Below are 144179 nucleotides of genomic sequence, written 5' to 3' on the forward strand. Positions count from 1 at the left end.
ACATGCATATGGCAAATGGGCCTTTAACCATTTAACATCTGGTGTGCTCTGGTTAGGGTCCCCACAACACTGCTTTAATTATTGTAGCCTTATAATGCATTTTAACATCTGGTAAGTGATTGTCTTTCATTACTCTTCTTTTTCAAAGTTTTCCAAACTCTACTTGTTTATTTTCTACATTAATTTTAGAACTGTTTTGCCTTGATTGGAAAATCCTGTTGGTTAATACAGTATTGTATATTTAAAAGTTGCTAAGAGCAGACCTTAAATGTTCTCACTGAAAAAAAAAAAAAGAAGATGATGATTCTGTATGTATTAATTAATCTTATTGTTGTAATCATTTTACAATATATATGTATATTAAACCATCATGTTGTATACCTTGAACTTACACAGTGGTATATATAAATTATATCTCAACACAACTGGAAAAATCATGTTTGTCTTTTTATTGGGATAATATTTATTTATATATAGGTATTCTCTGCTTGCTGAAAGTTCGGTTACACCATTTCACTCTTACAAAAGACCTACATTAGTACTTGTTTCTACTAACAAAAAAAAACAAAAAGATTCTTAAAAAAGGGGACATCTATAATCCTCTCAACAATCCTATTAATAAAAGCCTATGTGGTTGTCACGCCCTCATGCTGTGACTCCTTCACGCTGCAACAAACAATCACCAGGAGGCTGCATGAGCAGTGGGCGTGCTCGGGTAGGTGGGGGCTTGACGCTGCATGTGCAGCATGGAGGCGGGGCCCGAGGCTCCGCTCGGCAAGGCCTGGGAGTCTTGCAGCTCCACATGGCCAGGCCAGGGGTCCCACGGCTCTGTGTGGTGCGGAGGCAGGACCCCCGGCTCCGGCCTACCTCTTTGGGACAATCCATCGAGGAGCCCTGGATAGGTGGTAGGGTCTACCTCTTTGGGGCGATTGATTGCGGGGCTCCGCACTGTGAGAGGGCACAGGCCAGGCTGGGGGACGCCCCCCTCCCGAGTGCACAAATTTTGTGCACCGGGCCTCTAGTAAAGATTATAAACGATTCAGCTTCCTTTGAGACAAGATAAAGATATTCATTATCACCACAATTGTTGTTTTGTGTTGTTCTCAAAATACTAGCTAAAATGATTCAATGAGAAAAATAAAAATTAGAAAATAGCAAGTAAAATTACCCCTGTCATAGAACACATAATTGTAAACCAAGAAAATCATGACAATTAAAATTTAAAGGTACTACAAATGATATAATAATTCAATTAGGTGGTTGTGTTTGAAATTAAAACAGAAATTAATAGCTTTCTAGAAATGAATGACAATATAGAAGACCTAATAATAGAAAATGCTCCATTTATAAAATAAAAGAAAGATAATTTTGGAGAATAAACTTAGCAAGAAACACATATGGGTAAAATAAATGTAAAAATACAACCAAAAAACATAAAAGACTTGAACAGGTACATCAGCATGCCATTATCTCTTTTTTTATGGTTTTTTTATATATATTTTATTGATTTATTACAGTGAGGAAGAGAGAGGGATAAAGAGTTAGAAACATCGATGAGAGAGAAACATCGACCAGCTGCCTCTTGCACGCCCCCCACTAGGTATGTGCCCGAAACCAAGGTACATGCCCTTGACCGGAATCGAACCTGGGACCTTTCAGTCCGCAGGCCGACGCTCTATCCACTGAGCCAAACCGGTTTTGGCTCAGCATGCCATTATCTTGTAGGGAAGTTTTCAAACCATTAAAGTATATTTTTTTCCTAAGTTAATACAGGTTTCCCCTACTATCAGAAAGTAGAATGTTCCTATGAAACTTTTTAGAACCAATATGGTGTAAACCAAAGACATTAGTCTGGTAAGGGTTTTTTTCATAAAATTGAAAATCCTCTTTGAATTTATTTTGTTTGTTTTTGTTTTGTTAGTTTTTTATTAATCCTCACTTGAGGATATTTTTCCATTGATTTTCAAATTTTTTTTATTGATTTCAGAGAGGAAGGAAGAGGGAGAGATAGAAACATCAATGATGAGAATCATTGATTGGCTGCCTCCTGCATGACCCCTACTGGGGATCAAGCCCACAACCTGGGCATGTGCCCTGACCGGGAATCAAACCATGACCTCCTGGTTCATAGGTTGACACTCAACCAGTGAGCCATGCCCACCTGGCTTTCCATTGATATTTAGAGTGGAAGGGAGGGAGAGAAATAAAAAAACATACATCGACTGGTTGGCTCCCCAACGCCCCTGGCTGGGATGGGGACTTAGCCTACAACTGAGGTACATGCCCTTGACCAGAATCAAACCAGGGACCCTTTAGTCCATGGACCACCACTCTTACTACTGAGCCAAACCAACTAGGGCAGCAGTTCCATTTTTTATTTTTTGAGGAAACTCCATACTGTTTTCCAAAGTGGCTGTACCAGTCTGAATTCCCATCAGCAGTGCACTAGGGTTTCTTTTTCTTCACATCCTCACCAGCACTTGTTTGTTCATTTGTTGATGATAGCCATTCTGACAGGTGTGAGGGGATACCTCCTTGTCGTTTTAATTTGCATCTTTCTGATGATTAGTTGAGTTAGAACTCTTGATTTTAAGGAATAGACACCAACTACAGAATGCTTAAGTAAAATGAGGAGAATTTAGTATATATAGACAAGATGTCTCATAAAATTCAAGGGCAACAGAAATCATGGGAATGCTCTCCATCTTTCTGTGCCTTCTGTTCCTTTTTATCTGTCTGATTCATTCTTTCTTCTTAGTCAGCTTTCTCTGCTGACTCAGTCACATTGGAGGAATAATATGGTTCACCCACAGTTATTAAGTTACATGTTAACATCCAACCACAAAGTCATATTTTCCTTCAGTCCAAAGAGAAAGTATTCTGACAGTTTTATTCTGGTTCATCTAACTGTGATGATGATAACAAGGTCACATTACAAATATGGCTTGGGGGGGGGGCAGGAATGGGGAATAAGTACTTAATGATACAATTTTAAGCTGTGCATTTACTCTGAAAGGCAAATCTATCACAGTGCACAAAAACACACATCTATATATATAAAAAGCCAGTGACTGTAACGCCAGAATGACAGGATTGACCGGAATGACCAGTCGCTATGATGCCCACTGTAGCTAGCGAACCAGCCTGATCAGGGGGTGCGGCCGCCAGCCAACCTCTCTCGGCCCCTACCCTTGGCCAACCGGCCCCTGATCGGACTCTCCCACCCCAAACAAGGGAGGGGCCGGCGGGCCAAACGTGCCCCCCCCCACCCTTCCCTCCGGCCAGCCCAGTCCCCGATCGGCCCGCCCCACCATGATAGGCCCGCAGCCCCTCACCCCAGCCAGCCCCGCCCCTGATCGCACCCTCCACCTCAATAGGGGGCAGGGCCAGCCAGCCAACCTCCCACAGCCCCTCCCCCCGACTGGACCCACACTCTATGGGCCCCCACCACCCTGATCGGCCCACAGCCCCTCTCCCCGGCCGGCCCTGCCCCTGATCTCCCCCCCACCCCAATAGGGGGTGGGGCTGGCCAGCCAACCTCCTGCAGCCCTTCCCCCAGCTTGGCCCCACCCCACATCGGTTCCCCCACTCCGATCAGGGGCCGGGCTGGCCGGCCAACCACCCATGGCCCCTCCCCCAGGTTGCTGGCCCCCAATCAGCACCCCTCACCCCATCCAGGGGCAGGGCTGGCTGGCCCACCACCCACAGGCCCTCCCCATGGCCAGCCCTGCCCCAATCGGCCCCCCAACCCCAATCAAGGGTGGGGCCCACCATCCAATCACCCATGGTTCCTCCCCCCAGCAGGCTGGCCCTGATCTGCCTGATCTGGGCAGGCTGGCCAGCCAACCTCCCGCCATCTCCTCCTCCCAAGCCCCGATCTGCCCCAATTGGGGCCGGGCCAGCCAGACCCCACCCGTGCACAAATTCATGCACTTGGCCTCTAGTGTATAAATAAACATACATTTCAGGAGGCTACAAAGCACTTGGTTGCGATTTCTTAAAGCATATGAGCTTCTTTAACATCCTCTGCCTTGGGTTGGTTGGTTTCTCTGGAAGCAGAGCCTGGGAGGGATTGAGATGCATGTCAATTACTGAGGGAGTGTTCTTCAAGAAAAACTGTAAGGGAGAGAGTTCACGAGCATTGAGAAGAAGAGAATGCTGAGGAAGGATACAGCCTCAGGGAAAGTCCAGCTGTGGCCTGATCTAGAGATCTTTTGTAGAGTTTACACCCCTTAGGATGAGAAGGTGGGCCTCTTGTAGCCTCTTCATAGTCAGTTATTGAGGGAGTGCCTAGCTTTCCTGGCAAGGTAGCTCCCATCAACTGCGGGCAATTCTTTGGAGAACTATGAGCCTTTAGCAGTCAACAGTCATAGCACCTGGAGAGTGTGGAGGGTGGTCAAGACAGCTAAACAACATCAACTACCATCCCATATTAATATACTTTCTATTAAAATGTTGACAGCATAATAAGATTACATTATGTTGTAATACTTGAAAAATATGAGGCAAAAAGAGTTAACTTTGCAATGAAATTCTTTGCCTTTATGTTTTCCATTTTCTTAGATTTCTTAAAGTTAGAACTCAAGTTGGGAATCAAAACAGAATCAATCAACAGGTTAACATTTACTGAGCACCTGTCATATGAGTCACATTGGGCTAAGTGCCATTAAGAATGAAAACTAATGCAAGATGAGGATTCTGTCCTAGATCAGGAGGAATTTCAGGAAGAAGACAATATTTATATATGTATAAGAAAAAATGATCAGACATAATCACATTAAACCAGATGTATCATACTGGGGATTTCAGAGGTGAGTCTTAAAATTAAGTTCTAAGTAAAATGTTTACTCTATGAATTTGAGTATTGGTGCTGAATATGTTTGCTCATTTATTGAGTTGGGTTTGAAATATTTTCCACCAACAAGTTTCTGGAAGTTGAAAAAGATAATGGAAAATTGTTCTAAATAACATAAAGGCGGGGGCTAAAAGAAATACCAACTATATTGCGCTGCTGTTGGGCGGAGATGGAAAGGGAAAGCCACAGAGTCATCTGCCTACACATTCATCTCCCTGGTGCTAGTGGGTATTGTTCTATCCCCGTGGCAGAATTAGAAATACTGCTGGGGAACAAGTATACAAAGTTGTTATGGAAACCAGAATGCTTCAGCTGAGAGTTATTTACGGAGAACTTTAAGGATTATTACAGTCAATAAAAGCAACGCTGCTTTGCTTTACTCTGTGCCAGTGCATCCAAATTAAATACCTGTTTTGAAGGGACTTTCAATAAGCTGTCAGTGGATGGTGGTCACATTACAAAAGAGTGATTTATATTTGGCGTTTTATATTACATGCTTGACTGTTGTTCACATTTGCCTAAACTATTGTCAAGTTTGCTAGTTTCCACCATATAGGAACAAGGTGGCTATTGACTGCTGCCATCGGCTGAGAAACGTTTCCCCAAACATAGCTGCTGTGTTGCCAATACTGTGATACTGTGGGACTTGTCTCTTCACATTCTCTCAGCTCATCTTTGAGTCTAAACTGCAATAGTAGCCTCTGCCCACCATTTTTGTCCTTAATTGAAAATTGGATTTTTTTCAGCTATTCAACAGGATATTTTTTTAAGTTGTGGGGTTTGTTTTATGTGTGTGTGTTCTGTTTTTGAGGAAATGAGGATTTTCATAGCCTTTGAGGAATCTTTTGAACCATTTGAAGTTTCAGCAGATGAAACTGTGGAAGCTGTCAAGCAGATGATAAAGGTATGTATGTACTTTGTAACTGAGCCACTAAGATGTATATTAATTTTAACTATGCAGTGAAGTTTAAACTGCACACAGGGCAGAGATTTTGCTACTGAATACATTTGCAGCAAACAGGGAACTAAAACTATTTCAAAATATCTTTGTTTGCTTACACAATCTATACTAATAAAAGGATAATATGCTATTTAGACCGGATAGACTGGACATCTTCTGGACGTCCTCCTGGACATCCTTCTGGACAATGACACAGTGGTGGGGGCTGAGGCAGAGGCGGTTAGGGGTGATCAGGCTGGCAGAGGAGAGCAGTTACGGGAGATCAGGCCGGCAGGCAGAGTGTTAGGGGCAATCAGGCAGGTGACATCCTGCAGTAGGACATCCCCTGAGGGGTCCTGAATTGGAGAGGGTGCAGGCCTAGCTGTGGGACCCCCCCATGCACGAATTTCGTGCACCGGGCCTCTAGTCTATAATAATAAAAGGGTAAAATCCTAATAGTCTTCTAGATATCATTCTGACATCCTTCCTGATGAAGCCGGGGCGGGAGGAAAGCCAGCCAGGGTCCTGGGTCCTGGGTGCCTGCTGGCGGCAGGAGGAGGGAAGCCCGGGTCCCGGGTGCTAGAGGGAAGCTGGTGCTGGCAGCTGGAGGAAGGAAGGCATCTTAAAATAGGAAATAATTTGGGTGCAATATTTTCTTGTAAACTTCTTATATTCGCTCAAAAATGGGAAATTAAGATAAATATTTAAGTCTTGACCATTCAATGGCATTTAACTTGGAAATGATCATTTCCATTTGCTAAGGAGCATATAGAGAATCAAGTTATTTAGTGGATTACTATGATCACTGCAAGCTAGATCTTCTAACACAGAAGCTCTTAACCTTTATGGGTTGTAGATCCCTTTGGCATCTGGCAAGCCTCTGGACTCCTCAGAATACCTTTAAATGCATTAAAAAATTAAAATACGTACAAAGGAAAAGTAACCATTATATTGAAATACAACTTGCAAACATTAAAAAACAAATTTGTGACATAGTGACATGTGGACTTCATTATAAACACATTAACAAGTTCTAGCAGTATATCTAATAACTATTGTAATTTCAAAGTAGTGATCAGCATATTTTGAGATATCTACAGCAACTGTAAGGTGATATGAAAATATCAGTGATTCCTATTGGTAACAGTCACATAGTATGTGTCCTACATGCATAACTTTTTAAAAATCTCAATTTCATTTAGAATTAATAAAAATAAATTATAGTTTTTCCCATATAAATTGTATCCATAAACTTTGGGGAGGTCTATAGACTCCAAGTTAAGAACCCCTGTCTAATACTTCTTTCCTCTGTACTAAACACTTTTATAATGCTCAGTGGCAAATGTAAACAAAGAGAAATTACATTGTTGGTCCAGTAATGTAAAGGTGTACTGCTTTCATAATATGCGATTGGGAGGGGCGGGGCGTGTGCAGGACAAAGGGAAGTGAGGCTGGAGCTGCAGGCTCTTTTTCTGCCCGCAGTGTCTCAGATTCATTCTTAAGGAACTGAGAACTTAATCTTCCAAAATGTCAAAAAGACCATCTTATGCCCCACCTCTCACCCCAATTCATGCAACACAAATGCCTAGCACATCAGGGTTTGTGGGATACAATCCATACAGTCATCTCGCCTACAACTACATACTGGGCGGGAACCCAGGCGCCAACAGCTGGGTCACGAGAGAATCAACTATTGCAGCATCCAGCAAATAACTGGAATTGACCAGAAATGCTTTCAGAGTTAGGTCCTTGTGAATCACCAGCACAGCCATTAAATTTTTTTTTTAACCTGGCTTTTCGACTATTTTAAACATTTGCTGTACCATCTCACACTGAAAAAAAATATATATATACATGTAAAATTAGTGAGATCTGGATATGTATATAGAATAAAAATCTTATTCTTTTTGGTGTTTGGTGGAGATAAAACCTTGGGCACTTAATGCTTGTACAATGTGTAGACAAACCTAGAATTTCTAATGGTTAAAATACCCTAGTCGAGATGAAGCATTATCTTTCATTTAAGATAATTGTCATTAGGCTCAAGAACCCAAGTTTCTTAGTAAAAGCTGGGCTTACAGACCTGGATTTTGTTGACTGGCCTACCAGTTTGAATTGCTACACATAATTATTTGTCTTCTGGATTTAATAGTTGACCTTCTAACTGAGATTCATTTGTTTTCAGTTAAAAAGAGAAAAAGACTTTTGTGTCACATCAAAGAATTGCAGAATAAATGTTGGGTGAAATTAATTTCAAGTACCAGACTAGATATCTACAGCTAAAAGTGTGCTTATAATTCTTAGGATAAGGGATATGATTTCTATAACTGAAGATGTTTCATTTAACTGATCAACCTAAGGAAAAATAAATGTAAAAGTAAAATAAATGATAAACCTAAGATAATAAAAATTGGGTGATATACTTTTTTATTTTAGAACCATATTAAACTCCATTCAAGGAAGTTTAGGTACCAAAGAAACAAATAACTGTAAGAATGATTTACCAAAAATAAATAAATAAAATTAATCCAAAAGCCAAATACCTGCATACGTTGGAATATGATATTGGTGATAATTTATACAATCCAGAATAGCTGTAAACTTCTCAATACCTGTATTTTGTTTGCTGTATTCAGAAATAATTCAATTATTGTGACTTCAAAAAGCTCTCTCACTCTGTTGTCAAGCTAGAGCAGAAGGCTTATAAATACCAAACTATCTTGCTTAGCTTGTTAGGTTTTGTCCATCTAAAATTTTCATTTTTTCTGCATAATTTGTACTTCTTAAGCATATCAAGTTTTATGTACCAGGCACATTTCATGGTACCTGAAAGGAATTCTGACAAAGTGTGTGTAGTGTATGCATTTCACAATTTTTATGTGCATTGATACATGTTTTTTCCTGGACTATATGTGTTGTTTCATGAGTCTAATGGGTGGCAAAGTTATCAAATGGCAAAGAACATTTTAATTTAAACAAAGAACAGAATAAATTTTGGACCATTCATGTTAATGCAGAAAATTACTCATCAGCAATACACTAGAATTATTATATTTTAATTGCTCTATACAGGATAGCTCTTTATTATCTATGTTAATGGAATAGAAATGGTGGTAACTGTAATATTAGAAGCATTTGTATTTCGGTTTGTGTAAGCATTTTTTTCTTAACTTGGATGTACCTGTGAGAATTCTCTGTTAATAAAGTAAGATCATTTAATGGAGAAAAAAATGCTATTGATTTTTAAGGATTATTTCTACATTCCTCTCTCTGAAGATGAACAAGGCAGACAGTATCTGGAGCTGATGTATGCTGGAGCAGCCCTGGAGAACAGCTGGAGTCTTGCTGATGTTGGAATATCTTTTTTTTCAACTCTCAAATGCTTTGTTAAGGTTTGATGATCAAAATAACATTTGTCCAAGATGTCTATTTCATTTTGAATAACATTGTGGATAATTCAATGAAAGAAATTTCACAGCTTAGGAAGAGGTTTTCTTTCCTTGCCCTCTTCCTTTTTCAATTTATGCTGTAAGGCGCGATAGGGTATGGAGACCACAGAGCTCTTCTTGTTCACTCCTTCTCTCCCATCCCTCCCTCTCTAACTTGTTGCCTGCCCCAAACAGTCACCACAGAGCAACCTACAAACCAATATTGAAACAAGGCCAAAGGGAGGATCTGAAATATTGATGCAGGTCGAGCACTTCCATGGGTCCACAACGGATTAGGGGCACTGTGGTGAGGAAAGGGAAGCACTTCTTAGCAACAACAAGCATGAAGGGGCAGGTTCCATAATCAAATCCAGCAGAGCAGCCATTCATGAATTAGGTACATATGCAATGCAGATAGCGTTTTCCATTTATAGCGCCCTTAATCTGTGGTGCTTAATTTGGGGTCCCTGGATGGGCTTTAAGAACTTGACAAAACCCTAAAATTGCAATATATGCAAAATTAATTTACTTGGATATTTTTGGGGTGAAGGACTTTTTTTAAAATATTTTTTTTATTGATTTTTAACAGAGAGGAAGGGAGAGGATAGAGAGTTAGAAACATCGATGAGAGAGAAACATCGATCAGCTGCCTCCTGCACACCCCCCACTGGGGTTGTGCCCGCAACCAAGGTACATGCCCTTGACCGGAATCGAACCTGGGACCCCCCAGTCCGCAGGCCAACATTCTATCCACTGAGCCAAACCAGTTAGGGCAGGTGAAGGACTTTTAACTTTTGGCAATTTATTAAAGAAACAGGTGGCCTACAAAGTTTACTTTATTTTATTTTTAATACTAGAGGCCCGGTGCACGAAATTCGTGCACGGAGGGGGGTTGTCCCTCAGCCCAGCCTGTACGCTCTCCAATCTGGGACCCCTTGAGGGATGTCTGACTGCCCGTTTAGGCCCGATCCCAGACAACCCTCTCACAATCCAGGACTGCTAGCTCCCAACTGCTTGCCTGCCTGCCTTTCTGATTGCCCCTAACTGCTTCTGCCTGCCAGCCTGATCACCCCCTAACCACTCTGCTGCCAGCCTGTTTGCCCCCAACTTCCCTCCTCTGCCAGCCTGGTCACCCCTAACTGCCCTCTCCTGCAGGGTTGATCACCTCCAACTGCCCTCCCTTGCAGGCCTGGTCCTTCTCAACTGCCCTCCTTTGCAGGCCGGGTGCCTCCCAACTGCCCTCTCCTGCTGGCCATCTTGTGGTGGCCATCTTGTGTCCACATGGGGGCAGGATCTTTGACCACATGGGGGCAGCTATAACGTGTGTTGCAGTGATGATCAATCTGTATAGTACTCTTTTATTAGATAGGCTAGAGGCCTGGTACAGGGGTGGGGGCCAGCTGGTTTGCCCTGAAGGGTGTCCCTGATCAGGGTGGGGTTCCCTTGGGGCGTGGGGCGGTCTGAGCGAGGGGCCTGTGGTGGTTTGCAGATGGGCCACGCCCCCTGGCAATGCAAGCGGAGGCCCTGGTATCTGGAATTTATTTTCCTTCTACAATTGAAATTTTGTAGCCTGGAGCAGAGCCAAGCCTGGGGCTCCCTCTGAGGCCGGCAGCCATTTGTGTTGGGGTTATAATTGAAACTTTGTTGCCTTAAGCGGGTGGGCCTGGCCAGGGTGTGCGGAAAGCTTTGCTTCCCCTGTTGCCGGCGGCAACCCTGGCCTGCTCTCTCAAGCTCCATTCTGCCGCCATTTGTTTGAATTTGTTTACCTTCTATAATTGAAACTTTGTAGCTTGAGTGGAGGCTTAGGCCTGCAACAGCTGGCAGAAAGCTTGGCTTCCTCTGTTACCTAGGAAACCTTGCTCTCTGTGGATGTAGCCATCTTGGTTTGGGTTAATTTGCATACTCGCTCTGATTGGATGGTGGGCGTGGCTTGTGGGTGTGTCAGAGGTATGGTCAATTTGTATATTTGTCTATTATTAGATAGGATATTTTTATTGATTCCAGAGAAGAAGGAAGAGGGAGAGATAGAAATGATGAGAGAGAATCATTGATTGGCTGCCTCCTGCATGCCCCCTACTGGGGACTGAGCAAGGAACTGGGCAAGTGCTGAACGGGAATAGAACCATGATCTCCTGGTTCATAGGTTGATGCTCAACCACTGAGCCACACCGGCTGGGCCCTACAGAGTTTAAGAGTTATTCTCTAGGGCAGAAGTATTATTCAGTACCAGCTATTTCCCCCTATTAAAACATGAGCCTCAGGGAACCTAGTAAAATGCATATTCTCTGCTACATGAGACATTAATTTTCTCACATTTAGCATTAAAAAAATTTCATGGTAAACAAAGCTAACTCTTGTTTTTTATTTAAATTCTTCATTGTTTAAAATATTATATAAGTCTCCTTTCCCCTCATTGACCTCTCTCCAGCTGCTCCCACCCCCCAGCACATGCCCTCACCCCCCAACTGTCTGTGTCCATTGGTCCACCATTACTTCTTTTTTTTTCTTTTCTTTATTGATTACCTATGTGTCCTTATCTCCCTACTGCCCCCTACCTGAACCCCGCTCATGCCCTCACCCCACTAGTGTCTGTGTCCATTGGTTATGCTTATATGTATGCACACAAGTCCTTTGATTGATCTCTCCCCTTTTCCCCCCACCCTACCCAGCCTTCCCTCTGAGGGTTGACGGTCTGATCAATAAAGCTAACTCTTTGTTTTAACATTTTTACTGATTGACTAAGTGGGAAGACTATATAAAAGGAATATTCTAAAATATTATTATTAAGTAACTAGTGGCCCCGTGCATGAAATTCATGCATTGGGGGTGTGTCCCTCAGCCCGGCCTGCACCCTCTCCAATCTGGGACCCCTCGGGGGATGTCCGACTGCTGGTTTAGTCCCGATACCATCAATCGTACTTATCTTTTCAAAAAACCAACTCTTGGTTGCATTGATTTTTTAGTCTATATGTCATTTATTTCTGCTGTGATCTTTATTATTTCCTTCTCCTTACTCTGGGCATTTCTTGTTGTTCTCTTTCTAATTCTTTCAGTGGTAGGGTTAAATAGTTTATTATTAATTTTTTGTTTGTTACAAACAAACATATGACTCCTTTACAAATGACTCCTTTTTCCCCGATTGACACCACCCCAACCACTCCCATCCCCCAGGACAAGCCACCACCACCGCAGGGTCTGTGTCCATTGGTTATACTAATATGCATGAATACAAGTCCTTTGGTTGATCTCTAACACCCCTTCCTCCCCTGCCTTGTCTCTGAGGTTGGATGGTCTGTTCAATGTTACCTTGTCTCCGTCCTATTTTTGTTCATCACTTTATGTTGTTCATTATATCCCACATATGAGTGAGAACATGTGATATTTATATTTCTCTGACTGGCTTATTTTTCTAGGCATAATGCTCTCCAGTTCCATCCATGCTGTTGCAAATGGCAAAAGTTTCTTCATTTTTATAGGAGCATAGTATTCCATTGTGTAGATGTACCACAGTTTTCTAATCCACTAATCCGCTGATGGGCAGTTAGGCTGTTTCCAAATCATAGCTATTGTAAATAGTGCTGCTATGAACATTGGGGTGCATATATCCTTTCTGATTGGTGTTTCTGGTTTATTGGGATATAGTCCTAGAAGTGGGATTATTAGGTCAAATTAGAGCTCCATTTTTAACTTTTTGAGGAAACTCCATACTGTCTTCTAGAGTGGCTGCATCAGTCTGAATTCCAACCAGCAGTGCACGAGGGTTCCTTTTTATCTGAATCCTCTCAAGCACTTGCAGTTTGTTGATTTGTTGATGATAGCCATTCTGACAGGTATAAGATGATACCTCGTTGTTTTGATTTGCATCTCTCAGATGATTAGTGACTTTGAGCATGTTTTCATAAGTCTCTTGTCCTTCTGTATGTCCTCTTTTGAAAAGTGTTGATTTAGGTCCTTTGCCCATTTTTTGATTGGGTTGTTTATCTTTCTTTTGTTAAGTTGTATGAGTTCCCTATAAATGTTGGAGATTAAACCCTTAACTGAGATAGCATTGGCAAATATGTTCTCCCATGCAGTGGGCTTTCTTGTTCTTTTGTTGATGGTTTTTTGTGTTTTTTTTTTTTGCTCTGCAAAAGCTTTTTATTTTGATGTAGGCCCATTTGTTTATTTTCTCCTTAGTTTCCATTGCCCTAGGAGCTGTATCGGGGAAGAAATTGCTTCCGCATATGTCTGAGATTTCTCTGCCTGTGGATTCCTCTAGTATTTTTATGGTTTCCCCTCTTATGTTTAAGTCCTGTATCCATTTTGAGTTTATTTTTGTGTATGGTGTAAGTTGGTGGTCTAGTTTCATTTTTTTTGCATGTATCTGTCCAACTTTCCCAACACCATTTATTGAAGAGACTGTCTTGACTCCATTGTATGTTCATGTCTCCTTTGTCAAATATTAATTGAGCATAGTGGTTTGGGTCGATATCTGGATTCTCTATTCTATCCCATTGATCTATATGTATGTTCTTGTGCCAGTACCAGGCTGTTTTGAGGACAGTGGCCTTGTAATACAGCTTGAAATATGGTATTGAGATCCCTCCTACTTTGTTCTTCTTTCTCAGGATTGCTGTGGCTATTCGGGGTCTTTTTTATTCCAGATGAATTTTTGTAGAGTTCTTTCTAGGTCTGTGAAATATGCCATTGGTATTTTAATGGTGAGTGCATTGAATCTATATATTGCTTTGGGTAGTATGGACATTTTAATTAGTATGTTCTTCCATCAGTTTACGTCTTCCTCTATCTCTTTTTTCAATGTCGTGTAGTTTTCTGCGTATAGGTCTTTGACCTCCTTAGTTAAGTTTATTCCTAGGTATCTTAATTTTTTTGGTGCGATGGTAAATGGGATTGCCTTTTTAGTCTCTCTGTAAGTTCACTATTGGTGAATAGAAATGCCATAGATTTCTTGGTGTTAATTTTGTATCCTGCTACATTGCCAAATTCATTTATTAAGTCTATTAGTTTTTTGATGGAATCTTTCGGGGTTTTTATGTACAATATTATGTCATCTGCAAATAAGGACAGTTTTACTTCTTCTTTTCCAATTTGGATGCCTTTTATTTCTTCTTCTTGTCTAATTGCAATGGCTAACATTCCATTACTATGTCAAACAGGAGTGGTGAGAGTGGGCATCCCTGTCTTCTTCCTGTTCTTAGGGGAAATGGTTTTAGTTTTTGTCCATTGAGTATGATGTTAACTGTGGGTTTATCATATATAGCTTTTATTATGTTGAGGTATGAGCCTTCTATTCCCACCTTGTTGAGGGTTTTTATCAAGAAAGGGTGTTGGATTTTGTCAAATGCTTTTTCTGTATCAATTAATATGACTATGTGATTTTTATCTCTTAACTTGTTTATGTGATGTATCACGTTTATGATTTGCGGATATTGTACCATCCTTGCATTCCTGGGATAAATCCTACTTGGTCATGGTATATGATCTTTCTGATGTACTGCTGGCTCTGATTTGCTAGAATTTTGTTGAGGATTTGGCATCTCTGTTCATGAGGGATATTGGCCTGTAATTCTCTTTCATTGTATTGTCTTTATCTGGTTTTGATGTTAAGGTGATGCTGGCTTCATAGAAGGAGCTTGGAAGTGTTCCTTCCTCTTGAATTTTTTGGAATAGTCTGAGGAGGATAGGATTTAGTTATTCCTTGAATGTTTGGTAAAATTCTCCTGTGAAGCCATCTGGCCCCGGGCTTTTTTTTGCCGGAAGCTTTTTGGTGACTGCTTTAATTTCTTCCATAGTTACTGGCCTATTGAGCTGTTTAGATTCATCCTGATTGAGTTTTGGAAGGTTGTATTTTTCTAGGAATATGTCCATTTCCTCCAGATTGTCCAGTTTGTTGGAATAGATGTTGGTAGTATTTTTTTAACAATCCTTTGTATTTCGGCGGGGTCTGTTGTTATTTCTCCTCTTTCATTTCTGATTTTGTTTATTTGGGTCCTCTCTCTTTGCTTCTTGATGAGCCTCGCTAGAGGTTCATCAATCTTGTTTATCCTTTCAAAGAAACAGCTCTTGGTTTTGTTAATCTTTTGTATTGTTTCTTTGGTCTCTATGTCGTTTATCTCCGCTCTGATCTTTATTATTTCTTTCCTTCTGCTTACATTGGGCTTTTCTTGTTTCTCTTTTTCTAACTCTTTGAGTTGTAGGGTTAGGTAATTTATTACTATTGTTTCTTGTTTTTTGCAGTAGGCTTGTAGAGCTATGAACTTCCCTCTCAGGACTGCTTTCAATGTGTCCCATAGATTTTGGATTGTTGTGTTTTCATTGTCATTTGTTGCCATGATGTTTTTTATTTCTTCCTTGATCTCTCTGGTAACCCAGTCATTGTTTAATAGCATACTGTTTAGTCTCCATTTGTTTGACTTTTTTGTATTGTTTTTATTGTAGTTGATTTTCAGTTTTATGCCACTGTGGTCTGAGAAGATGCTTGATATGATTTCTATCTTCTTGAATTTGTAGAGACTATGCCTGTGACCCAATATATGGTCTATCTTTGAAAATGACCCATGTGCACTTGAGAAGAATGTATATTCTGTGGCTTTGGGGTGAAATGTTCTAAAGATGTCAATTAATTCCATCTGGTCTAGTGAGTCATTTAGGATTGATGTTTCTTTGCTGACTTTTTGTTTAGAGGATTTGTCCAATGGTGATAGTGGGGTATTAAAGTCTCCTACTATGGTTGTATTGCTGTCAATCTCTCCCTTGATATCCTCCAGGAGTTTTTTTATGTATTTGGGTGCTCCTGTATTGGGTGTGTATATGTTTACCAGAGTTATTTCTTCTTGTTGGATTGCTCCCTTTGGTATTATTAAGTGGCCTTCCTTATCTCTTTTTATGTCCTTCACTTTGAGATCTAATTTGTCAGATATAAGTATTGCTACCTAAGCTTTTTTTTTTTTTTCATTTCCATTCTCCTAGAAGACCTTATTCCATCCCTTCACCCTCAGTCTGTGTGTGTCTTTTTTTCTGAGGTGGGTTTCTTGTAGGCAGCAGATATATGGGTCTTGTTTTCTTATCCAATCCTTTTTCCCTATGTCTTTTGATTTGGACATCTAATCCATTTACATTTAAAGTTATTATTGATAGGTACTTATTTGTTGCCATTTTTATTCTTTACCCCTGTGTTCCTTCTTCGCTTATTTCTTTTTTTTTTTACAGCAGACCCTTTAGCAATTCTTGCATTGCTGGTTTAGTGGTAATAAATTCCCTTAGTCCTTTTTTGTCTGTGAAGGTCCTGATTTCACCTTCAACTTTGATTGATAGCCTTGGTGGGTACAGTATTCTTGGATTCAGACCCTTCCTTTGCATGACTTTGAATACTTCATTCCATTCCCTTCTGGCCTGATGAGTTTCTGTTGAGAAATCAGTTGCTAGTCTGATGGGGGTTTCTTGGTATGTAACTTTATGTCTCTCTCTGGCCGCTTTTAAGATTCTTTTTTTTTTAAATTTCTTTATTGATTAAGGTGTCACATATTTGTCCTCATCCCCCCATTCCCATCCCACACCCCTCCCCACAGATGCCCCAACCCCCTGTTGAACTTAACCATTGGTTAGGCTCATATGCATGCACACAAGTCCTTTGGTTGATCTCTCCCCCCTCCCCCCACCCTCCCCTATCCTCCCTCTGAGGCCCGATAGTCCGATCGATGCCTCCTTGTTTCTGGTTCTGTTCTTGTTCATCAGTCTATGTTGTTCATCATTTCCCCTAGATGAGCGAGATCATGTGTCACTAGAGATATACTTATATGAACTGAATGTGAGATGAGCAATAATAGTTATGCTGACAGGCAAATGAATCAGTTCTTTTGAGACCCAATATCAATGTCCACCAGTTCCTTATGTGTACATGTCGGCATTGACCCCTCTGCTCTGGATGGTGGACAAATGGTGGTAATGCAGGTTCAATTCCCTCTGGTTGGGTCTCGGCTGGACCCAGGGGCACGGCTTCATCCGGACCCAGGGACACGTGGCCTCACCCGGACCCAGGGGGTGCGTGGCCTCACCTGGACCCAGGTGCGTGCGGCTTCCCCCGGACCCGGGACCCAGCGTCACCCAGATCCAGGGGCACATGGCCTCACCTGAACCCGGGATCCAGCTTCACCCGGACCCAGGGGCGCATGGCCTCACCCGGACCCAGGGGCGTGTGGCCTCACCCGGATCCAGGGGCACATGGCCTCACCCAGACCTGGGATCTAGCTTCCCCCGGACCCAGGGGCGCATAGCCTCACCCAGACCTAGGTGTGTGTGGCCTCACCCGGATCCAGGACCCAGCCTCACCCGGATCCAGGGGTATATGGCCTCACCCGGACCCGGGATCCAGCTTTACCCGGACCCAGCGGCGCGTGGCCTTAACCAAACCCGGGGGCGCGTGGCCTCACCCAGGCCCGGGACCCAGCCTCACCCGGATCCAGGGGCGCACGGCCTCACCCGGACCCGGGATCTAGCTTCCCCCGGACCCAGGGGCGCGTGGCCTCACCCGGACCCAGGGGTGCGTGGCCTCTCCCAGACCCAGGGTCGCGTGGCCTCACCCGGGTCCAGGGGCCCACGGCCTCACCCGGACCCGGGATCCAGCCTCACCCGGACCCAGGGGCACACGGTCTCGCCCAGACCCAGGATTCAGCTTCCCCCGGACCCAGGGGGCGTGGCCTCACCCGGACCGAGGGGCGCGTGGCCTCTCCCAGACCCAGGTCGCGTGGCCTCACCCGGATCCAGGGGCACACGGCCTCACCCGGACCCGGGGTCCAGCTTCACCCGGACCCAGGGGCACGTGGCCTTACCCGGACCCAGGGGCGTGTGGCCTCACCCGGGCCCGGGACCCAGCCTCACCCGGATCCAGGGGCGCACGGCCTCACCCGGACCCGGGACCCAGCCTCACCCGGATCCAGGGGCACACGGCCTCGCCCAGACCCAGGATTCAGCTTCACCCGGAGCTTTTAAGATTCTTACTTTGGAGGACAAATATGTGATACCTTAATCAATAAAGAAATTTTAAAAAAAAGATTCTTACTTTGTCGTTGGTGTTTGCCAATTTAATTATAATGTGCCTTGGTGTCGGTCTTTTGGGGTTCATTTTACTTGGGACTCTGTGAGCTTCTTGGATTTGTGTGGGTTTTTTCTTCCCTATATCAGGGAAGTTTTCTGTTATTATTTCTTCAGACAGGTTTTCTATTTCTTGCTCAGTTTCCTCTCCTTCTGGCACCTGTATTATGCAGATGTTGTTTTGTTTCGTGTTGTCCCAAAGTTTTCTTAGGCTCTCCTCCTACTTTTTAATTTTTTTTTCTAGAAGCTGCTCTAATTGGGTATTTTTCCCCATTTTGTCTTCTAGCTCACTGATTCGGTCGTCTGCTTCTTCTAGTCTACTCTTTATGCTTTCTATTGAGTTCTTTACAGCAGTGATGTCATTTTTCATTTCTTCTTCGTTCTTCTTCATTTCCTCTTGGTTCTTACTCATATTGTCGAATTTGTCTTCCATTCTTTTCAGCCACCTTATGACCATTTCTCTGAATTCTTTCTCTGATAGGTTGCTTGCCTCTATTTCGTTTACTTCCTTTTCTGGTGATGCCTGCTTTTCTTTCATATGTGGGCTGTTTCTTTGTCTCTCCATGGTCTCTCTTCTCAGATGTCTGGTTATGTAGTTCTCTCTCTCCTGCATTGATTTAAAGGCACAAAATACAACACAAGAAGGCACAACACACAAGGCACTTAACAGAAATGTATTCATGATATTAATAACCTCCAATAAAGGTGACCACCAGAGAAAGGGAAATTAGGGCATAGGAGATAAAGAAGAAGACGAAAAAGAAAGAGAAAAAAAAGGAGTGCCAAAATGAAATTGGGAAACGGGAAAAAAAAAAGTAAGGGAGACAAGAAAGAAACTAAGAAAGAAAAGGGGAACAAATTATATGTATGGGGAGAAAACTCCAATGGAACAACCACTAATCCCAGCAAATGCCAGCAACAAGTACCTGGAGATTAATACAAACTACAACACCAACTAATATCAAGCGAGGTGAGGGAAAACAAAAGCAAAAAACAAACAAAAACAAAGCAAAGAAAAAAACAAGCAAAAAAGAATAAGCAAAACAATCTCACCAAAAAGCATAAAAATTCAATATAATCAACATTCAAGCAAACAACAATAAAATGACAGAGAGAAAAACAATTTTTTTGTATAGTTAAGACAGTGAAGAGAGAGGTGTGTATGGACTTGGAGCAGGGATTGGAAATTAGATATATAAGTAGGGTGAAATTTTAACAGGGGTAAACAGAAAGAATATTGAAAATCTAAAGCAGGAAAAGGATAAGAGAAACAGAAAGGGGAAAGATTAGGAAGAGAGTGATGGCATAAAGGTAGAATTGATATAGAGTAAAACAATGCTAAAGGAAAGATGAAAATAGAATGTAGAACACTAATCCCCAAGTAAAATAAAGAGAAAATAAAATGACACTTTTTTTAAAAAAAAAAAAGGTAAAATAGTAGTAATAATACTGATTGAAAATAAAAATGTAATAATTAAAAAGGTAAAATCAAGTGAGAAAAAAAGAAAAAAATAGTTTCTTAAGTAAAAGATGCAAAAAATGAAAAATAAATAAATAAAATAAAAAATAAATGTGCTTTAGTGAAGGTCATTCACTTCCTCTATTGTTCTGTTTGGCACGCCTGTTTCCCAGCCCAGACAGTATTGCAGTTCCCTGTGTTCCACTGCTCCTCAGTGTTGTAAGCCAGTCATGAGTTTTAAGCAGGCGGTGTCTGAATTTCTCGTATTCCTTTCTTTTTGATTACACAAGAGTCAATTTGTGATTCTGCCCCTGAGTGGCAGTGTTTCTGGATTGACTTCCGGATCTATTTGGCCTTTCTAGCCTGTGTTGTGATACTTCTTTCCCTGTGGCACGCAATACCAGTCTGTCGGAGTGGGCTGCCTCAGAGCTGGCTCTCTGATGGTCACTCCCTGCTCTGATCCCCAGGTTCCAGAAAAACAACTTCCCCCTGCAGTCTCCCAGGGTTTCCCCAACTGGGTGATCCTATGTATTGGGCTTAGTAATCAGAAGCAAGGATTTGAAGAGGAAAAAGCCCAAGTGTGCGAACAATGGGTCTGCACACAAGTCTAAGCAGCCTGCACACCTTTGAAATTCTTAGGCTGTCCCTCTGCGTCAGATCAAAATGGGTTGCTTTTTAGAGATCCCTTCTGTCAGCAGCTCTGAGGTCCCCCTTTCAAATTCATGGAACACACCAGCCCCAACAGCCATGAATTTTTCTAGGCAAAGACTTCCCCAGTCCTCCAGCTCCCGCGAAGCTCATGTTTCTCTCTCACGCCGGGACTGGAGACCTCACCTTATCCCAGGCAAAATCTGACCTTTCCATGGTGGAGTGAAGAGCTCCTTTGAATCCGCGTGTTTGCGCCAATTGGGGACCAGTGTTGTGGGGCTCCCAGCTGTTCAGTGATTGCCGCAGTTGTGGATTTTCAGGCTTCCAATAAGATCCAGTTTCCCTTTCAAGATGGCGCGGTCTCCGCATCCGAGCCTGTAGCTCCGGGAGGGGAACCAGCAGCAGTGGGGGCTGCCCGGTCAGGAGAACCCCATCCAGCAGTCCCCGACCTTCTCCTGGAGTATAGCTGTCCCTCAACTCACCAACAAACACTCCCCATGCAACCCTCTGCTGTTCTTTCTTTCTGCTCCGGGACAAGGCTCAGAACACATCTGTCTATTCCGCCACCATTTTTTCTCTCTTTTCTACCCTATGTCTTTTGATTGGAGCATTTAATCCATTTACATTTAATGTTATTATTGATAAGTACTTGTTTGTCATCATTTTTATTCTTAATGTTTATGTTTCTTCTTTCCTTTCTGTTTCTTCTTTTTACAGCAGACCCTTTAGCATTTCTTGCATTGCTGGCTTGGTGGTAATAAACTCTCTTAGCCTTATTTTTTTTTTGTCTGTGAAGCTCCTGATTCCACCTTCAATTTTGAATGATAGCCCTGCTGGGTATAGTATTCTTAGATTCAGTGCCTTGCTTTGCATCATTTTGTATATTTCATTCCATTCCCTTCTGGCCTGGTGTGTTCCTGTTGAGAAATCAGTTGATATTCTAATAGGAGATCCCTTGTAGGTAACTTTCTGTCTCTCTCCAACAGCCTTTAAAATTCTTACTTTGTTGTTGGTGTTTGCCAATTTAATTATGATGTGTCCTGGTGTCGGACTTTTGGGGTTCATTTAGTTTGGGACTCTATGTGCTTCTTGGACTTGTGTAGTTTTTTTCTTGCCAATATCAGGGAAGTTTTCTGTCATTATTTCTTCAAATAGGCTTTCTATTCCTTGCTTCTCTTCCTCTCCTCTGGTACCCCTATTATGCGAATGTTGTTTTGTTTTTTGTTGATCCAAAGCTCTCTTAGGCTCTTGTCTTACTTTTTAAATTTTCTTTCCAGTTGCTGCTGAGTTTGTGTGTTTTTTCCTACCTTGTCTTCTAATTTGCTGATGCAGTCCTCAGCATCTTTTAGTTTACCATTAATGCTTTCTATTGTGTTGTTTATTAGAGCTATGCCATTCTTCATTTCTTCTTGGTTATTCTTCATTTCCTTTTGTTTCTTACACATATTGTTGAATTTGGCTTCTATCCTTTTCAGCATAGTTATGACCATTGCTCTGAATTCTTTTCTGACAAATTGCTTGCCTCCATTTCATTTACTTCCTTTTCTGGTGATTCCTCCTTTTCTGGTGATTCCTCCTTTTCTGGTGTTTCTTTGTCTCCCCATTTTTGCTCCTCTCAGTATGTCTGGTTATGTGGCTCACTCTCTAAATAACCAAAAGGCATAAAATACAACTTAACAAGAATGGCACAGAGGGAAAAAACACAAATGTATTCATGACACCGATAACCCCAAATAAAGGTGACCACCAGAGAAAATAGAATTAGGGAAGATAAAAGAGCACAAAAATGATATTGAGAAAAGGAAAGATATTGAGAAAAGGAAATATATTAAGAGAGAAAAGTAAAAGAAGAAAAAAAGGGGAAAAATATCCATATATGAGGAGAAAATTCCAGAAAACCAACAAATAAACCAAAAATGCAAACAATAAACACCCAGAAAAAAAGAAGGGAACTGAATTTGAAGGGACAGAGCTTATTTCCAGACAGATAAAGGAATTGGATGAATGGAGGAATGGCCACAATTCAGTATAGAGGAGGTAGAAAGAGAATGAGTGTAAAAGAAGAAGAGTAAAAAACAAAATACTAAATTAAAAATATAATTTAAAAAATATATATTAATATATATATATATATATATTTCCCCTTTCTTTTTTTATAATAAATCTTTATTGTTCAGATTATTATAGGTGTTCCTCTTCCCCCCCCCCCCATAGCTCCTCTCCTCCTGATTCTCCACCCCACCACATGCCCTTACCCCCGCCACTGTCTTCATCCATAGGTGTAAGATTTTTGTCCAATCTCTTCCTGCACCCCTCAGACCCCCTTCTCCCTGAAAATTGTCAGTCCACTCCCTTTCTATGTCCCTGGTTCTATTATATTCACCAGTCCATTCTGTTCTTCAGAATTTTTATTCACTTGATTTTTAGATTCACTTGTTGGTATGTATGTATTTGATGTCTTTTTGTTGTTCATAATTTTTACCTTTACTTTTTTTTTCTTCTTCCTCTTCTCAAAGAATACCCTTCAGCATTTCATGTAATCCTGGTTTGGTGGTGATGAACTCCTTTAGCTTTTTCTTGTCTGTGAAGCTCTTCGTCTGACCTTCAATTCTGAATGATAGCTTTGCTGGGTAGAGTAATCTTGGTTGTAGGTTCTTGCTATTCATCACTTTGAATATTTCTTGCCACTCCCATCTGGCCTGCATAGTTTCTATTGAGAAATCAGCTGACAGGTGTATGGGTACTCCCTTGAGATAACTAACTGTTTTTCTCTTGCTGCTTTCAAGATTCTCTCTTTGTCTTTTGCCCTTGGCATTTTAATTATGATGTGTCTTGGTGTGGTCCTCTTTGGATTCCTCTTGTTTGGGGTTCTGTGCGCTTCCTGAACTTGTAAGTCTATTTCTTTCACCAACCAGGGAAAGTTTTCTGACATTATTTCTTCCAATAGGCCTTCAATATTCTGCTGTCTCTCTTCTTCTGACACCCCCAAAATTTGAATGTTGGTATGCTTTAAAGCCGTCCCAGAGGCTCCTTACACTATCCTCACACTTTTGGATTCTTCTTTCTTTCCACCTCTCTGGTTGGGTGTTTTTTGCTTCTTCATATTCCAGATCTTTAGTTTGACTCTTGGGGTACGTTGACCTACAGTTGAGTTTCTATATATTCTTTATTTCAGACAGTGTATGCTTAATTTCTGACTGTTCCTTTTCCATTTTTTTTGGAATTCTCATTAAGGTCCTTGAAGGTCTCACTAAGTTCCTCAGAGGTCTCTTCAAGTTTCTCAACAGTTTTTAGAAGATTTTTGAGTAACCTTATAAATGTGGTTCTGAACACTGTGTCGTCCAGTAGTTTACTTTCCTCTATGTCTCCCGTTCGTGACATGCTTCTGTGTCTCCACATTTTGGCTGCCTCCCTGTGTTGATGGAGTGGTTTAGTGTGGTAGGTGACCTATAGGGGCCAGTAGCTCAGCTTCCCCAATCACCCAAGGTGGTCGCTCTTAGTACACCTCTTTGTGGGCTGAGTGCAAAGTCTTGGTGTAGTTAAGTCTTGATTGCTGTTGGTACACTGGGAGGAATTGACCTCCAGGCCATTTGGCTGTGAGGACCCGCTGTGTCTATAATGGGAGAACTGCTGTGCTGGAGACACGCTTATGGTTCAGGACTTGTTTCAGTGGGGCTTTGGTGCTCACTGAGTCCACCTCCCGAATGTGTCAGTTATTGATGTGCGGAGTTGAAATCTGGTGTCTCACCCTGACCACTAGGTGCGTTGGCTTCTGTATCTCCAATGAGGTGCAGGTCAGCTACTGTCTGAGGCTGCCCTGCAGGTGCTACAGTGAGAACCACAGTCCTCTCCTCCCTGCTTGGAGCTTGGAGGCTTTGGCGCTGTCTGTTCCGGGTTGCAAGTTTGCTAGGGTTAAACTGCAACAGAGAAATCCATTCATATGCAAAAGCCACTGCTTGGAGCTTGGGTGTGTTTGTAGATTGTGCGGGGCAGAGTCTCAGGGCGTCACTAGGCTAGGGCATGGCAAACAGCGATGGCTGGCAGTGAGCTGTCTCGACCGCGTCCCCGCGTCTCACGGCCCGGCACAGCAAACGGTTATTCTTGTGCGCAGCTCTGCAAGCAAGCCACCCTCACTTTCCAATCCGATGGCAGACAGCCCAGTTTCTCCCCAGAAACTGGATTTCAGAGAGATCTGGAGCTTGTCTCTCTTTGGGCCGAAGAAAGCAACGCCCGCTGCAAACCAGGCTCTGCCGCCAGCTCACCAACCAGGCTCCGCCACCAGCTTGTATCCTGCGCGCACCCCCATACCTCAATTTTTCAGTATTTGTGCCCTGAATGCTCTTTTCTCTTTCTGTCTAGTTGTAGAGCCTCCAATCATCCAGCTTTTCCAGTGGTTCTGGGTGATAAACATTTTGTCTCTTAGTTGTAGTTATGAAATTGTTGTGGAGGGCAGCAGTTAAAATGTTTACCTATGCCGCCATCTTTGTTCTTTTCCTCCCCTTTCTTTTATCTATATATTCATCTATTTTTGGAAAAAGACAATAGAGTAGAGAGCAAGTAGGCTTGAGTTTGGTGAGTGAAACTAATTAAGCTATTACTAGAAGAGAACAAGTGAGGAAAGGAAAAATAAAATAACAACATAAACAAACAAACAATCAATCAAACAAACAACAACAACCAAAAAAATTGGCTAGAGAAGAAAGAGAAAAGAGATGGGTGCCTGGACTTGCAGCAGGGGAGAAGAAATTAGATATATGAGTAAGTCAACAGAGACTACTATAATAGTAATGTGTCAAGAAAGCAGATAAAGAAAATCAATTTTTAACAAGGAGTAAAAAGAAAGGAGAGATTAAAACTAAAGCATGAATAGGAGAAGAGAAACAGGATGAAAAAGGGAGAAGTAAGGAAGAAAATGTTGGCAAAAAGAAAAAATGAGATAAAGTAAAATAACAATAAAAAATTAAAATAGGCCCTAGCTGGTTTGGCTCAGTGGATAGAGTGTCAGCCTGTGGACTGAAGGGTCCCAGGTTTGATTCCGGCCAAGGGCACATGCCCGGGGTTGCCAGCTCGATCCCCAGTAGGGCATGCAGAAGGCAGTCAATCAATGATTCTCTCTCATCATTGATGTTTCTATCTCTCTCTCCCTTCCTCTCTGAAATAAAAAAAATATATATTAAAAAAATAGAATGTAGAACACTAACCCCCCAAAATAAAAGGTTAAAATAATCCTATCTAATAAAGAGGGAATATGCTAATTGACCATCATGCCGTCACAAAGATGGCGGCATCCACAGCCAATAAGGAGGGAATATGCTAATTGACTGCCCCGCCCTCAAAGATGGCAGCGCCAACAGCCACAAGATGGCAGCATTCAGTCCCCTCAACCCCACCGCCTTCCTTCGGAGTCCCCCAGTCCCCTTAGCCCCCCTGCCACCCAGAGTCAGCTCGAGGTGCAGGCAAGCCTTGGATGGCGGCTGCCCAGCCAAAACCCGAGGCAAAGGCAAGCCTCAGATGTCAGCTGCCCAGCAGCCCAGTGCCGGCTCGAGGTGCAGGCAAGCCTTGGATGGCGGCTGCCCAGATGCCCAGGGCTGCCCGAGGCTCAGGTAACCAGGGCCAGCCGAGACTTGTGCTGCTGGCAGTGAGAGCAGCAGAGGTGTGATGGGGCATTACCTTCCCCAGCTGTCAGGCTCTAATTGTCCAATGGCAAATGGGGAACTGGGGTGGGTGGTGGCGGGGGGCAGGTCCAGCGACCAGGCAGAATGGCCAACCCCTTGGTCTCTCCTCACAGATGTCAGCCCGATTGCCTGATGGCGAACAGGGAACTGGGGGTGAGTGGCAGTGGGGGGCGGGGCCGGCTGTGGGCAGCCAGGGGAGATGGCCCTGATTACAGGCCAGGCCTAGGGACCATACCCACCCACAAATTTTATGCGCCGGGTCTCTAGTTATTTAATAACATACTACTTGGCTTCCATGTGCTTGAATGTTTTGGGGTGTTTTTACTGTAGTTGATTTCTAATTTTATTCCACTGTGATTTTAGAAGATGCTTGATATGATTTCAATGTTCTTGAACTTGTAGAGACTTGTCTTGTGTCCTAACACGTGGTCCATGTTTGAGAATGACCCATGTGCACTTGAGAAGAATGTATATTCTGCGGCTTTGGGGTGAAATGTTCTATAAAGTCAATTAAATCTATCTGATTCAGTGTGTCCTTTAGAGTCACTGTTTCCTTGATAACTTTTTGTCTGCAGGATCTCTCCAGTGAAGTCAGCAGGATGTTAAAGTCCCCTACTATGACTGTATTGTTGTCGATCTCTCCCATAAAGTTCTCTAGAAGTTTTTTTTAAAAATATATATTTAGGTGCTCCTATATGGGATGCATATATGTTTACTAGGATTATATACTTTTGTTGTATAGATCCCTTTAGTATTATGAAGTGGCCTTCCTTATCTCTTATTATGGCCTTCATTTTGAGGTCTATTTTGTCAGATATGAGTATTGCTACCCCAGGTGTGAGTCTCTTGTTCTAATGTGGATCTCTTGTAGACAGCATATAATTGGGTCATGTTTTTGTATCCATTCAGCTATCCTATAACTTTTGATTAGAGAATTTAATCCATTTACATTTAAGGTTATTATTGACTAGAGGCCCAGTGCATGATTGAATCATGCACGTGTAGGGTCCCCTACATGCTTTCGCTTTCAATCACGGGGGAGCTGGGTGCCTGTCCGCTGGTGCACCAGGCCTTTCAGAAGCCTCCGGCGCGGTGAAGGCTTCTGAAAGGCCTGGTGCCTGAGTGGACAGGCACCCAGCTCCCCCGCTTTTGATGGTCCGCGGTGGGACGTGAGCTCGCTGCCCCAGAGGCCCCTTCTGTGCCACAGCACAGCCATGGCACAGACGCTGAGCTCGCGCCGCCGCTGGCTACGTGAGCTCAGCATCCCGCCGGCCCAATCGGCCACCCCGGCCACCCCGAGTCCTGCCCCCCCGCGCCTCCTGGCCAATCGTGGGCATAGCGAAGGTACGGTCAGTTTGCATATTTGTCTATTATTAGGTAGGATAGGTACTTATTTATTGCCATTTTATTTCTGTATGCCTAGTTTTCTCTCTCTATTTCTTTTCATTACAGCAGTCCTTTCAGCATTTCTTATAATGCTGGCTTGCTGGTGATGTACTCTTTTAGCCCTCCTTCCCCCCCCCCTTTTTTTTTTTGGTCTGGGAAGCTCTTTATTTCACCATATATTTTGAATGATAGCCTTGCTGGATATAGTAATCTTCGTTTCAGACCCTGGCATTCCTCTACCTTCAATACATCATGCCATTCCCTCCTGTCCTGTAGAGTTTCTGGTGAGAAAATAGCTGACAGCCTTATGAGAGCTCTTTGTAGGTAATAGTTTGCTTTTCTCTTTCTGCCCTTAAGATTCTCTCTTTGTCTTTAATTTTTGGCATTTTAATTATGATTTTTCTTGGCATGGGTCTCATTGGGTTCTTCTTGCTTGAGACTGTGCCTCCTGAACTTGTGCGACTTTTTCCTTCACCAGGTTAGGGAAGTTTTCTGCCATTATTTCTTCAAACACATTCTCTATACCTTTCTCCTTTTCTTCCTCTTCTGGCACAGCCATTATGCAAATATTATTACATTTCAGGTTTTCCCACAGCTCCCTTAAGCTGTCCCCCTTTTTTTCAATTGTTTTATTCTTTTTGGTTCTCTGATTGAGTGATTTTTTTCCTACCCTGTCTTCTAATTCACTGGTCCAATATCAGCTTACCCTAATCTGCTGTATATTCCTTCCAAGGTGCTCTTTATTAGTGCTATGTCATTCTTTACTTCTGACTTTTTTTTTTCATAGTTACTATATCTTTTCTCATGCTGTTGAGCTACTTTACCATCATTATTCTGAAATCTATATCAGATAAATTTCTTTTTCATTTTTATATTGTTTAAAGTATTATAAATAGTAGTACATATGTCTCCTTTCCCCCCCATTGATGTCCCCCTGGCCTCCCAGCATATGCCCTCTCCTCCCTCCCCCGTGTCTGTATCCATTGCTTATGCTTATATACCAGGTGTATCAGTTAATAATGTGGATTTTTTTCAATAGATGGAGTCACACATATGTTGACATATATGTGATTTGATATGTATGCTATTTTGTTGTATTGACAACAAGCTTCAAAACTTCATATGTCAATTTTTCTGAAAGTGTTAACATCATAGATATTTTAAAAAATATTTCTGGCAAAATAGATATTTTAAAAAATATTTCGTGGCAAAAAAAGAACATTTGTGGGGAGTTTTAATTCATTACTTTATTTTGAAGAAAAGTGCTGCTGAATAAGTTTATGGTAAACATGCTCCATCTCAAGATACTTATGAACGCTGGTTTAAATGCTTTAAAAATGATGATTTCGATGTGAAAAACAGAACGTCCAAGTCAACCAAAAAAGTTTAAAGGCCAACAATTAAAAGCATTATTGGATGAAGATGCATGTCAAACTCAAAAACAACTTGCAGAAAGATTAAACGTTGCTCAGCAAACCATTTCCGATCTTTTACAAGCAATGGGAAAGATTGTAAAGGAAGGAAAATGGGTGCCACATCAACTGAACAAAAGACAAATGGAAAACCGAAAAGTCATCAGTAAAATGTGTTTCAATGGCACGAAAGTCTTTTTTTGCATTGAATTGTGACTGGCAATGAAAAGTGGATTTATTCTGAGAATCCCAAACACAACAAAACCATGGGTTGACCCAGGTCAATCATGAACATCGATGGCAAGGCCAAATCGCTTTGGAAAGAAGACAATGCTGTGTGTTTGGTGGGATTAGGAAGGTGTTGTGTATTATGAGCTTCTAAAACCAGTTGAAACCATTAATACTAATGGCTACTGACAACAAAATAATCAATTTGAACCACGCTTTGATTGTGAAATGACCAGAATGTGCCAGAAGACACAGCAAAGTAATTTTGCTTCATGATAACCCACTAGCACACACTTCAAAACCAGTTAAAGACACATTAAAAGATGTTGCCTGGGAAGTATTAACCCACCCACTGTATTCACCAGACCTTGCTTCTTAGATTACCACTTGTTCCAATCGATGGCACACGCACTTTCTGAGCAGCACTTCAAAATGTACGAAAAAGTGGAAAATTGGGTCTCTGAATGGTTTGCCTCAAAACAAGAAAAGTTCTATTGGGACGGTATCCATAAATTACCCAAAAGATGGGGTAAATGTGTAGCTAGCAATGGACATTACTTTGAATAAAGCACTTTTGATGTTTGTGTTGAAATTATTGTGTTTTCTTGGATCACAAAATCCTCATTATTAACTGGTACACCTGGTACATGCATACTAGTCCTTCGGTTGATCTCTTACCACTCCCTCAACACTCCCCTGCCTTCCCATTGTAGTTTGACAGTATGTTCTATGCTTCTTTGTTACTATTTGATGATCAATTTTTGTTCATCAGTTTATGATGTTCTTTTATTCCACAAATGAGTGAGATCATGTGATATTTATCTTTCTATGACTGGCTTATTTCACTTAGCATAATGCTCTCCAGTTCCATCCATGCTGTTGCAAATGGTAAGAATTTCTTCTTTTTTACAGAAGCATAGTATTCCATTGCGTAGATGTACCACAGTTTTCTAATCCACTCATCAGCTTATGGGCACTTAAGCGGTTTCCAAATCTTAGCTATTGTGAATTGTGCTGCTATGAACATAGGGGTGCATATATCCTTTCTGATTGGTGTGTCTGGTTTCTTGGGATATAGTCCTAGAAGTGGGATTACTGGGTCAAATGGGAGCTCCATTTTTAACTTTTTGAGGAAACTCCATACTGTCTTCTACAGTGGCTGCACCAGTCTGCATTCCCACCAGCAGTGCACGAGGGTTCCTTTTTATCCGCATCCTCTCAAGCACTTGCTATTTGTTGATTTGTTGATGATAGCCATTCTGACAGGTATAAGATGGTACCTCATTGTTGTTTTGATTTGCATCTCTCAGATGATTAGTGACTTTGAGATGTTTTCATATGTCTCTTGTCCTTCTGTATGTCCTCTTGTGAAAAGTGTTGATTTAGGTCCTTTGCCGATTTTTTGATTGGATTGTTTATCTTTTTTTTAAAGTAGTATCTGTTACCTGTAAATGTTGGAGATTAAATCCTTACCAGTGATAACATTGGCAAATATGTTTTCCCATGCAGTGGGCTTTCTTGTTGTTTTGTTAATAGTTTCTTTTGCTGTGCAGTAGCTTTTATTTTGATTTAATCCCATTTATTTTCTCCTTAGTTTCCATTGCCCTAGGAGCTGTATCGGTAAAGATATTCCTATAACATATGCCTGCTATTTTGCTACCTATGGTTTCTTCTAAGATTTTTATGGTTTCCAATCTTACGTTTAAGTTCTTTATCCATTTTGAGTTTATTTTTTGTGTATGGTGTAAGTTGGTGATCTAGTTTCATTTTTTTGCATGTATCTGACCAATGTTTCCCACTGCATTTATTGAAGAGACTGTCTTGACGTCACTGTATGCTTTTGCCTCCTTTGTCAAATATTAATTGCTCATAATGGCTTCTGTCAATTTCTGGGTTCTCTGTTGTATTCCATTGGTCTATATGTCTGTTCTTGTGCCAATACCAGGAAGTTTTGAGAACAGAGGTTTTGTATTATAGCTTGATATCTGGTATTGTGATTCCTCCAACTTTGTTTTTTTTTTCTCTCAAAATTGATGCAGCTATTGGGGTCTTTTTTTTTTTTTTAAATCCAGATAAATCTTTGGAGAGTTTGTTCTAGGTGTGTGAAATATGCCATTGGTATCTTAATGGGGATTACATTGAATTTACAGATTTCTGTGGGTAGTATGGGCATTTTAATGATATTGATTCTACCAATACATGAACACAGTATATACTTCCATTTGTTTATGTCTTCCTCTATGAATTTTTTTCAGGGACCTGTAATTTTCTGAGTACAGGTCCTTTACCTCCTTGGTTATATTTATTCCTAGGTATCTTAATTTTTTTATTTTTTTGCAATGGTAAATGGGATTATTTTTTTAGGGTCTCTTTCTGTGAGTTCATTATTGGTGTATAAAAAAGCCATAGATTTCTGGGTGTTAATTTTGTATCCTGTTACATTGCTGAATTCATTTATTAAGTCTAGTAGTTTTTTTATGGAGTCTTCAAGGTTTTCTATGTACAATATCATGTCATCTGCGAATAATGACAGCTTTACTTCTTTTCCAATTTGTATGCTTTGTATTTATTTTTCTTGTCTGATCACCATGGCTAGTACTTCCAGTACTATATTGAACAGGAGTGGTGAAAGTGGGCATCCTGTCTTATTCCTCTTTTTAGGGGAAATGGTTTTAGCTTTTGTCTATTGAGTATGATGTTGGCTGTAGGTTTGTCATATAAGTCTTTTATTATGTTGAGGTATGATCCCTCTATTCCCTCCTTGCTGAGAGTTTTTATCAAGAACATGTGTTGGATTTTGTGAAATGCTTTTTATGCATCAATGGATATGATTATATCATTTTTATCTCTCAGTTTGTTTATGTGGTGTATCACGTTTATTGATCTGCGGATATTGTACCATCCTTGCATTCCTAGAATAAATCCCACCTGGTCATGGTGTCTGATCTTTCTAAAGTAATTCTGGATTTGATTTGCTAGAATTTTGTTGAGAATTTTGTCATCTATCTTCATGAGGGATATTGGCCTGTAATTTTCTTTCTTTGTATTGTCTTTATGTGGTTTTGGGAGTAGGGTAATTTCTTTGGAGATAACAAAGAGCTTGGAAGTGTTCCCTCCTCTTGAATTTTTTTGGAATAGTCTGAGGAATATAGGTTTTACTTCTTCTTTGAATGCTTGATAAAACTCCCCTTTGTAGCCATCTGGTGGAGGACTTTTGTTTGTTGGAAGTTTGTTGATTACTGCTTCAGTTTCCTCCATAGTTATCAGCCTATTCAGATTTTTTTATTCTTCCTGATTGAGTTTTGGAAGGTTGTATTTTCCTAGGAACATTTCTTCTAGGTTGACCAGTTTGTTGGAATAGTTGCTCATAGTATTTTTTTTAATGATTCTTCATATTTCTGTGGGGTCTGTTGTTATTTCACCTCTTTCATTTCTGATTTTGTTTATATGGGTCCTCTCTCTTTGCTTCTTGGTGAGCCTGCCTAGAGGTTCATTAATCTTGTTTATCCTTTCAAAGAACCAGCTTTTGGTTTCATTGTTCTTTTGTATTGTATTTTTGGTCTCTATGTCATTTATTTCCATTCTGATATATATTATCTCCTTCCTTCTGCTCACTCTGGGCTTTTCTTGTTGCTGTCTTTCTAATTCTTCACGTTGCATTGTTAGATGATTTATTACCAATTTTTCTAGTTTTTTGAGGTAGGCCTGTAATGCTATGAACTTCCCTCTCAGGACTGCTTTTACTGTGTCCCATAGATTTTGGATTGTTGTGTTTTCATTGTAATTTGTTTTCAGTATGCTTTTTATTTCTTCTTTGATCTCTTTGGTAACCCACTCATTGTTTAATAGTATGCTATTCATCCTCCAAGTGTTTGAATTTTTGTGATTGTTTTTATTTTAGTTTATTTCCAATATTTTGCCATGGTGATCTGAGAAGATGCTTGATATGAATTCAATCTTCTTGAATTTGGATAGACTTTGCCTATGTCCCAATATGTGGTCTATCTTTGAAAATGTCCCATGTGCACTTGAGAAGAATGTATATTCTGTAGCTTTGGGGTGGAATGTTCTGAAGATGTCGATTAAGTACATCTGGTCTATTGAATCATTTAGGATTGCTGTTTCTTTGCTTATTTATTTATTTATTTATTTGTCTAGAGGGTTTATCCAGGGATGTTAATTGGGTATTAAAGTTTCCTACTATGATTGTATTGCTGTCAATCTCAACCTTGATATCTTCCAGATTTTTTTTTATGTCTTTTGGTGCTCCTGCATTGCGTGCATATATGTTTACCAGAGTTATATCCTCTTGTTGTATCGATTCCTTTAGAATTATGAAGTGGCCTTCCTTGTCTCTTGTTATGGCCCTCATTTTGAGGTAAAAATTTTCAGATATAAGTATTTCTACCTTAGCCTTTTTTTTCATGTCCATTTGCCTGAAAGATATTTTTCCATCCCTTTACAATCAGTCTGTGTGAGTCCCTTGTTGTGAGGTGGGTCTCCTGTAGACAGCATATATATGGGTCATGTTTTCTTATCCAATCAGTCACTCTATGTCTTTTGATTGGAGCATTTAATCCATTCACGTTTAATGTTATTATTGATAGGTACTTGTTTGTATCGATTTCAATTCTTTATGTCTGTGCTCCTTCCTCCCTTCCTATTTCTTCTTTTTACTGCATTCCCTTTAGTATTTCTTGTGTTGCTGGCTTGGTAGTAATAAACTCCTTTAGCCTTTTTTTGTCTGTGAAGCTTATTATTTCCCCTTCCATTTTGATTGATAGCCTTGCTGGATAGAGTATTCTTGGATTCAGACCTTTGCTTTGCATCACTTTGTATACTTCATTCAATTCCCTTCTGGCCTCATGTGTTTCTGTTGAGAAATCATTTGATAATCTGATGAGGGATCCTTTGTAGGTAACTCTCTGTCTCTCTCTTGCAGCCTTTAAGATTCTCTCTTTTTCATTAATGTTTGCCATTATAATTATGATGTATCTTGGTGTGGGTCTTTTGGGGTTCATGTTGTTTGGGGACCTCTTTACTTGTGTGACTTTTTTCTTCCCCATATCAGGGAAGTTTTCTGTCATTATTTCTTCAAATAGATTCTCTAATCCTTGCTTGCTTTTCTTGTCCTTCTGGCACCCCTATTATATGTATGTTACATCATTTTGTGATGTCCCAGAGCTCCCTTAGGCTCTCCTCCTGCTTTTTAATTATTTTTCTCCAGTTGCTGTTCAGATTGGGTTTGTTTCTGTACCTTATCTTCTAACTCTAATTCAGTCCTCCACTTCTCCTAGTCTACTGTTGAAACCTTCCATCTTATTTTTTTATTTCTTCCTGATTTTTGCATAGGCTGTTGATTTTCTTGTCCATCCAGTTTATGAACTGTATGACCATTATGCTGAATTCTTTTTCTGACATGTTGCATGCCTCCATTTCATTTAGTTCCTTTCTTGGCGATTCCTCTTTTTATTTCCCTTGTGGATTGTTTCATTGTCTCCCTATTCTAGCTATCATCAGAAGGTCCAAGTCCTGAGTTACGGGGGCCTGTTCCACCTGAGGTGGGAGTGTTGCACCACCTGAGCATCACTGAAGAACTCAGACACTGAGACGTGTGGCTGCCATGGGTCAGCAGGAGCCACGTGTCCCAAGACTCAGAGTCACCAACACTCAGTGCAGCCTTGTGTGCATGCTGAGAATCATGGTCCCCACGTGTGCGCTGAGAAACAGTCCCTGCAAGCATGCACCTAAAATCAGATTCCCCAAGCATGCACCAGGAATCAGAGTCCCTGTGTGCACGCACTGAGAATCAAGAGTCTGAGTCTCTGGTGCTCCATGTGGCCTTGTGCTCTTGACAAGGATCAGTGTCCCTGTGCATGTGTGTGCTGAGAATCGGAGTCACTGGCCCTCGGTGTGTGCACGCCGAGAATCAGGGTTCCCGTGCGCATGTTTAATGAGAAATAGAGTCCCTGAGGGTGTGTGCCAAGAATCAAAGTCACTGATGCTTAGTGCTGAGAATCAGTCTGTGCACGTGCACCAATAATCAGAGTTCCCAGCCTGCTAGGGGGGCCAGGTTGCACAGCCACCCTGTGTTGGCGGGAGGCCCGCTTGTGCACCATGGATCAGGCAGGCCCTATGCCACTGCAGTAGGCCAGCAGGGAGAGGCATGCATTCTGTGACTCACAGAAATCTGCGGCCGAGATGTCTGGAGTCTCAGTGTCCATGGGTCTGCAGCTGTGGTAGCAGGTCTTTGTCCAGAGTGGCTTTAGCGTTCCAGTTTGCATTTGAGGCCAGTCTGGGTGGTGATGAGGCTAGGATCCTAGTCACAGCAGTTCTGCCCTTCAATATGGCGTGGTTTCTGTGCCAGCTCCAGCTGGCTAGCAGTGTTTGCAGGGGCAGCATGGTCTCACAGTCTAAGATTGTCTGGTCCACCAGCCCCCGAATGTCCTTCAGGATCTAACTGTCCCTAGCTCACACACACACACACACACACCACACTTCCACACACTCCTCTTTTGCTCCCTCACTCTCTCACACACTCTCTCTCCCTGCCGTCTTTCCGGTCACCATCTTTCTAGTCTCAGATAAATTTCTTATCTCCATTTCATTTATCTTTTCTTCGGGAGAATTCTCTTGTTCTTTCATTTGGGGGTTATTTTTTTGTCTCCACATCTTGACTGCCAGTTTGGGTTTGTGATTATGTATTAGGTAGATCTGTTACACCTCTCAATCTCTAGTTATGGACAGTGTCAAATGCTGTTTCTGACTAATTACATCAGGCAAAGACTCAAAGTCTCCAGAGACCCACCTCTGCCTGCAGAGTGATTGGATTCAGTCTTTTTTTTTTTAAAAAAAATATATATTTTATTGATTTTTCACAGAGAGAAAGGTAGAGGGATAGAGAGCTAGAAACATCGATGAGAGAGACACATCGACCAGCTGCCTCCTGCACACCCCCCACCGGGGATGTGCCCACAACCAATGTACATACCCTTGACCGGAATCGAACCTGGGACCTTTCAGTCCGCAGACCAACGCTCTATCCACTGAGCCAAACTGGTTTCGGCTGGATTCAGTCTTGAATAGCCCTGAGGCAATCATCCACACATGTGGTGAGAGTTTTTCCAACATGGTGGGGCAATTGCTTATTTCTGGAGGCTAATTGTTATTCTTTGTCTCTTAATGGACCTCAGAAACTCTACACCATGGGGCAATGTGTTTTCCAATAGGATGTGTCAACTGTTTTCCCCCAAAGTAAATCTGCCTGAATAGTAAAGTTCTGCTGAACAAAGTGTCTTCTACAATGTGAAGGAATGACTCAGCACAGGAGACTGGGGTGTCTGCCTTCTGAACTCTAACCCCAGAGCACCCAACCCTGGCTTCTGCTCACAGTGTCCCAGTCCACTCTGCCCTACCTCTGCCAGACCACAAAATGAGTGGCTGAACATGAAATTTTTGTCCTTGAAGAGGGTGCCTGCATTTCCAGCCATCTCTCCCTGGCAGACAGCAACCCTGCTGCTTTTCACAGCCAGATGTTATGAGGGCACCTTTCTCAGTTCTGCTGCTGTGGACTTTGGGACTCAGCTTGGGGACTAGACTCCAGAGTTCTCAGTTTCAACTCCCAACCCCCCCACAGCTGAGATATCTCTCCAGAACTTCAGCTGCTGTCTGTGGGAGTCCAGCAAGCCCTCTGAGCCTCCACCCTTCTTACCAGTCTCTATGTGGTCTCCACTTTCCATCCTTGGTTATAAGGGTTTTCTCTAGCTAGTCTTCAGTTGAATTATTCATAAATTTATTTATTTTTTTGTATTTTAGTTGTAGTTCCAGTTTTGTTCTGGGAGTGGTCTGTGTGGCATCCACTTACTCTGCCATCATTTTAAATCCTGTTCCAAGCACTTTAAACTCAGGGAGAAGCTCAGCTTGCTGAATGACTAAGCCTCAGTGATTTGAGCTATGAAAATGGACCCTAGATTAAAACATTGCAGCCTAAACTTCCATCAATATTACTCCTCAAAGCCTCTTTCAAAGAGATTTTCATATTGATTATGTTATGGCAATGTGTTATCTGGGAGGTGGGGAATACATTTAATGCATTATAAGCCTGAAGCAAGGAGAGCTCGTGGAGAAACTAGAGATGAATTTTGATGGGAGAAAGGGGGAGGGAAACAGGAAGGGGTCCAGGAGGGCAGTGACTGGCTGGAGCCGCCTTGAGGAAACTGGAGGCTATTTTCAGCTTCTAGGTTTTGCTCAAGGCCCTGCTTGGAGTGGAGGTGGGTTACCAGGGCACACTACATGTCAACTCTGTGCACTCCCATCTGCCAAGCCAGCAACTGGGCACTGAAGAAAACCTGTGATTGGCCTAAATCCTCTAAAGAGGAAGTAAAGCCAGTTTCATTTTTTTTTTGTTTTGTTATAAAAGTGGAAATGTTAATAAATTTTCCCTCCCTACCATTTTTCCATTTTTCTCATTTCCTGTGGTTTTAGTTTTGGTTCTGCTTGACTTAACTGTTGCTAACAGAAGGATTAATACTTTCCCCCAATTTTCATTCCTAACTCTATTTCCGATATTTCCATTCCACTTGCTTTCCTATTAAGATTACAAAGTAAAAGGGACAAAGAAAACTTTTTTCATTCATATTTATTATTTCCTTTTTAAAGTAACAAACATAAATGCACATGGTTATTTTTTTAAGGTCAAGTGATACAGACAATGAAGAGCATAAAGTGATACGCAAAACTCCCATTCCAACCTGAACTCAATTCCACTTCCCAGAGATAACCTCACAGAAAGCACTTTTTTTTTTTAAGTGAAGGTATAGAATCCATAGTATTTCCAAATTAAAGTGCAGCACGATGGAGGAGTTGTTTTGAAACTAACCTCCTTAAGTTCAGTGTGGATATAAATGATCAACACTGCAGCTGGGCCTGTAGACTAAGAAGTAAGAAGGATCGTAAAGCCCTGCCTAGTCTCCTTTACTTTACTCAAAGCAGGAGCAAAGAGCAAGATTCAGAACAGATGTCAGGGGATGTAACTGACCTTTGCTTTCATCCTTAGCTAGAGGTACTTAGAGCCAACCTTCAAAATATTTGTCTGTCCCAACCTCCAGATGGTGCTTATTCCTGAGTTCTCTCCTTTTCTCTCCCCATAGGAAGAAGATAAGCCCACTCTCTATGTGTTCAATGCTGTTACCCAAGAGAAAATGTTGATAATGGAGAGCATTTCCCTTCTTGGTAAAAAAGTGTCTGAGCTGAGAACGCTGTTATCTTTGAGATGTGGCTTCCCTGTGAGTGTCTTCTGCCTTCGGACCCCAAGGGGACTGGAGATGTTCGACTGCAACACCCTCAGGGACTATCAGACTGACATCGGTACTGCCCTCTACACTTGATACCAGCTACTACTCAGCACTAGGGTTCTTTGATACCAGATTCTTAACAAATGGAGAAGTTGTTTCTAAACTAAAACTTCTGTAAGCACTGTGTGGTTATAATTTATCAAAACTCCTCTCTGGTATCTGGTTCTGTAGACTAAGACATAAGAAAGGTCTCAGAATCTTATCTAGTTCTCTTTCAAATATGTTTGCAGCATATATAAAAGCAAGTTCAAGTACATATTCTTTTTCCTCTTTTTAACAGAGTGGTAGCATAGGATACACACTGTTCTGAGCCTTGCTTTATGCAATCTCATTTTAAAATGTTGGTTAAATTAAACTTTTAAACAGGGTGAAGCCACTACTATGCAGGCTGAACTGCCTTGGTGAGCTGGCATTCATTCTTCACAGCAGATACAACCTCCCTTTTAATCCTGTACTGCTAGCCATACACCAGTAAAACTTCCAGGTTTGTTTTAACTACATTGGAAATGTTTCAAACCTTATAAAGATTCTTGCTTGAAGCAAATGGATCTTTGCTGACAATTAGCACATTTTTAAGTGGCGCCATGCTGTAACATTTGTTGCAATGGAATTTGAGTTCTTCCAACTTATAATAGCTCTTTGTAGACATTCTTGAGTTAAGCAGTTTTGCTCTTTATAAATTTGCCTTCATTGTTACTTCTCCTATCATATTTACTTATTCTTTTATGTTATTTTTAATTGAGGCTCTCAAAAGTTTGACATCAATAATCATTCCTGTTTTTTTTCTTATTTATTATTGCTTTAATTTAGTATAGTGTTTATTTGACTTTTTCAAAATTTACAATTCAATATACTCTGAATATCAGTAAATAAAATTTGCTTGCTGAAGTCCATTATTATCCAAAATGGAAACCTGTTTTTCCCAAATTAACTCTTCACATTTCTAACCAAATTCACTCTTGGGTCAGAGCATGCTTTTTCATATCAACAATTTATTTCTTTTAAAAAAAAATTTTTTTTTTTAATTTTTCAATTGCAGTTGACATACAATATTATATTAGTTTCAGGTGTACACTCCAGTGATTAGACATTATATAACTTAGTAAGGGATCATCACAATAAATCTAGTATCCATCTGACACCTTACATAGTTACTACAATATTATTGACTATATTCCCCATGCTATAATTTGTATCCTCATGACTATTCTGTTACTACCAATTTGTCCTTCCTAATACTTTCACCTTTTTCACCTATCTCCTCAAATCCCCCTCCCAAATGGAAATACCAAAATCTTCTCTGTATCTATGAATCTGTTTCTGTTCTGCTTGTTTGTTTGTTTTTTAGATTCAATGGTTTATAGATATGCATTTATTAATATTTTATTATTCATATTTTTACTCCTTTTTCCTTCTTCTTCAAAAACATTTTATGTAGTACTGGTTTGGTGGTGATGAAACCTAGTTTTTTCTTGTCTGGGATGCTCTTTATAGGTTCTTTGATTCTAACGAATAGCTTTGCTGGGTAGACTAACCTTGGTTATAGGTCCTTGCTTTTCATCACTTTGAATATTTCTTTCTTTTTAAATGCTTTTATTGATTTCAGAAAGAGTGGAAGGAAGAGGGAAATAGAGATAAAAATATCAACGAGATAAACATCAATCACTTCTTCCTGCACACCCCCTACTGGGGATTGAGCCCATAACCTGGGTATGTGCCCTGACTGGGAATTGAACTAGCAACCTCTTGGTGCATGGGGTGACGCTCAATCCACTGAGCCACACCAGCCAGGCCATTAAATATTTCTTGCCAATACTTTCTGGCCTGCAAAATTTCTGTTGAGAAATAAGCTAACAGTCTTATGGGAGCTCCCTTGTCATCACTAACTGCTTTTCTCTTTCTGCTTTTAAGATTCTCTCTCTTTAATCTTTGTCATTTTCATTATGATGTGTCTTGGTGTGGACCTCTTTGTGTTCATCTTGTTTGGGACTCTCTGTGCTTCCTGGACTTGTATGTTTAGATCCTTCACCAGGTGAGGGAAGTTTTCCACCATCATTTTTTCACATAGGTTTTAAATTCCTTGTTTTCTATCTTCTTCTGACACCCTCATGATGCAAATATTGGTATGCTTGAAGCTGTCTCAGAGGCTCCTTTTACTATCCTCAGTGGTTTTTTAAATTCTTTTTTCTTTTTGTTATTCTGATTGGGTTTTTTATTTCTTATCTTCCAAATCTCTGACTTGATCCTCTGCTTCATCTACTCCATTGTTGATTCCCTGTAATGTATTCTTCATTTCAGTTAGTGTATTCTTAATTTCTGACTGGTTCTTTTTCATGTTTTCTATTTCCATTTTTATATTTCTGATCTCTTTGTTGAATTCTCACGAAGTTCATTGAGCATCCTTATAACCAGTGGGGTTTTTAAAAAATATGCTTTAATTGATTTCATAGAGGAAGGGAGAAGGAGAGAGAGATAGGAACATCAATGATGAGAGAGAATCATTGATTGGCTGCCTTCTGCATGCCCACACTGGGGATTGAGCCTTCAACCTGAGGATGTGCCCTGACCTGTATTAAAAATGTGACCTCCTGGTTCATAGGTCAACGCTCAAACACTGAGCCATGCTGACTGGGCTAAACCAGTATTTTGAAATCTGTGTCTAGGAGATTGCTTGTCTCCATTTTGTTTAGTTCTTTTCTGGAGTGTTGTTCTGTTCTTTCATTTGGGCCATGTTTCTTTATCTCCTCATTTTGGCAGCCTCCCATTGTTTGTTTCTAATGTATTAGGTAGAGCTGCTACATCTCCTGGGCTTGGTAGAGTGGCCTAATGTAATAGGTGTCCTGTAGGTCTCAATGGCACAGCCTCCCTGATCACCCAAGCTGGGCACTCCAGGTGTGCCCTCATGTGTCTGTGGGTTGTATACACCCTCCTGTTGTAGTTGAACCTTGATTGCTGTTGGCACAGAAATGGAAGGAATTTGCCCCCTGGCTGATCAGCTACAAGGACTGGCTGCAACCACTTGGAGGATCAGGTCTGCCAAGGCCAACTCCATGGAGAAAGACTTACTTCAGCGGGGCTCTGATGCCCAATGAGTCTTCCCTTGAGTGTGTCACTTGTGGAGGTGGTTGAGTGGTGCTTTGATGTGGTCTGAAGCTGTCTACTAGGTGCACTGGCTCTGGGGCCTTCTGGGAGATGCAGGCCATGGTTAGCCACCTCCTGTGTCCTGCCTAGGGCTACCCGGCATGAGCTACAAAGTGATCAGAAGGCAGACAAGGCTCTCTCGGACAGGGAGAGACTACCACTGTGGACACTTCCCAGACTGCGGGACTCGGGCACAGAGCCCACGCCATTTTGAAGGGGAGAGTGGCTTCTTCTAGGAACTCATCAACACCACCACTCAGACAGGCCTTGGACACTGCCCGTGACCCAGCAGCCAATTCAGCCAAAATCCTGCTGCCCTACCCACAGACCCGTGGACCCTGGGACCTCCACCTCAAAAGGTGCACTGCTCCTGCAGCGGCAAGTGCAACTTTCTCCCTCCCCAGGAGCAGACCTCAGGACACCACAGTCATGTGTTTCCAGCGCGCAGGCCTCCAGGGCACACCACTCCACAGGCTGCTCTTGGGAGACACTGTGAGCCCCCACTAGGTGTGATTTTGTACAGATGAGGGTGTGCTGCCCTGCAGTAGAAATTCTGAATTCCCTCTTCCTGAATAACTCCCCACAGACACTCCAGCTGTGCAACTTCAGCGCCAGGACACTTCAGAGTGCTTCAGAGCTCCGTGCCGGCAAATGCACAACCACAATTGCATGATTCCAGTGTGCAGGCCTCCTGGGAACACCACTCCACAGGCAGCTCTTGGATGCTGCTGTGAGCCCCCATTGGGTGTGATTTTGCACAGACAAGGGTGCACTGCCCCGTAGTAGAAATTCTGAATTCTCTATTCCTGAATAACTGCCCATGGCCACCCCAGCTGTGTAATTTCAGTGCCAGGGCCCCTCAGAGTGCGTCAGAGCTCTGCACTGGCAAACACACTGCCACAGTTGCACAATTCCAGCATGCAGGCCCCCTGAGCCCATCGATGCACAGGCTGCTTTTGGGAGCTGCTGTGAGGCCCCACTGGTTGCAATATTGTACAAACAGGAACACACTCCCCCAGCAGTAGAAATTCTGAATTCCCTCATCCTGGATATCTGCCCACAGACACCTTGATCACGCAGTTTCAGTGCCAGGGCTCTTCAGTATGTCAGTGCACCACACTGGCAAACGGACCACGGGTGCCCTTATGAACTGCCACTAGGAGTGGGTATCCAAACACAGGTGCAGCAGCAAAAACTGAGTCTTTCCTCCCCACAGCTGCAGAACTCTGGACACGACAGTAACGCTTTTCCAGTGTGCAGGCCTCCCAAGCCCACTGCTGCATAGGCAGCTCTTGGGTGCTTCTATGAGCCCCTGCTGGGCACGCACTTATACAAACAGGGGTGCACTGCTGGGCAGTAGAAATTCTGAATTTCCTCTACCTGAATACCTGCCCACAGACACCTCAACCATGTGGCTTCAGCGCCAGGTACCTTCAGAGTGTGTCAGTACACTGTGCTGGCAAATGCACCAGAGGTGCCCCTGTGAACTGCCACTGGGGGCACGTGTATCCAATCATGAAGGCAGCAGCAAAAGCTGAGTCTGCCCACCCCACAGCTACAGAACTCTGGACACCACAGTCGTGCCTTTCCAGAGTGCAGGACTCCTGAGACCAACCAACACAACAGATAGCTCCTGGGTGCCACTGTGAGTCCCCACTGGGCATGTGAAATTTTAAACAAGGGCGCAAGGCAGGAAAAATTGGGACACCACCCTCCACGGCTGCTGACTTCTAGACAATGCAGTTGCTCCTTTCCAGCTCACAGGCCTACATCTAGAGAACTCAGATAGCTCAAGTAGGCAGCTACACTAGATTACTAAGCCCAGGAGATCTGAGAGATCACACCAGTAGCACCATTCCCAAAAGAACCTGGGTAGCAAAGCAATCGGCTCTAGGACACAGAAAAAATGAAAACGTTACAGAAAAACATGGGAAGACAAAAGAGCAATCCACAAAGAAAAGAAAAAGAGGAATCACCAGAAAGGGAGTTAAATGAAATGGAGGCAAGTAGCATGTCAGAGAAAGAATTCAGAGTAATGGTTATAAGGATGCTCAAACAAATGGATGATTAATACACACAACTCAATGACAAATACACACAATTCAACAAGAATTATAAGGAGCTGAATGAGAATGTCACCAACATGAAAAGGGACCAAGAGGAAATGAAGAAGGACATAGCTGCAATAAAGAACACAATAGAAAGCATCAACAGTAAACTAGAAGAGGCTGAGGACAGCATGAGCAAATTAGAAAACAAGGTAGGAAAAAACACACAAACTCAGCAGCAACTGTAAAGAAAATTTAAAAAGCAAGACAAGAGCCTAGAGAGCTTTGGATCAACACAAAACAAAACAACATCCGCATAATAGGGGTACCAGAGGAGAGGAAGAGAAGCAAGGAATAGAAAGCCTGTTTGAAGAAATAATGACAGAAAACTTCCCTGATATTGGCAAGAAAAAAACTACACAAGTCCAAGAAGCACATAGAGTCCCAAACAAAATGAACCCCAAAAGCCCGACACCAGGACACATCATAATTAAATTGGCAAACACCAACAACAAAGTAAGAATTTTAAAGGCTATTGGAGAGAGACAGAAAGTTATCTACAGGGGATCTCCTATTACAATATCAACTGATTTCTCAACAGAAACACACCAGGCCAGAAGGGAATGGAATGAAATATACAAAATGATGCAAAGCAAGGCACTGAATCCAAGAATAGTATACCCAGCAAGACTATCATTCAAAATTGAAGGTGGAACCAGGAGCTTCACACACACACACTCACACACACACACACACACACACACACACAAAGGGCTAAGAGAGTTTATTACCACCAAGCCAGCAATGCAAGAAATGCTAAATGGTCTGCTGTAAAAAAAAAAGAAACAGAAAGGCAAGAAGAAACACAAACACTAAGAATAAAAATGATGACAAACAAGTACTTATCAATAATAACATTAAATGTAAATGGATTAAATGCTCCAATCAAAAGACATAGGATAGCTGAATGGATAAGAAAACATGACCCATATATTTGCTGTCTGCAAGAGACCCACCTCAGAACAAAGGATTCACACAGACTGATCGTGAAAGGATGGAAAAAAATGTTCAGGCAAATAGAAATGAGAAAAAAGCTGGGATTGCAATACTTATATCTGACAAAATAGACCTCAAAGTGAAGGCCATAACAAGAGATAAGGAAGGCTACTACATAATACTAAAGGGAGCAATTCAACAAGAAGATATAACTCTGGTAAACATATATGCACCCAATACAGGAGCGCCCAAATACATAAAATAACTTCTGGAAGATATCAAGGGAGAGATCAACAGCAATACAGTCATAGTAAGGGACTTTAATACCCCACTGACACCACTGGATAAATTCTTTAAACAAGAAATCAGCAAAGAAACATCAATCCTATATGACTCACTAGATCAGATGGATTTAATTGACATCTTCAGAATATTTCACCCCAAAGCTATAGAATATACATTCTTCTCCAGTGCACATGGGAAATTTTCAAAGATAGACCACATATTAGGACACAGGCAAAGTCTCTTCAAATTCAAGAGGATAGAAATCATAACAAGCATCTTCTCGGATCACAATGGCATAAAACTAGAAATCAAATAAAATGAAAAAAATCAAACATTTGCACGCTAAATAGCATGCTATTAAATAAAGGCTAAATAGCATGCTATTAAATAATAAAGAGATCAAAGAAGAAATAAAAAGCATACTGGAAACAAATGACAATGAAAACACAACAATCCAAAATCTATGGGACACAATGAAAGCAATCTTAAGAGGGAAGTTCATAGCTCTACAGGCCTACCTCAAAAAACAAGAAAAACTGGTAATAAATTATCTAACCTTGCAACTTAAAGAATTAGAAAGAGAGCAACAAGAAAAGCCCACAGTATCCAGAAGGAAGAAGATAATAAAGATCAGAGCAGAAATAAACAACATAGAGGAAAAAAAACAAACAAAAAAATCCCAAACACAATACAAAAGATTAATGAAACCAAGAGCTGGTTCTTTGAAAAAATAAACAAGATTGATGAACCTCTAGCCAGGCTCACCAAGAAGCAAAGAGAGAGGACCCAAATAAACAAAATCAGAAATGAAAGAGGCGAAGTAACAACTGACCCCACTGATATACAAAGGATTGTAAAAAAAAATACTATGAATAACTCTACTACAACAAACTGGACAACCTCAACGAAATGGACACATTCCTAGAAAAATACAAGCTTCCAAAACTCAATCAGGAAGAATCAAAAAACCTGAATAGGCTGATAACTACTGATTAAATTGAAACAGTAATCAAAAAGCTTCCAGCAAACAAAAGCCATGGGCCAGATAGCTTCACAGGGGAGTTTTACCAAACATTCAAAGAAGAACTAAAACCAATCCTTCTCAGACTATTCCAAAAAATTCAAGAGGAAGGCTCACTTCCAAGCTCCTTTTATGAAGCCAGAATTACCTTAATGCGAAACCAGATAAAGACACCACAAAGAAAGAGAATTACAGGCCAATATCCCTGACGAACACAGATGCTAAAATTCTCAACAAAATTCTAGCAAACCAGATCCAGCAATACATTAGAAAGATCATACACTATGACCAAGTGGGATTAATTCCAGGGAATCAAGGCTGGTACAATATCCGCAAATCAATAAACGTGATACATCACATAGACAAATTGAGAGACAAAAATCACATAGTCATATCAATTGATGCAGAAAAGGCATTTGACAAAGTCCAACAACGTTTTCTGATAAAAATGCTCAGCAAGGAGGGAATAGAAGTATCATACCCCAACATAATAAAAGACTTATATGACAAACCTGCAAGTCAACATCATACTCAATGGGCAAAAACTAAAACCATTTCCCTTAAGAACAGGAACAAGACAGGGATGCCCACTTTCACCATTCTTGTTCAATATAGTACTGGAAGTGCTAGCCAAAGTGATCTGACAAGAAGAAGGAATAAAAGGCATCCAAATTGGAAAAGCAGAAGTAAAACTGTCATTATTTGCAGATGGCATGATACTGTACATAGAAAACACTAAAGTCTCCATAAAAAATTATTAGACTTAATAAATGAATTTGGCAATGTAGCAGAATACAAAATTAACACCAAGAAATCTACGGCATTTTTATACACCAATAGTGAACTTAAAGAAAGAGAGATTTAAAAAAAACAATCACATTTACCATTGCACACAAAAAATTAACATACCTAGGAATAAACTTAACTAAGGAGGTAAAAGACCTCTACTCAGAAAACTATAGGATGTTGAAAAAAGAGATAGAGGATGACATAAACAGATGGAAGAACATACCGTGTTCATGGATTGGTAGTATCAACATCATTAAAATGCCCATACCACCCAAAGCAATTTATAGATCCAATGCACTCCGCATTAAAACACCAACAGCATATTTCACAGATCTAGAAAGAACTCTCCAAAAGTTCATCTGGAATAAAAAAAGACTTCGAATAGCTGCAGCAATCCTGAGAAAGAAGAACAAAGTAGGTGGGATCTCAATACCAGATATCGAGATGTATTACAAAGCCACTGTTCTCAAAACAGCCTGGTACTGGCACAAGAACAGACATATAGACCAATGGAATAGAATAGAGAACCCAGAAATCAACCCAAACCACTATACTCAATTAATATTTTACAAAGGAGGCAAGAACATACAATGGAGTCAAGACAGTCTCTTCAATAAAGGGTGCTGGGAAATTTTGTCAGACACATGCAAAAAAATTAAACTAGACCACCAACTTACACCATACACAAAAATAAACTCAAAATGGATACAGGACTTAAACGTAAGATGGGAAACCATAAAAATACTAGAGGAATCCACAGGCAACAAAATCTCAGATATATGCCGAAACAGTATCTTCACCGATACAGCTCCTAGGGCAATGAAAACTAAAGTGAAAATAAACAAATGGGACTACATCAAAATAAAAAGCTTCTGTACAGCAAAAGAAACCATCAACAAAACAACAAGAAAGCCCACTGTATGGGAGAACATATTTGCCAATGATATTTCCGATCAGGGTTTAATCTCCAACATTTACAGGGAACTCATACAACTTAGCAAAAGGAAGATAAACAACCCAATCAAAAAATGGGCAATGGACCTAAATAGATACTTTTCGAAAGAGGACATAAGGAAGGCCAAAAGACATATGAAAACATGCTCAAAGTCACTAATCACCTGAGAGATGCAAATCAAAACGATAATGAGGTACCACCTCACACCTGTCAGAATGGCGATCATCAACAAATCAACAGATAACAAGTGCTGGCGATGATATGGATAAAAAGAAACCCTCTTGCACTGCTCTGCGAATGCAGACTGGTGCAGCCACTGTGGAGAACAGTATGGAGTTTCCTCAAAAAACTAAAAATGGAGCTCCCATTTGACCCAGTGATCCCACTTCTAGGAATATATCCCAAGAAACTAGAAACACCAATCAGAAAGGATATATTCACACCAATGTTCATAATAGCACAATTTACAATAGCTAAGATTTGGAAACAGCCTAAGTGCCCATCAGCAGATGAGTGGATTAGAAAACTGTGGTACATCTACACAATGGAATACTATGCTGCTGTAAAAAGGAAGGAACTCCTACCATTTGCAACAGCATGGATGGAGCTGGAGAACATTATGCTAAGTGAAATAAGCCAGTTAGAGAAAGATAAATATCACATGATCTCACTCATTTGTGGATTATAATGAACAGCATAAACTGATGAACAAAAACAGATCCAGAGACAGAGAAGCGTCGATCAGATGCTCAAACCTCAGAGGGAAGGGTGGGGGTAAGGGGTAGAGGTCAGCCAAAGGACTTGTATGCATGCATATAATCATAACCAATGAACATAGAAATCAAGTGGGTGAGGGTATGAACGGGAGTGGGGTGGGGGGGCAATTGGGGGTTATGGACACATTTGTAATACCTTAATCAATAACGAAAAAAAAAAAAAGATCAGCAGATGGATGCTAATTATGCTGGGTTTGGATGTGCCCAGGAGAGGCGGAGCTGCAAACCGAGGCTGGCTGTTGCTAGTGCCTGGTCTGTGGCCACTTAGCAAGAGATACGGGGCACACAGAGGCCAGACACTGTTTGTCTGAAAGGTTTTAGGAAAGTTTGAAGCATATGTCAAGACAGGCTGTTTGTATGGAAAAGCTGATGGAAATAGCTTGGGTGGGTCTACAACTTGGGTGGGGTGGGGGGTCTCAGGGAATCATCAGTGTGGGGCAAACAGTGTTAACCAGGTTGATGGAGACTCAGATATGGTGTCCACCTGCTGGCTCTGTGGGGTGAGGGTGCAGAAAAGGAACAATGGTCTCTGCTAGCTCTTCTGTCTGGGAGAAAGCTGCCCCTCCAGCTCTTGTCCTGTTATCAGACACGTCAGTTCCTCCCCATGTGTCCCTGGTGCCTTTCTAACTGCTGCCCTCGTGCTGGAACTCAAAGCTTTTGAGTTCAAGAATGTCTGTGTGTGGGCCCTTTTAATGTAACTGCCTGGGACTCCAGCAGCCTCTGCCTTCCTAGGCCTCAATCCCCACTGGTTTTTATAGCCGGAAGTTATGGGCCCTTCTTTTCCTCTGAACCCTGGGCTAGGAAGCCTGGTGTGGGTCTGGGACCCTTCACTCCTCAGGAGGGACCTCTACAACCGAGATATCCCTCCCAGTTTTTATCTGCCACATTTTGATATGGGACCAGCTGGCTCAGTATCTCTGCCCCTCGTACCATTCACAATGCGGCTTCCTCTTTAATTTCCTATTTGTAGGACCTCTGTTCAGCTATATTTCAGGCAGTTCTGAATGATTGTTGTTCTGTATTCTAGTTGTAGTTTTGATGTGGTTGTGGGAGGATGCAAGTACTGCACTTACCTACACCACCATCTTGTCTGGAAGCCCCACTATAAACCTATCATCCCTGTTTTGATCAGAGGAAGCATTGTTCTAGGATTTGTCCCCAGAGTACCTCACTGTAAAGCACACATGTGCTCTATGTGTTTGCTGGGGATCAGCCCTGCCCAGACCATGGTGGGGCTATTTGAGTAAGGGCACACAAGAGTCATTTGTCCCTAAGCAACTTATGTTCTAGCTATTCCATACCAAAGGGTCAATGGAAAAAATAGGGAGACTGTTCTTCCAGCCTATGTTGCTCAGATTATGATGTGACATTTTAGATCTGGAAGAGAATTTAGAAATGGCTTGGCCCAACCCAAATTTTTAAAGATTTAAAGAAAGCAAAAAGGTTCCGAGTGGTTAAACGACTTGCTCAGGGTGTGTCAAGAACAACACATCAACATATTAAAACATCCTTGTAGAAATAAATGTTTTCAGATATAAGGTTAGAGACTCGAGTCTGACCAGGGTGGGTTACTTTGGCCACTATGAGAACACAGGGCACGGGAGGGGCGGCAAGGAAAAAAGAAACTCGCAGGGAAAGGAGGACGTCTTTGGCCTGCATGAAGCACCTTCGCCATAAGCACCCCTAGCATTCCTTAAGTACCCCACCTTTGTAAACTGACGGATAAAAGTGCCCTTGATCAGCCTCTCTTCCAGCTTCCCTCCTTTCTAGTCAGTGAGTCATTCCTGGTCCTTTCTGGAGTTGAACCTTCATTTCCTTCCAAAGACAGTGGAAAATCAGAAGGTTTTAGAGAAGCAGTCAAATTCAGAATGAAAATAAAAGATTTAAGTAGCTTAATTAGTCATTGCACAAACTAGCTCATACAGAAGTATACAAAACTGCCTCTGCATCTGGGCATTTACAGTAACTTGGTGGGAATGAGAAATGCACATATACTCAGTTATAACCCAATAAGACAGTTCAATGTATGCTCAAGGGCTCAAGGGAAGGCATTTGAAAGAATATGGGGCTTGAGCACACAAAGGGGCAGGATCATCAGCAAGGGGGATGGGAAGACATTCCAGGCTTCTGGGCCAGGAGAAAAACATGAGCCACAGGTTCATGAACATAGTTTAATCCAGGAGGAACAGCAAGCAGGAGACTGACTGGAAGAGTGGATCCTTGCTGAGACCAATGGGTCAGATTAAGGAGGGTCTTAGGGGTGAGGCAACAGAGTACAGGCTTAATGTGCTCAGCCTCTGAAATCATGTACATTCTGGAACAGGCATGTTTTATTTTTATATATATATATTTTTATATATTTTATTGAGTTTTTACAGAGAGGAAGGGAGAGAGAGAGTTAGAAACATCGATGAGAGAGAAACATCGATCAGCTGCCTCTTGCACACCCCCTACTGGGGATGTGCCCGCAACCAAGGTACATGCCCTTGACCGGAATCGAACCTGGGACCTTTCAGTCCGCAGGCTGACGCTCTATCCACTGAGCCAAACCGGTTTCGGCACAGGCATGCTTTAACAGAAGTAACATCTGATAACAAGCAGCATGAAACATAGAAAGGAATGAGGAAATACTGGAAGCTAACTAGAACTTTTTAAAACTATATCTTTATTGATTTCAGAGAGAAGGGGAGAGGGAGAGAGACAGAAGTGTCAATGATGAGAGAGAACCATCGATCTGCTGCCTCCTGCGTCCTGCCCACCCTCCGCCCCAACCTGGGACAGATCCCACAACCCAGGCATGTGACCCAACTAAAAATCGACCTGTGACTTCCTGATTCATAAGTTGATGCTCAACCACTAAGCAACACTGGCCGGGTGCTAACTGAAACTTTTTTTTTTCTATTATGTTCACCAGTTTATTCTGTTCCTCAGATTTTTAGTTCACTTGATTTTTAGAATCACTTGTTGATAGATATGTATTTGTTGTTCATAATTTTTATCTTTACTTTTTTCTTCTTCTTAAAGAATACCTTTCAGCATTTCATATAATACTGGTTTGGTGGTGATGTCCTTTAGCTTTTTCTTATCTGTGAAGCTCTTTATCTGCCCTTCAATTCTGAATGATAACTTTGCTGGGTAGAGTAGTCTTGGTTGTAGGTTCTTGCTATTCATCACTTTGAATATTTCTTGCCATTCCCGCCTGGCCTGCATAGTTTCTGTTGAGAAATCAGCTGACAGTCGTATGGGTGCTCCCTTGTAGGTAACTAACTGTTTTTCTCTTGCTGCTTGTAAGATTCTCTCTTTGTCTTTTGCCCTTGGCATTTTAATTATGATGTGTCTTGGTGTGGTCCTCTTTGGACTCCTCTTGTTTGGGGTTCTGTGCGCTTCCTGATCCTGTAAGTCTATTTCTTTCACCAGGTGGGGGAAGTTTTCTGTCATTATTTCTTCAAATAGGTTTTCAGTATCTTGCTCTCTCTCTTCTGGCACCCCAAAAATTTGGATATTGGTACGCTTAAAGCCATCCCGGAGGCTCCTTATGCTATCCTCACACTTTTGGATTCTTCTTTCTTTCCGCCTCTCTGGTTGGGTGTTTTTTTCTTCCTCATATTCCAGATCTTTGGTTTGACTCTTCGGGTGCGGTGGTCTACTCTGTATATTCTTTATTTCAGACAGTGTATGCATAATTTCTGACTGGTCCTTTTCCATTTTTTTGGTATTCTCATTTAGGTCCTTGAAGGTCTCTTCAAGTTTCTCAGCGGTTTTTAGAAGATTCTTGAGTAACCTTATAAATACGGTTCTGAACACTGTGTCGTCCATTAGTTTGCTTTCATCTATCTCTCCTACTTGTGACATACTTCGATGTCTCCACATTTTGGCTGCCTCCCTGTGTTAATGGAGTGGCTTTGTGTGGTCGGTGACCTATAGGGGCCGGTAGCTCAGCTTCCCCAATCACCCTAGGTGGTCGCTCTTGGTACTCCCCTTTGTGGGCTGAGTGGAAAGTCTTGGTGTAGTTAAAAGCCCTGATTGCTGTTGGTACACTGGGAGGAATAGACCTCCGGTCCAATTGGTTGTGAGGGCCTGCTGTGTCTATAACGGAAGAATTGTTGTGCTGGAGACACAGTAGGGCTTTGGTGCTCACTGAGTCTGCCTCTTGAATGTGTCCCTTATGAGAGTGGTTGAAATCTGGTGTCGTCCACACCGACAGAAAAGTCACTCTCACTCTCCGACCGATGGCCGAGAGTCCCGTAGGCGTCTGGGTCCCCCGCGTGTCCCCAGAAACTGGAGTTCAGAGTGGTTGGGATTGTTGGTATCACTGGCGGGAGTTGATCTCCAAGCCAGTTGGCTGTGAGGATCAGCAGTGTCTCCGCTGGGAGAGCTTCTGTGCTCAGCTTGGATGGGTCGGAGTCTCAGGGTGGTGCAGACAAGCTTTGGTTTCCTGTCTGCTCCGCCCTAAGAGGGGCGGTTTCTCCATGCCCGAATTAATGGCTGCATGCCTCTGAGAGAAGGCAGCTTTCGAGCCTCTCCCGCTGCCTAACAGACCAATTTCTCCCCAGCTGGGGCTGAATTTCAGTGCAGACCGGAGGTTTTGTTTTTCTCCCGAACGAGAAATCCAGTCACTGGGAGGGCTGTGCTCAGCTTGGATGGGGCGGAGTCTCAGAATGGCGCAGACAAACTTGGTTTCCGTCCATGCCGCCCTAAGAGGGCCGGTTTCTCTGTGCCCTAATCAATGGCTGTGCGCCTCTGAGAGAAGGCAGCTTTCGAGCCTCTCCCGCTGCCTAACAGACCAGTTTCTCCCTAGCTGGGGCTGGATTTCAGTGCAGACCAGAGGTTTTGTTTTTCTCCCAAATGAGAAATCCAGTCACTGGGAGGGCTGTGCTCAGCTTGGATGGGGTGGAGTCTCAGAATGGCGCAGACAAACTTGGTTTCCGTCCGCGCCGCCCTAAGAGGGCAGGTTTCTCCGTGCCCTAATCAATGGCTGCGCGCCTCTGAGAGAAGGCAGCTTTCGAGCCTCGTCTGCTGCCAAACAGACCAGTTTCTCCCCGACCGCAGCTGGATTTCAGTGCAGTCGGGAAGTTTTGTTTTTCTCCCAAACGAGAAAGCTAGCCACGCAGCGTCTGCTGCCCTCCCTCTCAACGCTGTGAGCAAGCCTGCCGTGTATTCAGCCGCCTGCCCTTTCCGCGCTCACGGATCTCCGCACCTCCACAGCTCCTGAGGCTCAGCGTCCCCCTCTCTTTTTTTCTCTAGTTGTAGGTTTTCCACTCTGCCAGCTTTCCGGTGGTTCTGGACGGTGTGCGCTCTGTTTTCCAGTTGTAGTTTCAAAATTGTTGTGGTAGGCAACAATTAGGTTTTTACCTTATGCCGCCATCTTGGTTTCCTATCTAACTGGAACTTTTGATAATTCCGGTATGAACTAATTTCACTAGCAATGAATGAGACAAGTTTGAGAAATTCTGGAAGAAGAGACAAAATGGCATGCTGGTTCACATGAAAGAAGAGGAGGCACCAGGGTTCTGTCACTAGGACAGCAGTGGCGAACTTGGGAAAAGGAACGTATGCTTCGGGTACTAAACTTGAGATATAAGGAAACTCAGAAATTTCATGTTGGTTTTTTCCCCCTGCAAGTTACTCAGCTAGTTAGTGGCCAACCTGAAAGCACAACTCCATGATAAACCTGGAGCTAGTGCTTGAGTGACTGTTGAGTTAGCAGATATTGCTGTCATGTCCTGCCCACGGAGCTGTGGGCTGAGCTCCAGGAGAGGTGCTGTCCTTATAGAGCAGTTACAGCAGGATGTGTCAAGGGCCAAGGGCCAGTGCTAAGGAAACTGTGAAGTCAGGGCAAGTAGACAGTCAGGAAATGAGACACAGAAAGCTGTCAGAGTCGAGAGGGGAACTGGACTTTGCATTGTTACAGATGATGAAGAAGAGCCAATTTTCAGGATGCCAGAAAAGGCCAAAAACAATGTCTAAGTAATAACTTTTGATTTGACTTAACGATCATTGGTAAGCACAGAGAGAATAGTTTCAATAAAGTGGATAGAGAGACAATAAGATTACAGCAGTTAAGAAGATAAGTAGCCCTAGCCAGTTGGCTCAGTGGTTGGAGCATTGGCCCTTGGACTGAAGGGTTGCAGGTTCAATTCCAATCTAGGACATGTACCTCGGTTGCAGGTTCAATCTCCGGCTTCAGTTGGGGCACATACAGGAGGCAACCAGTAAATGTGTCTCTCTCACATCGATGTTTCTCTCTCTGTCTCTCCCCTGCTCTTCTACTATCTCTCTAATCAATGAAAAAAAAATCCTCAGGTGAGGATTAACAAAAACAAAAAAAGAAAGAAGATAAATAATAAGGAGATTAAAGGACTTTTTGGTAGTAGAATATTTAATGATTAACTTATCAAGAATTTATCAAAGCTAAACATCCTAAAATATTTGTGACTTAAGGTTAGTGATACCTTATATAGGCACACACACACACACACACACACACACACACACACACACATTTTCTTGTATTGACCTATAAGGGATAGATGTTCATTTAAGCCCATTTCTAGCTCCTAAGATTATCCTGGCCCTAACTTTTCTCTTGCTTATCTGTGTGCTTATCTGCTTGTTTCTGTTTATATTTTATATATTCGTATAAACTGACATTAATCCTTTCTGGAATAGGTGTGCCTAAATAAATGAATAAACAAACAAATGCCTTTCCTTTACAGGGTGATGCTATTGGTACTTTTCACTGTAAGTGCCTCATGGCAGGTTTCATGGCCAGGCTGAACACAATGCATCTGAGAGACTGTTCCAGGAGCAGGCTCCTGTCAGCTCAGACCCTGAAATCTGGGCTGGCTCCAGGTTCCTCTGTCTCTCCTTGGTCCCTCTAGTAGGCTCCCTTAGGCCCCTTGGAGACCTACTGTGCCATTTTAATTTCTTTTACAGATGAGGCTCAGGGAAGTTAACTAACATGCTAAAGGACATACTGCTAATAAATGGTAATCACACACTCAAGATTGGTTTGTTTCCAACAATTTATATTGCCAATCCAGCATGACTTTATGTATACCTATTTTTATTGGTGCTCTTTAAGTTCTGATCAATGTTTTGTTTTATTTCTCGTTAGGGGAAACCCAAACCAGAGAAAGGTTTTCTACATTCAAGAAGAAAGAGCCTAAGTCAGATAGGCAGGTATTGACCTTAAAGTATGGATGAGGAATCTGGAACTTGGGATACAGGGACCACATGGATACCAATTCCCTAGAATAGGCACTACTGCTTGCACCTGCTTTCCTGCATGGTTTGGGCATGGTAGATGCATAGGTTTGCAAGCAGGAAGTGGGTGGATCCAGGTTTTGTAAATATATACAATTTTGGGGATCCCTTACAAAATAATCCAAAATTAAGAACCTATAATAATAAAAGTGTAATATGCTAATTAGACCAGATGTCCCAGATGAAGCCAGGGCAGCAGGGGGCCAGAAGCAGCCGCAGGGGCAGGGGCAGGGGCTGAGCCCCTTGCAGGAATTTTTTGCATCGGGCCTCTAGTAGAGAATTATAAAGCTCATAGAATAAGAGGGCCTGAAGATTAAGTCCCATTAGTTTTGCTTTCACTTCAGTTATAGATTTTAGTTGTATAGATTTTAGTTGTATTTTCTGGAACAACATAGCATTTTTCAAGTAAATTTTTATTTCCCTACAGAATTCCTAAACTTATGAAGAAATTTAATGGGCAGCAAATTGATTGGGATGGAAGGACTAGCTAATAAATAGTGCTGGTTAACTTGCTTAGAAATTCTCTGGATAAATAAAAGTTGAGCATTAACAGAAAAAACATTCATTCTTATCTTAGTTCTTTTAGAAATTAGGACTGCTTTATTGCAAGGAACTGAAATTGATAGTTATAACACTTTCTTCCAGATAGGGAATTAAAGCAGAATAATAATAATAAAAACAAGGCTTGATGGAAGTACTAGCACCCTATTGTTGGTGAGAATTTAAATCGCACAGCATTCACAGTCCTTTTCAGAATCAGAGCTCATCAGCAGTGGACATGGAGAGCTGAGATCTTGAGGTGAGACAACCACTTGGGGAAGGATAGATGGGCTAGGAAGATCCCACCTGTAGATATCTAGCTTCTAATAAGTCCTGCTAGTAGGGATCCTGGGGTAGGCAAGTCAGTCTGCAACTGAGAATTGGTAAGACTGAGAAAGGCAGAAGGTAATCCTTAGTGAGACCCAGCAGGGACCTGGTAGTTGAACCACAGTATAGCATCAAAGGAGTAGATGAATAAATGACATAAGAAATAGAAAACTAGACATAAAGGACAGGAACATGGGCATAGGAGCCAGATTATCCAGGTCCAATTCCTGGTTCCACTGCTTATTGGGTATGTAAAACTTGAGCAAATTACTTAATCTCATAATACCTCAGTTTCTCCAGCTGTCAAATGGAAGTAATTATACAACCTATCACTCAAGGCTATTGTGAATTTTAAATTATCTTATTCATGTAAAGTACTTAGAACAAAGCCAGAACATATAATAAGCACTCAATAAATATTAGCTACTCATATTCAATATATTATTACTATTCTCATTATTATTAGTCTTGGTTATCAGTAGGAATAGAAAATGAAAGGTACCATGAAATAAGTTTGGGTTGTGGTAAACCAATGTTGAATAAAAGCCAAAGTTGTGATAAATAAGATAGAAACTGCGAGCAGGGCAGCCTGTTGGTGGAGAAAGTAAGAAGATATACAAAGAGACAGAGAGAGCAGAGATTCTGGGGCCTTGGTCCCTAATGCACACCATTTCCAGTCATTGTCTTAGTATAATAAACCCATTTTCTTGAGATCCTCCTTGCAACCCAAGAGCATAACTAAAACAGAGCTCACAGGCTGGATGATATATGATGCTTGGACTCAGAGAGGTCTCTGTTAGTGTTTGCAAACTAGCAATTCCAAAGTAGGAATGTATGCTCAATGATAGTGTCCAAATATATTATGGCCACCAGTTGAGCAGTACTTTAACCTCCTTGGAGAAGTGAGAGAATGGTGTAGTCAAGGAGGGCTTCCTGGAGACGATGATGCCAATGTTGCATCATAAACTATTGGTAGGAGGGTGTGGGGAAGGAATCAGAGGAATTCAGAGAAAAGTGCAGCAAAAGAATAAGGCCCAGAGCCAGAAATAGCCTGGTGTGTATCCAGAAGGGCAGACCAGCCTGCTGGGCTGCTAAGTGTAAGGAGGGCAGCACATGCCCAGAATGGATTTGAGGAGTGAGTGGAACGTCACTCAACAAATACTCACTGAACATTCCCCATGAGCAGGCACCACTGAGAAAGCAGGCCGAGAGCTGTGAGTGAGAGTGGCAAGGCTCCCACCCTCTGGGGGCCTGTATTGCCATGGGGAAAGCAAGTACCATCAAGTTAACAGAAAAATAGCAACTTTTAAACAGAAATAAGAACTATGAAGTAAAAGAAAGCAGGATATAAGGATGTGGGAAAGTGGGGAAGGCTATTTTTACACAGCCAAAGGAGATGACATTTGAGCAGAGACCTGAATAAAGGGAGGAGGAACTTTCTTGGGAGCTTCTCAGAGCAGATTCAGGAGAGAGATTATCTTGGCATGAAATAGGGCGGAGCTGGTTTAGATGAAGATGAAGAAACAGTTCTTTAACATTTCTGAGATAAATTAGTCAGGCCTCAGTGACTGTATAGATGCAGAGCATGAGATGCACCCAGCTAGCATGGCTCAGTGGTTGAGTGTTGACCTATGAACCAGGAGGTCACGGTTTGGTTCCTGGTCAGGGCATGTGCCTGGGTTGTGAGCTCCATCCCCAATGCGGGGCATGCAGGAGGCAGCCGGTCAATGATTCTCTCTCATCATTGATGTTTCTTTCTCTCCCTCTCCCTTCCTCTCTGATATCAATTTTTTAAAAAGAAAAGAAAAAAGGGATGGATGAAGAACAACTCTGAGATGAATGCAGGAGGAAAAGCAGGTTGGGATGAAAGCTAACAAGTTGTCTTCTAGAACAACATGAAGGTAGTGTGGTCCCTTGTATGGCAGCATCACCAGCAAGGGGATCTGGAGCTGCAGCAGAGGCTGAGCTGGAGATGTGGACTGGAGAGGGAGTGACACATGGGTGGTCAATGAAGCCATCAGCATCACTGAGATTGTCTGTTAGTCAACCAACAAGTATTTAGTGAGCACTTACCAAGTGCGACAAGTCCTGAAGGAGCTTTCTGTCTAATGGGGGCATGAAAAAAAATCTTTACACAAGTAAAATTATTTCAAGTACTGATGGCAGGTGATATGAATAAGTAAAATAAGGTCATGGGATAAAGAGTATTGGAGGGGAGGGGCAGTGGTGGCAGAGACCGAGCTAGCTATGGTTCTGAGAAGGTCCTCTGTGAGGACATGATGCTTGAATTGGAAACTGAGTAAGAAGGACACTCCCCTGTGAAAATCTGGATAAAGACCCTGTGAAGCAAAATAAGTTATACATTTTTAGTTACTGATTTGGGAGTGGAATTGGTATGTCTCAAGGACAGGTGAAAGGTCAGAGTGCCCTGGACAGAGTAAGTGAGGCAGGCTGGATGGAGGAAGATGGCAGAGGTCAGGGTAGGCCATGTTGGGTTTTATTCTGAGGGGTGTGTAGAGTGAATAGATCCAAAGGCTGAGGAAAGATTCCTGGAGAACACCTGCCCAAGGAGCAAAGGGAATGTGGTGTCACAGCATCAAGAGAGGGTCATCTATTGAGGAGCAAGTGATAAATCCTCCAGGAGCAATGAATTTTCATAACACAGAATGGCTCCTGTTTTGTGAAGCACAGAACAAAAAGATCCTTCAGCTCCACCCACAGCCCACTCACAAGCTGAAGGCCCAAGAAGGAGCCCATTTGTCCTGTCACGTTTTGTTTAGTTTCCTCTTCCAACAAAATAGCTTTAGTTTTACATGGTGAGATGTGCGGGGGCCTGATGCGGCGGGGGCCAGACATGGCGGGAATCTCCCTTTTCCACGTCCTGCACAGAAAGAGAGATGAACGAACTGGTTCTAAATGGAGGCGGCCAGGGATTGAGAAATAATAGAAATAAAGAAAGAAGACACAGAGATAGGTTTAAAGCTGGGAGCTGGGTGGGACGCCACCATTCTCTCTGAATGGAGAGGCAGGAAGACGATGACGACCCGAGCCACGCAGCATGTTTATTTTTATAGGCCTAGATTTACATATCTAGTCCCGCCCCTGCTGACACCTAGGCTGCTATGAAGTCAGAACTGATTAACATGTCCAGACTTATTGGGGAAGCATGTTCCCAGGGCGTGACTCTGCCTACGCCCTGAGTTCAGCTGACAATAATTAAGGAAAATTGCCCATGTGCCTTCCCAGGCGCCCTCTACAGAGATGTACATCATCATGGAATCAGTTTCCACAGCACTGTTTTCAGATAGCTACAAAAAATACTTCAGCATCATATGTAATCACAGTGCAGGCCTCAGCTAAGAATAACATCTCTGTCAACTTACTCCAAGGTTACTTTTGCATCTAGTCCATGCCTCTGTGGGGGAAGCTATCTTTAGAAGTTTTATGGATTGCCAAGCCACATGATGGACTGGACTGTAAACTGCCTCTCTTGATCCACAGGCACAACGCTTCGCTTGGACGTCTGGGATGGATGGAAGGAATTTCTGATGGGTTGTCTCCTCGGACAAAAACTTAAAGTCCAACGCTATTTATCAAATGAAAAACTGGTACTTAAGTACGGAGATAAAGCAAATGTTAAATTAATTTAAGTAATTTTTTAAAGTAACCCTAAATTTCCATAGGACCTTGAGTCTACAATTCACTCCATGGCTGGTGTGCTGCTCCATGCCAGTCCCACTTAGCATGTCTCAACCAGACCCCATTATGGAGAGATTTGTAGAATGAGGCAGCAGGGATGCCACCAGGGCTAACAGCCTTTGGGGAAGGATTGCACTTTGGGTACACATTCCTCAAGAAACACTATTTAAATGGGTGACCAGTTTGGATTGGGTATCAGACTTTTAACATCTCTTTTTAAAGCCATCAGAATAAGTATCTTGTCACTCTCACATTCAATTATTCTTTAAAAAATACAACACATTTGCTAATTGATTGGCTGAAACATTGGCTACCTCTTCCTAAGCTCCCATGTAATTTTTCAAGCTGTATTTAATACAACACTCATACTTTTGTAGTACATGAAGTGGAGCATGTGTGGCCTGGCCGTGGAGGTGGGTAGGCTCAGAAAAGTTAATGTATCTCTTCAGCTTCCCAAATGCTACATTACCCTTTTGTTTTCAATTCAGTGGTATTGTAGTACTTTAGAACAGTGCCCCCTTGTGGGTGATTTAATTATACTGTACAGAAGCCCACATACCCACCAGGAGCTCCAAGGTCTCTGTGAAGTGACAGATTGGAAAGCCACCATTTGCAATTTTACAAAATATCCAACTATTTTACATTAATTTTTTCATGCTCTAAATCCAAAGAAATAGTTGTGCTACATTGTTACACATAGTGCATATTTACTCAATACTTTGTAGCAGACACTGTGTTATATTTATTACCTAACTTTATACTTAACAATTTTATGAGGTAGATACTATTTTATCTTGTTTTATAGAAGAGGAAATCTATAAAAAATGTGCCCATTTTCACACAGCTAGCAAGGACATGACTGGTTGTTGGATCCTGACAATTAAAAGCTAGTGCTCATGTGCTTAACCATCTCCATTTGACTTAATCCTATCTAATAAAAGGGTAATATGCAAATTGACCATCACTCCAAGACACAAGATGGCAGCCCCCATGTGGTCAAAGATGGCTGCCCCCATGTGGACACAAGATGGCCGCCTCAAGATGGCCTGCAGGGGAGGGCAGTTGTGGGCAGTTAGGGGTGGCCAGGCCAGCAGAGGAGGGCAGTTGGGGGTGACCAGGCCAGCAGAGGAGGGCAGTTGGGGGAGACCAGGCCAGCAAGGGAGGGCAGTTGGGGGTAACCAGACCAGCAGGGGAGGGCAGTTGGGGGGGGACCCAGGCCTGTAGGGGAGGGTAGTTGGGGGGGACCAGGCCTGCATGGGAGGGCAGTTGGGGGAAACCAGGCCTGCAGAGGAGGGCAGTTGGGGGAAACCAGGCCAGCAGGAGAGGGCAGTTGGGGACAACCAGGCCTGCAGAGGAGGGCAGTTGGGGGAAACCAGGCCTGCAGGGGAGGACAGTTGTGGGCGATCAGGCCTGCAGGGAGGGCAATTAGGGGTGACTGGGCCAGCAGAGGGCAGTTGGGGAAGACCAGGTCTGCAGGGGAGGGCAGTTGTGGGTAATCAGGCCAGCAGGGAGGGCAGTTAGGGGTGACTGGGCCAGCAGAAGAGGGCAGTTGGGGGCAATTGGGCCGGCCAGGGAGAAGTTAGGCATCGATCAGGCTGGCAGGGGAGTGGTTAGGGGGTGATCAGGCTGGCAGGCAGAAGCGGTTAGGAAATCAGGCAGAGGCAGGTGAGCAGTTGGGAGCCAGCAGTCCTGGATTGTGAGAGGGATGTCTGACTGCCCATTTAGGGCCGATCCCACCAGGATCGGGCCTAAACAGGTGGTCGGACATCCCTCAGGGGGTCCCAGATTGGAGAGGGTGCAGGCTGGGCTGAGGGACACACACCCTCCCTCCCCATGCACGAATTTCATGCACTGGGCCTCTAGTATTTAAATAAAATGTAAGAGCTTGGTGACTATAAATGATCACATTGAAAAGCTCCTTTTATTCCTCTACCCAATTACCAAATATCTATTGAGCATTTGCTATGTATTGGTATTATGCTAGATCCTGTGAATATAGCAATTCACAAGACATGGTCCATTCTCTCAGCAAGCTTACAGTCCAGTAAGGGAAAGAGAAAACCAGTAACCAATTCCTGAAGAAGCAGAACTGCAAAATGTTTGAGATTACCAAATGCAGTGCCCATCTGCTAGGTTCAAAGCCCCACTCCCTCAGTGTTCAGGTGTGTAAACTTGGGCAAATTATTCCACCATCCTGTACCTCAGTGTCCTCTTGTATAACATGGGAATGATAATAACATCTATCTTATAGAACTGTTTTAGAGATTAAGGAATTAGAGAGCTCTCTGGCAGGTGGCAAGCAGGATACAAATGTTAAATACTGTTATTAGTCAATGTGAAAAGTGTTATGACATGGGCACCATGCAAGATGATATGGGAATGTATAATATGATGAATTAACAGACTCAGGGGATCATCTTGAGAAAGAGAATTAAAATTGAGGCCTGAAAAGTTGGTACTCAGATAAATGGTAGGGAGAAAAGAAACACATGTTCCAAAGCAGATGGAACCACATGTACAAAGATTAGGGCAAGAGAATAGATGTTCAAGGTACTGAAAGAAGTTTCACATGATAGGTCAGAGTGAGAGGGAGCTAATGGCCAGAGGCTCAAAAGGTATGAAGAGGCCAGTTCACGCAGGACCCACAGAAATGTAAAGGAAGTGTTCTGAAGGTATAGAAAGGCATTTTAGAAGGCTGGCTGGCTTCAGTGTGAGGAATAGAGGAAGGCAGGAAGACAGGGAGACAGTCAAGAGATTATTATTGTTTAGGACTAAGAGGACAGACTCTGAAAATATACATTTAGGAGGCAGGATCAATTAATTTTGGTAACAAGAGTGCTTCCAGTTCCCACAACGTGGGTAATAAAGATGAAAACAGAGGCCAGTTAGTCCATCCAGGAGAGGCTTTGCTCCCAAATCAAGAACACTGATCAAGTTCAGAGATGCTGATGTGCATTAATGAATTTCAAAAGAAACTGATGTGTGAACCAAAGTGCCAGCGCATTAATCTGTGCCGTGCCAGCACAGCCAAGGGTTTGGTGAGCCTGAGGAGGGTGGTGGTGAAGGATTGAAGAAAAGACAGACAAAGAGAATAAGCTGGGTCTAGGTGGATCTCCTGTGCCTGGCTGAGGCCACAGAACAGATTCAGATGGCAAGCTGAGGCTTTATTTTATAGTCAGAGACAAACAAGTTTGTGGTCAACATAATTACAATGTTCTTGTGAGTTTCACTTGTTTTGGCAGCACTTGCTGCACCTCCCACAGACCATTAGCTACCCAGATAGGATCTAGGGGGCATCATAAGGTCAAGCTTAATTATGCTAAGAGGGCTGTGCCCTCTAAGCTGGGACTTGTTTGTGGCTCTGCCACAGGTCAATCTGAGACTTAACCCTATAGCCGCTCCCTACATTAACCTATAACTCTAATTAGTTATGATCTAACTGCCAGAGGCTTCTAGAGACTCATATGTTCTGGGCAAGCCACTTACCTCATACAAGAAAATTATATGGGAAGTCACATACCACATCCAAAGGTGATGTGAGGAGCATGCAATCAGACATTGCAGAGTTAGTTACACATCATGTATTTTGGATGGTATCAGGCTAGCTTGTCTCCATCTACAGAGGGGTCAGATAGCCTTGCCCAAATGTATCCTGGACAATACCTCGGGGGACCCTGTCTCGGTTTCCCTCCCTAATTCTTCTTTCTCTGAACAGCCTTCCCCCATCTTTTAGCTTATGCCTTATGGAGTGTTGGAAGGACAGTAAAAAGGCCAGTGTAGCTCCAGTTCAGTGAAATAGAAGGGGACTGGTACAAAGTGGGGCAGGAGAAAGGAGCAGGGGCCACATGATGAAGGGCCTTAGGTGAGGAGTTAGAACTTCAATTGTTGGAACAGAGGACAGCCACCAATCTATAATAATGAAAGCATAATATGCTAATTAGACTGGACATCCTTCCAGACAAAGCCAGGGCTGCGAGGGAAGCCTGGGTCCTGGGTGCCAGAGGGAAGCCAGTGCTGGCAGCTGGGGAAGGAAGGCCTATCTTGCACGAATTTCATGCATCAGGCCTCTATTTAAGGAATAAAAAGTTCATTGAGTACAGGGTGAGGCAAAGCCTGGAGAGGGATAAATGGAGGTGGGAGAGGAGATGATGGTACTGGGGATGGTGTAGGTAGGGGCCACCTAGTGGTGATCAGATAGCAATAGTGTCTCAGAAGCCAAAAAATAAGGAATGATAGAAAAGAGAGAACAAGCATACACAACTTTAAAATTTCTAAAATGTGTTGAATTTCTTCCCGTACTGTCCCAGTTGATATAAAGCTTTGTATTCTTCCTGAGCATTTAATTTTCATAAAAAAGAAAGCTTCTTCAAGGAAAGTGGTTTGAACTATGTACATGTGCGTAGTAGGATAATGTGTATAAGCAGAAATTCTACAGTTTAACTTGTATGTTACTGTATACCTTTTCTGAAAATTGTTTGGGTATAAGTTAGGAAGAAACAAACATTTAACTAGAATGTTTCATGGGTGTTTAGTGTAATTACATCTGTCTGTTTGCTGACTTACTAAACACCCCCACTCCTACTTGTTTCACTCATTCAGGTATCAGAAAAGGGTGGCCCTGTACATTGCCGCCTTTTATGGCTACATTGAGCTCACTGAATGGGCCCTGAAGCAGGGTGTGCGGCCCAACGAGGCAGTTGGCGTCCACCCCTACCGAGCATGGTGCCACGAAGCTCTGCATGCAGATGTCTCTAAATGTCCCATTCATGCAGCTGCAGAAGCGGGCCAGCTGTTGATTCTGAAGGCCTTTGTCAACTACAGTGTGCTGTGCCTGGAATGCAAAAATGCAGCGGGTCAAACTCCCCTGACCATCGCATCCAAACACAAGCATAAAGACTGTGTATTATATTTACTTAGTAAAATGTGGTCCACAGTTTCTTTTCTGAAGATTTCAGTCCCCATGAGGATCTATATTAAAATAAAACAGTGGGTCCTCAGAGCTCAGAGTCACAATCTTTACAAAAACCAGCTTTGTGGAGCGAGGGTCTTTGGGGCGAAAACTGGAGACCCTGTGATGGTGGATGGTTTCACCAAACCAAAAATGACCTCAAAGAGCTGGCACAAAGCTGGGAACGAAGACTCACAGAACACTGTGTGCCAGCTACCACCTCTCAGGAAACCCATCAATCCTTTGGCAATTTCACAGCAGGACACAAGAGAACAAACCCTCAAATGTCCTCAGCTGGTAGATACAAATACATTTTCTGAATTGCAAAGACATCGACAACAAAATCGGAAAAATATGATTGCTACAGTTAGGAAAAAAGAAAAGCTCATAAAAAATGCATATCTACCCCCAATTTCCCTCCCTCCGGTTTCAAGCGTGGGCTATTCACACCCGTCTTTTTATTATGCAACATCCCGTACTGACTTTATACTCAGATCCTCCTTCAAATCTTTCTCTGAGCACAGTGGGAGAACTCCAAGGGAAAACGCCATCTACTGCTTAGCTGTGGCCAGGTAATGTTTCCTCTTTAAAAATACAAGGGTAAACTTTTAATAGGGCAGGGCTAGGGGCAGGGATTGGTCTATGAAGTCTTATCATGCCATAGAGTTTATGCAGGATGTTCCAATGCACCTGGCTTCAGGGACCTCACCTTAGCCTCATGTCTAGGACAAAACCAACTGATTTTATTGGCCAGTCCAATCTGCGTAGTGCTTTACTCCATAAGCTTTCAGGAAGAAAAGAGACACAGTTAAAAGAGCTGTTTCAGCCTGGTCAGTGTGGTTCAGTAGTTGAGCATTGACCTATGAACCAAGAAGTCGCTGGTTCATTTCCCGGTCGGAGCACATGCCGGGGTCACGGGCTGCATCCCCAGTCAGGGTATGAGTGGGAAGCAACTGATCAATGTTTCTCTCTCACTCTCCCCAGTCCTCTCTCTAAAATCAATTTTAAAAACTAATAAGAAATGTTCATTATAATTAAATGGAGAAGAGGAAACTAAAATGTGGGAGGGAGACATCAAAAGTGTATTGGAAGATTGGTTGGTAATGATGAAAGTGAAAGGAAAAAAAGAAACAATTTAATGACCAACCAAACCACAAAGACTTCAGTTGACTTACTGGGCAACTGAAGGTGGGGGGAGATCTATATTGGATAGGGTGATAGAATTGGCATTAATGTTTAAGGTAAGTTTTTAAAAGTTATGCAGGATCATATTTAAAGACATAACTAAGTGTAGCTGAATGGATTTTTCAGGCACATTCATTTCATAAGATAAAATTTTTATGTATTGTTATCAGATTTCACTGAAAACACAACTCTGACCAAGTCTCCAGTCCCATTTATTTGTTACTAGGGGCCCAGAGCAAAAATTTGTGCACCTTGGAAGGAACAGTGGGGCGTGAGGCTGTGGTGGGCACAGGGGTGGGTCTTGGCCCATCCTCCACACCCCCGCCCAGCCCCTCCTGCCATAGCTCCTGGTCCCCTGTCTGCCGGCAGTCCCGTGGCCGCTGATCCCATGCACTGACGGCACCGGCCCCACTCGCACCTTCTGATGGTGTGGAGTGATTTGGGACCAGTGCCAGCAGCGGGTGCGAGCAGCGGCTGCTGCCCCAATTGCCCCTCAGGAGCAGGGGGAGGTGGAGAAGCCCCCAGGGGCGATCGGCACTGGCAGCCACCGCTGGCATCCACTGATGGCACCGAGTGATCAGGGCTGGCGCTGGGCACTGGCAGTGGGTGCAAGCAGCGGCTTCAGCGCCAGCAGCGGGTGCAAGCGCTGTGTGGGACTGCGGCACACGGGAGTAAAGAATTTTCAGGAACCATCAGAGCCTTGCCCCGATGACAGCAACCAGTGCCCCGCCTTGGTCTGGTGCCTCTGCTCACCTGCTCCACCATCCCACCACAGCTGATGCTGCCATTTTCCACACTCTGCCGCCTGCTACTGACACCCGCCATGTTCCATGCACGCCCCCTGGTGGTCAGCACACGTCATAGTTACCGGTTGTTCGGTTGTTCTGCTGTTTGGTCTATTTGCATATTAGGGTTTTATATATATATAGATGAGGTGTTATTGGGTGCCAGTACTATAGCAGAAATACAGATTTGTGACTGGCTTTTTTCCTTACTGAATTTATGATAAGGAAAGAAAAAACAAGGCTAAATTGTTTTAGTTGCCCTTCTGTATATTGGTCTTTATTTCAGGTCTATTTTATTTTAGTGAGGTTATTGCCACCTAGTGGTGAGAGTGATCTGGGTTATAACACGGGCACAACTCAGGACAATGAAGTTGATAGTACAGTAAAAGAAGAAACTGCTTAATATCTTCAATCCTTGTAATTTGTGAGTTGTCTCTGACTAGAATGTAGAAAAAGAGATCATCTAAAAGTCTAGAAAAAGACTAGCAAATTATTAATTAAAAAATTATATAGCCCATCTTAAAATCAGGCTGTAAACATAAGAAAGGAAATACTGGTTAGTTTTATCAACAGATGCATGCTAAAAATGAGTTAATTGTTCAAGTATCCAATAAGTGATTACTATGGCCCAGTGCAATGCTATGCAGGATGGAAATGTGCAACCACATCTGTGTTTAAGGTAGGCATGTGTGTGCTTTGGGGGGAAGAAAGGCTACTCTGTTGTGTGTAGTGCTTTCTTGGGGAGGAAATGGGTTGTGAAATATATAGCAAAATGCATAAGAAGTGTTAATCCCACACATATGGATCATTTTGCATCCACACATGTAATTGTCACTCATATCAGTTGCAAAATATTTCCAGCACCCCAAAAAGTTCCCTCATGCCCCTTGCCAGTCAATAACTCCTCCCAGATATGACCATTATCCTGATCTCTAGTGATAAGATTACTTTTGCCTGTTCTTGAATTTCATATAAAGGGCATCATGTGGTATCTGCCTTCTATGTGTGGCTTGTTTTGCTCAACATATTGCCTCTGAGATTCATCCATGTTTTTTCACATATTGATATTTTTTTTACTTCTATATGGTATTCCTTTTCTGTGTAGTATTCCATACCTTTAGTTATCTGTTCTCATATTGATGGGCATTTGGGTTGTTTCTAATTTGGTGCTATTTTGAATAAAACTCTATAGTTACTTGTGTATATGATATTTGGTGGACATTTGCATTCATTTCACTTGACTATATACCTAGAAATGGAATTTAGGTATATAAATTTATTTTTATATATTTAAATTTATTTTTAGTAAACACTTCCAAACAGTTTTCAAAAGAGGTTGTACTAGCATGCTGTTTTTGTAGGTATCCTAATATATAAAAATCCAGGGTCCATAACAACTGACTGAAGGCTTGACCGAACACTGGAAGTCAGTCCTGCAGGCAGTGCTGGGTTGCCGTGGTGACCCAGCACTGACTGCTGCCGGTGAGGGCAGAGCGACCCAGCACTGACTGCCGAGGGGGCTGCAGATCAGGCCCAGAAAGAGGCCCGGAGAGAGGGGCAGGGTCTGATCCGCAGCCTCCGTGCCAGCTATTGGTCAGCCGTTGCCTCTCTCTTTCTCTCCTGGCTTCACCAGCAGCTGTGCCTCTGTTTCTCCCTGGGCCTCCGTGGGGGCTGCTGATCAGCCCCGCCTCTCTGATCAGGCCAGGAGATGCTGACTGGCATAGAAACCAACCAATCAGAACCAGATCTGGGTGAACTGTGAGGAGCCAATGGCTGCCTAGGAGGCAGAGCGTTTGACACTGACTGGCATAGAAACCGACCAATCAGAACCAAATTGGCCAGCAGAGGAGGGCAGTTGGGAGCGAGATCAAGCAGGTATGGAGGGCAGTTGGGGGCGAGATCAGGCCTGCAGGGGAGGGCAGTTGGGGGCGAGATCAGGTAGGCAGAGGCAGTTAGTGGTGATCAGGCTGTCAGGTGACAGCAGTTTGGGGTGAGATCAGGCCAGCAGGGGTGGGCAGTTGGAGGTGAGCTCAAGCCAGCAAGGGAGGGCAGTTGGGGGCAACCAGGCTTGCAGGGGAGGGTAGTTTGGGGCGAGATCAGACTGGCAGGGAGGGCAGTTAGGGGCAATCAGGCAGGCAAGCAGAGGCAGTTAGAGGCAATCAGGCAGGCAGAGAGGTTAGGGGTGATCAGGCAGGCAGGCAGAGGGGTTAGGGGCAATCAGGCAGGCAGGAAGAGGCAGATAGGAGTGATCAGGCAGGCAGGCAGGTGAGCAGTTAGAAGCCAGTGGTCCCAGATTGTGAAAAGGATGTCTGACTGTCAATTTAGGCAGTAGGACATCTCCCAAGGTGTCCCCAATTGGAGAGGGTGCAGGGTGGGCTGAGGGAACCTCCCCATGCACGAATTTTATGCACCAGGCCACTAGTCTATAATAATAAAAGGGTAACATGCTAATTAGATCGGACGTCATTCCGGACCTCATTCTGGACGTCCTTCCACATGAAGCCAGGGCTGTGAGGGAAGCCCAGGTCCCAAGTGCCAGAGGGAAGCCAGTGCCGGCAGCCAGGGAGAAGGCCTACTCTTGCATGAAATTTGTGCATCGGGCCTCTCGTATCTTATAAAATTGTAGTTATTAGGGAAAACAACTTCAAGGTTGAGACAGGAATTTCTGGGGAAAACATTGCATTCACTATTATTCTTTAGTGAATAAGGGAGGCATGGAAGGAGGGATGGTTAGTTTGATTTTGTACAGTGCTTCCAGCAAATCTTTCCAACTTTACTGTTTCTCTTTTCCCAGTATTTGCACTTCCCTCTCTTTGCACTCTCTACTTCCTTTCCATCTGTTTTCTCTTTCCATTGCATCTTTCCCTGGGGGAGAACCTGTAGTTTTCATGCCCCTTGTCAGGGTAGGGCCAGAGCCCTGCATGAGCTCTGGTGCTCTGAGTATCTCTGAGTGTCTGTGAGTCCATGTATTCTTCTAAATTCTCCTTAGTCCAAGTTCCTCTTTTATCCTCTGCTCACTAGTAACAGGTGTTGGGTCTGAGCCCCTCTGCCTGGGGATGGACCTCCTAGGATGCCAGGTCTTAGATGGAGAAGCCATGAGAGGTTGTGGGTATACAAGAAAGAACTGAAGCCAGTGGCCATATAGCCATCAGACAAGAACAGTCCTCACAGCAAAGTCCATACAGGCAGGCAGCCGGACACTGGCTGGTGAACATAGATCTTTCCCATAAAGCAGCATCAGTCTCTGTACCCACAGCTATTATCTGAGCAGCCACACGCTGCCTCCTAGACTCACCGCCTCACATCATAGTGGTATCTGAGCTCTCAGGTTCAGAAGCTTCTCCTGTCTCTCCTGCCCAGCTGCTCTCTCTAGCAGATTTCTTCACACACTCCATCCTAGCTGCTCTCTCTCCATACTCTAGCAGACTTCTTCTCACTCCCACCTCAGCCGACTAGACTAGTCAGTAACCTACTTTATACCATTTATACAAAGAAGGATTTGTGCCAATAGTTACACCAATCATATTGGCTACTGAAGGGCACAGTGTACCGTGTGTCCTTGCACCCGCTCATGCTATCTTGGCCTGATTAGGATTCCCAGGTTCAGAGTCCTTGAACACATCATTTAGGTACATACCCAGAGCAGCCTTTGGCCATTCTGGTGTATTGATAACAAGGCCTCTGTGCTCCCACCAGCCTTGACTATCGGGGGACCTGGCATGGTTCCCACACACCTGCACAGCTCTTTTTTTCTGGTTTATGCCCCTCATAAGAGTCATGAAAGCACCTATGTCTACCTGAAACTGCCAGTCAATCAGAGAGAGGTGGACATAGTTATGCTACCCTTTCCTCCTTGAACTTGGACTCCTATGCTGAAAAGAAACAGATTCAGTGAGGTTGTTGGGCTGATGGCCCAATTAGTGATTATTAACTACTAGAGGCCCGATGCATGAAATTCATGCAAGGGGCTCAGCCCTTGCAGCCACAGTGGCTTGCTTCGAACCTTGCAGCCCCAGCTTTGTCTGGAAGGTCATCCAGAAGGATGTCTGGTCTAATTAGCATATTATGCTTTTATTATTATAGATTATTCACTTAACAAACATTTATTGAGCTGGTGATATAGTAATAGGATGATTTTCCTAGTTTTAGCACTGAAAGTCCTGCTTTCTGGGAAGTCCCTCAGTTCTTGGCACACCAGGGCAGTTGTTCATCCTATACAATCAAGAGCAAACACAGATATGGTCCCGTACGGGTGAAGCAAACTGCTTAGTCTGGTGTGATGGGCATTATCACACAAGCTGAGGAAAGTGCTATAAAGGACTATAAAGTGCTTGAAGCGAGAGGTTCTATAGAAGCCTGACATGGACCTTGATCTCCCTAAGAAAATGTCTGAGCTGAATTCTGAAGGATGAGTGGGGGTTAACCAGGTGAAGAAGGAGTGGAGAGAGAGTGATCCAGGTAGAAGAAATGGCTTGTTCAAAAGCCTTGTGGCTGGAGCTCATGGAGCATTTGTGAAATAGAAAGATGTACTAAACTCTAGCTAAAGAGACAAACATGGAGAGGCAGGCTGGGGCCCCTATGAAAGACTGGGCAGTTTTAGCCTTAAAACAATGAGGGAAAAGTTTGACCTGATCAGCTTCACACTTTTTAAAGACCACTTGGCTACCATGCAGGAGAACTAGAAAGGATTCTGAAGTCCAGATAGGAGGCAATACAGGGGTCCAGGGGAGAGACAGTGAGTGCACTACATGAGTGACGTGAGTAATGGAAAGAAGTAGATGCATTTAAGACAGATGTAAGAAAGAAATTGATAGGACTTGGTGGTAGATTGCATACGATAATAAATGAAGGCCAGGGTAGATGGATTACTCTTGTCTTTTGAGCTAATCAAAGCAAAAGTGAGGTCTGGGTACACAGACACACCCAGACACTGCTTCAACAGCATGGCCCACAATGCTCTGCTCCCGCCTCTAGAAAGATATATATATATATATATATATATATATATATATATATATATATATATATATTTAGTATTAATAAATGGGGTTAGGGGTTAGGCGGGCCCGGCCATACTGTGTGCCTGCTGCACCGGCAGGGCTGAGGGGACTGGGTGCCACCATCTTGTGGCTGTGGGCACTGCCATCTTGGAGGGCGTGGCAGTCAATTAGCATATTTCCTCCTTATTGGCTGTGGGCACCACCATCTTTGTGAGGGCATGATGGTCAATTAGCATATTTCATCTTTATTAGATAGGATGGGTGCTCAATTTTATCAAATGCTTTTTTGCATCTATTGATATTATCATATGATTTTTATCCTTCATTTTGTTTCTGTGGTGTATCACATTTATTGATTTACAGATATTATAGCAACCTTGCATCCCCAAAATAAATCCCATTGGATCATGGTATATGATATTTTTAGTATATTCCTCAATCTGATTTGCTAATATTTGGTTGATGATTTTAGCATCTATGTTCATCAGGAATATGGGGCTATAATTTTCTTTCTTTGTATTGTCTTTATCTGGTATTGGAATTAGGATAATGCTCACCTCGTAAAATGAGCTTTGGAGTCTTCCTCCTCTTGAATTATTTTGAATAGTTTTATAAGGTGTTAGTTCTTCTTTAAATATTTGAAAAAAAATACCTTTGAAGACTTCTGGTACAGGACTTTTGTTTCTTGGGAGTGTTGTGACTACTGCTTCATTTTCATTAGTTGCAATCAGTCTATTCATATTTTCTGATTCTTCCTGATTCAGTTTTAGAAGATTATATGCTTCTAGGAATTTATCCTTTTAGTTCAGATTGTCCAATTTGTTGGCATATAGTTGTTCCTCATGTTTTCTTAGAATCTTTTGTATTTCTTTGGTGCCATTTCTTATTTCTTTTTCATTTCTGATTTTATTTATTTGGGTCCTCTCAATTTTTTCTTGATGAGTCTGGTTAAATGTTTGCCAATCTTATCTTTTTAAAGAACCAGATCTTGGTTTCATTAATCTTTTGTAGTTTTCTTTTAGACTTTATTTTATTTATTTCCACTCTGATCATTATTACTTTTTCTTTCTATTCACTTTGCGCTTTGTCTGTTGTTCTAGTTCTAGTTCTTTTCAGTGTAAAGTTAGCTTATTTGAAATGTTTTGTTTATTTGTTTCTTGAGTTAGGCCTGCTATGTTATGAATGCCCCTCTTAGGATTGCTTTCACTGGGTCGCATAGATTTTGGATCACTGAGTTCTCATTTTCATTTGTTTTAAGGTATCTTTTGATTTCTACCTTGATCTCATTGTTACCCATTCATTATTTAGTAATGTGTTATTTAGCCTTCTTTTTTGTGTGTGTTTTTCTATTTTGTTCTTATGATTAATTTCTAGTTTCATACTGTTAGGGTCAGAGAAAATGCCTGATATGATTTCAATCTTATCAAATTTATTTTATTACTTTTTCAATTTTTATTTTGTATCACCTTTTATTCATTCTATTCCCTCTACCACCTCCACACATCCCCTTTCACCCCTGCAATTACTACACTGTTTTCCATGTCTGTGAGTTTTTTCTTTTTTTGCTCAATCCCTCCAGTCCTCTAATACCGCGCCCCCAAAAGCTGCCTGCCTGCTCTCTATGAGTCTGTCTCTATTTTGCTCAATCTTTTAAAATTTATTGAGTCTTATTTGTGTCCTCACATGTGGTCTATCCTAGAAAATGTTCCATGTCAATTGAAAAGAATGTATATTCTGATGCTCTGAAGATGTCAATTAAATCCATCTGATCTAGTGTGTCATTTAAGGCCACTGTTTCCTTGTTGATTTTTCTGTCTGGAAGATCTTTCCATTGATGTCAATGGTGTTAAAATCCCCAACTATGAACATATTACTGTCCATCTCTCCCTTTATGTCCATCAAGATTTGCTTTATATATTTAGGTGCTCCTATAATGGATGCATAAATGTTTACAAGGGTTATATTCTCTTGTTGGATTACACCCTTATCATTATGTAGTGTCCTTCTTTGTCTCTTACTATAGCCTTAGATTTAAAGTCTATTTTGAAATATATAAGTATTGCTACCTCAGCTTATTATTCATTTCCATTTGCATGAAATATATTTTCCATCCCTTTTAGTCTGTGTGTACCTTTTGATATGAGGTGGGTCTCTTTTAGAGAACATATATATGGATCTTGTTTTCTTATTCATTTTGCTACCTTATGTCTTTTGATTGGAGCATTTAAGTCATTTACATTTAAAGTGATTCTTGATAAGTATGTTTATTGCCATTTTATTCTTTTAACTATGTTCCTCTGTTTTGTTTTTTCTTCTTCTCTTTAAGAAGAACTGTTAACATTTGTGATAATACTGGTTTAGTGCTAACAAATTCCTTTAGCTTTTTCTTGCCTGGGAAGCTCTTTATTTCACCTTCAATTCCATTTTATTTTATTATTTATAGAGAGAGGGGGAGAAATAGAGAGAAAGAGAGAAGGGAGAGAGAGAGAGAGAGAGAGAGAGAGAGAGAGAGAGAGAGAGAGAGAGAGATCCACTTATCCACTTGTTGGTCCACTTATTTTTTTTATTAAATTTCTTTATTGATTAAGGTATTACATATGTGTCCTTATCCCCCCATTACCCCCCACCCCCCACTCATGCCCTCACCCCCCTGTTGTCGTGTCCATTGGTTAGGCTTATATGCATGCATACAAGTCCTTTGGTTGACCTCTCCCCCTTACCCCACCCTCCCCTACCTTCTCTCTAAGGTTTGACAGTCAGGTCGATGTTTCTCTGTCTCGGGATCTGTTTTTGTATATCAGTTTGTTATTCATTATATCCCATAAATGAGTGAGATCATGTGATATTTATCTTTCTCTGACTGGCTTATTTCACTTAGCCTAATGCTCTCCAGGTCCATCCATGCTGTTGCAAATGGTAAGAACTCCTTCTTTTTTACGTCAGCATAGTATTCCATTGTGTAGATGTACCACAGTTTTCTAATCCACTCATCTGCTGATGGGCACCTAGGCTGTTTCCAAATCTTAGCTATTGTAAATTGTGCTGCTATGAACATAGGGGTGCATATGTCCTTTCTGATTGGTGTTTCTAGTTTCTTGGGATATATTCCTAGAAGTGGGATCACTGGGTCAAATGGGAGTTCCATTTTTAGTTTTTTGAGGAAACTCCATACTGTTCTCCACAGTGGCTGCACCAGTCCGCATTCCCCACCAGCAGTGCACGAGGGTTCCTTTTTCTCCGCATCCTTGCCAGCACTTGTCATTTGTTGATTTGTTGATGATAGCCATTCTGACAGATGGTATCTCATTGTTGTTTTGATTTGCATCTCTCAGATAATTAGTGACTTTGAGCATGTATTCATATGTCTCTTGGCTGTCCTTCTGTCTTCTTTTGAAAAGTTTCTATTTAGGTCCATTGCCCTTTTTTTAATTGGGTCATTTATCTTCCTTTTATTAAGTTGTATGAGTTCCCTGTAAATGTTGGAGATTAAACCTTTATCGGTGATAACATTGGCAAATATGTTCTCCCATACAGTGGGCTTCCTTATTGTTTTGTTGATGGTTTCTTTTGCTGTGCAAAAGCTTTTTATTTTGGTGTAGTCCCGTTTGTTTATTTTCTCCCTAGTTTCCATTGCCCTAGGAGCGGTATCTGTGAAGAAATTGCTTCGGCATATGTCTGAGATTTTGCTGCCTGAGGTTTCCTCTAGAATTTTTATGGTTTCCCGTCTTATGTTTAAATCCTGTATCCATTTTGAGTTTATTTTTGTGTATGGTGTAAGTTGGTGGTCTAGTTTCATTTTTTTGCATGTATCTGTCCAATTTTCCCAACACCATTTATTGAAGAGACTGTGTTGACTCCATTGTATGTTCATGCCTCCTTTGTCAAATATTAATTGAGCATAGTGATTTGGGTCAATATCTGGGTTTTATGTTCTATTCCATTGGTCTATATGCATGTTCTTGTGCCAGTACCAGGCTGTTTTGAGAACAGTGGCTTTGTAATACAGCTTGAAATCTAGTATTGAGATCCCTCCTACTTTGTTCTTCTTTATCAGGATTGCTGTGGCTATTTGGGGTCTTTTTTTATTCCAGATGAATTTTTGGAGAGTTCTTTCTAGGTCTGTGAAATATGCTGTTGGTATTTTAATGGGGTGATTAGTGACTTTGAGCATGTTTTCATATGTCTCTTGGCCTTCCTTCTGTCTTCTTTCGTAAAGTATCTATTTAGGTCCTTTGCCCATTTTATGATTGGGTTGTTTATCTTCCTTTTGTTAAGTTGTATAAGTTCCCTGTAAATGTTGGAGATTAAACCCTTATCGGTGATAACATTGGCAAATATGTTCTCCCATGCAGTGGGCTTTCTTGTTGTTTTGTTGATGGTTTCTTTTGCTGTGCAAAAGCTTTTTATTTGGATGTAGTCCCATTTGTTTATTTTCTCTTTAGTTTCCATTGTCCTAGGAGCAGTATCAGTGAAGAAATTGCTTCAACATATGTCTGAGATTTTGCTGCCTGTGGATTCCTCTAGTATTTTTATGGTTTCCCGTCTTATGTTTAAGTCCTTTATCCATTTTGAGTTTATTTTTGTGTTTGGTGTAAGTTTGTGATCTAGTTTCTTTCTTTTTCTTTTTTTCTTTTTTTTTTTTTTTTGGCATGTATCTGTCCAATTTTCCCAACACCATTTATTAAAGAGATTGTCTTTTTTTTTTAATTTCTTTATTATTAAGGTGTTACATATGTGTCATTATTCCCCCATCCCCCCCCATTACTCCCACTCATGCCCTCAACCCTCTGTTGTCTGTGTCCATTGGTTAGGTTTATATGCATGCATACAAGTCCTTTGGTTGATCTCTCCCCCCTCCACCACCACCCTCCCCTACCTTCCCTCTGAGGTTTGATGGTCTGATCGATGTTTCTCTGTCTCTGGATCTGTTTTTGTTCAACAGTTTGTTATTCATTATATCCCATAAATGAGTGAGATCATGTGATATTTATCTTTCTCTGACTGGCTTATTTCACTTAGCCTAATGCTCTCCAGGTCCATCCATGCTGTTGCAAATGGTAAGAACACCTTCTTTTTTACGTCAGCGTAGTATTCCATTGTGTAGATGTACCACAGTTTCTAATCCACTCATCTGCTGATGGGCACCTAGGCTGTTTCCAAATCTTCACTATTGTAAATTGTGCTGCTATGAACATAGGGGTGCATATATCCTTTCTGATTGGTGTTTCTAGTTTCTTGGGATATATTCCTAGAAGTGGGATCACTGGGTCAAATGGGAGTTCCATTTTTAGTTTTTTGAGGAAACTCCATATTGTTCTCCACAGTGGCTGCACCAGTCTGCATTCCCCACCAGCAGTGCACGAGGGTTCCTTTTTCTCCGCATCCTTGCCAGCACTTGTCATTTGTTGATTTGTTGATGATAGCCATTCTGACAGGTGTGAGATGGTATCTCATTGTCGTTTTGATTTGCATCTCTTAAAGAGACTGTCTTGACTCCTTTGTATGTTCTTGCCTTCTTTGTGGAATATTAATTGAGCATAATGGTTTGGTCAATTTCTGGGTTCTCTATTCTAGTCCATTGATTTATATGTCTGTTCTTGTGCCAGTACCAGGCAGTTTTGAGAACTGTGGCTTTGTAATACAGCTTGATATCTGGTAGTGAGATCCCACCCACTTTGTTCTTCTTTCTCAGAATTGCTGCAGATATTCAGGGTCTTTTTTTATTCAAGATGAATTTTTGGAAAGTTCCTTCTAGGTCTGTGAAATATGCCATTGGTATTTTAATGGGGAGTGCATTGAATCTACAGATTGCTTTGGGTAGTCTTGACATTTTGATGATGTTGATTCTACCAATCCATGAACACGGTATGTTCTTCCATCTGTTTATGTCTTCCTCTATCTCTTTTTTCAGTATACTGTAGTTTTCTGAGCAGAGGTCTTTTACCTCCTTAGTTAAGTTTATTCCTAGGTATCTTAATTTTTTTGGTGCGATGGTAAATGGGATTGCTTTTTTAGTCTCTCTTTCTGTAAGTTCATTATTGGTGTATAAAAATTCTATATATTTCTTGGCATTAATTTTGTATCCTGCTACATTGCCAAATTCATTTATTAAGTCTAATAATTTTTTATGGAGTCTTTAGGGTTTTCTATGTACAGTATCATGTCATCTGCAAATGACAGTTTTACTTCTTCTTTTCCAATTTAGATGCTTTTTATTTCTTTTTCTTGTCTGATCGTAATGGCTAGTACTTCCAGTACTATGTCGAACAGGAGTGTTGAGTGTGGGCATCCCTGTCTTGATCCTGTTCTTAGGGGAAATGGTTTTAGTTTTTGCCCTTTGGTATGATGTTGGCTGTGGGTTTGTCATATATGGCTTTTATTATGTTGAGGTATGATCCTCTATTCCCAACTTGCTGAGAGTTTTTATCAAAAATGGGTGTTGGATTTTTTAAAATGATTTTTCTGCATCAATGGGTATGATTATATGGTTTTTATCTCTCAGTTTGTTTATGTGATGTATCACGTTTATTGATTTGCGGATATTGTATCATCCTTCCATCCCCGGAATAAATCCCACTTGGTCATGGTGTATGATCTTTCTGATGTACTGCTGGATCCCATTTGCTAGAATTTTGTTGAGGATTTTGGCATCTATGTTCATGAGGGATATTGGCCTGTAATTCTCTTTCATTGTATTGTCTTTATCTGGTTTTGGTATTAGGGTGATGCTGGCTTCATAGAAGGAGCTTGGAAGTGTTCCTTCCTCTTGAATTTTTTGGAGTAGTCTGAGGAGGATAGGTTTTAGTTCTTCCTTGAATGTTTGGTAAAACTCCCCTGTGAAGCCGCCTGGCCCTGGGCATTTGTTTGCTGGAAGCTTTTTGATGACTGCTTCAATTTCTTCCATAGTTATTGGCCTATTGAGATTTTTAGAATCTTCCTGATTGAGTTTTGGAAGGTTGTATTTTTCTAGGAATATGTTCATTTTCTCCAGGTTGTCTAGTTTGTTAGAATAGAGTTGTCCATAGTATTTTTTTTTAACAATGCTTTATATTTCTGTGGAGTCTGTTGTTATTTCTCCTCTTTCATTTCTGATTTTGTTTATTTGGGTATTCTCTCTTTGCTTCTTGGTGAGCCTGGGTAGAGGTTCATCAATCTTGTTTATCCTTTCAAAGAACCAGCTCTTGGTTTCATGGATCTTTTGCAAATTTTTTTTCTCTATGTCATTTATTTTTCCTCTGATCTTTATTATCTCCTTCCTTCTGCTCACTCTGGGCTTTTCTTGTTGCTATCTTTCTAATTCTTTGAGTTGTAGAGTTAGATGATTTATTACCATTTTTTCTTGTTTTTTTTGAGGTAGGCCTGTAGAGATATAAAGTTCCCTCTCAAGACTGCTTTCATTGTGTCCTATAGATTTTGGATTGTTGTGTTTTTATTGTCATTAGTTTCCAGGATGTTTTTAATTTCTTCTTTGATCTCTTTAGTAACCCAGTCATTGTTTAATAGCATGCTATTCAGCTTCCAATGTTTGAATTATTTGGATTTTTTTTTTGGTAGTTTACTTCTAATAGTATGCCATTGTAGTCTGAGAAAATGCTTGATATCATTTCAATCTTCTTGAATTTGGGGAAACTTTGATTGTGACCTACTATGTGGTCTATTTCTGAAAATGTCCCATGTGCACTTGAAAAGAACATATATTCTGTGGCTTTGGGGTGAAAGGTTCTGAAGATGTCAATTAAGTCCATCTGATCTAGTGAGTCATTTAAGATTGCTGTTTCTTTGCTGATATTTTGTCTAGAGGATTTATCCAGTGATGTCAGTGGTGTATTAAAGTCCCCTACTATGATTGCATTGTTGTTGATCTCTCCCTTGATATCTTCCAGGAGTTTTTTATGTATTTGGGTGCTCCTGCATTGGGTGCATATATGTTTATCAGAGTTATATCCTCTTGTTGTATTGATCTCTTTAGTATTATGATGGGGCCTTCCTTATCTCTTATAATGGCCTTCACTTTGAGGTCTATTTTGTCAGATATAAGTATTGCTACCCCAGCTTTTTTTTCATTTCCATTTGCCTGAAAGATACTTTTCCATCCCTTCACTTTCAGTCTGTGTGAGTCCCTTGTTGTGAGGTGGGACTCTTGTAGACAGCATATATATGGGTCATTTTTTTTACCCATTCAGCCTCTCGATGTCTTTTGATTGGAGCATTTAGTCCATTTATGTTTAAAGTTATTATTGAAAGGTACTTTTTGGTAGTCATTTTTATTTTTTGTGCCTGTGTTCTTTCTTACCTTTTTGTTTCTTCTTTTTACACCAGTCCCTTTAGCATTTCTTGCATTGCTGGATTGGTAGTGATAAACTCCCTTAGCCTTTTTGTGTGTGTGATGCCCCTTATTTCCCCTTCAATTTTGAATGATAGTCCTGACCCAGAATCAAACTGTGACCTCCTGGTTCATAGGTCGACACTCAATGACTGAGCCATGCTAGCTGGACTTACTGTTCATATTTTATCTTTTTTCTTTTACTTCTTATTCTTCTTAAAGAAGACTCTTTAGTATTTCATGTAATACTGGTTTGGTCGTGATGAACTCCTTTAGCTTTTTCTTACCTGTGAAGCTCTTTATCTAACCTTCAATTATCAATAATAGCTTTGATGAGTAATCTTGGTTATAGTTCCTTGCTTTTCATCACTTTAAATATTTCTTGCCACTCCCTTCTGGCCTGCAAGGTTTCTGTTGAGAAATCAGCTGACCATTGTATGGGTGCTCCCTTGTAGATAACTAACTGCTTTTCTCTTGCTTTTCAGATTCTCTATTTGTCTTTAACCTTTGGCATTTTAATTATATTATGTCTTGGTGTGGGCCTCTTTGGGTTCCTGTTGTTTCATACTCTCTACTCTTCCTGCACTCATAAGTCTATTTCTTTCACCAGGTTAGGGAAGTTTTCTGTCATTATTTCTTCAAATAGGTTTTCAATTTTTTTTGCTCCCTCTATTCTCCTTCTGGCACTCCTATGATGTGAATGTTGGTATACTTAAAGATGTCCCAGAGACTCCTTATACTCTCTTCATATTTTGGGATTCTTTGATCTTTTTGCTCTTCTGATTGGGTGTTTTTTGCTTTCTCATATTTCAAATCACTGATTTGATTTTCAGTGTCCTCTACTCTACTATTGAATCCCTGTAAGTTATTCTTCTTTTAAAATATATTTTTATTGATTTCAGAGAGGAAGGGAGAGGGAGAGAGTTCTCATCAACATCAATGATGAGAGAGAATCATTGATTGGCTGCCTCCTGCACGCCCCCTACTGGGGATCGAGACTGCAACCTGAGAATGTGCCCTTGACTAGAATCAAACCCAGGACCCTTCAGTTTTCAGGCCATCGCTCTATTCACTGAGCTAAACCAGATAGGGCTATAAATTATTTTTCATTTCAGTTAGTGTATGCTTCAATTCTGACTGGTCTTTTTTTATGTCATTGATGTTCTCTCTAAGTTCCTTGAAGATCTCATTAAATTTATTGAGACTCCTTCTAACCATTGTTTTGAACTCTGTATCTCATAGTTTGCTTGCTTCTATTTCATTTAGTTCTTTATCTGCAGAATTCTTCTGTTCTTTCATTTGTGACATGTTTAATTGTCTCTGCATTTTGGCTGTTTCCTTGTGTTTGTTTTTATGTATTAGTTAGAGCTTCTATGTTTTCTAGAATTGGTAGAGTGGCCTTGTGTATTAGGTGTCATGTAGGGCTCAGTGGCTCAGCCTTGCCAGTCACCTGACCTGGGCACTCTAAGTGTGCCCTTGTGTGGGCTGTGTGCACTGTCCTGTTGTAGTTGAGCCTCGCTTGCTGTTGGCATCACTGGATTAACCCCAGGCTAATGATTGGTTTCACGGACTAGCTGCAACTAGAGTGGAAGAGCTGCTATTGCAGGAGATGCCCCTATGGAGCAGGACGTGCTTAAGTGGGGCCTTGGTGGTGTTCACTGAGTCTTCCCCATAAGTGTGTCACTCATAGATGTAGTAAGGTTATGATCTTGTATGGTCTAAAACTGACCACCAGGTGTACTGGTTCTGGGGCCTCCAAAGAGGTAGAAAGTCAGCTACTGCCTGTGTTCTGGGGCCACCTGGCACAAACTACAGAGTGATCTGCAGATGTCTGCTACTTGTTTTGGGCATGGAGGTGCCCAGGAAAGGCCAAGCTGTGAACCTTGGCAAGGTGCTGCTAGTGTTGGGCCTGGGGCTTCTTATTGAGAGGTATGGGCATGCTGAGGCAGCTATTGCTTGTTTGAGGGATTTTAGAAAAGTCTGAAGCCTGAGCCAGGACAGGCTGTTTATATGGAAAGACCACCTCAAACAGCTTGGGTGGGGCTGCAAATTGGGTGGCATCTCAGGGAATCACCAGGGCAGGTTGAACAGTGTGATCCAGGTTGATGGAAACTCATATATGGCACCTGTCAGAATATTCTTTGGCAGGGGAAGTCTCAACATAGGAACCTATGCCAGCACTCTTGACCTCTGCCAGCACTCTTGTCTGGGAGAAAGCTGCCTGCCAGTTCTTACCCTGATGCCTGACAATTTATCTCTTCCCATACTTCCCTGGATCTTTTCAAGCTACTGCCTTAGCACTAGAGTTCAGAGAGCATGAGTCTGAGTAAGTCTATGCAATGGCCCTTTAAGAGGACTCCAGCAGCCTCTGTGCCACTCACTCAGGCACCATCCCCACTGGATTTTACAGCTAGAAGTTATGGGGACTTCTCTTTCTGGCACTGGAACCCTGGCTGAGAGGTCTGGTGTGGGGCTGAGACCCCTTGCTCCTAACGTAGGCCTCACAGCCAAGATATCCCTCTGGATTAATAAAATGCCACATATGGGTGTTGGACCAGCCCATTCTGTGCCTCTGCCCCTCCTACCAATCTCAATATAGTTTTTTCTTTAATTCTCTAGATGTAGGACTTCCATTCTGGCTTTTCTGAATGATGATTGTCCCGTAGTTTGTTGTGTAGCTTGGTCCTTCCCATGCACACGCAGGCCCAGTAGAGGCAGCCACAAACTGTAGATAGCTTTGTAGAACCAAAGCTTTGTAATTTTGATATGGTTGTGAGCAGAGGTGAGAACTGTGCTTACCTACACTGCCATCTTTCTCCTCTCCCTAAAAATAGGTTCTTGATCCCTTGCTGTCTCTCTTTTCCTTCTGGTACCCCTATGAAGCAGATGCTGTTATGCTTCATGTTTTCCCAAATGTCTCTTAAGCTATCCTCATTTTAAGAATTTTTTTTGCCCTAGCTGGTTTGGCTCAGTGGATAAAGCGTCGGCCTGCGGACTGAAGGGTCCCGGGTTTGATTCCGGTCAAGGGCATGTACCTTGGTTGCGGGCACATCCCCAGTGGGGGGTGTGCAGGAGGCAGCTGATAGATGTTTCTCTCTCATCAATGTTTCTAGCTCTCTGTCCCTCTCCTTTCCTCTCTGCAAAAAAAAATCAATAAAATATATTTTTTTTTAAAAAGAATTTTTTTTTGCTGCTCTGATTGAGTATTCCCTGCTACCTTGTCTTCCAAATTGCTTATTCAATCCTCTGCTCATCCAACATACTGTTTATTCCTTCTAGTTTATTCTTCACTTCAGATATTGTATTATCCATTTTTGACTGGTTCTTTTTTTATGGTTTCTGTGTCCTTTTTCATGCTGTTGTAATTCTCACTAAGGTGTTTTTTTTAATGTATATTTTTATTAATTTCAGAGAGGGAAGGAGAGGGTGAAATAGAAACATTGATGATGAGAGAGAATCACTGATCAGCTGCCTCCTGCACCAGGGACTGAGCCCACAACCCAGGCATGTGCCCCAACCAGAAATTGAACCGTGACCTCCTGGCTCATAGGTTGACAGTCAACCATTGAGCCACACTGGCCGGGCCTCACTAAGTTTTTTTGGTATCCTTATAATCATTTTTTTTTACTCTATATCTGATAAATTGCTTGTCTCCATTTCATTTAGCTTTTTATTTTTTTAAGATTTCTTCTGTTCTTTCATTTGGAACATATTTCTTTGTCTCCCCATTTTGGCTGCCTCTTTTTGTTTGTTTCCATGTATTAGGTAGATCTGCTATGACTCCCAGTCTTGGTAGGGTGGCCTTATGTAGTAGTTGTTCTATGGGAACCAGTGGTGCAATCTCCTTGATCACCTGAACTAAATACTCCAGCATGTCCCTTCTGTGGGTTATGTGAACCCTCCTGTTGTACTTGAGTTTTGATTGCTCTTGGCTCATTCATGCATGAGGTTGACCTTCAGGCTGGCTGACTGTGAGAATCAACTCCAATCACAGTGCACAAGCTGTTGTACAGATGTTGACCACATGAAGCAGAATTCACCTCAGTTTTGTCTATTTCCTGTCTCCCTTTGGATATGCCACTAGTAAAGGTAATTGGATTCTACTCTGATATTGTCTGGATCTGGCCATTATGTGTGTTGCATCTAGGGCTTCTTGGGGAAGACTCTGGTGCTGGCCAATATCAGACACTGTCTGTGACTGGCCCTGGGCTACCTTTTTGGTTCTACAAAGCTACCTATAGTTTGTGGCTGTCTCTATTGAGCCTGTGTGTGCAGGCGAAGGACTAAGCTACACACCAAGGCTGACTTTTACCAGTACTGGGCCTGAGGGCAGATCAGCAAAAGTCCCAAGGCACTCTGAGATCCACCTTGCCTGCCTCTGCCTGCTGGTTGCCTGTTAGGCTCATTCACTGAACAAGCTGCATGAGGTAGGTTCTTAGTGAGTCACCAGGTAGGGGTGAGTGATGTTCAGCAGATTGATACAGGTTCAATATGTGCCAGTACTAGGTCTGAGGCCACTCAGCAAATGTCCAGGGTAACTAACTGCTTGTGCACCTGTATGGTGGGCAAGGGTCTCAAGGAGTCATTAGGATGAGACCAGCAGAGTTTATCAGGCCCAAACAGATCAAGATTTGGCCCTGTGAAGGGAGGACTCTGCACCACATAGGCATGTGAGGGAAAAATGGCCCTTGTCCTAGAGCCACATAACCCAGTCTGTCCTGGATTCTGACCAGATCTCAGTACGGCAGAGCCACCAGGAGTCAGTGGAATGAAGCTTTCAAGAGCCTGGAGATTAGAGCTAGCAGATCTCCCATGAGGGGAGACATCAGTCAAGCTCACTGGAAAGTGGGTGTAATGACCCCAATCCAGAGCCACACAACTCAGTCACTGACAACCCTTGAGTCTTCTCAGACCTCTACACCCTGGTCCAGACAGGGTGCAACCTGAGTTCTCAACAGGGTGCAAGCTCTGCAGGGTAGGGCTATATGGAGTTCAGAGTGTGGGGCCATTGCATTCCCCCAGGCTGATGCCATATGTAGGGATGTGTTCCACCCAAGAAAGATGGTGTATGTGGTATGGGAGACTGACTCAGCACAGGTTTCTTAGCAGCTGTTCCTTCAGCTCTCTCTCCAAAGCCACAAACCCCAGTTGCACTCTAGTCCACTCTGCTCCCTCCCCCTCCTCCAGAGCTCAGGGTCAGTGACTATGAATGAGATTTTGTGTGTTGGCCCTTTAACGGGTTGCCTGTGTCTCTAACAGACTCCTGTCTCACCCTGGTGGACAGAATTCCTGCTGATTTTCACCACCAGATGTTATGTGGGTGACTTCCTGGCTTTAGTGCTCTGGGCTGGGGAGCTCGGCTTGGGGTTGAGACCCTACACTTCTCAGGAGAAACCTCCACAGCTGAAATATTTCTTCAGAAGCTCAGCCTCCACTGGTAAAAAGTGGGGCCAGTCCTTTTTGCATTTCTACCCTTGTTACCAGTTGCAATGTGTCTTCTTTTGTAAATCCTTGGTTATAAGACTTCTGTTCAGCTCTTCTGTTGTTTACTCAGGTTGATTGCTCTATATTTTAGTTGTAATTCCAGTTTGATCTTGGGAGGAGTTGAGTGTAACATCCACCTACTCTGCCATCATCTTGGATCTCTCACAGTCTGATATTATACTAGCCCTTTATTTTGTGTATTTGCCTCCTCACTAGAATGTACATTTCATGAGGGCATGTGTGTTTTGTTCACTTTTTGTTTCTTTAGTACATGGAATACTGCTTGGCCTGTAATGTGTTCAATGAATCATTTTTAAATGAATGCAGAAAAGCTAGAGTTCAAATGCCAAGGTGAGCACTGAGCCTAGGAAGATCTAAGGCATACATGAAAAAGGTGAAAGGACTTCAAATCAAGTCAGGTGGTATATGGGGAATGGCTAAAGGTGATTTCCTTAAGGCTAAGAACTTGATTTTATGGGCAGCATTTATGGGTTAATCCCATTTAGAGGGCCCAAGGAGTCATCACCATTGTGGTAAAGCAAGTAGTTGATACAGAATATTAAAGATAAAGCAGGCCCTAGCCGATATGACTCAGTGATAGAGCATCAGCCTGTGGACTGAAGGTCCTGGGTTTAATTCTAGTCAAGGGCACATACCTGGGTTGTGGGCTCAATCCCCAGTAGGGGGTGTGCAAGAGGAAGCTAATCAATAATTCTATCTCATAATTGATGTTTCTATACCTCTCTCCCTCTCCCTTACTCTCTGAAATATAGATAAATAGAAAGATAGATAGATAGATAGATAGATAGATAGATAGATAGATAGATGATAGATAGATAGATGATAGATAGATAGATAGATAGATAGATAGATAGATAGATATAGATAGATAGATGATAGATAGTATGAATCAGGCAAACTTGGATCTAATTCAAATGTTTGAAATAATAAGTTACTTTCATGCAAGGTTGTTCCTGATAGATTGAGTGAAAGCCCTTTAAATTTACAGGACTTTGCCAGATAAAAGTGGTGGTGGTATGGAAAAGGAGCCAAGTAGAGGTGGAAACATGGTCAAAGGTATTGACTGCTCTGTAAAGAAGCAAAAAAAAATATATTTTTCAAGAAAGTAAGTGTATTTACACAAGGCATTTTAAAGGATAGGGAGGAAATTGCATGAGATGAAACTGGCAAGGTAGATTATACCTATATTGAGAAGCATCTTGTGTGTCCAAGTGGAGAGTTTGCTTCTTATTCCTTTTCCATGGGGTCGGAAGTAAGTAGGAGCTCACAGAAGATATTTTTTATCAGGCAAGTCAGATAATCAGTTTTTGTTTATTTTTTAAGATAAATCTGGTGAAGATATGTGGAAGACTTGCTAGAAAGAAGTAATATTGCGGGTATGAAAGGACTACAATAAAGTTAGGAGACTTTGCCGAAACCGGTTTGGCTCAGTGGATAGAGCGTCGGCCTGCGGACTCAAGGGTCCGAGATTCGATTCCGGTCAAGGGCATGTACCTTGGCTGCGGGCACATCCCCAGTGGGGTGTGTGCAAGAGGCAGCTGATCGATGTTTCTCTCATCGATGTTTCTAACTCTCTATCCCTCTCTCTTCCTCTCTGTAAAAAATCAATAAAATATATATATTTAAAGTTAGGAGACTTTGCAATAAGAGAAGCAAGAGGCAACAAAGATCTGGACTAAAACAGAAGTAGTTAGTAAAGAGAAGAAAGGCAAAATGTGGCATATTTCTAATGAATAAGCTACAAAATTTGTTACTAACTGGGTGTAGGAATGGACAGATAAGGAGGAACTGAGTTTTGTTCATAGCTTTGGAGATGGTGGGGGTAGCAAAATCATTGTGTCAGCAAGAATACTGAAGGGGAACAGATTTAGGAAGAAGATATAAGACATATAAATTGGAAGCATTTGTGGGTGTCCAATTACCAAATGCTATGTATACTAATAATAGAGGGATATGCAAATTGTCTGGGATGCCATCACAGTAACAGTAACAACCGAACAGCAGGCTGTGTGGGGTGACGAGGCCATCAGGGGGGTTAGTGAGGGACAACCAAACGACTGAACAGCAGGCTGTGTGGGGTGACCAGGCAGGGAGGGGGGCAGTTGGGGGTGACCAGGCTGGCAGGGGGGAAGTTGGGGGCAACCAGGCCAGCAGGGGTGGCAGTTAAGGGTGACCAGGTTGGCGGGGGGGGGCAGTTGGGGGTGACCAGGCCAGCAGAGGGGGAAGTTGGGGGCAACCAGGCTGGCAGGGGAGGCAGTAAATGGCAACCAGGCTGGTGGGGGGGCAGTTGGGGGCAACCAGGCCAGTGGGGGGGGCAGTTGGGGGTGACCAGGCCAGTGGGGAGGCAGTTGGGGGTGACCAGGTCAGCGGGGGGGGGCAGTTGAGGGTGACCAGGTCAGCAGAGGAGGGTAGTTGGGGGCAACTAGGCTGGCAGGGGAGGCAGTAAAGGGCAACCAAGCCAGTGAGGGGGACAGTTGGGGGCAACCAGGCCAGTGGGGGGGCAGTTGGGGGTGACCAGGCCAGCAGGCAGAGGCAGTAAGGGGTGATTAGGCTGGCAGGGGAGGGCATTTAGGGGCAATCAGGCAGACAGGCAGGTGAGCAGTTAGGAGCCAGCAGTCTCAGATTGTGAGAGGGATGTCCAACTGAACCGGCAGTCAGACATTCCCTGAGGGGTCCTGGATTGGAGAGGGTGCAGACTGGGCTGAGGGGAACACCCCCATGCATGAATTTTGCGCACCGGGCCTCTAGTTTTTTACTAATTGGAGATATGTACTTTTAAGAAAGCCCAGGATTTAGAAGTATTGGTATGGGCAATTAGTACATGAGGCCTCCCATGATGAAGGTGCAGAAAGAAAGAGAGAAAGACAAAAGATAGAATCTTGGAGGACCCCAATGTTCAAGGGAATATAAAATCCTTCTGTAGTAAATATTATTTGCATCCTACAAACTAGGAACAATCACTTTCAAATTTATAAGAAAAGATGACACAGTAACTGGTATCCTCATAGCTATCATAAAATATTAACTTTCATTGCATTTCAGTTAAAGTCTATCAGAATATTTACTACCTTACCAGTGCAAACTGTGTGCTTGTGGTGGGTGAGAAGAAGCAGAAGGGAGAATAGGTTAGGGAATATTTTATGTATAGGGATGCCTAGGAGGAACAGATAGAAAAAGTTTCAACTTTTTGAGTGGCTTTCTATATGACATTGAGTGGCTTTCTGTTTCTAGTTGTGGGTTCTAAGTTTATGGTACGTATTGCCTTGAGAAATACCATTCCCGTGGCTTCAGAACGAACTGGTTTTAGAAAGATTCCTCTTTCCAAGAGAAAACCAAGATGGTGGCATAGGTAAACACCTAAACTGTTGCCTTGCACAACAATTTCAAAACTACTACTAAAAGACAAAACGTCTATCACCCAGAACCACAGAAAAGCTGGCTGAGTGGAAGTTCTACAACTAGAAGGAAAGAGAAAAGAGCATTGAGATGTGCACAAGCGCTGAAAAGCTGAGGTACTGAGGCACGCGAATCGGCGCGAATCAGGCTGGCAGCGGGTGACTGGGTGCCCTGCTTTTTTTCAACCCGAAGGGAGACAAGCTCCCGATTACTCTGAACTCCAGTTTCTGGGGAGACGCTGAGGACCCAAACTCCGACGGGGAGAAGCTGGACTGTCTGCCATCGGGTTGGAAAGTGAGGGTGACTTTCTTGCAGAGGTGCACCCAGCAATCATTGTTTACTGCACTGTGGCGCGGGACGCGGGGACTTGGAAATGCAGAGATGCAGAGATGGCTGACTGGCAGCCATCGCTGTTTGCCACGCCCTAGCCTAGTGACTCCCTGAGACCCCGCCCCACACAATCTGCAAACCCACCCAAGCTCCATGCAGCGGCTTTTGCATATAAATGGCCTGCCCTATCGCAGCTTAACCTAACAAACTGCAGCTCTGGTCAGACAGCTCCAAAACCCCCAAACCCCAAGCAAAGAGAAGAAAACTGTAGTTCTCGCTGTAGCTCCTGCTGGGTGGCCTCAGACAGTAGCTGACCTGCACCCCATTGGAGATCCAGAAACTAGTGTATCTAGTGGTCAGTGTGAGATGACACCAGATTTCAACTACTCACATCCATAAGTGACACATTCAAGAGGCAGACTCGGTGAGCACCAAAGCCCCACTGAAGCAAGTCCTGCCCCATAAGTGTGTCTCCAGCGCAGCAGTTCTTCCATTATAGACACAGCTGGTCCTCACAACCAATTGGCCTGGAGGTCAATTCCTCCCAGTGACACCAAAAACAATTAAGACTTAACTACAACAAGGCTGTACACACAGTCCACAAAGGGGTGCACCAAGAGTGTCCACCTCAGGTAACTGGGAGGCCGACCCACTGGCCCATATAGGACACCTAGCACACAAAGCCATCCTACCAACTCAGGGAAGCAGCAAAAATGTAGAGACAAAGAAACAGATCACAAACAAAAGAAATGAAGGAAAACCAACGACTGGATATAGAGTTCAAAACCATGGTTATAAGGTTTTCCAAGAATTTCTTAGAAAAGGCTGATAAATTTAACGAGACCCTTGAGGATATGAAAAAGGACCAACTAGAAATTAAACATACACTGACTGAAATAAAAAATATTATACAGAGACCCAACAGCAGACTAGAGGAATGCAAGAATCAAGTCAAAGATTTGAAATACAAAGAAGCAAAAAACACTCAACCGGGAATGCAAAAAGAAAAAAGAATCCAAAAATTTGAAGATAGTGTAAGAAGCCTCTGGGACAACTTCAAGTGTACCAACATCTGAATTATGGGGGTGCCAGAAGAAGAGAGAGAGCAAGATATTGATAACCTATTTGAAGAAATAATGACAGAAAACTTCCCCCACCTGGTGAAAGAAATAGACTTACAAGTCCAGGAAGTGCACAGAACCCCAAACAAAAGGAATCCAAAGAGGACCACACCAAGACACATCATAATTAAAATGCCAAGGGCAAAAGACAAAGAGAGAATATTAAAAGCAGCAAGAGAAAAACAGTTAATTACCTACAAGGGAGCACCCATACGATTGTCAGCTGATTTCTCAACAGAAACTATGCAGGCCAGAAGGGAGCAGCAAGAAATATTCAAAGTGATGAATAGCAAGAACCTACAACCAAGATTACTCTACCCAGCAAAGCTATCATTCAGAATGGAAGGTCAGATAAAGAGCTTCACAGACAAGAAAAAGCTAAAGGAGTTCATCACCACCAAACCAGTATTATATGAAATGCTGAAAGGTATTCTTTAAGAAGAGGAAGAAGAAGAAAAAAGTAAAGATAAAAATTATGAACAACAAATACATATCTATCAACAAGTGAATCTAAAAATCAAGTGAATTAGCCAAAACCGGTTTGGCTCAGTGGATAGAGCATCAGCCTGTGGACTCAAGGGTCCCAGGTTCAATTCCGGTCAAGGGCATGTACCTTGGTTGTGGGCACATCCCCAGCAGGGAGTGTGCAGGAGGCAGCTAATCGATGTTTCTCTCTATCCCTCTCCCTTCCTCTCTGTAAAAAATCGATAAAATATGTTTAAAATAAATGAGATAAAGAAAAAAAAATAAAAATCAAGTGAATTAAAAATCTGAGGAACAGAATAAACTAGTGAATGTAATAGAATCAGGGGCATAGAATGGGAGTGGACTGATAATTCTCAGGGAAAGGGGTGTGGGGGATACGGGAAGAGACTGGACAAAAATCGTACACCTATGGATGAGGACAGTGCAGGGGAGGTAAGGGCAGAGGGTGGGGTGGGAACCAGGAGGGGAGCTATGGGGGGGGGGGTGGAAAGGAGAAACAATTGTAATAATCTGAACAATAAAGATTTATTAAATTAAAAAAAATAATAAAAAAATATAAAGATTCCTCTTTCCTGTTTTACATCTTAACTCATGTGGAAAGATAAACTAGCCACAGCTACAAAAATCGACCTAAAGATTTCCATAATTTCTGCTATAAATGAGAGAAGATTGGACCTCCTTATAAATTATGTCTTGGAGATCCAAGATGGTGCTGGAGTGGGTGGATATTACACTACCCTCCCCACGGGACCAAACTGGAATTACAACTAAAATGTAGAGAAATCAACCTGAAAAACCAACTGAAGACTAGCTGGAGAAAAGTCTTATAACCAAAGAATTACAGAAGAAGCCACATCAAGACTGGCAGGAGGGCAGGGCATGAAAAGGGCTGGCCCTGTTCCCATGGGCGGCGGTGGCTAAGATTTCAGAGGGATATCTTAGCTGCAAAGATTCCCCTGATAAGCATGGGATCCTGACCCCAAACCAGGCTGGGTGAAAAAGGTGAAGAGATTAAGCAAAGGAAAAACAAACAAACTCACAGACACAGATGTGTAATGGTATGGTGATTACCAGAGGGAAAAAGGGGCCGGGGAGGTAAAAGAGGGTAGGGGTAGGGGGGATAAGTGGTAATGGAAGGAGACTTGACCTGGGGTGGTGAACACATAATACAATATACAGATGATGTATTATAGAATTGTATACCTGAAATCTATATAATTTTATTAACCAATATCACCCCAATAAATTCAATAAAAATTAAAAATAAAATAAAAGCTTGAACTTCATCAGTGAAATAAATCAATCAATCTTGTTTTCTTACAGTGCTTTTAAAGAGAAACGATGGCTTCAGCAGTTAGAAATAGCAAAAGTCTTAGCCAAAAAGAGCATTTCTAACTTGACTACCCAAGGAGGACTGACAGCATGTGAAAATCCTCTGGAAACTGCACTTTGAAAAGTCATGATAACCCTAGTTTGGGTGAAGAATTGGTCAAATAGGACCTCCAGTTCTAATGTTAAAATTTCTAATAACAATTCTAATGCTATAATTTCTAATCACAGTTCTAATGCTACATATCGATCAACAAGGTATTTCATGTTAAGCACCATATTTTCTTGGACTTATCAAACTTAGGGCATTTGTTTTTGCATAAAGAGTCTGAGGAAGAATTCATAAGAAACTGAGAATAGTAGTTGCCTTCAGGGAGGAAACTGGGAGGATTAGAAACAAGGACAGAAATAAGAATTTTTACTATTTCTCCCTCCACCCCCAGGATTTGTTTGAATGTTTTTGTTTTTTAAACCATATGAATGCAGTATATAGTGAAAAATAAAATTTAAGAAATTCTACATAAGGACAGTTCCAAGGAGAGTTAAAAATACAATCTAAGTCTAGTACTGGTCTCAGACATCTTTTGAACATCTACTAAAAGATTGCTTTCTATTAATTGTCTTAACTGAGGTAAAGTTTACATCCAGTGAGTCACACAGATCTTACATGTAAGACTCAATGACTTTGACAAATATACACATCTATGTAACCAGTATTCCAATCAAGAGGTAGAATAATCCCATTACCCCAAAGTTTCTTTAAGCTTCTTTCCAAACCTATCCCAATCCCCAATAGGCAACCACTATTCTGATTTCTATCTTCATAGCTAAACTTTCTCAATCAAATGAATCATATAGGTTCTCATTTGTGTGCCCAGGTTTTTCTCAATTTATTATTTTAAGAGTCATTTACATTGTTGCATGTCTCATTATGGTATTCATTTTATTTTTATTGCTGAGTAGTATGCCATTGTATGGATAGATGCACTATGATTTATCTATTCAACTACATGGGCAATTGGGTTGCTTCAGGTTAGGGGACATTGCCAATAAAGCTGCTATGAACATTGTTGTAAAATATCTTTTTCTGGATACATGTTTTCATTGCTTTTGGTCAAATACCTGGAGTGGAATTGTTGGATGATAGAGTAAATATAAATTTAACATTAAAAGAAACTGTCTAACAGTTCTCCACAGTGGTTGTATGATTTTACACTTCCACTAACAATGTACAACTGTTCTGGTTGCTTCACATACTTGCCAAAATTTGGTGTCATCAGTGTTTTTGACTTTTAATTATTCTAATGGGTTTGAAATGACATCTCTGGAAGATGGCAACAGCCAACGCAGCTGGAGTTCCCTGTGGCCAAGCAGAAAACAGTGAGAAGCCCAATGCTCTGGACATGACCTCCAAAGATTACTACTTTGACTCCTGCGCTCACTTTGGCAGCCATGAGGAGATGCTAAAAGAGGAGATGTGCACCTCCATGTTTCACAACCAGCTCCTCTTCAAGGCCAAGATGGTGCTGCACACGGGTCAGGCACAGGATTCTCTGTATGTTTGCTGCCAAGGCTAGGCCCGCAAGGTCATGGAAATTGAGTGTTCCAGTAGGTATCTCTGATTATGCAGTGAAGATCATCAAAGCCAACAGGTTAGACTGTGTGGTGACCATCATCAAGGGAAAGGTAGAGAAGGCGGAGCTTCCAGTGGAGAAGATTGACATAATCAATGAGTGGATGGGCTACTGTCTCTTCTATCAGTCAATGCTCAACACTGTGCTCTATGCTCAAGATGTGGTGGCACCCAATGGCCTCATTTTCTCAGGCCCAGCCACGCTGAACATGACAGCCCTGGAGGACTGGCAGTATAAAGACTACAAGATCCACTGGTGGGAGAACGTGTATGGCTTTGACATGTCTTGCATGAAATACCTGGCCTTCAAGGAGCCCTTGGTGGATGTGGTGGACCCCAAGCAGCTAGTCATCAACACCTTCCTCATAAAGGAGATGGACATCTACACTGCAAAAGTGGGAGACTTCACCTTCACCCCTCCCTGCTGCCTACAAGTGAAGCAGCACAACTACGTGCATGCCCTGGTGGCCTACATCAACATCGAGTTCACCCACTGCCACAAGAGGACCGGCTTCTCCCCCAGCCCTGAGATGCCATACATGCACTGGAAGCAGACAGTGCTCTACATGGAAGACTACCTAATGGTGAAGACAGGAGAGGAGATCTATGGCACCACTAGCATGCGGCCCAATGCCAAGAATAATCGCTACCTGAACTTCACTATTGACCCAGACTTCAAGAGCCAGCTGTGTGGAGCTGTTTTGCTCCACTGACTACAGAATGTGCTGAGACAATACCCTCTTTCTCCCACCCCAGCAGGGCCAGAGGCTGCGGCGTTCTTGGGTAGTTTCAGGTCTCCCCTTCCTTGCCCTTCCTCAGAAGGGGGTTTTAGGGGCCTGGGTCTAGGGTGGGAGGTTGCGGGGAGGGCACATCGTGACTGTGTTTTTTATAACATTTTTTATATGGTTACATCTACGCCAATAAATCCTCCACTGGGGAAAAAAAAGAAATGACAACTATTGTTTTTTTGTTAATCTTCACCCGAGGGTATTTTTCCATTGATTTTTTTAGAGAGAGTTGAAGGGATGGAGGGATGGAAGGAAGGAGGGGGAAGGAGAGAGAGGGAGAGAAAGTGATAAATAACATCAACTGGTTGTGCCCCACCCTGATTGGATGGAATGGAACCTGCAACCCAGGCATACGAACCAAAAGGTGCATGGCCCACACTCTAACCACTGAAAAACATCAGGCAGGGTTCATTGTGATTTTAATGTGCATTTCCCTGATGTCTAATGATATTGAGTGCTTTTTCATGTGCTTATTGGCCATTTGTATATCTTCTTTTCTGAAGTGTAAATGGACACTTTTTAAAAACTTGAAGTATTGGATTTTTCATCTTTGAACCATTTGTTAATTGAAGATTTTTATATGTTCATGATACAAATTCATCAGATATATGTGTTGCTAACTTTTTTTTACCAATCTGTGGCTCAGTTTTTTATTTTATTAATAGTGTCTGATGAATAAAAGTTTTTAATTTTGATGAAGTAGAATTTATCACCTTTTCATTTTATGATTCATGCTTGCTGAAAACTTTCTGCCTAGTTCAAAATCATGAAAATATCTTCATATGTTTTCTTCTAGAAGTTTCATAATTTTAGTTTTTATGTTAGGTCTATAATTTATCTCAAATTATTTGTGTGTGTGTGTGTGTGTGTGTGTGTGTGTGTGTGTGTGATGTGAAATGAGGGCCAGTACTCATTTTTTTCCCATTTAACAGTTTTTCAAATTGTTCTAAAACTAGTTGTTGAACAGACTTTCCTTTCCTCCATTGAATTACCTTGGCACTTTTGTCAAAAATCAATTAGTAATATATGTATGGATAAATTTCTGGGTTCTCTATTCTGTTCCATAGATCTATTTACAGATCCTTATACTAATACCACACTGTCTTAATGATTGTAGTTTTAGAGTGGATCTTGAAATCACATAGTATAAATACTCCAAATTTGTTCTCTTTTGAGTTGTTTTAGCTTTTCTCAGTTCTTTGCATTTCCATATAAATTTTTAAATAGTCTTGTCATTCTCTATTTAAAAAAAAAGGCTGCTGGGATCTTGATTAGGCATAACTGACATCTTAATAATAATGAATCTTACAACAACCCATGATATATTTCTCTATTTATGCTATATGTCCCCATTTAAGTCTTTCTTAATTACTCTCATTAATGTTTTTTTTTTTAATTTTGGTGCCAAGGTCTTACAAAGCTTTTGTTAATTTTTTCTTAATATTTTGTGTTTTCTTTTATACACTAGGAAGATTTTAAAAATAGATTCTCGCCCTAACCGGTTTGGCTCAGTGGATAGAGCGTTGGCCTGCGGACTGAAGGGTCCCAGGTTCGATTCCGGTCAAGGGCATGTACCTTGGTTGCGGGCACATCCCCAGTAGGGGGTGTGCAGGAGGCAGCTGATCGATGTGTCTCTCTCATCGATGTTTCTAACTCTCTATCCCTCTCCCTTCCTCTCTGTAAAAAAAAATCAATAAAATATATATTTTTTAAAAATAGATTCTCTTATAACAGTCTGAAGCACCTAAAAGTTAAAGCTCACTTTAAAAAAATACCTTTGGGCCCTGGCTGGGTAGTTCAGTTGTTTAGAGCATCATCCTGATACACCAAGGTGGGTTCGATCCCCAGTTAGGGCATATACAAGAATCAACCCACTGCAGAAGATGGCGGCTGGCAGGACAGAGGTGAGGGAGAGGAAGTGAGCGAGTGAGGGTGTGAAAGGAGAGTGTGTGGATGTGTGTGGTGTATGTGTGAGTGAGTGAGTGAGGGACAGTTAAATCTCTCAGGAACAGCAGGGGCTGGCAGACAGGCTCTCCTTGACAAGTAGAGACTACCACCGCTGTGGGCACTCCCCACACTGCGGGACTCCAGCACGGAGCCCACGCCATCTTGAAGGGGAGAACGGCCTTTTTAGGAACTCATCAGCACCACCACCCAGACAGGCCTTGGAACTGCCCTGCAACCCAGCAGCCACTCCAGCCAAAATCCTGCTGTCCCACCCACAGACCCACAGACCCTGGGACCTCCACCTCTAAAGGTGGACTGCTCGGCAGCAGTAAGTGCAACCTCCCCCTCCCCAGTGGCAGAACTCCGGACAAAACATTCACGCAGCGCAGGCAGCCAGGGCACACCACTCTGTAGGCAGCACCTGGGAGCCACTGGGAACCCCCGCGGGTGTGATTTTGTACAGACAAGGGTGCGCGGCCCTGCAGAAGAAATTCTGAACTCCCTCTTCCTGAATAACTGCCCACAGACACCCCAGCTGTGCAACTTCCGTGCCAGGACCCCTCAGAGTGTGTCAGAGCTCTGCGCAGGCAAACTCACCACCACAGACAAGGGAAGGCACCCTGAGCCCATATATCCACAGGGTCCTCTGGGGAGCTGCTTTGAGCCCCTGTTGGGTGTGATTCTGTACAGACAAGGACACGCTGCCCCGCAGTAGAAATTCTGAACTCCCTCTTCCTGAATAACTGCCCACATTCACCCCAGCTGCTCAACCTCAGTGCCAGGACCCCTCAGAGTGAGTCAGAGCTCTGCACCGGCAAACACACCTCCACAGATGCGAATTTCCAACAGGCAGGCACCCTGAGCCCATCTACCCACAGGGCGCTAGTGGGAGCCACTGTGAGCTCTCCCTAGGTGTGATCTTGGACAAACAGTGGCACCCTCCCCACTGGCAGTAGAAATTCTGAATTCACTCATCCTGGAGACCTGCCCACAGGTGCCTCAATTACACGGCTTCACTGCCAGGGCCCTTCTGAGAGCTTCAGTGTGTCTCACAGGCAAACATACTGTGGGTGCCCCTGTGAGCCGCCACTGGGAGTGAGCGCCTATCCACCACAGGTGCAGCAACAAAAGCTGAGTCTGCCCACCCCACAACAACAGAACTCTGGACACCACAGTCATGCCTTTCCAGAGGGCATGACTGTGGTGAACCCCTGAACCCCATCATCCCAACAGACGGTTCCTGGGTGCCACTGTGAGTCCCCACTGGACATGCGTGATTTCAACTAAGGTTGCATACAGCAAAAATTCGGACACTCCCATCCACAGCTGCTGACTTCTAGACACCGCAGTTGTGCCTCTCAAGCTCGCAGGCCTACATCAAGAGAACCCAAATAGATCAAGTAGGGAGCTACACTAGATTACTAAGCCCAGGAGAACTGAGAGATTACACCAGTAGCACCATCCCCAAAAGAACCCGGGTAGCAAAGCAATTGGATCTACAATTAAAACATTACAGGAAGATATGGGAAGACAAAAAAAGCAACCTCCGAAGGAAAGAAAAAGAGAAATCACCAGAAAGGGAGTTAAATGAAATTGAGGCTAGCAGCTTAACAGAGAAAGAATTCAGAGTAATGGTTATAAGGATGTTTAAAAGGCTGGATGACAAACACATGCAACTCAATGAGAATTATGAGGAGCTGAATGAGAATGTCGCTAACATGAAAAAGAACCAAGAGGAGATGAAGAAATACATAGCTGCAATAAAGAACACAATGGAAGGCTTAAACAGTAGACTAGAAGAGGCTGAGGACCACATCAGCGAATTAGAAGACAAGGTAGGGAAAAACACACAAACACAGCAGCAACTGGAAAGAAGACTTAAAAAGCAAGAGGAAAGCCAAAGGGAGCTTTGGGACAAGACAAAACACAACAATATTCGCATAATAGGGGTACCAAAAGGAAAGGAAGAGAAGCAAGGAATAGAAAAAAAAAAAACATGCAAGTCCAAGAAGCACATAGAGTCCCAAACAAGATGAACCCTAAAAGACCGACACCAAGACATATCATAATTAAATTGGCAAACACCAATGACAAAGTAAGAATCTTAAAGGCTGCCAGAGAGAGACATAAAGTTACCTACAAAGGTTCTCCTATTAGAATATCAACGGATTTCTCGACAGAAACACACCAGGCCAGAAGGGAATGGAATGAAATTTACAAAGTGATGCAAAGCAAGGGACTGAACCCAAGAATACTATACCCAGCAAGGCTATCATTCAAAATTGAAGATGGAATCAGGAGCTTCACAGACAAAAAAGGGCTAAGAGAGTTTATCACTACCAAGCCAGCAATACAAAAAATGCTAAAGGGACTCCTGTAAAAAGAAGAAAGAGAAAGTCAAGAAGAAACACAAACATTAAGGAAAAATATGACAACAAACATGTACTTGTCAATAATAACATTAAACATAAATGGATTAAATGCACCAATCAAAAGACATAGGGTAGCTGAATGGATAAGAAAACATGACCCATATATTTGCTGACTGCAAGAGACCCAGCTCAGAACAAAGGATTCACACAGACTGAGAGTGAAGGGATGGAAAAACATTTTTCAGGCAAATGGAAATGAGAAAAAAGCTGGGATTGCGATACTTATATCTAATAAAAATAGACCTCAAAGAAAAGGCCATAACAAGAGATAAGGAAGGCCTCATCATAATACTAAAGGGAGCAATTCAACAAGAAGATATAAGTCTGGTAAACATATATGCACCCAATACAGAAGCACCCAAATACATAAAACAACTTCTGGAAGATATCAAGGGAGAGATTGATAACAATGCAGTCATAGTAGGGGACTTTAATACCCCACTGACACCACTGGATAAATCAACTAAACAAAAAATCAGCAAAGAAACAGCAATCCTAAATGACACACTAGATCAGATGGACTTAATTGACATCTTTAGAACATTGCACCCCAAAGCTACAGAATATACATTCTTCTCCAGTGCACATGGGACATTTTCAAGGATAAAACACATATTAGGACACAGGCAAAGTCAGTTCAAATTCAAGAAGACAGAAATCATATCAAGCACCTTCTCAGATCACAATGGCATAAAACTGGAAATCAACTACAATAAAAACAATCCAAAAAAATCAAACACTTGGAGACTAAATAGCATGCTATTAAACAATAACTGGGTTACCAGAGAGATCAAAGAAGAAATAAAAAACCTCATGGCAACAAATGACAATAAAAACACAACAATCCAAAATCTATGGGACACAGCGAAAGCAGTCTTGAGAGGGAAGTTCATAGCTCTACAAGCCTACTGCAAAAAACAAGAAACAATGGTAATAAATTATCTAACCCTATAACTCAAAGAGTTAGAATGAGAGCAACAAGAAAAGCCCAATGTAAGCAGAAGGAAGGAAATAATAAGGATCAGAGCGGAGATAAACGACATAGAGACCAAAGAAACAATACAAAAGATCAACAAAACCAAGAGCTGGTTCTTTGAAAGGATAATCAAGATTGATGAACCTCTAGCCAGGCTCACCAAGAAGCTAAGAGAGAGAACCCAAATCAACAAAATCAGAAATAAAAGAGGAGAAATAACAACAGACCCCACAGAAATACAAAGGATTGTTAAAAAATATTATGAACAACTCTATTCCAACAAACCAGACAAACTGGATGAAATGGACATATTCCTAGAAAAATATAACCTTCCAAAACTCAATCAGGAAGAATCCAAAAACCTCAATAGGCCAATAACTATGGAAGAAATTGAAGCAGTCATTAAAAAGCTTCCAGCAAATAAAAGCCCAGGGTCAGACGGCTACACAGGGGAGTTTTATCAAACATTCAAGGAAGAACTAAAACCTATCCTCCTCAGACTACTCCAAAAAATTCAAGAGGAAGGAACACTTCCAAGCTCCTTCTATGAAGCCAGCATCACCCTAATACCAAAACCAGATAAAGACAATACAATGAAAGAGAATTACAGGCCAATATCCCTCATGAACATAGATGCCAAAATCCTCAACAAAATTCTAGCAAATGGGATCCAGCAGTACATCAGAAAGATCATACACCATGACCAAGTAGGATTTATCCCAGGGATGCAAGGATGGTACAATATCCGCAAATCAATAAACGTGATACATCACATAAACAAATTGAGAGTTAAAAACCACATAGTCATATCAATTGATGCAGAAAAAGCATTTGACAAATTCCAACACCCATTTTTGATAAAAACTCTCAGCAAGGTGGGAATAAAAGGATTATACCTCAACATAATAAAAGCCATATATGACAAACCCACAGCCAACATCATACTCAATGGGCAAAAACTAAAACCATTTCCCCTAAGAACAGGAATAAGACAGGGATGCCCGATTTCACCACTCTTGTTCAACATAGCACTAGAAGTACTAGCCATCGCGATTAGACAAGAAGAAATAAAAGGCATCCAAATTGGAAAAGAAGAAGTAAAACTGTCCTTATTCGCAGATGACATGATACTGTACATAGAAAACCCTAAATACTCCATCAAAAAATTATTAGACTTAATAAATGAATTCGGCAATGTAGCAGAATACAAAATTAATGCCAAGAAATTTATGGCATTTCTATACACCAACAGTGAACTTACAGAAAGAGAGACTAAAAAAGCAATCCCATTTACCATCGCACCAAAAAAATTTAAGATACCTAGGAATAAACTTAACTAAGGAGGTAAAAGACCTCTACTCAGAAAACTACAAGACATTGAAAAAAGAGATGAAGACATAAATAGATGGAAGAGCATACTGTGTTCATGGATTGGTAGAATCAACATCATTAAAATGTCCATACTACCCAAAGCAATCTATAGATTCAATGCACTCCCCATTAAAATACCAACGGCATATTTCACAGACCTAGAAAGAATTCACCAAAAATTCATCTGGAATAAAAAAAGACTCCGAATAGCTACAGCAATCCTGATAAAGAACAAAGTAGGAGGGATCTCAATACCAGATTTCAAGCTGTATTACAAAGCCACTGTTCTCAAAACAGCCTGGTACTGGCATAAGAACAGGCATATAGACCAATGGAATAGAATAGAGAACCCAGATATCGACCCAAACCATTATGCTCAATTAATATTTGACAAAGGAGGCAAGAGCATACAACGGAGTCAAGACCATCTCTTCAATAAATGGTGTTGGGAAAATTGGACAGATACATGCAAAAAAATGAAACTAGACCACCAACTTACACCATACACAAAAATAAACTCAAAATGGATAATGGACTTAAACGTAAGACGGGAAACCATAAAAATACTAGAGGAATCCACAGGCAACAAAATCTCAGACATATGCCAAAAGAACTTCTTCACTGACACTACCCCTAGGGCAATGGAAGCTAAAGAGAAAATTAACAAATGGGACTACATCAAAATAAAAAGCTTTTGCACAGCAAGAGAAACCATCAACAAAACAACAAGAAAGCCCACTCTATGGGAGAGCATATTTGCAAATGTTACCACTGATAAAGGTTTAATCTCTAACATCTACAGGGAACTTATACAATGTAATAAAAGGAAGATAAATGATCCAATAAAAAAAATGGGCAACAGACCTAAATAGAATATTTTCAAAAGAAGACAGAAGGAAGGCCAAGAGACATATGAAAACATGCTCAAAGTCACTAATTATCTGAGAGATGCAAATCAAAACGACAATGCGGTACCATCTCACACCTGTCAGAATGGCTATCATAAACAAATCAACAAACAACAAGTGCTGGTGAGGATGCAGAGAAAAAGGAACCCTCGTGCACTACTGGTGGGAATGCACACTGGTGCAGCCACTGTGGAGAACAGTATGGAGTTTCCTCAAAAAAATAAAAATGGAACTCCCATTTGATCCAGTAATTCCACCCCTAGGAATATATCCCAAGAAAACAGAAATACCAATCAGAAAGGATATATGCACCCCTATGTTCATAGCAGCACAATTTACAATAGCTAAGATTTGGAAACAGCCTAGGTGCCCATCAGCAGATGACTGGATCAGAAAACTGTGGTACATCTACACAATGGAATACTATGCTGCCATAAAAAAGAAGTTCTTACCATTTGCAGCAACCTGGATAGAACTGGAGAGCATTATGCTAAGTGAAATAAGCCAGTCAATGAAAGAAAAATATCACATGATCTCACTCATTTATGGATAATAAAGAATATTATAAACTGATGAACGAAAAGATAGATACAAAGGCAGTAAAGCATCAAACAGACTGTCAAATTACAGCGGGAAGGTTAGGGAGAGGTGGGGGAGATAAGAGATCAACCAAAGGACTTGTATGCATGCATATAAGCATAACCAATGGACGCAAGACACTGAATGGTGAGGGCATGTATGGGAGTGGGTGGGGGGGCATTGGGAAGATATGTACACATGTAATACCTTAATTAAAAAATGGAAAAAAGAATCAACCAATGAATGCATAACTAAGTGGAACAACAAATCAATGTTTCTCTCTTCTTCTCTAATCAATTAATTAAAAATTATTTTTTAAAAATACCTTTGCCTGGCTGGTGTGGCTCAGTGGTTGAGCATCAACTCATGAACCAAGAGGTCACCAGTTCAATTCCCTGTCATGGTATATGCCTGGGTTTTGGGCTTGACCCCCCAGTAGGGGGCAGCAGGAGGCAGCCAATCGATGTTTCTCATCAATGTTTCTATCTATCCCTCTTCCTCTCTCTCTAAAAATCAATAAAAACGTATTTTAAAAAATAAAATTTAAAAATACCTTTAAGTTCCTAGTTAAATATTAAGAGGTTGGGGCACATATAAGGTTAATACAAAAGAAAATACAAGGGTGATGCTAAAGAGATATTATAAGGCAGCATGTGTATACCGGTACATGTTAATTCAATGTAGAGACCATAAGAGGAGCTAGTGATGGAAAGAAGGCACAGGAGAGTTTCTGAGGTACTAATAACATTTAATTTTTTTTTCATCAGAGTTAATAAATGTGTTCAATTTGAGAAAATTCAACAAGAAGTGTTTTTTATCTGTACCCTTTTATATGCATTTTGTAATCCAATTTAAAAAGTGAACTAAATTTAAAAAAACCACATCTCAGGCCCTTGACAGTCTGCTGAACTGAACTGTGAGTCCTTGCAGGGATGATAATATTTTATATATCACTGAAACACAGACAAGCAAATACCTGGTGCAAAAATTCTGGAGCTGAAATGCTTAAGAAGGAGAAAGGAATATGGGGAAATAAAGGGAAAAGGAAGGTGGATAAGATAGAGGGGGAAAAATATGAGGAGATAATATGGAGGGCAATTAATATGAAACAATGTTCTCTGACAGAATCAACTAAAAAAATACTGAGTATTTGTTCTTTATTTACTTTAGTCCCCAAATTAAGATAGGTTAGGAAGATAGCTTACTTAAAAGGATTAAAAATGGCGACAGATTCTGAGGCCTGAAGTCACCATCCCTCCGGGCAAGCACCCAGGGTGCCTCAGCTCCAGTGAATGCCTGGGTCTTGGCACTGGGAATGCCCACTTGGGTCACACACACTGCTCCACGTGTGCCCCGGATCACTGTAGCCTTACCCACATGGCATTCTGGTTCTCTGTTCTCTGTGTCTGTACTTCTTGGTGTCTGTTTCCTAGCGAGCTTGGGCACTCAGTGCATTGGCCTCTCCTTCCATCCCCTGGGTAGAGCATCCATGACCATGTATCCTGGGCTCAAGGTGGCCATGGCCGTAAATTCTCTCACACATGGCTGGTGGCCTTGGGCCTGTGGTGGTGCAGACACCAATCTGGTGCTTCCCACTGTTAATTTATTGTCCAGAAATTTAACTCTAACTAGTCAGAGTTGTTGACTTTTACTTTATGATTCCTTCACATCCTCAGAGGATGTTCTCTACTTTCTGTGTCTCCTATGGCCTAGCGTCCACCTAGTCTCCCAACAGACGGTGCCGCACTGGTTCCTGGCTACTTCCACTGCCCCCCACACTCGTCACCATGTCTTCTGTCCTGGGCCTGTTGGCATCTGTTTTCTCCGACAATAAACATCTGTTCTGACCCCTAAAAAAAAAAATGGCGACAGAGTAAGTGGAAGCTACACGGACACTCTCCCAGGACCAAACTAGAAATATAAATACAATACAGAAAAACCATCCTGAAAAATCCACTGAAGATTAGGTGAAGAGAACCCTGATAACCAAGGATGGAAAGTGGAGACCACACAGAGACTGGTAGAAACTGTGGAAGACAAGAAAAGGATAGCCAGGCTCCCACAGACAGCAGCTGAAGGTCCAGAGGGACATCTCAGCTGTGGGGGGTTCCCATGAGAGCTCTGGGCTCTAAACCCCAAGCTGGGATCCCCAGCCCAGAGTAACAGAACTGAGAAAGGTGTTCACTTAACACCTGGCTATGAAAAGCACCAGGGTTTCTATCTGCCAGACAAAAACAAATGGGAATGCACACACCATCTTAAAGGGCCAACACACAAAATTTCGAGTGCAGGCATTCACCTTGGGCTCTACCAGAGGTAAGATAGAATGGACCTGTGTGACGAGAGTCTAGGATTGTGGGCTCTGAAGGCATCCACCCTGGTATCCTGTGCTGAATCATTCCTCATGCTGCAGAGGACATCTTTCTCCTACTGATCTTTACTATCCAGGTGGTTTTGGCCTGGGGGAAAGGCAGTCGCCACACCCTGGTGAAAGAACTCTCTCCCCACCTTATGGTCCATAGACTAAGGCAAATCAAGACTGATAACAATCAGACTGAAGGCAGAGGAAGATATCTGGGGTCTTTGAGGCTTTGCATGACTTCCTTCTGGGCTTGGTATTAGGAAAAGCAGACCCTGTTCCACATCTAGATTCTTTTCAAAGGCATCCAGCCTCAGCAGAGGGAGCCACAAGCTGTGGATTGCTGAAATCCCCAAGCAGGGTACTCAGGGCAATTCAGAAACAGCATCTGACATTGTCCTGCACTAGAGATTGGGAGACCTAGCAGATCTACTTAATACATAGACACAAACCCAAACAGGAAGCCAAAATTGGGAGAGAGAAAAAAACAACCCCCAAATGAAAGAACAAGGGAATTCTCCAGAAGAAGAGATAAATGAAATGGAGATAAGAAACTTATCTGATATCGAGTTCAGAATAATGATGGTAAAAATGCTCTACAGCATTAGAAAAGATATAGTAATTGTGAAAAAAGAACAGTCAGAAATAAAGAATGACATAGCACTAATAAAGAACACATTGGAAGGAACACACACTACATTAGGGGAAGTTAGGGATTGGATCAGTGAATTAAAAGACAGGGTAAAAAAATCACTCAATCAGAGAAACAAACAACAAACAAAAAAAATTAAAAAAACAGGAGGACAGCTTAAAGGAGCTGTGGGACAACATGAAATATAACAATATTCACATTATATGTGTGCCAGAAGGGGAAGAAAGGGGGAAAGGATAGAGAATGTGTTTGAAGAAATAATGGCAGAAAACTTCCCTAACCTGGTGAAGGAAAAAGTTACACAAGTTCAGGAGGTACAGAGAGTCCCACGCAAGAAGAACCCAAACAGACCCACACTCAGACCCACACATTTAATCATAGTTAAAATGCCAAAAATTAAAGACAAAGAGAGAATCTTAAAGACAGCAAGAGAAAAGAAAATACCTACAAAGGAGCTCCCAAAAGGCTATCAGCTGATTTCTAAACAGAAACTCTACAGGCCAGAAGGGAATGGCATGAAGTACTCAAGGTAATGGAAAACAAGGATCTGAAACCAAGATTACTATATCAAGCAAGGCTATCATTCAAAATAGATGGTCAAATAAAGAGCTTCCCAGAAACAAAAAAATACCAAAGGAGTTCATCACCACCAAACTAGCACTGCAAGAAATGCTAAAGGGCCTGCTGAAATGACAAGAAGAAACACAGAGAGAGAAACCTAGGCATATAGAATTAAAATGGCAATAAATAAGTACCTATCAATAGTAACCTTAAATATAAATGGATAAAATGCTCCAATAAAAACACATAGGATGGCTGAATGGATAAGAAAACATGATCCATATATATGCTGTCTACAAGAGACCCACCTCATAACAAAGGACTCACACAGACTGAAAATGAAGGGTTGGGAAAATTTTTTTCAGGCAAATGGAAATGGAAAAAAAAGCTGGGGTTGCAAAAATCATATGTGACAAAATAGACCTCAAAGTGAAGGCCATAATAAGAGATAAGGAAGGCCACTTTATAATACTAAACAGATCGATACAACAAGAGGATATAACTCTGGTAAACATATATGTACCCAATACAGGAACACCCAAATACATTATAAAAACAAAACAAAAAACTTCTGGGAGATATCAAGAGTGAGATTGACAGCAATACAATCATAGTAGGGGATTTTAATACCCCACTGAAATCACTAGATAAATCTTATAGACAAAAAAATCAACAAAGAAACAACAAGCCTAAACGACTCACTAGATCAGACGGAACTGATCTTCAGAACATTACATTCTTCTCAAGTGCTCATGGGACATTTTTACAGATAGACCACATATTAGGACACAGGCAAAGTCTCTTCAAATTTAAGAAGATTAAAATCATATCAAGCATCTTCTCAGATCACAATGGCATAAAGTTAGAAATCAACTACAATAAAAAAACAGATAAAGACAATTTTAAAAAATCAAACACATGGAGGCTAAATAGCATGCTATTAAACAATGACTGGGTTACCAAAGAGATCCAAGAAGAAATTTTAAAAATCCTGGAAACAAATGACAATGAAAACACAACATCCAATATCTATGGGACACAGTGAAAGCAGTTCTGAGAGGGAAATTCATAAGACTACAGGCCTACCTCAAAAAACAAGAAAAACTGGAAATAAATTATCTAACCCTACAACTTAAAGAATTAGAAAGAGAGCAACAAGAAAAGCCCAGGGTAAGTAGAAGGAAAGAAATAATAAAGATCAGAGCGGAAATAAATGACATAGAGATAAAAAAAAAAATTCAAAACAATAAAAAAATCAATAGAACCAAGAGCTGTTTCTTTGAAAGGATAAACAAGATTGATAAACCTTTAGCCAGGCTTACCAAGAAGCAAAGAGAGAGGACCCACCCAAATAAACAAAATCAGAAATGAAAGAGGTGAAGTAACAACTGACCCCACAGAAATACAAAGGATTGTAAAACAAACAAACAAACAAACAAAAACTATGAACAACTGTATTTCAACAAACTGGACAATGTAGATGAAATGAACATATTCCTAGAAAAATACAATCTTCAAAAACTCAATCAAGAAGAATAAAAATAATCTAAATAGCCTGATAACTATGGATGAAATTGAAGCAGTAATTAAAAAAAAAAAAAAAAAAAAAAAAAAAACTTCCAGCAAACAAAGGCCCTGGTCCAAACAGCTTCACAGGGAAGTTTTACCAAACATTCAAAGAAGAACTAAAACCTAACCTCCGCCGAAACAGGTTTGGCTCAGTGGATAGAGTGTCGGCCTGCGGACTCAAAGGTCCCGGGTTCGATTCCGGTCAAGGGCATGTACCTTGGTTGCGGGCACATCCCCAGTGGGGGGTGTGCAAGAGGCAGCTGATCGATGTTTCTCATCGATGTTTCTAACTCCCTATCCCTCTCTCTTCCTCTCTGTAAAAAATCAATAAAATATATTAAAAAATAAATAAATAAATAAAATAAAACCTAACCTCCTCAAAATATTCAAGAGGAAGAAATACTTTCAAGCTCTGTTTATGAGGCCAGCATTACCCTAATCCCAAAATCACATAAAGACACTAAAAAGAAAGAGAAATACAGGCCAATATCCCTGATGAACATAGATGCTAAAAATCCTCAACAAAATTCTAGCAAGTCGGATCTAGCATTACATTAGAAAGATCATACACCATAACCAAGTGAATTCTAGCAAGTAGGATCTAGCATTACATTAGAAAGATCATACACCATAACCAAGTGAGATTTATTCCAGGAATGCAAGGCTGGTACGATACCCACAAATCAATAAACATTATACATCACATAAACAAACTGAAAGACAAAAATCACATGGTCATTTCAATTGATGCAGAAAAAGCATTCAACAAAATTCAACACCCTTTCTTGATAAAAACTCTCAGCAGCGTAGGAATAGAGGGATCATACCTCAACATAATAAAAACCTTATATGACAAACCTACAGTCAACATCATACTCAATGGGCAAAACCTTAAACCATTTCCCCTAAGACCAGGAAAAGACGGGGATGTCCACTTTTACCACTCATGTTTGACATAGTACTGGAAGTGCTAGCCATAGTGATCAGAGAAGAAGAAGACATGAAAGGCATCCTAATTGGAAAAGAAGAAGTAAAACCATAATTATTTTCAGCTGACATGATATTGTGCATAGAAAACCCTGAATACTCCATCAAAAAAACTACTTGATTTAATAAATGAATTTAGCAAAATAGCAGGATACAAAATTAACAACCAGAAATCTATGACATTTTTATACACTAACTAAAGGCCCGGTGCACGACATTCATGCACTGGGGGGCAGAGGGGTCCCTCAGCTGGCCTGCACCCTTGCACAATCTGGGACCCCTCGGGGGATGTCTGCCTGCCAGGGGGCAGCTTCTGAATTGAGAATCTCCCCCCTGGTGTCAGTGCGCATCATAGCAACCGGTTGTTCCACCATTTGGTCAATTTGCATATTAGCCTTTTATTATATAGGATAATGAACTCACAGAAAGAGAAACTAAAAAAAAAAATACCATTTACCATTGCAATAACAAAATTAAGGTACCTATGAATAAACTTAACTAAGGAGACAAAAGACCTGTACTCTGAAAACTATAGGACGTTGAAAAAAGAGATAGAAGAAGATATAAACAAGTGGAAGAATATACCATGTTCATGGATTGGTAGAATCAACATCATTAAAATGTCCATACTACCAAAAGCAATCTATAGATTCAACGCAATCCCCACTAAAATACCAATGGCATATTTCATAAATTTGGAACAAACTCTCCAAAAATGTATATGGAATAAAAAAAGACCCTAAGTCCTAACCAGCTTGGCTCAGTGGATAGAGCATCAGCCTGTGGACCGAAGGATCCTGGGTTGGATTCCAGTCAAGGGCACAGGCCTGGGTTGCGGGCTTGGTCCCCAGTAGGGGGTGTGCAGGAAGCAGCGGATCAATGATTCTCTCTGATCATTAATATTTCTATCTCCCTCTCCCTTCCTCTCTGAAATAATAAAAAATATACATATATTTTTTTAAAAGTCCCCAAATAGCTGCAGCAATCCTGAGAAAAAAAAGAACAAAGTTGGAGGGATCACAATACCAGACATAAAATTATATTACAAAGCCACTGTTTTCAAAACAGCATGGTACTGGCACAAGAACAGACACATAGACCAATGGAACAGAACAGAGAACCAAGAAATTGACCCAAACCATTATGCTCAATTAATATTTGACAAAGGAGGCAAGAATATACAATGAAGTCAAGACAGTCTCTTCAATAAATGGTGTTGGGAAAATTGGACAGATACAAGCAAAAAAAAGGAACTTGACCACCAACTTACTTCATTCACAAAAATAAACTTAAACTGGATAAAAGACTTAATCATAAGACAGGAAACCATAAAAATCTTAGAAGAATACATAGGCAGCAAAATATCAGATACTAGAGGCCCAGTACACAAATTTGTGCATGGGTGGGGTCTGGCTGGCCCAGCCCCAATCGGGGCAGATTGGGGCCAGGTCTGTCAGGAGGAGGAGTTGGCAGGAGGTTGGCTGGCCGGCCCGCCCCGATCAGGGCCGGGCCAGCTGGGGTGAGGGGCCACGGGCGATTGGCCAGCGGGCCCCGTCCCTGATTGGGGTGGTAGGGCTGATTTGGGGTCAGTGGCCGGGGGAGAGGCTGTGGGAGGTTGGCCCGCCAGCCCCACCCATGATTGGTGTGGGGTGGGGGGCAATCAGGGGCAGAGCTGGCTGGGGAGAGGGGCCGCAGGCTGATCGGGGTGATGGGGGCTGATTGGGGGTGGGGCCAGCCAGGAGGAGGGGCTGCGGGAGGTTGGCCGGCCGGCCCCACCCCCTGATCGGTCTAGTTCGTTGGCCACAGTAGGCGTCATAGAAACCGGTCATTATGGTCGTTACGGTGTTCTTGTCGCTGGCTTTTTATATATATAGATAGCTCGTAGAAATATGTTTACTAACACATCTCCTAGGTCAATGGAAACGAAGGAGAAAATAAACAAATGGGACTACATCAAAATAAAAAGCTTCTGCACAGCAAAAGAAACCATCAACAAAACAATAAGATAACCCACTGCATGGGAGAACATATTTGCCAATGTGACATCTGATAAGGGTTTAATCTCCAAAATTTATAGGGAAAGAGGATATAAAAGGACAAGGGACAAGTGAAAAAAATGCTCAGACACTAATCATCCAAGAGATGCAAATTAAAACGACAATAAGGTAACATCTCACACCTGTCAGAATGGCTATCATGAACAAATCAACAAACAACAAGTGCTGGCGAGGATGTGGAGAAAAGGAGAAAAGGGAACCCTCGTACACTGCTGGCAGGACTACAGACTGGTGCAGCCACTGTGGAAAACAACATGGAGTTTCCTCAAGAAATTAAAAATAGAAATCCCATTTGACCAAGTAATCCCACTTCTACGAATATATCCCCAAGAATCAGAAACACCAATCAGAAAGAACACGTGCATCCAAATGTTCACAGCAGCACAATTTACAATAGTGAAGATTTGGAAACAGCCTACGTGCCCATCAGCAGATGAGTGGATTAGAAAACTGTGGTACATCTACACAATGGAATACTATGCTGCTGTAAAAAAAGAAAGAAAGAACTCTTACCATTCGCAACAGCATGGATGGACATGGAGCGCATTATGCTAAGCAAAATCAGCTAGTCAGAGAAAGACAAGTATCACATGATCTCACTCATTTGTGGAAAATAATCAACAGTATAAACTGATGAACAAAAATAAATCCAGAGACAGAGAAGCATCAAAGAGACCGTCAAACCTCAGAGGGAAGGCAGGGGTGGTGGGATGTAAGAGAGCAACCAAAGGACTTGTATGCATGCATATAAGCATAACCAATGGACACAGACACTAGGTGGGTGATGGCATGTGCTGGGGTGTGGGAGTGGCCGGGAAGAGGTCAATGGGGGAAAAAGGAGACATAAGATAATACTTTAAATAATAAAGCATTTTTTTAAAAGCACATGCATATTTAAGGTTGACATTGCTGAAGGAGATCATGCACAATTTTTAATGTTACTAGACAATGGAAAATTATTTTCTAAAAGAGAATAAAATTGTTTGCAATGTGAGTAGAATATAAGAAATCCTATCAATCCTATCTTTTCTAAGTACTTGATTTTGTTGGAATTTTATATAGTTGACAAATTGGCCCACGAAAATTGTATCTTGTAAATTGTAGTTTGCTTTTCTGACCAATTTATTAGGTTGAGAAGATTTTTTGTTTATTGATATTTTACTTTGAGAAGGCTAAAAGGGGCTAATTCCAATGTAACCCTGATATTTAGGGGATAGTGATCTGAATCCATGTCAGCAAGCTCAGTGTACATTCTTGATAACCTATAATTAAGTCACTACCTCCTTCCCAGATACTGGTCTTGCAGAACCTGTTACTGTGAACAGTGCACTGCCCCAGAGGGAGGGTTATTAATGCTGACGCCAGGCCAGACCATCAGATATGGCCTGGAGACCCCCAACACCTGGGGGCTTTCTTGCAAGGCCCACGAAAAGGACCGGATGCATAATCCATGTTTGTGGGACAAAGACCACAGGGAGGGAGATATAAAGGAAAGCCCCATGTATGTTCCTTCACTCAGATTTGGAAGGCTGTTCCCTGAGTCCGCCGGTGTAGTAAACAGTGTCCCTCCTCTTCTTTAAGGCTGTGCTTGGTTTGTCTTTGGTCTTCTGCAACAACTTCATCTTTTGTTAGTATCTATTCATGTCTTTGCCCATTTTGCTTTTGGGTTGTTTTTCTTTTCTAAACTGATTTGCAGTTCCTATATATTCTGCTTGCTAATCCAGTATCAGTTATTTATGTTGCAATATCTTCTCCCAATTTGCAATTTATATTTTTACTTTTAAAAATAATGCCTTTTAATTAATTTTAATTTTTTTTAAAGAAGAAAGAAACTTTTAATTTTCATTTTTGCCCAGGAGATTCATACTATGGAAAGAATTATCTCCATCCCTAGATGCTATAAGATAAATAAGAACTCCCTCTCTCTCTCTCTCTCTCTCTACATTTCTCCCAACAAAATACAAAGAGGGTGAGATTTAGAGAGTCATATTCCTACCAATGAGCAATTGTATACTCTTATATTTGAACCACAGCAGGTGAGAGGGAGAGCTGGGAAAGGAACTGAATTTTCACACCATATTCAACACATAAAAATAAATTGCTCTGAGCTCTACAAGATAAATCTTCTTTATCCTAATTTATAATCACTCACACAACTTGTTACAAACCTTTAGCTTTCGTCCTCCTGTGTAGAATGATGGGCTTTGGAACAAGTGGTCAAGAGATCTGATCCTCTCCTTCCCACTGTCACTAGCTTAATATGTAATTTGGGAGCTTTGATTCTTCATCTGTAAGAACAAGTTAAGGGCTATTGAACATCTATCTATATATATAAAAGCCTAAGCGACCGTTACGACGGGTCAACTGAACAACCGGTCGACTGGTCACTATGACATTCACTGACCACCGGGGACAGAGGCTCAATGCAGTGCCCTACCATAGCCAACCTCCCATGGCCAGCCAACCTCCCATGGTCCCTCCTCCTGGCCAGCAGGCCCAAATGGCCCCGATCAGGCCTGATAGCAGGCCAAGCCGAGGGACCCCACCTGTGCATGAATTCGTGCACTGGGCCTCTAGTATTAAATAAGAGAAATAAGGTAACATATACAAAAGCTCTGTGCAAACTAATCCTATATAATGAAAGGCTAAGATGCAAATAGACCGAACAGCGGAACAACCGAACAACCAGTCGCTATGACGTGCACTGACCACCAGGGGCACGTGCGGAACATGGCAGGCATCGGCCGTGGCAGTATGGTGAAGCCGGTGAGCGGAGGCTCCAGACTAAGGCAGGGCACTGGTTGCTGTCATCGGGGCAAGCCTCTGGTGGTTACTGAAAATTCTTTGCTCCCACGCGCCATGGTCCCACCAGCGGGCACTCACACCAACTGCAGGCACCAGAATTGCCACTCACACCCACTGCAGGTGCCTTGCACCGACCCCAATTGCCCCTGAGGGTTTCTCTACCTTCCCCTGCTCCTGAGCAGCAATTGGTGCTGCAGCCGCCGCTCGCACCCGCTGCTGGCACCAGCCCCAATCGCTCCATGCCATCAGCGGGTGCAAGCGGGACTGGTGCAGTCAGCGCGTGGGAGTGGCAGCATTGGGAGCGGGGCTGCCAGCAGACAGGGGACAGGGGGCCGTGGTGGAGGGGCCGGAGTGGGGGTGTGGAGGATGGACCGAGACCCGCCCCTGTGCCCACTGCAGCCTTGTGGCCCACAGTTCCTTTCAAGGTGCATGAATTCATGCATTTGGCCCCTAGTCTATATATATAAAAGCTTACTAGTAAGCCACTGGACAACTGGCCAGTCACTAGACACACACTGACCACCAGGGGGCAGACATTCAACACAGGAGCTGCTCCCTGGTGGTCAGTGTGCTCCCACAGCTGGAGTGCTGCTCAGCAAGCCTACCAGGCGGCAGTGGCAGCAGGTGCAGCGGGCCAGGATGAGTGGGCGCAGCGCGGCACCCAGCCTGGGCTCGGGCTCCTCCCCGGCCATCTGCCGCTTTGTGCACTACTACATCCCTTGGGGGATGTTGGACTGCCGGTTTTGGCCCAATCCCCGCAGGCCAGATCGGGCCAAAACTGGCAGTCCGACATCCCCCAAGGGGCCCCGGATTGTGAGAGGGTGCAGGCCAGGCTGAGGGACCCTACCGGTGCACGAATCTGTGCACTGGGCCTCTAGTAGTCTGTAAAAGCTTCGGTTGTGCCCTGGCTAGCTTGTTTCAGTGGTTAGAGCGTAGGCCTGTACACTGAAGGGTTGCAGGTTTGTCAAGAGCATGTACCTGGCTTGCAGGTTCAATTCTCCAGCCCCGGTTGGGGAGCATGCTCAGGAGTCAGTTTCTCTCTCTCTCTTTCTCTCTCTCTCTCCCCCACCCCCACCCCCCACTTGTCTTCCACTCTCTCTGAAAATCAATGTGGGAGAAAAAGTTTCAGCCAAGAACAGTTTTTATTTTAGTGTTTGCTACTGCTACCCTTTGAAGCTTCAGTAAATTCAAAAACTAAGAGAAAACATCAGAAAGCTGCTTTATTGGTTCTAAAAGCTATTAATGAAGAGAAGGGGGTAGCAAGAGGAAGCTAAATATCTAACCATTATTGAAAATATAATTATAAAATGTTCATAGAATGGAGTAACATGCTAACATTAAAAGTGATTTTGTATCCCAGTGGGCATGGCTCAGTGGTTGAGCATCCACCTATAAACCAGAAGATCATGGTTGGATTCCCCATCAGGGCACATGCCCAGGTTGCAGGCTCTATCCCTAGTGTGGCGTGTGCAGGAGACAGCCGATCAATAATTTTCTCTCATCATTGATGTTTCTATCTCTCCCTCTCTTTTCCTCTCTGAAATCAATAAAAAAAAATTTTAATCATTTTTGTAGAAGACCAGTTAATTGTAAATAGTATTTCATGGTATGCTTTAAATGGAAAAAAACACCATTATAAATGTAAATATAATATGATTCAAACTTGTCTTTTAAAAAAACCTGTGTATAGTTTTGCTAATCTGTACCTTCTTAATTTGTAAAAGAAATGTATATTTGTAATAAAAAAATGTAAAGGAAGAAGTCTGTTTCCTTACCTTTAACGGGAACAATAATGGTAAGAACAGTTCCTGACGCAGTGCTTAGTAACTGTTAGCTATTGATATAAATGTAAGCTCTGCGGGGGGGGGGGGGGCGTTCGGATTTTAAACACCTTTTTGTCTCCCATAGAGCCTAGCAGCTTGCCCCGCAGCCTGCTACATATTTGATATTTGCGATCAGAAGAGTCCGCTAACCCCCGCGCCGCAGGACGCACCACCGGGCTCTTCGGGGCAGGGGACCAACACAGCCCGGAACCCAAAGCTCGGGCCGCGGAGGCGTCGGACCTCCTTCGCGGTCGGACGCGGGACCGGAAGTGGCGAGGGCGGGGTTTGCGCCGAAGGGAAGGTGGCGGCCCGGCGAAGATGCTGCTGGACCTGTCCGAGGAGCACAGGGAGCACCTGGCCTTTCTGCCGCGAGTGGACAGCTCGGGTCCGGGGCGCGGCGGCGGGGGTGGCGTTGTGTGGTCCGGGAGGGCAGCCGCGGGGCGCGGCGGCGGGGGTGGCGTTGTGTGGTCCGGGGGGGGGGGAAGCCGCGGGAGCGCCCGGTGCTCACGGCCTCCTGGCTTTCGTTGCAGTGGTCGCCGAGTTTGGGCGGATTGCGGTGGAGTTCCTGAGGCGAGGCGCGAACCCCAAGATCTACGAGGGCGCCGCCAGTAAGAGCAAAGGGGCGCGGCGCTGCCGGCTGTGCCGGCCGTTGTCTGTAGCCCTGGGAGAGGGGTCATGGCGACCCCGAGGGTCTGGTGCCCTTGTGGTAGAGTAAAACCGGGAGGGCCCTTCGGTCCGGGCGCGGGTCCTGCGGGTTTCCGAAGAAGCTGAGGATTGTAGAGCTTCCGTTAGTCAGCTTCCTCGCGTGTGAAATAGACGTACTACCGTCCGCGGGCACACTGTGAGGCTTGCGCTCGCCCAAGTGTGCGGGCTAGCCCGGTGAGCCCATCACCCAAATGTTTGGTTATTATTCCTTGTTGACACATCTTCTTTTGGTGAGGCATTGCTTTTCCCGCTGCACGAGGGCAGGTTCTCAGGTGGTCGGTCCCTGTGGCGCCCCCTGCCGCAGGCTGAGGGGCCGCGCACTGGAGGGGCCGGGCCCGCTGATCGCGGGGTCTGCGTTGGTGAAGGTTACCTCAGGCACTGCTGAAGGCATTGGGCTGGGAGCCGAGAAGGCGCGGACGCTGTTACCAACTCATTATCTTTAATTGCAGTGTTTGGGGGGAAAAAAGGAATAATGGGCAATATTTAGTCTTAAATAAGAGTTTGAATAAAAGGATAAAAACCACACAATAATTTATTTGCTCATTTTTGCTTTTTCCTCAGGAAAACTCAATGTGAGTAGTGACACTGTCCAGCATGGTGTGGAAGGATTAATATACTTGCTCACTGAAAGCTCAAAGCTCATGGTAAGGGCCGAAACCGGTTTGGCTCAGTGGATAGAGCGTCGGCCTGCGGACTGAAAGGTCCCAGGTTCGATTCCGGTCAAGGGCATGTACCTTGGTTGCGGGCACATCTCCAGTAGGGGTGTGCAGGAGGCAGCTGATCGATGTTTCTCTCTCATCGATGTTTCTAACTCTCTATCCCTCTCCCTTCCTCTCTGTAAAAAATCAATAAAATATAAAAACAAACAAACAAACAAAAAAAACTCATGGTAAGGGCTTCTGTGGACTGTCTTGCATTTCCCAAACCTTAAGAAGGTCATGCATACTCCTCTACATCATAGTCCTGGCAAATACCTGCTTATTTCAGTAATGTTATTCATGGCTTATTTTTTATTTGATGAAGGCAGGCCTAAACAATATGACTAAGAGTCTGCTTTCATGAATACCTCCACCTATAATAATAAAAGCATAATATGCTAATTAAACCGGAACTTCCAGACAAAGCTGGGGCTGCAAGGGAAGTCCCGTCCCCGGTGACTGCCTACTGGGGGTGGGGGGGTGGGGGGGAGGCAGGGAAGACCTCTTGCATGAATTTCGTGCATCGGGCCTCTAGTTACTGAACCATATACCGTAGTATGTATCCTAAGAGAGGGAGAATATAATGATTTACTTTTTTGCATATTAGCAGCATCTGGCATGATGAAGAACAGGAGAGAAAACAGGGCATTTTAATAATTCTATATACTTTCATTAAGTACTTTTATGTCTCAGAAACTCGGATTTTAAAATAGTGAGAAGGGTTGCCTTTAACTAAGGAGTGTTGTTTCTTTTACCAGACAGAATTTGGGAATTTACCAAAAGAATTCGGGGATTTCATATTCTTTTGTTTATATCAACTGTTTTAGCATTTTCTAGACAAAGATCAATTTTGATGTTCTGTTAAATTCAATCACTTTAGATTTCTGAACTGGATTTCCAAGACTCTGTTTTTGTTCTGGGATTCTCAGAAGAATTGAACAAATTGTTGCTTCAGCTTTATCTGGATAACAGAAAGGAGATCAGAACTATCCTGAGTGAACTGGCACCAGACCTCCCCAGTTACCACAGCCTTGAATGGCGACTAGATGTACAGGTATGGCTTTTTATTATTATTAATCTGAATTAGATACAAGATTAATTTTAGGTTTATGTCTTTAGGCCTATTCTTTACCAACTTAACCAAACTCTGGTTTGAAACTTGAGAGGTTTTATTTGTTTGTCTGTTAGGTAACATTTTCTAAAATATATCTTTATTGTTGAAAATATTACAGGTGTACCCTTGTTCCCCCTCCCCCCCCCCCCCCATTGACCCCCTCTCCCGATCCCAACCCCCTCCCAAGGCCTTTTAACCAAAGAACTTATATGCATAACCCATGGACACAGACAATAGTGTGGTTAAGGCCTGAAACTTTAGTTTTTTAATGTTCATTTTTCAGGCCATTTCACAAATAGTTCATTTTCTTATTTTTTTTTAATATATATATTTTATTGATTTTTTACAGAGAGGAAGGGAGAGGGATAGAGAGTTAGAAACGTCGATGAGAGAGAAACATCGATCAGCTGCCTCCTGCACACCCCCCACCGGGGATGTGCCCGCAACCAATGTACATGCCCTTGACCGGAATCGAACCTGGGACCCTTCAGTCCGCAGGCCGACGCTCTATCCACTGAGCCAAACTGGTTTCTTATATTTTTAATGTGTCAAATCAGTTTAATTTGCAAAGTTTGTAAGAAATAGGTTATTTTGGAAAAGGAGATGATTATGCAGATTTTCTTTAGTGATGCTTAGATTTTTTAAAACTTTTTTGTTTATCTTTTTTATCTTTTTTATTTTTTTAAATTTTATTGATTTTTTACAGAGAGGAAGAGAGAGGGATAGAGAGTTAGAAACATCGATGAGAGAGAAACATCGATTAGCTGCCTCTTGCACACCCCCTACTGGAGATGTGCCCGCAACCAAGGTACATGCCCTTGACCGGAATCGAACCTGGGACCTTTCAGTCCGCAGGCCGACGCTCTATCCACTGAGCCAAACCGGTTTCGGCTAAAACTTTTTTGTTTAAATAAATACACATATAGAAAAGTGCACAGGTCAGTGAATGTACATTTCAGTGAGTTATCTCATGGTGAAAACACCCATGAAACCAACACTTACCCATAACCAGCATCCCAGAAGTGCCTTCCTCACCTCCTGCCAACTACTTCCCCTTTTCTCTTTTCCTGATTTCTAGTACATAGATTACTTTTGCTGCTCTTTAACTTTTTGTATATGGAATGATTCAGCAGTGTTCTTTTGTGCCTGGCTCTGGCTTCTGTACATACTACATTTGTGAGATTCAGTTGTTTTTAAAGCCATATAGATAACCAAAAGGGAGTTTTCAGACTATTGCATGTAACCCTTAAGCAGTGACAGATTAAGACATGTTTATTGATTGTCATCCATTTGCTTTGCTAAATGCTTTGGGAAACTAAAGTGTAAGATGCTTTCTCAGCTGGAAAAGATATTTTCATTTAGGAATATTAGATGTTCTCAAAAAACTAGTAATTAAAGATAGTTATGAAATACTAGAGGCCCAGTGCTCAGATTCGTGCACCGTTGGGGTCCCTCAGCCTGGCCTGCGAGGATCAGGCCAAAACTAGCTCTCCAACATCCCCCGAGGGGTCCTGAATTGCGAGGGACCCCACTGGTGCACGATCGGGACTGGGGAGGGGCCGCGAGAGGGCTCCAGGGTGTGTACAGCCCGTGTTGCCCAGTCCCTATTGGGGCTGATTGGGGCCGGCCAGCCGGGGAGGGACCGCGGGAGGGCTCCAGGGCATGTCCGGCCCGTCTCTCCCAGTCCCGATTGGCCAAACCCCAGCAGCAAGCTAACAAACCGGTTGAAGTGTCTTCCCCCTGGTGGTCAGTGTGCATCATAGCGACTGGTCAAATGGTCGGACACTTAGCATATTAGGCTTTTATTATATAGTACTAGGGGCTCAGTGCACGAATTCGTGCACCTTAAAAGGAACTGTGGGCCGCAAGGCTGTGGTGGGCTCAGGAGTGGGTCTTGGCCCATCCTCCACACCCCGGCCTGGTCCCTCCCGTTGTGACCCCCAGTCCCCTGTCTGATGGCAGCCCCACTCCCGCTGCCCCCACGTGCTGATGGCACCGGCCCCACTCATACCTGCTGACGGCACGGGATGATGGGGCCGGCGCCAGCAGTGGGTGTGAGTGTCAGCTGCTGCCCCGATCGCCCCTCAGGAGCAGGGGGAGGTGGAGAAGCCCTCAGGGGTGATCGGGGCCGGCGCCAGGCACTGGCAGCAGGTGCAAGTGCTCGGCAGACCGTAGTGTTTGGGAGCAAAGAATTTTCAGTAACCACCAGAGGCTTGCCCCGATGACAGTGACCAGTGCCCCACCTTGGTCTGGTGCCCCCACTCACCTGCTCCACCATCCCGCTATGGCCAATGCCCGCCATCTTCCACGCTCTGCCTCCTGCTGCCAACACCTGCCATCATCCGCGCGCGTCCCCTGGTGGTCAGTGCACATCATAGCGACCGGTTGTTCAGTTGTCCGCCTTTCGGTCTATTTGCATATTAGGGTTTTATATATATAGATAGATGGTTTTGGAGGAGGGAAAAGAATAGAATTGTGTAAATCAAGATACACATGAGTATTTCAAAAAAAGCTATAGTTCAGGTAGTTCAGTTAATATATACAGGAATGATCCAGAAAAGTTTCAACAAAATGGGGTGAGATCTCAGAAGGATAAATAAATAGAAAAAAACAGGATAAATATTCTTGACAGAGGAAACAATGTAAGCTGTAAAGGCCCACATGCATATGGGAATGAGCATGTTGAATATGTCAGTAGTCACCAACCTTTCGGACCTCCGTGGACCACTGGTTGGTGACTGCTGGAATATGTGGTTTTTAGCACACTAGCCTAGCCAAACTGAACTGCATATTGGAATGACCTGGGAGCTTTAAAAAATTCTGTGCTCCATTCCGCACCCCACTCCCCTAGAGATTCTGACTTATTGGTAAGGGGTTTGGCCAGGGCATCCGTTTTTTGTGTTTTTTTTTATATGTTTTTATTGACTTTAGAGAGAGATGAAGGGAAAGGGAGAGAAAGAGAGAGAAACATCAACGTGAGAGAGAAACGTCAATTGGTTGCTCCCACACACACTGACTGGGGACGTAACCTGAAACCTGAGCATGTGCCCTAATGGAGAATCAGAATCAAACTGGTGACCTTTCAGTGCATGGGATGATGCTTAACCAACTGAACCGTAATGGCCAGGGTTTAGGAATTTTTTTAAAAGCTCTCCATTTATCCAGGTAATTCTAATATGCAAAAAAGTTTGTAAACCACTGTTATATTGGATTCTTCCTGACTTGAATAGGTGGTCCAAATAGGTTATAGAAATTCTGCTAGAGGAGTTTAGCAATTATAATTTAGTTTGATGAGTACTTGAATAGATATTAACACAGGATATGGCATAAACCAGATTATAGACTCCATGAGGGCAGGTACTGTGTCTTGTTAATAATTGTGTCCCCAGCATAGTGCCTGGCACATAACAGGAATTCACTGCTAAATATAAAAACAGTTGGGAGGGTGGCTAGTGGTGGTAAGCACCTTCTTAAAGAAATGATTTATCAAATATTTCTTGTATACCTATCATGGGCTGTGGATACAGCAAAGGACAAGGTACAGGTTAAGCAGCAAGTCCTGCAGAGCTCTTGGGGAGGAGGAGATCATTGGTGAAGCCTTTATGTTTAGGTCCTTTCATAATAACCAGGTGGAGGAGAAGTAGGGATGGTCATGTTCATGAGGCTCAGCGGTAATTTATCTTATACATTTTTACCTCTCTTGTGTGGGGATATCTTCTGAATCTTGGGGTCCAGTAGCCCTTAGAATTTTCTTTTTTTGCTTTATTGATTTTGAGTTTTTCATTATAAAGACATTTTAGAAATTAGAAGGATAAGCAATTGAATTTTCTAAAATTAAACTCAAGAAAGCTCATTTATTCAGTGAAATTAGTTTGAATAGCTGGGTTACTGCAAGAATTAATACAGTTTAAAGTTGAGGGGGTACTGAATGAATACTGCCTCATGGTGAAATGAATTTAAGTGCTAAAATAACTACTCAGAGAACTAATTAATTCTGTGGGTGAAATGCATTTAAGTGCTAAAAAAGCTACTCAGAAAACTAATTGATTCTGTGTGCACATTAGTTGAAATTATTACAAGTGATTTTAACTGGAGTGGATTTTTCTGCTTTGGGAGGAAGACTTATCAAATGAAAACCAGCGAAAAGGCTAGGTAACTAGTAACAATACAGAACCTTTCATTTTTGAGTAACTGATTTGTCTTGTAGAGATTGGTAGTGAACCATCTAATTATTGTGCAGTTGCTTATGGGAAATAAATTAATCATAGTTGAGTTTCTTAAAAAAAACCAAAACACTTCCTGTACTTCATAAATTACAAACATAATTAATACCTTTATTAATACCATCAGTAAATTGAATGCATCTGGCATTGGTGGAGGAGGATGTTACCTTAGCACTAATGTATTTAAAGTTGCTATTGTTATTTTTACAGGGAGAAGGCAGAATTTCATCCCCATTAAAAATAAGCTCATATCAAGAACTTTGTGGGATAGATACTGTTCTTTATCCTGTGGTAGTACTACTGAGTGTCATTCAGTTTCTTTCTGAGAAAGAATTAGGTGTAATTTTATCTTACTAGGTGTTTGTTAGATATCCTATATAATAAAAGCCTAGGTGGCGTCATGCCCTCATGCAATGTCATCACAAGATGGCCGGCACCAGATGGCCAGCAGGGAGGGCAGTTAGGGGTGATCGGGCCGGCAGGGGAGGGCAGTTGAGGGCAACCAGGCCTGTGGAGGAGGGCAGTTGAGGGCGACCACGCCTGCGGAGGAGGGCAGTTGAGGGCGACCAGGCCTGCAGGGGAGGGCAGTTATGGGTGATCAGGCCTGCAGGGGAGGGCAGTTGGGGTGATCAGACCTGCAGAGGAGGGCAGTTGGGGGCCATCGGGCCAGCAGGAGAGGGCAGTTGGGGGCAACCAGGCCTAGAGGGGAGGGCAGTTGGGAGCTATCGGTCCGGCAGTGGAGGGCAGTTGTGGGCCATCAGGCCGGCAGGGGAGGGCAGTCGGGGGCCATCAGATCAGCAGGGGAGGGCAGTTGGGAGCCATCAGACCAGCAGGGGAGGGCAGTGGGAGCCATCGGGCCGGCAGGGGAGGGCAGTTAGGGGTCATCGGGCCGGCAGGGGAGGGCAGTTAGGGGTCATTGAGCCGGCAGGGGTGGGCAGTTGGCCATCGAACTGTCAGGGGAGGGCAGTTGGGGGCCATCAGGCCAGCAGGGGAGGGCAGTGGGGGCCATCAGATCAGCAGGGGAGGGCAGTTGGGAGCCATCAGACCAGCAAGGGAGGGCAGTGGGAGCCATCGGGCAGGCAGGGGAGGGCAGTTAGGGGTCATCGGGCCGGCAGGGGAGGGCAGTTGGCCATCGGACTGTCAGGGGAGGGCAGTTGGGGGCCATCAGGCCAGCAGGGGAGGGCAGTTGGCCATCAGGCCGGCAGTGGAGGGTAGTTGGGGGCCATCAGGCCAGCAGGGGAGGGCAGCATGTGGCCAGCAGGGGAGGGCAGTTTGGAGCCATCGGGCCAGCAGGGGAGGGCAGTGGGGATCATCGGGCCGGCAAGGGAGGGCAGTTGGGAGTGATTGGGCTGGCAGGGGAGGGCAGTTGGGAATGATCCAGCTGGCAGGGGAGGGCAGTTGGGGTCAATTGGGCTGGCAGGGGAGAGCAGTTGGGGGCGATCAGGCCAGCAAGGGAGCAGTTAGGCATCAATCAGGCTGGCAGGGGAGTGGTTAGGAGCCAGCAGTCCTGTATTGTGAGAGGGATGTCCAACTGCCGGTTTAGGCCCGAACCCTAAACTGGTGGTCGGACATCCCCCAAGGGGTCCTAGATTGGAGAGGGTACAGGCCAGGCTGAGGGCCCCACCCCCATGCACGAATTTCGTGCACTGGGTGTCTAGTATTATGTAATCTTTATCTAGAAAATTTTAAAAATGGTACAGATAAGTATCTTATAAGTACATATACATATCATGTTGCCCTAACCAGTTTGACTCAGTGGATAGAGCGTCGGCCTGAGGACTGGGGTCCTAGGTTTGATTCTGGTCAAGGACACATGCCCAATTTGTGGGCTCAGTCCCCAATAGGGGGCTTGCAGGAAGCAGCCAATCAATGATTCTCTCTCATCATTGATGTTTCTGTCTCTCTCTCCCTCACCTTTTGTCTCTGAAATCAATAAAAATATATTTTTTAAAAAATAGAAATCATGTTATCTAAAAGTGGGAGGATAGATTGAGTGACCTTAAGTCTTTCAATAAAAAATTCCTGGCTTAATTACACCTAGATACATTTGGTCCCTATCTGTCAGTGCAGATATAGAGGGAAAAGAAGTATAAATAATGCATAACTGAATGAATAAGTAGTATTTCCAGTAATCATATTTATTCTTCTGTACTAGAGAAATGACCTTTAAGAGATACTTTGCCTTACAAATACCTATTTTATGTTTGGAGACTAACTCACCCAAAGGAATTAATTTATTGTTTCCCAATTATTTTGAGACATTAAATTTCAGCATTGGATCAGTATTCTTGGGGTTTTTTTTTTGATGTACAAATGATCCAGAATTAATTGGAAGAAGTTATTAGTTAGAATGTTCTGTTGTGGTATTAAGTTAATCCTGAAATCTTCGGTTTAGATTTGTCACTCACTTGGAAATCTCTTCAGTTTGGCTTCTTGTCCTTTTGACATTACTCCAGTAGTTTTAGATAACAATCTTGCTTTCTTGTATAACAAGATGTTTCAGGTTCATCTTGTACAATTCCTATCCCAGACTTCAATTGAATCAGCTATTCAAGGAGGTCCTGATTCCTTTTAATGGAAAATCGTCTGTAGAGAACACATTCTGGTGTTGGGTTAAATGCCATAATTTCCAAGTTGGTCATTGTTTCTAGTAGTTTTTTATCTTTTAATAATATATCACTAGTACTTTTATTTTTAATCCTCACCTGAGGATATGTTTTTATTGATTTTAGAGAGAGAGGAAGGGAGAAAGAGGGAAACATTGATGTAAGAGAGAAACATCAATTGGTTGCCTCCCATACACACCCTGACCAGGATTGAACCCAAAAACTAGTTATGTGCCCTGATCAGGAATCAAACCTGCAACCTTTTGATGTATGGGATAATGTGCCAACCTACCAAGCCACCTGACCAGGACAATAGTGCTTATTTTTTAAATTTTGGAATAGATCATACAAATGAAAGATTATAGATACTCAGTTTTAAGAAGAATAATAAAACAAGTACCCAATTGCCAAGCTGAAGAACTAGAACAAAACCAGTACCTTTGAATCTCCCCCCGTAATCAGAACCCCTCCCAGCATCCTGGAGGTAACCTGAATTTTCTGTTAATTTTTGTTTATATTTTTTTACTCGCTTACAGTGGATGAGAGTTTCTATTCCCATCACCTGCAGTGCTCCATATGGAAAGCTTTTTAATCATGCTAGTGAAACATGCATGATTCACTATGGTTTTATTGGCCATTTTCTTGATTCTAATAAAGTTGAGCATACTTTCCTGTTTATCTGTTTGTTTTATTCTTTTGTTAAGTGCTTATTTAAGTCTTCTGTATGTTCTCTTGGTTTTATGTTTGTTCCTTATAAATCAGAGCAGTTATTCATGCATTCTGGATACTAATTTTTTTTTGCTTGTATGTGTTACAAAATACTCTCAGTTTGTGGCTTGTTTTTCCACCATCTTTATGTATCCTTTGAAGAAAATTTAATAATTTTAAATAGTTAAATTTGTCACTTTTTTCTTTATGGTTTGTGCCTTTTATATCATGTTTAAGAAAATTTTCCACACTGTAAGGTTGCATGTATGTTCTGATTTCTTTTTTTTGCCCCAAAAAAGTTTTAAAGTTTACTTTTTATTTTGAAGTCTATGCTTTATCTGAAGTTTTATTTTTGTACATGATATAAGTAATTATAAATGTAATGTATTCAGCTTGATTATTAAATAGATATTATGCTCTTATTCTATTTAAAATCAAGCTTTCAAGCAGAAGCCTCAGGCAACAGATAAAACCATCGGTGACTATAAAGCTACACCTTAATCAGAATGGAGATCGCAACACCAAAGTTCTGCAGACAGATCCAGCTACCCTGTTGCACTTGGTTCAGCAATTGGAACAAGCATTGGAGGAGATGAAAACAAGCCACTGTAGGAGAGTCGTGCGCAGTATCAAGTAGTCCTGGTTTTAAGGTTTATTTCTTTTTTAATTGCTTGTGAATTAATGATGTGCAGCAGTTAGTTTTAAAAAACTATTTTTTTAGTTAATTGATAGTGATAACTACATACAGATTCTATGAAAGCTTTTTTCCTATGACAAAATATGAAGTCATGTTCAAAAGCTAACATAAAGTTTCTTTCCTGGTGCTAAATGTGGTCAACTTCTTGACCAATTAGGATGTATTTTATATTTGAAATGTGTAAATAGGATTGAATCAGCTGAAAGTGAATCTATACTGTTCATATTATCTATATATATGAATGATTATACTTTTCTTAGTACTTCTTTTGACTACTTAACTTTATTATTTTCCTCCTTATTGACCAAAATTTGAAAATAAAATTAGCAGTATTACTATTACTATTCAGAATGTTTCTAGACAGTTCAGTGTTTTTGAACTTTAAAAGCAACTCATGGATGTTAATAGCCACAGAATAATTGGAAATAAATATGAATTTTTTAAATACTCTATAGCTTAGGCAGTTCATGCATTTTTCTTTGCATATTGCTTAAGTTTGAGTTGTCGTGGCTAATTAGTTTAAGTATTTAATAATCAAATCTGTGCAGTCATATATTATATTTTATCAAGGACTACTTTTTCCTGAGTACCCAAAGTATCTAAGAGACATGCTGTCATTTACATTTATAAACAATGCGTGCAGGAGTAACATAATTGATTCTTAATTATCTGACTAAAAATTACAGTCACTTTTTATATTTTTGTTTAAATAAAGTATAAAGAAGGCAAAGGAAGACCATGTTTACTACATTCCAGGCTTTCTTCCTTACAAACTGGATTTTTATTTTGTTTTGTTTTTTAGTAGGTAACCAGAAGCTGTGTGGCCTGCAAAACTCAGATGCTGGTGTGTCAGGTCAACTTGTTAGAGTACAGGGACACAGGGAGACTTAAGGAAAAAAGAAGACTTACAGAGAAAAATCACATGGAAGTGGGATTCAGTCTTAAATATTTGTCCAGGGCCTTATTCTGAGAGTGTCATCCCCCTGGAACAACCCAGGAAGGCCTAAGAACCATGAGACTTTAAGCTGCACTCTAGGCTCTGCCAACACTTTGCCTCCTGAGAATGAGAGATTTTTAGGTCAGAGTGACATCATGTTTCTTTCTCTCATGAGAGAGCCTATCAGGAAACGGGCCATTGAAAGAAAAGCACAGTAGAAATTGCCACCCATCAGCCCTTGCAGGCATGTGGGTTAGCCCTTTCCCAGAGGTATATTTCTGCAGTTATGAAATAACTAGATCAGATACTAGCAAACCATAATCAAATAATTTTTAATTATAATGATAACATGAGTAATGAAGATTTCATATTTATCTCACAAACGAAAACTACATGAAATAGCGTATGTCATCGGGTTTTAGAGCAACATGTCTGCCAAGTTTAGATGATATAAATAGCTCTGCGATGAAAAAAAAAGCTCTGTGAGGCAGCTTCTTTGTCCATATTTGGTGGAAGATAAGCAGGACTGACCCCAGCCAAGATTGAAATAATAGCCCTGTGTCCCTTCAGGGCAACCTTTCTTCCACCTCATATCCACTGTTCTGAACGCCAATCTAAACAAGAAAGCATGTGTTACTCTTTCATTTGTATCAAACTTTCCTGGCCTCCTCTCTCTCTTTTCCATTATTCTTTCTGATGTTCTGCCTTCTTTACCTTTTGGGGCCAGAGTGAGTTGGGAGCAGTCTCCTAACATCTTTTTGAACCTGGGCTCACTTTTTAGTATAGGCCATCTAGTGAGCCTCTTCCCTTTCTTGTTTAAACACTCCATACCCTGTAGGCAGCTCTGCCTTGTTGGTTTTATGCCACTTGATTTTGGGGTTTTTTTGGTAGCTTATATATGAACATATTTTCTGCAGAGGCATTCACTGTTCTACTCTCCTCTGTGATCAAGCTTTCTGACTCTGAGTAATGTGCCTTTCCATCTATAACTATCTAAATTCTTATTAAAACACTAGGGGCCTAGTGCACGAATTCATGCATCTTGAAAGGAACTGTGGGCCGCGAGGCTGTGGTAGGGAATAGGGGCGGGTTTCAGCCCATCCTCTGCGCTCCCGCCCAGCCCCTTCCGCCGTGGCCTCCGGCCCCTCTGCTGGCAGCCCCGCTCTCACCGCTGCGGCTCCCATGCGCTGATGGCGCTGGCCCTGCTTGTACCCACTGATGGTGCAGAGTGATTGGGGCCGGCGCCAGCAGCAGGTGTAAGCAGGGGCTGCTGCCTCAATCGCCCCTCAGGAGCAGGGGAAGGTGGAGAAGCCCTCAGGGGCGATCAGGGTTGGCATCCGCCACTTGCACCTGCTGACGGCGCCAAGTGGCGCCAAGTGATCGGGACTGGCGCCGGGTGGTGGCAGCAGATGTGAGCGGTGACTCCGGTGCTGGCAGCAGGTGCAAGCACCAGGCGAGTCCGCAGCACGTGGGAGCAAAGAATTTTCAGTAACCACCAGAGGCTCGCCCCGATGACAGCAATGGCCCCGCCTTGGTCTGGCCCCTGCTCACCTGCTCCACCATCCCACCGCAGCTGACACTTGCCATGTTCCGAGCTCTGCCGCCTGCTGCCAACACCTGCCATATTTCCACGTGCGCCCCCTGGTGGTCAGCACACGTCATAGCGACCGGTTGTTCAGTTGTTCCGCTGTTCGGTCTATTTGCATATTAGGGTTTTATATATATAGATTTTGGATTATTATTGTGTTGATTTTTCAGGATTGGCTGATGCTTGTTTAGACTTAAGTGTCATATCCTTCATTAAACCCAGACAAAGCTGTGAGAAGGAAATAAATATGTGTCACACAGTCTATATATACTTTACCCACTAGAAGTCTCCTTTGTGTTTCACAAGATTTCAATTAGCTTGTTATTGATATGTCCACACTTACACAAATCTAAAGCAACAGATTGGAAAGGTGATGGGGAAGTGGTAAGAAGAAAATAGATCTTCTCTGAAAACTGAAAAATAAGAACTTGACGGTAAGGAAAGTTTGAAAATCATTAAGCGTGTATGTCAAGGATGCATATATGGGGGCCCTTAAAATTCATAACAATATGTGACCTTTTAGGCTACAATGCCATGAAAAAAAAAAAAGTTAACAGGTCAGCCTTTGGAGCTGGATAAAAGGGTTTGAATTTAGGCTCTGTGGCTTATGGGTCCTTGATAAATTCCCCGAGTCTTGTTTTCTTCATCTCTAAAATAGGAATAATAATACCTTCTTTATTGGCTTAAGTGAGACCATGTATATAGAATGTTTATCATAGTACCAGGCTTTAGAAAATACTCATATAGAGAATTATGTCTCATATTCACTGAGACATAATTCAAGAAATAGAAAATGTTATCTATTAGTTTCTGGATAGTAGGATTATGGCCATTTATTTTCCTCCTTAACTTCTAGAACGAGTTTGTAACTCATAATATTAAAAACAACAACTTTGAGCCCTAGCCAGTTTGGCTCAGTTGGCCTGCGGACTGAATGGTCCTAGGTTCGATTTTGGTCAACGGCATGTATCTCGATCCCTGGTGCCCATAGTGTGTGGGACACAACCAACTAATGTGCCTCTCTCAAATCAATGTTTCTCTCTCTGTGTCTCTCCACCTCTCTTCTACTCTCTCTAAAAATCAATGGAAAAATATCCTTGGGTGAGGATTAACAAAAAACAACTTTGAAATTTGAAGTAAGGAGAAAAAAAAGATCAAGGAATTTAAGTACATTTTTAAATAATATTTCATCCGAATTCTAATTCTTGGAATGATATACACATAGTTCTCCAGAAAATTCAACTATTCAAAAGTAGTCATCCCCAAAGGACTCAGGTGGTCAGGGTGAGGGTTTTATACAGAAACTTGGTCAGGAGTCCCTTTTTTCTATCTTTTTCTCTCCCTACTAGTGAAAAAGGCAGGGGAAGCTCGAAATATTATCTAAGCCAACTCTTTTTTTCAGGTAATAGTACATCTAACCGAAGAATTATCTGTGTTGTTTTTAATCTCCAAAGGCAACACATTTGTAGTTTTTACAGCCCTTATGGTTAGGAAGTTCTGCCAGCTGCTATATTAAAGTATTCCTGCTATAATTTATGTAGCTCGCCTCTGTGCTTATTTTTAAAATATATATTTGATTAAGTCCCTCCTTAGTTTACCTTTCACAGTGTCCATAATCCTAGGTTATTCTCTCTTTTCCTTTATGTCACAATCTAGTAGCCCATTTGCACGAAGATTCGTGCAATAGACCTTCATTCACCTGGCTGCCTGCACCAGTTTTCTGCCGGCACCAGGGACCCAGGCCTTGGCTGTGGCCACCGCCTTCTGCCTTTTTCAGGGTCCGGGCTTGGCCCCGGGTGGTGGCCTTGGGCTCGGCTGCACCCAACATCCTTGCTACGGAACGCAGGAGCCGATCCCCAGTGGTTTCCTGTGATCCGTGCAGGCTCTCCGCTGGTGCCCAAGGCCGGGAAAGCCTCCGCCCGAGGCTTTCCCGGCCTTGGGCTCAGCGGCACCCAGCGTCCCTGCTAGGGATCGCAGGAGCCGACCCCCAGTGGTTTCCTGCAATCCGTGCAGGCTCCCCGCTGGTGCCCAAGGCTGGGGAAAGCCTCTGCCCGAGGCTTTCCCGGCCTTGGGCTCCGCCACACCCCAACGTCCCTGCAACGGTTTCCTGGTGGGCGTGGTTGGTGGGCGTGGCTTGGATGTGGCGAAGGTGCGGTCAATTTGCATATTTGTCTATTATAAGGTAAGATAGTAGAAAATATTTTGGTGAAAAGGGTATCATAAAACACTTGCCTCTAAATATATTCACTTTTTAAACCATTGTGACTGTTCAAAATTGAAAACTTATTTTTAAAAACAAGCAATCCCAACTCCGTCATTAATGTGGTTAGTTCAGTGAGCTTTACAAACTTTGAAAATGATGTTTTAATTATAAAAGCAGAATTATCCCATTATGTCCCATATTTGCAAAACAGTATACTATGGAGTTGAAAAAACAATGACATACTTTATTTCAATAAAGTACATATATGATCACTGAATAGTAATGGCTCTTTGTTTTATGGTTATATAACTCCACTGCTCTGCCCAGGAACTCAAATGATTAATTATGCTTGATAGAGATGAGTCCATAGTGGGGAAGTATAAGAAAGGTAGTTCTATTTCCTTAATGGGCTTAATCTGAAAAGGAGCTTGAGGAATACAAAAATCTGCATTAATGTATTCTGAATGTGGCTTATGCTCAGGTTGTTGCTGTTTTAAACACAAGCAACTTTATATGAGTTCTTAAAATAATTGTATTGTAAACTAGAGGCCCAGTGCACAAAATTCGTGCACGGGTAGGGTCCCTTGCGGCTACCGACCTTCGTTCCATGTTGCCTCCTGGTGGTCAGCGCACATCATAGCTAGCAATCAAACTCCCAATTAGTTGAACTCCCAAGGGGACATTTTGCATTTTGGGCTTTTATATATAGAGAGATTGTCTGTTATCATTAGGAATATTACTAATTATGTGGCCATCAGAGTTGGAGGCCATGCTCTTTCACTGTGCTTGAGCCCAAATTGATGCTTTTAATTAATTTATTTTTTAAAATACATTTTTATTGATTTCAGAGAGGGAAAGAGAGATAGAAACATCGATGAAAGAGAATCATTGATCGGCTGCCTCCTGCGTGCCCCACACTGGGGATCGAGCCCACAACCCTACATGTGCCCTGCCCCGTCCGGGAATCAAACCTCGACCTGCTATTTCATCGGTCAAAGCTCAACTGCTGAGCCACATTGCTGGCCAGGCTAAATTGATGCATTTTATTTTTAGGTTTTGTTATTTTTTTTAATAACTATTGTTGAAAGTATTACATATGTCCCCTTTTTCCCCCTATTGACCCCCTCCAGCCAGCCCCTCCCCCCACCCCAGGCCTTCACCGCCCTATTGTCTGTGTCCATGGGTTATAAATTGATGCTTTTTAAAAATATATATATTTTATTGATTTTTTACAGAGAGGAAGGGAGAGGGGGAGAGAGTTAGAAACATCAATGAGAGAGAAACCTCAATCAGCTGCCTCCTGCACACCCCCTACTGGGGATGTGCCCGCAACCAAGGTACATGCTCTTGACCGGAATCAAACCCAGGACCCCTGAGTCCGCAGGCCGACGCTCTATCCACTGAGCCAAACTGGCCAGGGCTAAATTGATGCTTTTTAATTGCAAAGATTTTAATTTTCATTTTCTTCTCTTGCAGTTGTATCTTTTCTTGCAAAACAGTCTGCCAACAACCAGCTAAATAGAGGCAACAGAGAAAAAAGATTTTTGCCCTTTCTCACAAACCACGACGTCTTTTACTTTTATTTTTCTTACTCTTTACTCTCTTATATTGAACTATAATTCACCAGTTTATGTATGGCATTGTGTTGATCAGAAAAACACAGCAAATATAAAGCCTTGTCTAGCTCTTTTAGATAATGGTACTGACTCAGTTTTGTTAAATATTTATTAAGTGCTTAGAGTGATCCATGTTGTGTGTTGAACAAAGGGTAAAGTCCTAATCTCAACTTAGAATGCTCCCATGCTTTTCAGCCTATTCATCCTTGAAAATAGTTTAATCCATAAACTCATTAGGCTGCAGAAAGGAGTCTCCTAAGGGAGCTATTTTGAAAGAGGTATGTTCTGTGCTGCTATCTACTGGAACCTCTTTTCCTTGAAACTCCACCTTCTTCTGGAAGTCAAAAACATGATTTATTGGCTAGAGCTGTAGAAATGTGCAAAGGAAAGAGGAGATCACTACATAATATTGTGGAATACCTGGACATGGTTACAATGCCAGAAATTATCCTTCCTCCCTTCCCATTGAAGTGGGGTTCCCTGAGGTAATCAGAGGTGTGATGGGAAAAGCAAATTGAGTTCTTTTTTTACCTGCATGCCAATGTTGTGATTGTCATAAATCCAATGAGAAGTGGATGCCTGTGGTTTTGAAGGAATGTGCTTAGTTCACAGAATGAAAAGGCTTCTCAGTTAACTCAAAGACTAAAAACACACAGATTAAAATTCAGAGAATGAGGAAAAGAAAATCCAGGGAAGTCTTTGAGTTTCATTGGGGCAAATATAGATGGTTAGGATATGATTTTCTGGCATGATCTGCAAACCGTGCTTTTATTCCAAATAAAAAGTTCTTAAAAAGCTCTAGTCAGTTTAAGTGCTGCAACATCATAAAATTGCTTGGTTTGCAGCTGAGACTGTTGCACAGTTCATAGACTAAGAACAAAGAATGGCTGCAGGCAATTTTTTTAGTACTTAAAGGTCAAAAATGATTTGTCTCATGATATAAGCCATGTAATTAAAACCTTTTTTTAAATGTTTTTTAAATGTTTATTGGGAATTTTTAAAAATTTATCTTTATTACAGATGTCCCCCTTCTCTCCCCCTTATTGACCCCCAGATCTTTTTTTTTTTTCTGTGCTTTTTTTCTCCCTCTCTTTGTCTTTGCCTTGATATGAATACAGAATTCCATGCCTTTCTTAGGCCCTTACAACAATTTATTTTCATGCCAAACCTCTCATTAAGCCTCCTCCTTTCCTTTAAAATTTTATTTTTGAGAAATGATTCACATAAATTTCATCTTTTCAAAGTGTACAATTCAGTTGTTTTTAGTATGTTCACAAAATTGTACAATAATCACCACTATCTGATTACAGAACATTTTCATCACTTCAAAAAGAAACCAAATACATTAACAGTCACTCTCCATTTCCCCTCTCACTAGTCCAAGCATGTCAGACTTGCGGCCCGCGGGCCCCGTGCAGCCCACAACGAATATTTTTGCGCCCCAGCCAATATGACAGTATGTAAGAAACGTTTTAATAAAAATTTCGTAACTTAATTTTTACAATATCCTGTTATACATAACTAGTGGATCGGTGCACGAAATTCATGCACATTAAAAGGGAATTAATTAGAGGAAATATTTTAATATTGCTATTTGCCCTTTCTCTATAATAGAAGTGTCAGAGATGAAAGAAAATTAGTAAAATGTATATAAAATCTCCCTCCTGTCAGAGTCTTGGGCATGCCGCGGGACCTAGAGTCAAGTCCCCGCCCACTACCCGTACACGGTTCGAGAACACAGGAGACCTAGACCCGCTGGCCCCACCCCCATTGGGTGAGACCCAGACCCGGCTGGCTCCATCCCTGTCAAGCCCCACTGGGCAGGGGGTGCAGCCTGAGGTCCCCTGACCCAGTGCTGGGGTGGGGGGCGCAGCCTGCGGTCTCCCAGCCCAGCGTCGGGGCCAGGGCACGGCCTGAGGTCTCCCATCAAGCCCTGCCAGGCAGGGGGCTGTGGCCTGAGGTCCCCCATCAAGCCCCGCCAGGCGAGGGGCATGGCCTCAGGTCTCCCGTCAAGCCCCGCTGGGTGAGGGGCGTGGCCTGAGGTGCCTCATCAAGCTCCGCCGGGCAAGGTCTCCCAGCCTGGCGCCGGGGCGGGGGGCATGGCCTGAGGTCTACCGACCTGGTGCCGGGGTAGGGGGGTGCAGCCTTAGGTCTCCCAGCCTGGCGCCGGGGTGAGGGGTGTGACCTGAGGTCCCCCATCAAGACCCGCCAGGTGAGGTCTCCCAGCCTGGCGCTAGGTTTGGGGGTGCAGCCTGAGGACCCCCATCAAGCCCTGCCTGGCAAGAGGTGTGACCTGAGGTTCCCCATCAAGACCCACTGGACAGGGGGTGCAGCCTGAGGTCCCTCGCCCTGGCCAGGCACCATGCAGTCTCAGGTCCCTGCTTTTCGGTTGTGACATTACCGTGTCTCAGCTAATTTGCATATTCCTCTATTACATAGAGACACTAGAGGCCCGTTGCATGAAGATTCGTGCAATAGGCCTTCCTTCCCCTGGCTGCTGGCACCAGATTTCCTCCGGCACCCGGGACCCAGGCCTTCACTCTGGCCGCCGCCTTCCGTCTTCGCTCCGGCCAGAGTCTTCTGGATATTTCATATAAGTAGAATTACACAATATGTGGCTTTTTGTGTCAGGCTTCTTTCACTTAGCATCATGTTTTCAAGGTTCATGTTGTAGCATGTGTCAGTACTTCATACCTTTTTATGGCTGAGTACTAGTAATATTCCATTGTATGGACACTCCTTTGCTTTTTACAGTATTCCTGCTCTTGCAATGAAAATAATCTTATATTTTATTTTACAGTGTTTATAAGAGAACCTCTGACAGATTTAGTAATGTATTTTCTATAATGATGGCTTTCTAGAATTATTTTCCCAGATACAAGTTAGAAAAGTGTGAGCGTGATTTCTTTGCTCCGGCCGGAGCCTTCGGTCTTCTTCACTCCAGCCGGAGCACAGCTCCTGTAGCTCCCTCCACCCCCTGCCCTCTCCTCATAGCAGGCGTCCCACCCCGCCTGGCCGCTCCGTGCCTGCATATGCAAATTAACCCGCCATCTATGTTGGGTTAATTTGCATGCTAACCCTGATTGGCTGTGGGTGTCGTGGAGGTGTGGTCAATTTGCATATTTGTATTTTATTAGTGTAGACTAGAGGTCCAGTGCACAAAATTCATGCATGGGGGGGGGTGTCCCTCAGCCCAGCCTGCACCCTCTCCAATCTGGGACCCCTCGAGGGATGTCCGACTGCACCCTCTCCAATCTGGGACTGCTGGCTCCCAACCGCTCACCTGCCTGCCTGATTGCCCCAACCACTCTGCTGCCAGCGTGATAGACACATAACTGCTCCCATGTTGGCCCGATTGCCCCTAACTGCCCTCCCCTACCAACCTGGTCACCCCTAACTGCCCTCCCTTGCCAGCCTGGTTGCCCCTAACTGCCCTCCCCTGTTGGCCCGGTCACCCCTAACTGCCCTCCCTTGCCAGCCTGGTTGCCCCTAACTGCCCTCCTCTGCCGTCCTGATCGCCCCCAACTGCCCTCCCCTGCAGACCTTGTCCCTCCCAACTGCCCTCTCCTATAGTCCAGGTTCCCCCCCCCCCCCCAACTGCCTTCCCTTTCAGACCTGGTCCCTCCCAACTGCCCTCCCCTGCTGGCCTGATCACCCACAACTGCCATCCCTTGCCAGCCATCTTGTGGCAGCCATCTTGTGTATTAGAGTGATGATCAATTTGCATATTACCTCTTTATTATATAGGATTATTAATCATGAACAACAACGTTTGCCTTACGTGCAGGTGCACCATTTCTCTCCACTAATACTAGCAGCTAATATTTTAACAGCCGATTGCCACGACATTAGTCTTGTACTGACTTGTTTGGTGTGCGCAACAGGAAATATTTTGCTTTTGGAGAATAAGAAGAATAGGTTTATTTGCATTATGCTTTTTAATTTGTACAGTTATTCAGTGTCTGGTAAGTTAATGTTCAAGAAAAAATATTAATTTTTATTAAAATGTTCTATTATGTTAACAATTACTCATTTATTTCAACCCTTTGTATTCAGCATGCCTCTATTGAAATAAACCTATGTTTTTACGAAAATTGAAGCTTTTGTTTTTTTGCAGCCCATATAAACTTAAACCTTATTTATTTGGCCCATGTTAGCCTTCGAGTTTGACATGCTTGCTCTAGTCCCTGGCAATCACTAGTCTTTCTGTAGATTTATCTCTTCTGAATATTTCATATAAGTAGAATTATACAATATGTGGCTTTTTGTGCCAGTCTTCTTTCACTTAGGATCATGTTTTCAAGGTTCATGTTGTAGCATGTGTCAGTACTTCATACCTTTTTATGGCTGAGTACTAGTAATATTCCATTGTATGGACACTCCTTTGCTTTTTACAGTATTCCTGCTCTTGCAATGAAAATAATCTTATATTTTATTTTACAGTGTTTATAAGAGAACCTCTGACAGATTTAGTAATGTATTTTCTATAATGATGGCTTTCTAGACTTATCTTCCCAGATACAAGTTAGAAAAGTGTGAGGGTGATTTCTTCCTAAGCCATTTATTAGTAGAGTTATCCTCCAGTGTTTTAGTTTTAGTCTTATTCAGGAAGTTAGACTAGTTAGGGAACTAGTCAGCTAAACTGTTGAAGAGACACTTAACTGAAATCGACTCCAAAAAATTATATTGGTATTATTTTTATTTTTATTTAAAAGATTTCCTACTAAAATGAGAAGTGTTCTGTGGGCATTTTATAGATTTAGAGAAGATGGGAAAGCAAATAAAGATTTATGCTTTCCTATATTCATTTTGTATATTTTTCATTTAAATAAAACTGAACATGGGGTTGGGGGACAAGAAGAAATAAACCAAAGAACTTACATACTTATATGCATAGCCCATGGACATGGGCAATAGGGTAATGAAAATCTGGGGGGTGGGTATGGGCTGGGAGGAAGGGGGTAAAGGGATATCTATAATACTAACAAAAACAAAAAATATACAATACTGAACATTGTATAAAACTTGCCTGTAGTGGAATAGAAAAAATGCATTTCCTTTAGTTTAAGTTCACTCCTCAGGATATTGTAAACTAATTTTGAAATAGTGTCCTGAGGGGTCTCTGGGATCCCAGTCTTCAGGTGATGCAGCTGCCACAGCCCCTGCTCTGGAATGCCTAGGACAGAGGAAATGAGAGGTAAGCAACACTGATTCAGTCAATGTATGATTACACACAGGCTGGATACAGCAAATTAGGAGCTCTGCATACACAAGAGGTAGTGATTAGCTCGCGAGGCATATTGAGAAGGCATTTTTTCCCTTTATCGGTTTTGCTGTTTTGGTAATTACACTCCCATTTATGTTTGGGGAGTAATCTCTTCCCCATTAAATAGAGTTTTGTGGGACTGTCAGACTAGAGTCCATGCCTTCCACTATTCACGCTGAGCTTCTTGGGACTTTGAAATTTGAGGAATCAGAGAGAGTGGTATGGCAGCTGCAAGATACTTGCTGACCTGTTACATGGCCTCCTGGAGACATTCCTGTTCTTGTCCTATAAGGATAGTCTCAGAGCTGCCCCTTGATTCTGGAGAGTACCTGATACATGTCCAATCAATTCCCCTGCTCGCCCCCACCTTCCCTCCCCACTGGCCTGCTTGCCTCCAACTGCCCCCCTGCTGGCCTGCTCATTCCAAACTGCCCCCCCTCCGCTGTCCTGATCACCTCCAACTGACCCCCCCTGACTGCCTGCTCACCCCCAACTGGCCCCCTTGCTGGTCTGCTTACCCCCAACGGCCCCTCCCCCCACCAGCCTGATCACCCACAACTGCCGTCCCATCCTGGCCTGATCATCCACAACTGCCCTCCCCTCTTGCCCTTAACCACCTCTGCCTCGGCCCCGCCACCATGGCTTTGTCCAGAAGAACGTCCAGAAGGTCTCCTGGAAGGTCTCCCAGTCTAATTAGCACATTACCCTTTTATTAGTATAGATAGGGGCCTGGTGTATGGGTGGTGGCCAGCTGGTTTGCCCTGAAGGGTGTCTCGGGTCAGGGTGGGGGTTCCATTGGGGTGTGAGGCAGCCTGGGTGAGGGGCCTGTGGTGGTTTGCAAGCCAGTCTTGCTCAAATGGGGTGATGGTCCCTGCTGGGGGGGCGTGGCTAGCCTGGGTGAGGGGTTGAGGGCTGTTTTCAAGCTGGCCACAGCCTCTTCAGGGTAGGGGGATCCTGCTGGGGTGCCTGGCCAGCCTGGGTGAGGGGCTGAGGGCCATTTTCAGGTTGGCCATGCCCGCCAGCAGGAACCCTCACCCCATGGGGGTATGGCCAGCCTACGTGAGGGGCTGAGGGCCATTTTAAGGCTGCCCACACCCCCTTCAGGGTGGGGTCCCCGCTGGGGTGCCTGACCAGCCTGGGTGAGGGGCTGATGGCTGTTTGCAGGCTGGCCACAACCCCTTCAGGGTGGGGGGGTCCTGCTGGGGTGCCTGGCCATCCTGGATTAGGGGCTGAGGGCTGTTTTCAGGCTGGCCACACCCCCCGCTGATCCAGGCTCCCAGCCCCTCTTTTTTTTTTTAATCAGCACCTCCTTGAGTGGAGGCCAGGGCCGGCTGGAAGCAGGTAACTGGGATTTATTTATCTTCTGTAATTGAAACTTTGTAGCCTTGAGCAGAGGCTAGGGCCAGCCAGGGCAGGCAGGAAGCTTGGCTTCCTCCATTGCCAGGGGCAACCCAAGCCTCCTGATAGCTCCAGCTCTGTGGCTGCTGCCCTCTTTGTTGGGTTAATTTGCATACTCACTCCTGATTGGCTGGCTGGCATAGTGGAGTGACGATCAATTTGCATGTTTCTCTTTTATTCGTGTAGATTAATAAATGAATGAGTAAATGTGAGTGAGTGAATAGTACATACAGTAAGCTCTCTGGAACTTCAGCATAGGGAAACAGCACTTAAGCCTGAAGTGGTCAGAAAAAATTTGAGTTGTTGAGAGGAGGGCATGATTTGAGCAGATAGATGGGAAAGATGGGCATTCTAAGCAGGAGATGAATATGAACGAAGGCACAGAAGTGGGAAATCAGAGACTGCACCTTTGTCACCTTTGCTGTGGTATGGGTTGTGGCTGCTGCCTTTTGTGGCTCCTGTGCAGAATGACCCACTGTCACTGTAGATCTGGTTCTCTCCTCAGGTTCCACTTCCCTTTTGCCTTTTTTAGTGGAGGTGGGTGTTCTCTGGAGCTTTGGGTATTTCAGGAATGGAAGAGGAGGTGTCATTGTCATTTACCCATTGTGCCTTTCAAACTTTCCCTTTTCACTCTTGTTTCAAAGCCCCAGCTCATTAGAATGTATGCTGTTCATTAATAGCTGCCTTTCATGTACTTCCTGGATTCTTCTTCTTTTCTATCCTCTATTTATTCAACAAGTGTTTATTGAGCACCTACTATATCCCAGGGTCTGTTTTAGGTACTGAGAATACAATGGTAACAAGAGAAAAATCACTGCCCTCATTGAGCTTACATTCTAATGGTGGGATCTATACTAATAAGAGATAAATATGGTAATTGACTGTCACTCCATGACACCCACAGCCAATCAGGAGGGAATATGCAAATTAGCAGGACAAAGATGGCGGCAGCCATGGAGCCAGCCAGAGTGGGCAGGAGGATTGGGTCGCCCCCGGCGATGGAGGAAGCAAGCTTCCCGCCCCCCTGGGACAGCCACCAAAGGAAGAGCCTGTGGGTGTGGCGGCCACGGAGCAGGCTTATGTCGCTGGGGGTGACCCAAGCTTCTTGCCCCCCCTGGCCAGCCGCTGAAGGAGAGGCCTGTGGGCGGTGGCCACGGAGCTGGCCTGAGCGCGCGGGAGGCTTGGGTCACCCAGGCCGACCACCGAGAGAGGGGCCTGCAAACGGTTCTCAGCCCCTCACCCAGGCTGGCCACTCTACCATCGGGGTGAGGGTCCCTGTTGGGGGGTGTGGGCAGCCTGAAAACGGACCTCAGCCCCTTACCCAGGCTGGCCATGCCCCCATGGGGTGAAGGTCCCTTCTGAGGGGCTTGGCCAGCCTGCAAACAGCCATAAGCCCTTCACCCAGGCTGGCCAGGCACCCCAGCAGGGACCCCCACCCTGAAGAGGGTGTGGCCAGCCTGAAAATGGCCCTCAGCCCCTTACCCAGGCTGGCCATGCCCCCAGGGTGTGAGGGTCCCCACTGGGGGGGTGTGGCTGGCCGGAAAACAGCCATCAGCCCCTCGGCCAGGCCGGCACCATCCCCAGTGGGGACCCCCACCCCAATTGGGTGTGGATGGCCTGCAAACCACCACAGGCCCCTCGCCCAGGCCGCCCGGCCCCCAAGGGAACCCCCCACCCTGATCTGGGACACCCTTCATGGCAAACCAGCCAGCCCCCACACGTGCACCAGGCCTCTATCTATACTGATAAAAGGGTAATATGCTAATTAGACTGGGAGACCTTCCAGGAGACCTTCTGGACATTCTTCTGGACAAAGCCATGGTGGCAGGTCCAAGGTAGAGGCAGTTAGGGGCCAAGAGGGGAGGGCAGTTGTGGGTGATCAGGCCAATGGGGGGGCAGTTGGGGGTAAGCAGGCCGGCAGGCAGATGATTGGTTAGGAGCCAGCAGTCCTGGATTGCAAGAGGGATGTCCGACTGCCGGTTTAGGCCCGATCCCAGGGATCGGGCCTAAACCGGCAGTCGGACATCCCCCCAGGGGTCCCAGATTGGAGAGGGTGCAGGCCGGGCTGAGGGACACCCCCTTCTCCCCGCCCCCCATGCACAAATTTTGTGCACTGGGCCAATAGTAGATAACAAAAGAAAATAAATGTGCCCTAGTTGATTTGGCTCAGTGGATAGAGTGTTGGCCTGCGAACTGAAGGGCCCCAGGACCGATTCCGGTCAAGGGCACATGCTGGGATTGTGGGCTCAATCCCCACTGGGGGGCGTGCAGGAGGCAACCAATCAATGATTCTCTCTCATCATTGATGTTTCTATCCCTTCCTCTCCCTTCCTCTCTGAAATCAATAAAAATATTTGTTTACTATAATTTTGGGTTGTGCTAAGTCTTCTGAAGAAAAATAAAAACAGATTAGGGTTTAAAGTGTGGGGTCAGAGTCAAGAGCTGCCATTTGAGGTAGACTAGTCAGAGAAAACTGAAGAGGTGATGCTGGAGTATAAATCTAAGTGAAGTGAAGGAGTGAACTATGGAATATATGGAAGTGTATTCCAGACTGAAGAACAGGTATATAAAATGCCCTGAGGTAAGTGTGAGGAGGTTAGTGTGGCTGGAGTTACGTGAGGATAGAAGTGATCAGAGGATGGGCAGCCACAAGATTCTGAAAGGCCTTTTAGCTTCCGGTTGTTCTCCCCCATGTTCTTCCATCAAACTGGGCATGTGGGTGATCCATCCAACAGTTTGGCTTCGTTTCCTGAATCTCATTTCCTAAGGTCTTCCCAGTTTCTTTCAGCCTCTTGTTCCCATGGGTACATTCTGGATACTGTCCCCACCTGAACTGTTCTATTTTTGAAGTCACAATTGTAGACATCCTATCCTTTGAAATTGATCCAGCTCATTGGTCATTTACTTCCAACAGTCAAGTTGTTGAGCTTCAAATGGGCCCTCAATTCTCTTACCCTACTTTCTATTTGACAGCCTTTGCCTATCTGTATTTCCCTCCCTATCCAGCTTGGATTCACAATCCATCACTTCAAACAACCCATCACTGCCAATATTCTAAATCCTTTTCATTTCACCTATATTGCCCACCATAGGTGAATTCAACTGTCCATCTTTTTTCTTGACAGTTCATGGGGTGCTGAGACCTATAGGAGAAAATATGCAGAATCACACAGACTATCAAGTTTATATATTAAATATCTTCAATCTCAACTAAGCTCTTAACACTGCCAATCTAGCCTTCTGTTTCCCTAGTCAACTGTCTCCCATTTTCAGCAACTAGTTTAAATCTTCTCCCCTTAAACCTCTGACTCACCCACCACCCCCTCCTATTCTCTGTTGATGATTGCATCCTTCACAGAATATAAGTGACCAGATAGGAATTTTCTCCACTTCTCGTAAACAAACGTACAATCCTCTCTGTTCTCTACACTGATACTCCTCTTTTCTCCAATCTAGTAGAAGAGGCATTTCTGGATCCTTGACCCACATGCCTTTTCAGTTACCACACTCTCTCTTATCCATTTCATTAACTTTTGAAAAAGTTCACATTCTCTTTCAAAGACACTCCTGGTAACATTTCCAGGACCTTCCATGTTACTAAATCTAGCGTACATTTTTCAGTCCTTATCTTACTAGATCTTTCGTTAGTATTTGGTGGATGTATCACTATGTCTTTCCCCATCCTTGTGTGTGTGTGTGCGTAAAACACTCTCCTGTTTTGCCTCCAACATCTCTGGCAATGTGTTCTCGTTCTTCCTTGCAAGACTCTGTCCTCGATTCTCCTCTGAGTTGTAGATTTTCCTCAGAGCTTCGTCCTAAGCCATTTCTCTCTACAGACTTGTACCAGGTAATTTGGTTCATTCTCTTGGTTTTAATTACTGTTCATTTTCTTTTCTTTTTTAAAATATGGTTTTATTGATTTCAGAGAGGAAGGGAGAGAGAGAGATAGAAACATCAATGATGAGAGAGAATCATTGATTGGCTGCCTCCTGCATGCCCCTACTGGGGATTGAGCCCGCAACCCAGGCATGTACCCTTGACTAGAATTGAACCTGGGATCCTTGAGTTCACAGGCCAACACTCTATCCACTGAGCCAAACTGGCTAGGGCGATTAATGTTCATTTTCTGATGACTATCAACTATAGCCCATATTAGTCTTCTGAATTTGAAACACATGTAACTTCCTATCAGCTCTCTGCACTTAGATGTCTAAAAGGCACTCAGGCCTGGCTGGTGTGGCTCTGTGG

The 144179-nt window shown here is 42.8% G+C and overlaps 3 protein-coding genes across 3 annotated transcripts; all 3 read left to right on the forward strand.

Moving 5' to 3' along the window:
• Nucleotides 1–5669: 5669 nt before the first annotated feature.
• ANKUB1 (ankyrin repeat and ubiquitin domain containing 1) lies at nt 5670–92849 on the forward strand (the record flags this gene model as incomplete). The annotated part of the gene is made up of 6 exons (XM_079767127.1): nt 5670–5759; nt 9044–9187; nt 38271–38487; nt 60120–60234; nt 64917–65837; nt 92720–92849. The coding sequence occupies 6 exons, from the start codon at nt 5670–5672 to the stop codon at nt 92847–92849; spliced, it is 1617 nt and encodes a 538-aa protein (XP_079623253.1).
• Nucleotides 92850–94056: 1207 nt separating this feature from the next.
• Nucleotides 94057–95071, forward strand: LOC307097238 (protein arginine N-methyltransferase 1-like; the record flags this gene model as incomplete). Its single annotated transcript, XM_079767241.1, is given in 2 exon segments — nt 94057–94271; nt 94273–95071. Coding segments are annotated over 2 exon segments (1014 nt in total).
• A 21363-nt stretch (nt 95072–116434) lies between these two features.
• On the forward strand, nt 116435–127375 carry COMMD2 (COMM domain containing 2). Its single transcript, XM_079766435.1, has 5 exons — nt 116435–116557; nt 116703–116780; nt 117439–117521; nt 118456–118629; nt 126666–127375. The coding sequence occupies exons 1-5, from the start codon at nt 116491–116493 to the stop codon at nt 126861–126863; spliced, it is 600 nt and encodes a 199-aa protein (XP_079622561.1). The 5' UTR covers nt 116435–116490; the 3' UTR covers nt 126864–127375.
• The last annotated feature ends 16804 nt before the right edge of the window (nt 127376–144179 follow it).

This window comes from Cnephaeus nilssonii (assembly GCF_951640355.1).
Source record: "Cnephaeus nilssonii genome assembly, chromosome: 3".
NCBI classification, from domain to species: Eukaryota; Metazoa; Chordata; class Mammalia; order Chiroptera; family Vespertilionidae; genus Cnephaeus; species Cnephaeus nilssonii.

Bases quoted from the DNA above. Each gene is read 5' to 3' on its own strand.
- COMMD2 (XM_079766435.1), top strand. From the start codon at position 116,491: ATGCTGCTGGACCTGTCCGAGGAGCACAGGGAGCACCTGGCCTTTCTG. The intron at 117,522-118,455 runs GTAAGGGCCGAA...CAATCACTTTAG, and splicing joins CTGAAAGCTCAAAGCTCATG to ATTTCTGAACTGGATTTCCA. The intron at 118,630-126,665 runs GTATGGCTTTTT...TTTAAAATCAAG, and splicing joins AATGGCGACTAGATGTACAG to CTTTCAAGCAGAAGCCTCAG.